The sequence below is a fragment of the Miniopterus natalensis genome, chromosome 1 (genome assembly GCF_054644295.1).
Source record: "Miniopterus natalensis isolate mMinNat1 chromosome 1, mMinNat1.hap1, whole genome shotgun sequence".
NCBI classification, from domain to species: domain Eukaryota; kingdom Metazoa; phylum Chordata; class Mammalia; order Chiroptera; family Miniopteridae; genus Miniopterus; species Miniopterus natalensis.
This window is the reverse complement of record NC_142081.1, coordinates 71,976,108-72,120,286: the sequence shown is the minus strand read 5'-3', so window position 1 is coordinate 72,120,286 and position 144,179 is coordinate 71,976,108. Positions and strand designations below refer to the sequence as shown.

General features: G+C 35.5%; 1 non-coding gene and 1 pseudogene across 1 annotated transcript; one reads left to right on the top strand and one right to left on the bottom strand.

The window, feature by feature from the left end:
- Positions 1–34,965: 34,965 nt before the first annotated feature.
- LOC148094204 (peptidyl-prolyl cis-trans isomerase A-like) lies at positions 34,966–120,363 on the bottom strand (annotated as a pseudogene).
- LOC148094205 (U6 spliceosomal RNA) lies at positions 119,245–119,353 on the top strand. Its single transcript, XR_015716375.1, has one exon. It is a non-coding gene; the product is annotated as a U6 spliceosomal RNA (small nuclear RNA).
- Positions 120,364–144,179: the final 23,816 nt, after the last annotated feature.

The window sequence follows — 144,179 nt, the reverse complement described above, 5'->3', positions numbered from 1 at the left end:
CAAAAAGAAAAAAGAATCCAGAAATATAAAGATAGCAGAAGGAGCCTCTGGGACAACTTCAGGCAGCACAACATTCATATTATGGCTGTGTACCAGAAGGAGAAGAAAGAGAGCAAGAAATTGAAAACCTATTTGAAAAAATAATGACAGAGAACTTCCCCTACCGCATGAGAGAAATAGACTTACAAGTCCAGGAAGTATAGAGGGTCCCAAACAAGAGGAACCCAAAGAGGCCCACAGCAAGACACATCATAATTAAAATGCCAAAGGTTAAAGACAAAGAGAGAATCTTAAGAGCATCAAGAGAAAAGCAGTTAGTTACCTACAAGGAGCTCCCATATGACTGTCCGCTGATTTCTTAACAGAAACTTTGCAGGCCAGAAGGGAGTAGCAAGAAATATTTGAAGTGATGAAAAGCAAGAATCTACAACTAAGATTACTCTACCCAGCAAAACTATCATTTAGTATTGAAGGTCAGATAAAGAGCTTCACAGATAAGAAAAAGCTAAATGAGTTCATTATCACCAGACCAGTAGTACATGAAATGTGGAGAACCCTTCTTTAAGGAAAAGCTAATGAACAAACTTATCTGACAAACAAAACAGACCCAGAGACATTGAAGCATGCAACAGGCAGTCATATCTCAGAGGGAAGAGGGAAGGGGGATGGGGAGTGGGACGAGATTAACCAAAGAACTTGTATGCATATATGGATAACCCATGGACACAGACAATAATGGGGTAAAGGCCTGGGGAGGGGGTGGGAGAAAGGTAGGGGGGGTCAATGGGGGAAAAAAATGGGACACCTGCAATACTTTCAACAATAAAGATAAATAATAATAGTAATGATAATAATGAAAGTCAAAAAAACCTTTATTCTTAACTTTTTGTTTTTACTATTCTATTTAAAATTAACTCCAATTTTTGTATATCCATTATTTCTCTGTAATCATTAACTATGTTTCCTTAATTAGGATTCATTTCAGGTTCGCTTGGCTAAGAAATGTGTGCATGTATGTGTGTGTATGTTTGTGCGTGCACATGTACACAATAACAATTTTGGACACAATGTCTATATGTATATACAATACTTAAATTATGTGTGCAATATATGTGTAAAATATGTAGAATGTGTATATGTGAAGTATGTACTTTATTATATTCTTTTTCTTTATCAAAACCAAAATAGTTTATACTTTTTTATTCATAAAGCTATGATGGGGAAAAACAGGTATCAAAGGGAAATAAGGAATTACAGAATTTTAACATGTAAGACAGTTTTCATTTTCCTTTAATGAAAAATAACAAAACTTTGGCATTTCAAGTGACCTTAAAACATTCATTTCAGTGTAGAGCTAATGCTCATTGTAAACAATAGCTACTATTATTTTGAAATAATTTGAGTTATAATAAAGCAAAAATAATCCTAAAACTTCCTGTTTACTGCTTTTCCAAGTTCCCAAAATGTTAACTTTTACCACATTCGCTTTACCATTCTATATTTTTCCCTGAATTGTTTTGAAATGGGTCATAAGTATACAGGCACTTTATTTGTAAATATTTCAAAATGTGTTTCCTAAAAGCAGTGACATTCTCTTACATAGGTCAATATAATTATAAAAATCAGGAAATTAACTTGAATGTATTGTAAATCTTATTCAAATACCAACAATTATTTAACTAATATTCTATATGGCAAAAGAATAAAACAATGAATTAGTCCATAATAATTCAATCCAGAATCACACCTGATACATAGTTTCCATGTCTCTTCATTCTCCGTTAATCTGGAACAGTTTCTTAGGCATCCTTCATGACCTTGCCACTTTTGAAAAGTATATAGGACTGTCATTTTGTACATCCCTCATTTTTAATTTGTCTTATGTTTCATCAGGATTTTATAGAGCTTATGGGCAGAAATAGCACAGAAGTGATGCACCCTCACAGTGCACCATATTAAGAGGCATATAATATTGATCTGTTCCATTGCAGGTGATGTGTACACTGTTCACTGAATTAAGGTGCTGTGAGCTTCTCTATTTTTTTCTTCTCTTTGAATAGATAACTTATGTGGATATACTTTGAAAATATGTAGATATCTCATGTCTTCTAATATTTTGCTCATTAAATGTAATATCCACTGATGAATCTTGTCCAAAACAAGTATTTTTATGGCATTTTCTAAATAATGATTTTTCTAATTCCATCATACTTTCCACATTTGCTATTTGAAATTATTCTTCAAGGAAGTGTTTTTCCCTTCTTCATGTATTCATTCATTTTCATACACATCAATATATAATCATGGAATCCTATTTTATTCTAGTTACAATCCTTTGCTATCTACAATCCTTTGCTATCATTATGTATTCTTGCCAAAAACTGTCTAAGATTTGGTCAGTGCAAGCCCCAGCAAGCTGACTCTTGTGTCCTTTTTGTTAGGCTTCCATCATTTTTCAAGGACTTCCCTGCTTTATAGCACAGGAATATCTTCCAGGCTTATTGTGTACTGTCTCAGCTCTAGAATTTCTTGAATATCTCATGCTTTCTCTTATTTTTAAGATTTTAAATTCTCATGGCACTCTTCCTGGTGGTCTTTCTTCCTCTGTATTTTTCTTTATAGTACCCACTCCATACCACCCAAATTTTACAGACATTCACATGTTAGCTCAAATATTGCCTATTTGGGAAAAATGAAGTACTAATATTCCTTTATACTAAATCAAGCACTAAATAACCTCTATCTATACTCCTATCATTGTATTTGGCAAACTGACTTCTAAGTACATTATTTTCTTATTGCTTTGTCCTCGTCTGTGAACTCCTTGTGGGCAGGGAATGTCTGCCTTGCTCAACAGTATAGAACATGGCATTTTTAATGTTATGGATTCTTAATAAATGATTTAAGAGTGGAACCATATGAAAGAAAATGCAAAAAGTAATATTCAAAGTTTAGGTAGCCCAGGAGTTAAATGGGCACACAATAAATGGACTGTATGATAAGACAATAACTGATCTACTAACATGAAATTCGTTTAAATAATTTTAAAATAATATATTTAAGGATATTTACATGTGCTCATCCAAAGTATTTGAAAATTAAATGTGGCTCTTTTAATCATCTTTCTAAATGGTTATCTAGAATATTGGTTGATAGCACAGACAGTGGAACCATATTGCTGTGTTCAAATCCCAGGATTGTAAGCCTGCTCAAGGTTGTTTTTATTAATTCTTCTCATCTCAGTCCCTTCACCTGCAAGAAGGGTATATGTAATAACAGTGATTATCTCACAGGGTAGGATTAAAAGTGTTAATATATGACGAGTCCCTAGAACAAAGCCTGGTCATTGCAAATACCATAAAAGATTGCTATTATTACTACTACTACTACAACTACTCATTATTAATTATTGACTTTAAAACATTCAAAGCCACATGTCATGAAGTAATTTCAAAGTGGCACATGCAGGTGTGTTCAAGGTGGTAACGTAAGAGAACGCTGAGCTCACACTCTCCCAAGAATACAATGAATGTCCACCTATATTTTGAGCAATTCCTCCTGAGAGACAACTGGGAGCCAAATGAACAGCTAATGCACACACACACACACACACACACACACAAAACGAGAGAGAGAAAGAGACAGAGAAAGAGCAAGGGAAGGAGAGTGACTGCATAGAGAAGGTTGGGGAACCATGTGAGATTTTTTGGAGTTAAGAGAGCAATTCAGGCCTGATGGAACTGGTAAGAGCCATTGCTGATGTTTCACCGGCACTTGGACAGTGGGTTGGAGCTTTATCCAGATTCTCTGCCCAACCTGCAGGGCCACAGTAACATGTCCCCAGCCACCCCTCCTGGAGCTAGATCCAACAGGAATAGGAAGGTGCCATAGCATGCATACAGGGGCTCCTCCCTCTAACTGGAGATTGAACCAGCAGGTAAGACAGGGTGCTGTTGTGCACACCCACGGGGCTGTACATGCAAGGGGGCTCCCCAACCTGGAAAGAGTACAAAGCAAGCAGAACAATGCAGTACCTGCACACAGGGCTGCCCTATCCAGAGAAAGTGCAGAGATAATGGGGCACTGCTACATGTGAATGTGGAACTGACAAGTCCACTGAAAGTGCAGAGCTAGCAAAGCATTTCAAAACCTATATGCAGGAATTCCCTGTGTGGAGCAAGTGGTGTACTGCTGCATATGCATGTTGGGTTGCCCTGCCTGGACAAAGTGTGGACTAGCGAAGTATGAAAGGTATGTGCACATAAAGCTGTCCCATCCAGAGATAGTGTGGTAGTAGTAGGGCATTGCCATACACACACACAGAGCAGCTCAGACCCTGATAGGGTAACAGATAATTAAAGCACATAGTGCATGCATTGGCCAGCCCTGCCCATACCAGACAGCCCCATCCAGATAAGAAGGACAAGGGAGTGCATGCATACCAGGCTGCCCCACCTGGAACTCACTCCTTCTAGCCAGAGGGCACTTCATGCACCCACCTCAACTACAACCAGCCTGTCAAAGCCATCCAGCACACAATCTATACAAAAACCACATGTTTAAGATTTGGAAACATAGTTATTTCATCTAGCTAATAGGAATAAACACAGAAAGTAAAATAAAACAGGAAGACAAGAATATGCCCCAAATGAAGAAAAAAGAAAAAAACCTGCAGAAAATCTCTAATAAAACAAAGAGAAGTAATTTGCATGATAACAAATTGAAAGAAATGGTCATAAGAATGCTCAATCAACTTGAGAGAAGAATAGAAAAACTGAGAGCTCTGCTGGGCGTGGCTCAGCGGTTGAGCATCCACCTAGGATCCAGGAGATTGAGGTTCGATTCCCGGTCAGAGCACACGCCCAGGTTGTGGGCTCGATCCCCAATGACTCTCTCATCATTGGTGTTTCTATCTCTCTCTCCCTCTGCTGCCCTCTCTCTGAAATCAATAAAGATATATATATTAAAAAAAAAAAAAATTTTAAAGAAAAAAAATCTGAGAGAGCACTTCAAGAAAGAGTGAGAAAATGTAATAAAGAACCAATCAGAGATGAAGAATACAATAACTGAAATGAAGAATACATTATAGCCTGGCCTGTGTTGCTCAGTGGTTGAACATCACCCAGGAACCAAGAGGTCACCTATTTGATTCCTGGTCAGGGCACATGCCCAGGTTGTGGGCTTGATCTCCAGTAGGGGATGTGCATGAGGCAGTCAATCAATGATGTTTCTCTCTCACTGATGTTTCTATCTCTCTATCCCTCTCCCTTCCCCTCTCTAAAAATCAATTAAAACATAGTTTTTTCTAAAAAAGAATACATTATAAGCAATCGAGAGCAGGTTAATACAGAAGAATAGATTAGTGACTTTGAAGACACAATATTGAAAATCACACAAAGTAGCAAAACGAAAGAATTTTTAAAAAAATGAGGATAGTACAAGGGACAGCTGTGAAAAAATCAAACACTCTAATATTTGCATTTTAGGGACTGCAGAAGGAGAAGAGGGAGAGAAAGGGGAAAAAAGTATATTTGAAAAAATAATGACTGAAAACTTTTCTAATCTGGAGAAGGAAATAGATGTCTAGGTCCAGGAAGAACTGAGAGTTCCAAACACGATAAACCCAAAGAGGCCCACACCAAGACATAGTGTAATTAAAATGGCAAAAGTTAAAGATAAAGGGACAATCTTGAAGGCCACAAGAAGGACCCAACAAGTTGCATACAAGAAAACCCCATAAGGCTATCAGCTGTTTTCTCGGCAGAAACTGTAGAGGCCAGAAGGGAGTGGCAAGAAATATTTAAAGTCATGAAAGAAAATAAACTATAACCCAGAATACTATATCCATCAAGTTATCATTCAGAATTGAAGGAGAAATAAAGAGTTTCCTAGAGAAGCAAAAGCTAAAGGAGTTCACCACTGCTAAACTGGCTTTATAAGAAATGTTAAGGGGTCTTTTTTATGCAGAAAATAGAAGGTCATAGCAGGAAATAAGAAAATACAGAAAAGAAAAATATCTCACTGGTAAAAAATATAATAACACAGTGAATCAACCACTTAAAAAGCTAATATGAAGATTAAAAGCAAAAGCAGCAAAAGCAGCTATAACTAAAATAGGGGACACACAAAACAAAAAGTTATAAAACATGACATCAAAATCATAGAGCACAGGGGGGCAGTAAAAATGCAGTGCATTTAGAATGTGTTTGAATTTAAGTACATGCCAGTTTAAAATAGACTGCTATATAAGTCTGTCCAATCTTCCCAACACCACCTGTTAAAGAGACTATCATGTCTCCATTGCATATTCTTGCCTCCTTTAGTATAGATTAATTGATCATATAAGAGAGGGTTTATTTCTGGGCTCTCTATTTGTCCCATTCATCTATGTGTCTGTTTGGGAGTTTTTTTTGGCCAATACCATGCTGTTTTGATTATTATAGCTCTGTACTATATAGTTTAAAATTGTTAGGGTAGGTAGTTAGGTATTAGTAAAGGAAGGGAACAAAGGACATCAGACATTATTAAGCATAATCAACTAGGGAGCATGAGACTGCCTGCTTCACCAGCAGGTTATGGCTCCACACACTCCCAGGGAACCACTGGTCCATTCCCTACAGATCACTTAGGGAAGGGATAGGACAATACAAGGGGTGGTAAGCACATATGCAGTAGAAGCCAAGATGGTGACCACAGAGGACTATCAGTCTAGCCTGGAAAAAAGGATTTGGTTAGATAAAAAAAAACAACCCTGGAAGATCTAGGAAATGAATTAACTAGAGAGCAGACCCAGCACAAGTCCACAAAAGCTTGGGAAGTCAACTATTTTTAAAAAGCTTCTGGTCCTTCCCAAGCCCAAGATAATATAATTCCAGCTAAAAAAAAAAAAAAAGCCTTTTGTTCTCTCTTACTCACTCATTCAAACACCCTCACCTTATTCATTCACACATTCTCTCCATAGCAGCCATGTAGGAGTAGCATTTGCCTGTGGCCTAGTGGCCACGGACTCCGAATGTGTACCCCAGCCAAGGTGCAGCCCAGAAAACAAGCTAAATGAGTCAGATGGTGATAAAGGCTGAACTAAGTTTCAATATGGACTAGCCTTGGCATGGCACAGAATCTCTGGACACTGGCCCTATTTCTGGGCCTGATGAAGTCAAGATTGAACTTTTTCCATGATGGAACAGATAGAGATGAGACACGGGAACCTGGGCAGCCTCCTATTTCCACCCAAATAAAAACCACCAAGCCTCAATTCCCCATGTGGGTCTTCCAGAATGCTTTCCTTGCAACACTGCAAGAACCCCACTTCCACTGGCAACAAAATTGTGGAGTGTGATACCTCCAACTTTATTCTTCTTTCTCCAGACTGCTTTGGCTATTCATGGTCTCTTGTGGTTCAATATAAATTTTTGGATTATTTGTTCTAGTTCTGAGAAATAAAGAAGGGAAAGATAGTTAATAATATTGTGATGTTTGCACTGTGACACGTGATTACTAGAGTTAGTGGGGTCATCACATTGTAAGGTATAAAAATGTCAAATTGCTATATCGTACACCTGAAACTAATATAATAATGTATTCCAACTATACTTAAATAAAAATACAATTTAATAAAATAGACTGATATTGATATAGGTGGATGTATATAAACCTCATGGTTACCACAAACAAAACCTACAAAAAAGTACACAAAAAATAAAGAGAAAGAAACCCAATCAAGGCACTAAAGAAAACCAGCAAATCAAAAAGAAAGAGACCAAGAGAAGAAGGGGGAAAAACCCCACAGAGAACAACAAAAAAATTAACAAAATGTCAATAAGCACATACTCATCAATAATTACTTTAAATGTAAATAGACTAAATGCTCCAATCAAAAGACAGGATGGTAGAATAGAGAGGGGGAAAAAACAAAACAAAACACTAAAAACAAGACCCATCTATCTGCTGCCCAGAAGAGACTTTAGACGGAAAGACATATCCAGACTGAAAGTGAAGGGATGGAAAAGATAGCCTATGCAAATAGAAATGAAAAGAAACCTGGGGTAGCAATACTCATACCAGATGAAATAGACTTTAAAACAAAGAATGTAAAAAAGACAAAAAGGACATTATGTAATAATAAAGGGGTCAATCCAAGAAGATAATATAACAATTGTAAATATCTACACACTCAACATAGGAGCACACAAGTATAGCAAATATTAATGGAAATAAAGGCAGAAATTAATAGTAATACAATAATAGTGACTTAATACTCCATGTACCTCAACGGATAGATCATCCAGACAGAAAATTAATAAGGAAATAATGGCCTTAAGTGATACATTATTAGACCTTATTGACTTAATAGACATTTTTAGAATATTTTATCCCAAAATACATATGGAACATTTCTAAGACCATATATTATGCCACAAAACCAGCCTCAAAAAATTCAGGAAGATTGATATTATATAAGGCATATTTTCTGACTACAACGACATAAAACCAGAAATCAACTACAGAAAGAAAGCTGGAAAAAAACACAAATAACATGGAGACTGAACAACATGCTACTAAACAACCAATGAATAAAAATGCAGATAAAGTAGGAAATCAAAAACTACCTTGGGGGCAAATGAAAATGAAAACACAACTTTAAAAAATTTATGAGATGCAGCAAAAGCAGTTATGAGTAAAGTTCATAGCTACACATGCCTACCTCAAAAAGCAGGAAAAATCCCAAATAAGCAATGTAATATTTCACCTGAAAGAACTAAAAAAAGAACAAATAAAATCCAAAGTAGAAGGAAATAATTAATATCAAAGCAGAAATAAACAAAATAAAGGCTAGTAAAACAATTAAAAAGATCAATGATATTAAGAACAGGTTCTTTGAAAGGATAAATACAATTGACAAATCTCTAGCAAGACTCATCAAAAAGAAAAAGAAAAAAAGAGCCCAGCCAGGCGTGGCTCAGCGGTTGAGCATCGACCTAGGATCCAGGAGATGGCGGTTCGATTCCTGGTCAGGGCACATGCCTGGGTTGGGGGCTTGCTCCCCAGTGGGAGGAGTGCAGGAGGCAGCCGATCAATGATAACTGTCATCATTGATGTTTCTATCTCTCTCTCTCCCTCTCCTTTCCTCTCTCTGAAATCAGTAAAGATATATATATATTTTAAAAAGCCCAAATAAAATCAGAAATAAAAGAGGAGAGATTATAACTGATGCCATAGTAATACAAAGGATCATTAAAGAATACTATGAACAATTATATGCCAAGAAATTGAATATTCTAGAAGACATGTATAAATTTTTAAAAACATACAATCTTCTAAGACTAAACCATTTAGTAACAGAGAATCTAAACAGACTGATTACTAGCTATAAAATTGAAGCAATAATAAAAAACTCCAAACAAACAAAAGCTCAGGATCAGATGGCTTTCACAAAAATTTAAAGAATTAACACCTATCCTTATCAAACTATCCCAAAGAAATTGAGGAGGAAGAAATACTTCCAAACTCACTCTACAAGGCCAGCATTACCCTGATACCAAAACCAAAGACACTACAAAAAAGAGACTACAGGCCAATATCCCTGATGAACATAGGTGTAAAAATTCTCAACAAAATACTAGCAAACTGGGTTCAACAATACATTAAAAAAATTATACACTATAATTAAGTGGAATTTATACCAGGGATGCAAGGGTGGTTCAACATGTGCATAAAAATTAATGCGATTCATCATATCAACAAAACCAAGGATAAAAATCTTCCTATTTCAACAGATGCAGAAAAAGTATTTGGCAAAATTCAACATCCATTTATGATAAAAACTTTCAACAAAGTGGCTCTAGAAGGAACTTACCTCAACATAATAAAGGATGTATATGACAAGCCCACAGTTAACATCACAATCAATGGTGAAAAGCTAAAAGCTTTTCCTGTAAGATCAGGAACAAAACAAGCATGCTCACTCTCATCACTATTATTCAGTATAGTATTGGAAGCCACAGCCACAGAAATCAGATAAGAAAAAATAAAATAAAAGGCATCCCAATGTAAACAAAGAAGTAAAACTGCCACTATTTGCAGATGACATAAAATTATATATAGAAAACCCTAAAGAATCCACCAAAAATTTAATAGAATAAATGAATTCAGTAAAGCAGCAGATACAGTATCTGCCATGATTTATAGAATAATAATGAATGATGAGAAAGAGAAATTTTTTTAAATCCCATTTAAAATTGCATCAAAAAGAAAAAAATACCTAGGAATAAATTTAACCAAGAAAGTAAAAGACCTGTACACTGAAAACTAAAAGACACTGAACACTGAAGAAGGAAACTGAGGAGTACACACATAAATATAAGGACATACCATGCTAATGAATTGGAAGGATTACTATTGTTAAAATGGCCATACTACCCAAAGCAATCTACAGATTTAATGCAATCTTTATCAAAATTCCAGTGGCATTCTTCTCAGAGCTAGGATAAATAATCCTAAAATTTATATGGAATAAAAAAAGAACAAAGTTGGAGGTATCACACTCCCTGATTTTAAACTACAAAGCTATAATAATCAAAACAGACACATCAATGAATGGAACAAATAGAGAGCCCAGAAATAAACTCTCACTTATATGGTCAATTAAACTACAACAAAGGAGGTAAGAATATGCAAGGGAAAAATTACAGTCACTTCAACAATCGGTGTTGGGAAAACTGGGCAGATGCATGCAAAAAAATAAAACTGGACCACATTTTTACACCATATACAAAAATAAAATAAAAATGGATTACACTTAAATGTAAGACCTGAAACAATAAAACTCCTGGAATAAAATATAGGTAGTAATTTGACATAATTCTTTGTAATATCTTTATGGATATGTCCCCTCAAGCAATGGAAAAAAAGCAAAAAATTGTACACGTGAAACCTATGTAATTTTATTAACCAATGTCACTCTAATAAATTTAATTTTAAAAAGTAAAAAATAGAAAAATAAGAAAAAGTAAACAAATGGGACTTTGTCAAACTAAATAGCTTTTACACAGCAAAGAAAACCTTTAGCTAAAAAAATGACAACTTACTGAATAAGAGAATATACAAGGTAGAGTAAAAGTAGGTTTACAGTTGTTTGTTTGGAAAATAATACAATAATTAATAAATAATAATAAAAGAATAAACTCTGCATTTCACATACTCACAATTATAAACCAATTTTAGATGTATTTGCAAATGATATATCCAATAAGGGGTTGATAAGGAACCCATGTAACTAAATACCAAAAAATAAATAATGCATAAAAAAACAGACAGAGGGCATGAAGAAACATTTCTCCAAAGAAGACACACAGATGGCCAACAGATATATGAAATGATGTTTAACATCACTAATCATCAGGGAAACGGAAATCAAAACCACAATGTAATATTGTCTCATATGTTCAGAAAGGCTATCATCAAAAAGTTAACAAATGACCTGTGCTGATGAGGAGATGCAGAAAGAGAACACTTGTGCATCTTGTACTAGTTTGACTGCAAATTGGTGCTGCCCCTAATTAAAACAGCATGCAGATTCTTAAAAAAAACACCTAAAAATAGATCTACCATATGACCCAGAAATTTCACTTTGGGGTATTTTTCTAAAGAAAAACGAAAACACTAATTCAAAAAAATTCACCCCATGTTCATTACAGCATTATTTATCATAGCCAAGATATGAAAGCAATCTAAATGCCCATTGACAGATGAATGGATAAAGATGTCACACACACACACACACACACACACACACACACACACACACACACACAGAGGAATATTACACAGCAATAAAAAGAATGTACACTGGCTATGTGCGAAAACATGGATGAGCCTAAGTAAAATAAGTCAGAAATAGAAAGACAAGTAGCATATGGTTTCACTTATATGTGGAATCTAAAACAAGCAAGTAAAATAAAACAAAAACAGACTCACAGAAACAGAGAACAAAGGGATGACTGCCATGGAGGGGAGAGAGGGGATGGGTGAAAAAGATGAAGGGGAATATAGCCAATAATCTTGTGATAACCTTGCATGTGATTGCAGATGATTACTAGACTTAGTACGGTGATCACATTGTAAGGTATATAAATGTCAAAGCATTATATTGAACACTTGAAACATATAATATTGTGTACCAACTATACTTAAAGTAAAATAAAATAAAAATAAAGTAGCACATGCTCTAAAGCTATTATTCCAATCTGGACCCTTCTGGTTGTTCAGGTATGTTATTAGCATTATGCTATGTCACCTCCACCACAGCTACTTCAGTTGCTTGCATATTTGTATGCATCTTTAACTGGATATAACCCAAAAGTTCTTTGGTAGCAGAAATTTCATTTTAATCACTTCTATGCCCTGCCTACATGCTGCACACTTTCTGAGGTGCCTACCACAGAGCCAGTTTGTGTTGAAAGCTCAGTGTTTGCTAGAATTACTCTGGCTATATATCTAGTAATCTATTTTTCCATGGATCTACCCTAGGGTGCTATGTAAGTACAGAGATATGGCTGGTATAAAATGTTAATTATGTGCCTAACTTAAAAACTTTAGAAAACTGGAGTTACCCTGAAAATAAAAATCAGTCATTACCATAACATATCTTTTCCTATTTAATAAAACAACTGGAAGGTAGAATTATAAATATTTAATTATTCCTCTTTTGCTAAGACATAAGCTCTCTGTTACTCCAACATAATTTATAATTTTTTTCCTAGGAATATGTTCTGTAATAAAATAAAGTGATTTATTTTTTATTTCCTTAATCAAACCACATACAGAGTTAGAGACCTCTTAACTCCATTCCTCTCTAAGCCCACCCACATCCTGCCCCCCGTGTAATCACTATCTAATACAAATAGGAAAATGTGACCTTATTGAAGACCTGTAATTATTTTCCCCTGACTCTGCTTTAACCACTCTTTTGATAGATTTGAACTGTGGTTAGGCTCTATCCAACCTGTTTGAGTTCATTGGTTAGATAACAATCGCCTTTTTTATGACCTGCCCCTTGAAAGAAAACAAGATAGACTGACCCCGTCAGTTTTTAGAGTAGCCAGGCTTTTACAGGCTTGCTATGAAAGCCATTCCTCTATTTTTTATTAACTGCACAAAAGCTTGAAATTCACCTTTAGGGATTTATTTATGCAGTAGTTAACATTGTTTGGTAGGAATGACTCAGCTGGGTGACTTTAAAATTTGGTTGAGGTTATCAATACAGAAACTTGTAGAAATTTGGACGACAGGAAACTGAAGAAGTCCTTTTGCTCTGAAATTTAAGTTGTTTGGAACAATCCCTTACTGTTAAGGTTTTCTTATTTTGAAAATACCCATGCCTTTTGGATGGGTAGTAAATGTCCTCTCTCACATCTTATCATAAGTGAGTTTATTAGAAAGAGAAAGTACCAATTGATTGGGTAGAAAAGATGCAGAATATGGAGAATTGGAAAATAAAAGCAAGTTTATGTCAAATATATTTCTGTAGCAGTGAGAGACTGCTGTATCATGTTATTGGGTCATGACCTCTTCCTTAAAATGAATGACTGCCAAGAAATATCAGAAAAATCTACAAAGAAAAATACCCATAACCCCCACCCAATGGTGTGTGATATGAAGGACATGGCATTAGTTTGAAGATTACATCAACATTAGGGCTTAGGCTGTCAATATAAGCCTCCTGAGTTTAGATGCTTTTCTTGGTTTTCCACATTATCCTTTCTATTCCTCAATACTTGACAGGTAGTACTTGCTAAATACTTATTAATTTTATTTATCGTTATCTATGAATGTATATGTTTGTTTAGCTTTTATAATTTCCATGAATGCCCCCTTCTGTGAAAAAAAGTTTTCTACAGATTTATGAAAACACAAAGTCTACTATGGTGTAAGAATTCTCACTGTTATAACTTAATTTCTATAACTCAAACTGGAGTTAGAGAATCAGGAAAACACACATATTTTTATCACTAGCCCTTTGTATTATTCCAAAAAACGCATTCATTTGGGAAAGGTGACAAGTGCCTCAATATAATTAACTTTTTAAAATGTCCATGTATATATACCCCAAACAATTTTTTAATGTTTATTTCAAAACACTTAAATGTTAATTAGATCCTGCTATTCTGTCTGACTGTAATTTTAAAATCTGAAACATTAAACGAAATGATTGAAACTTCTGGAAATTATATTATTTTTTCAAACATTTGCTTCATTTTTAAAAATTTATCTTAATATCTACAAAGAACAATCATGTTCCTTTTTAAAATGCTGATTCTTTTTTATGTAGTTACTTTGAATTTGGAAGAGCTGCATATGTAGTTACTCAGCAATTCAATATCATCAAGTTGAAACTTCATTTTATAATACATGCAACATTGAAAACCTTGGTAGCTAAGATTTAATTCTTATACTTTCTGTCTTTGTGATTTTAAATTTTGGCCTAAAACTCTTCAATGCTCCAGCATACGTATTATTTCAATGTATAATTTTTTATGTTCTCTAATAGAAGCAGCCATTTATGCAAAAGTAATAAATTTAAATATTTCTAGTAGCTGTTTACAAGGGATTATTAGGAATGCACCTGGAACATTGTGTTCTTTGAATTAATAATAGAGATTTTCATTATAACTATTGTCATGGTAATAGGTGTTTTTTTCTAATTGAATATAACATTACTGCTTGAATACAGAATATGATATCAATTAAGTACTGTATGAATGTTTGTAGATGTTTATATAATCAAAGAAATATGTAGAGTTCTATAAACCAGATTAACAGTGACAGTATTAGAAAGTCAGGTTTCACATGGAGGGTAGGTGGGTTGGAAGTAGGATGAGAAAACCAAATGAGAGATTTTTCTTCAGCATCTTTCTTTGTTTGATCAATTGCTCAAAAATCATGTATTAATTTTATAATATTAAGTTGTGGAATTAAATTCAATGTTGCTACTTTAAAACACTGGTGGAGAAGGGGGACTGTAAAGAGAAATATAGTCAAATACCTTAGCATATTGTGCTTGAAACACAATTCCCATACACATAATTTTATTATTGTCATAAAAACCAGGTTTCTTCCCCAACAAAGTCAGAGTTAAAGATACGGTATTCTAACATTTAGAATTTTGGAAAAGGAAGGTATTTCTACACTTACATATTATCTTCCTAATGGGTAGGTGGTACTTTAGTAAACAGGAAGATGCAGAAGATACGAAATCTGCAGAATGCTGCATTTTGAGTTTCAAACTGTATTAAAAAACCATGATCTTTGTTTCTAAAACTCTGTGGTGTACCATTGAACTTAGCTTTAAATGAATTTCTAGATTATACTGTACAATTTTTCATTGTACTATTCATGATATATACATATTTCTTTACATGATACATTGAATATTCTGTAATTTTATACATTATAATTACTACAACATAATTCCTGTGTTACTCTACAAATTTCTCCATATTCAATTCAGTTTTGTCCTTCCTTTGGAATATAAACTTTAGAATGGCTTATAGTACAATGTCACATTTAATTAGCTGTACTTAAAATTTCAACTGCTTCCATATGAGATGATAGATATTTTATCTTCACTCTTTACTTGACCAAAAGTTTATATTTTATAATATTTTTTTCTGCATATTCATAAAGCTTACTTTGATTTTCTATACTTAATTTTTCAGTTCTCATTTTCAAAGTCCTATTAGGTTCCTTGAGGATGTGAACATTAAATTTCACTTATGTGCATTTTATTTTATTTTTTTAATCAGATTAGGTTTGAATGATGACCTTTTACAATATTTCATCCATGCCTTATCAGTCACTCACGCCTTTTCAAATAAATGTTGAACTTTAGTACCAGTCCATATGAAATGATCTAGGGAGCAGATCTATAGTACAATACAAAATGACTACACAAGGCAGAATATTTGAAACCTGAAAAATGAAGAAAATTAAAACTAAAGGAGAACCTCTCTCCTTGAGAAATAAGTCCAGGAATGCCCTGTTTGTTGATTTTCCCTGATAATGTATTCACTACGCCCATAATAGACTTGTTAAGGAACACAGAACTTGAAATCTCTCTAAGATCCTAGGATCTAGAAGTGTAACTAATCATATGCTTTTGTTTTCATATTTCTTGATACTGAATCAGAGAAGACAGAGCAACAGATTAGTTACAGACTAGTTACCTCATAATTACAAGCTTGATAAATGTTTGAAATTAAAACAAAAATTCTGATTGTCAATCCATTTATTAATACCCAGCTATTACTCATTATTAAATAACTTTCATTTAGCACCTAAAACACACAACAAGCTCTGAGCTAGGCACTGAGGCCAAGCCTGTAAATGAGTAAACTACTTCTGCCCACAAGCAAATAATCAAATATGAATTCAAATTCCTTGGTGAGAAAATTCTAAAACATTCCAGGAGTTTGAACCCTCATCATAGAATTGTATTTGTTAGTTTGATGGTTATACAAGCATTGACTACAATTTTTTCTAGAAAATGTTTAAGAAAAATTATATGACAGGACAAGGCTGATAAAGTCATGGCCTGAAATTGGTACTGTCTAGTATTAGTTAATATATGTTTCTATATTACATTATATATTGAAACAAACCAAATTTAAAAAAAAAAACTTCATTAATGGAAACTATCTTACATGAATTGTAGGCATGTTTTAATTGTTTAATTGCGGAAACTGGAAGGGAAATGGTGAACAAAAGAATAATAAATTCGTAAGTTGTCATGACAACAAAAGTCAAGAGTGGAAAAGAAATATCAAAAATCTCTTTTCTTATTCTTAAAGGTATTTCAAGGTCAAGAGGAGTTATTGTGGTTTAAGGTATCTTGAGTCTCAAGTGATAGGAGAGAAAATTCTGCAAGTTATCTGATTTCTCTGTTTGCTTTTTGCTGGTTTTTGTTTTGTTTTGTTTGTTTGAAGAAAATAAAAAGAGTGGCAGAGTAAGAAAGGGTTCTGCATAGTATGTAAGTGCTCAAAATGATATTTACAAAGGTATATATTTTGTTTTCATACACAAAGTGATAGACAACAACTTAAAGAAAAAGATTTTTAAAAAACACACAAGTACACATACAAATACATGTTTATTACATTTAGAAAACAAATAGAAATAGGTAAAACTATTTAAAAGAATAATATATAAAATAAAATTTTAAACTAATGAAGAAAATTAAATGCTAAAAAACTGTTAACAGAATTATAAATTTAAAAACAACCATTTATGAAAAGTAATAATATAACCAAGTAAGGATAGTGATGTTTTAATTATGCCATAATGCTTCAAGAAAAGAGTAAAAATTAAGACTACAGAAAAAAATTATTGAACATATGCCTTATATTTTAATTAACATAAAACAGATAAATCATTATGCCAAAGATACATTTAAAGATATCTGAATATGCAATTGACAAAATCAAAATTCTTAAAGAAGTAAATTGTGAAGCAAGATGAAAAATTAGAGTAAATCAATAGGACCAGATGGAATTTATGAGAAAATCCTAAGAGAATTAAAATGTGAGTTAGTGGGAACACTGACAAAGACATATAATGAAATATTAGAGGGCAATATGTTGCCTAGTCTTTAGAAAGAATTAAAGTTATTGTCCTTGAAGTTTTGAAAAAGAATTCAGTTTTTAAAAAAATAAAATGCCATATTATTTTGCTACCGATGATAGAAGTTTTAGTGCAATTTTCTCAGTCATCCATGTCTTTAATCAATATTTACTGAGCACATTTTATGTTCCAGAAAAACATAAGACTCTGTACTGATTCAACTATAATGGATGATGAGAACAATTAAGATCTTACAATCTATGAGTGAATATTGATACATAACAGACTATTTACAATAATGACTATGAAGTGCTATAATATGGGTTGCCATAGATTATGAGTATCTAGGTGAAACAATTTTATTTAAATGGCAAAGAAAATAGTTACAGAATTAAACTCTTTACTTTCTATAAGAATTACATATATTACATAAGCTCAACAAAATTTTTCACAGAAAAGAAATAAAATCTTAAAAATACTCTAACAATGGCTTGAAAATAAATATTATAATTAACAAATGCACTAAAATAATATTTTTCAAGTGTTTTTTGGGGGTAAAAATGATCTAGGTACATATTTTGTTTCAAGGTTATCTGCCTCGTACCCTCAATTAACACTAACATGAAGAAAAGATAGAAGAAAAAAAATTTTCTAAGCAGACATTATCCAGTAACCAAACAAAAAACACATCACAAAATCTGTTCAGCAGATCTGTGTTTCTTGAATACTGGCTATAGAAGGAAAAGGGTGTGAAATATTAGCATGTCTCAAGAGACCTGAATGGTCAGTTAGATCAATACACTAATAGTGAATATAAATGCTCCTAAATAGAAGAAACCCTGAGCAGCCAGCCAAAAAATGTTGGTAAGAACTTCACAGTTGAGTAAGAGATACAATGAGCAAGGTCTTGATCAATATAACCAAGGGTATAATTGCATATTTCAAAGGGCAGGCAAGGTACCAGTCAGGGGAGGCCCTAGCACAACTACTACAATAGATTTACTTATAAATTCAAATATTTATTGAGCAAGTACTTTATGAAAGATACTATATATACTACTATTATGAAAATGTTTAAGTTTAGCCCTAGCTTGCTGTGGAAGGTGCCTATTAAATGCAGCTTTGTAACAGGAATATTCAGTATTTTCCTTGACTATCCGTATTTGGCTTTACCTGTTTAAATCTGTAGAAATTCCAAGCTAAGAGTAGGCTTGTTCCCTTTGGAAGATGTCCTAGGCTACTATTTTAGCTACCTGTGTGCGTGCTTCTAAAAGAGGTCCAAAAATCCTTAATGGAAAAGGGGGTAGAAATACAAAAAAATAAAATCTAACTTTTCTGAATTCCTGAGGTGAAGACTAATTTTTCTTTCAATACTATTTATTCTTTTCCTTATAGAATTTGTAGTTATCTTTATTATGTAATTTGCCACATACTTTTCTCCTCACCTAAATTTATTATACCTTTATTATGCAGATTAACATGTGGATTTTTCTTCTAATTTATGGCACTCTAAAGGGTGTAGTATATCAGATATGCTTGGCTACAGTAAGCATTTTTTGAATGAGTAAAACAATAACAAGTAGTAGTTTATCATACAATACCAAGAACTTTTATGAAAACCACATGCGCTCATTTGGGCAGAGGGGAACAGGATTTTTAGAATAAAATACTGGAATACAATAACCAGATTATGAGCATGGTATATAGTTATTGTTGGTTCCTAGTACAGATTTTCAAGTCATACCATTTTCAGTCAATACTATTCAACAATGAATGATATTGGAGTCAAGAATCCAAGAGGAAAAGTTATCCAGATATTTCATTACACTAATATGTAAGGGAAACAGTGAAGCATCAAAAGTTGAGTTTGGCAAGGTAGAAAAAACACCGCCAGAAACCATGGTGACTTTAAAGATGGGAAGGAGCACCATTCATTGGACATTGGTGATGTTAAGGGTTTTGTTTTGTTCCATGTTACTTATCTGTTTTAACAAAATTTCCATCCATCCATCCATCCATCCATCCATCCATCCATCCATCCATCCATCCATCCATCCATCCATCCATCCATCCGTGAGGTTCAGAAGTAAGATATTCTTGCAATTAGAAATAAACCCAAACATCTTATCATAGCTCAGAAGACTTGAAAATATGGTCCCTCCTACCCCTCTAATTTCTCCTCCTGCTGGATTTTCTTCCCTCATTTTATTGCAGCTACTCTGAACAAAGAGTTTCTTTCTATTCTTTATTCAGATAAGGTCATTTTTATTTCATTAGCATGACTAAGTGTTCCCTTTGCCTAGAGCACTCTTCCCCAGATCCTCACATGACTGGACCCATCTCATTAATCACTTCTCAGTTCAAATGTCAACTCTGCAAAAAAGCCTGACCTAAACACTATTTAATGTAACTCACCCTTCCCTCTTTCCTTATCCAATTACCCTCTCTGTTATCTTTCATAGTGCTCATCACTCTCTGGAATGATCTTTTTATGCATCTGCTTACATAGTTATGTCTTCTAAGACAGGGAGCTTGTTTCAGTTGTTTCCAGATGTATCTGCAGTATACATAACCTGACCTAGCACATAATAGATGCTCAACAACTAACTGGTAATAAATAACTGTGGTAAGTAAATAACCATGTTTGCTTCTTTATATGCATGTATCCTCAGAATGTACAATATTCATTTGGACTTTGCATATTTGTGTTCTATGGAATTGTCTATGCAGCTTAGAATCTCCTAATTATGATGCACATGCAGGAAATCATTGAGCTGATGCCTTATATATAAAGTTGAATGCCTTACCACACCCAAATTAAAGATACTAAGGTCCCAGAGTAATATAAATTAAGGGAGATTTTTTTTTTTTAGCTGGCAATGTTAGAAAAGTTGAATGACCAATGACTTAAGAAATATGATAGGAATTAGAACATATCTGGATCTAATATTCATTCAGTTGGATAATCTTTACAAAGATGTTATAAATTATTATCTTTGAGTTCCATGACGTCTGCCCTTTCAAAACATAAGAAATGGCTCTATATAGAGAGAAAGTTACTAAAGAAAGTACATTATTTCATCCTTTAAAAGACCCCCTACAACCTGGTATTTGTGAGGTTTAATTATCTGCAATTTCCAACAATATTATGGAAGAATCTGGGCTTTCATATACATCATGGTACTTGTGTTGTTTCCCTATATTCAGTGAAATCAAGTTAGAAATCATATATACAATCATTCATGCACACACATAAAAAAAGGGAAATATCAGGATATAAGTACCATATATCCTCATTCTTTTCACAGATCAGGGACTATGGACTGAAGAGCTTAATATGAATTAGCTCTTAATCCTGGTGCATCTGTGTGTCTACACTCACAATGCTTCCCCAGTTTATTAAAGATCTTTTACTAAATATGTGAGAAATTGTACCAGAAGATTTTTATACATTAACTCAATTCATTTAATGGCCATAAGAACACTGTAAGAATAAGAGTATCATCATCAGTTGACAAAGGGATAAACAGGGCTAGTAAAGGTTATATAACTTGATTAATGTCACAGCTATTATGTAAAGAAGGTGGCATCTCATTCCAAAATGATGCTCTACCCACAATGGGAGGTGTTTTTCATTGAAGAATGATCAGTGTTAATTCATGAGTAATTTGATCATGAGATAATAGTTAATTAAGATATTATCTATCTAATTCATGAAGGAACACATATCACTGTCTTATTTTATGTTAGATGTGGCTATGTGACCAATTAAATGTTACAAATATTACTTCAGAACTAAAAAAATTAAGGTTTAATTAATAGCAAACAAGTTCCCTCATCCCATGCTATGTTGACCAAAGACATCACCTATTCCAAATAATGCACCCACAGAATGGTGAAGCTTCTACCTAACCAGGTACTGTATTATGCCATGGAGACTTTTACAGGGAATTAGCAAGTCTTGAAAAAGATTATGAGTGAGCAATAAACATTGGCTATATTAAGCCTCTAAGAATTTGGAGTCATTCATGAAGCATATGTCTTAGCTACCCTGACTAATCAAACTTGAATAGGATGTAAAACTTATGTCTTAGTCAGTTTAGGCTGCTGTAACAAATATCACTAATTGGATAGCTTATAAACAACAGAAACGTATTGCTCACAGTTCTGGAGTCTGGGAAATCCAAGATCAAGGCACCAGCAGGGTCATCTTCTGGTGACAGCCCTCTTCCTGGTTCATAGCTGTTGCCTTGTCACTGTGTCCTCACATGGTACAAGTGGCAAGGGATCTCACTGGAGCTTCTTTTATAAGGCACTAATCCCATTCATGAGGGTTCCAACCCACGACCTAAGCACCTCCCAAAGTCCCCACCTCCTAAAACCATCATCACCGAGGGTTGGTTTTCCAACACAGGAATTTTTAAGGGACACAAGATTCAAATCATAGCAATTGCATACCATCATTATGTCCATTTTATACATAAGAAAGCTGAGCCAGAGAAATTAAGTAAATTACCAAATTTACTTAATTCAGAGAAATTAAGTAAATTACCAAAAGTCAAACAGCTCTTAAGTGGCAGACCAGAGGTATCAACAAGGGAAGTCTTTCCCAGGATTTTATCTTTCATTCAGAGTAGTTCAGGGAATAGATTGGGCATTGCCTCAGATGGAGTTCAATAACACAGCACAGATTACACATAGTGGTTAGAATAAACTTAGAAGTAATATCTAAGTGTTAGATAGCGACAGTTCACTGCCAACTTTTTAGGCTCGTTCTACAAGGACCTGATGCCTATCACAGGAAATAAGGAAGGAATATGTAGTTTAATTAAATACATCTTTAAGTGCCAGATGATCTAAAACAATATTTTTGCCAGGGAGGATTCTAAGGAGGAAGAGTATTTGTACGATATTCTACATCATGATATTTTTCTTTTTCTTTTTATTGTTGAAAGTATTACAGATGTCACCTTTTGTCCTTTGTTGACCCCCTCCACCCTGCTCCTGCCTCTACCCAGGCCTTTGCAGCACTATTGTTTGTCCATGGGCAATGCATATATGCATATAAATTCTTTGGTTAATCTCTTTCCACCCCCACCACTTCCCTCCAAAATACATCAATCTGTTGCACGTTTCAGTGTCTGGATCTGTTTTACTCATCAATTTATTTTGTTCATTAGATTCCACATATGAGATCATGTGATACTTGTCTTCCTCTGACTGGCTTATTTCACTTAGCATAATACTCTCCAGTTCCCTCCATGTGTCCCAAAGGGTAAAAGATCCTTTTTATAGCTGCATAGTATTCCATGGTGAAAATATGCCACGTCTTTTTTATCCACTCATCTACTGATGGGCACTTGGGCCGTTTCCAGATAGTAGCTATTGTAAATAAAGCTGTTATGAACATAGGGGTGCATATATTCTTTCTGATTGGTGTTTCAGGCTTCTTATGATATATTCCTAGAAATGAGATCACTGGGTCAAATACGGTTCCATTTTTAATTTTTTGAGGAAACTCCACACTGTTTTCCATAGTAGTTGTACCAGGCTGCATTCCCACCAGCAGTGTGCTAGTGTTTCTTTTTCTCTACAACCTCGCCACCACTTGTTTGTTGATTTATTGATGGTATCCATTCTGGTAGGTGTGACTTGGTGCCTCACTGTCATTTTAATTTGCATCTCTCTGATAATTAGTGACTTGAGCATTTTTTTCATCTATCTCTTGGCCATTTGTATGTCCTCTTTGGAGAAGTGTCTATTTAGGGCCTCTGTCCATTTTTTAAATTGGATTGTTTGTCTTCCTTTTGCTGAGTTGTATGAGTACCTTATATATTTTGAAAATTAACTCATCAGATGTATCATTGGCAAATATGTTTTCCCATACACTGGGTCCCCTTTTCAATTTGATGCTGGTTTCTTTTGCTGGGCAGAAGCTTTTTGTTTGATGTGGTCCCATTTGTTTATTTTTTCCTTTGTTTCTCTTTCCCTAGGAGATGTATCTGAGAAATGTCTGCAACATGAGATGTCTGATATTTTGCTGCCTACGTTTTCTTCTAGGATTTTTATGGTTTCACGTCTTACATTTAAGTCTTTTATCCATTTTGAGTTTATTCTTGTATATGGTGTAAGTTGGTGGTCTAGTACATTTTTCTGCACGTACCTGTCCAATTTTCTCAACATCATTTATTGAAGAGATTGTCTTTTCTTCATTGTATGCATTTGCTTCCATTGTCAAATATTAATTGGGCATAATGGCATGGGTCAATTTCTGGGTTTTGTGTTCTGATCTGTTGATCTATATGCCTGTTCTTTGGCCAGTACCAGGCTGTTTGGATTACACTGGCTTTGTAGTATAACTTGGCATCCAGTATTGAGATCCCTCCAACTTTGTTCTTCTTTCTCAATATAGCTGCGGCTATACCTTTTTGGTTCCATATGATTTTTCGGAGTATTTGTTCTAGCTCTGTGAAGTATGCCATTGGTATTTTAATAGGGACTGCACTGAATCTACAGATGGCTTTGGGTAGTATGGCGATTTTAATTATGTTAAGTCTACCAATCCATAAGCACAGAATATTCTTCCACTTGTTTATATCTTCTATCTCTTTTTTCAAGGTCCAGATTTTTGAGTACAGGTCTTTTACCTCCTTGGTTAAGTTTATTAAGTATCTTAATTTTTTTGTTGCAATGGAAATGGGGTTGTCTTTTTAGTTTCTCTTTCTGAGAGATCATTATCAATTTCTGGGTGTTAATTTTGTAGCCTACTACCTTGCTGAATTCAGATACTAAATCTAGTAGTTTTTTGGCGGAGTCTTTAGGATTTTCTACGTACGACATCGTGTCATCTGCAAATAATGACAGTTTTATCTCCTCCTTTTCAATTTGGACGTCTTTTATGTTTTCTTCTTGTTTGATCACTGTGGCTAGGACTTTGAGTACTATGCTGAATAAGAATGGTGAAAGCAGACAAAGCAGACAACCCTGCCTTGTTCCTGTTTTTAAGGGAAATGGTTTTAGTTTTTGCTCATTGTGCATGATGTTGGCTATAGGTATGTCATATATGGCCTTTATTATGTTGAGGTATGATCCCTCTATTCCCACTTTGCTGAGAACTTTTATCAGAAATGGGTATTGGGTTTTGTTGAATGCTTTTTCTGCCTCTATTGATATGATCATGTAATTTTTGTCTTTCAATTTGTTTATGTGATGTATCACATTTATTGATTTGCAAACACTGTACCAGCCTTGCATCCAAGGAATAAATCCTACTTGGTGATGGTGTATGATCTTTTTAATATATTGCTGGATCCAGTTTGCAAATATTTTGTTGAGGATTTTAGCATCTATGTTCATCAGGGATATTGACCCGTAATTCTCTTTCTTTGAATTGTCTTTACCCATTTTTGGAATTAGGATAATTCTGGCCTTGTAAAAAGAGCTTGGAAGAGTTTTTCTTTGAATGCGTGGTAAATAAAACTCCTCTGTGAAGCTGCCCAGTCCAGGGCTTTTGTTTGCTGGGAGTTTTGTTTTGTTGTTGTTGTTTTTTATCACTGCTTCAATTTAATCAGTTGTTATTGGCCCATTCAGGTTTTCTGATTCTTCATGATTCAGCTTTGGAAGATTGTATTTTTCCTGGAATTTGTAGATTTCATCCAGGTTGTCCAGGTTGTTGGCATATAGTTGCTTATAGTATTTTCTTACAATCCTTTGTATTTCTGGGGTGTCAGTTGTTACCTCACTTCTTTCATTTCTAATTTTATTTTTTTGGGCCCTCTCTTTTTGTTTCTTGATGAGTCTGGCTAATAGTTCATCAATCTTGTTTATCTTTTCAAAGAACCAGCTCTTGGTTTCACTGATGTCTTGTACTGTCTTTTGGTCTCTATGTCATTTATTTCTGCTCTGATATTTATTATTTCCTTCCTTCTACTTTGGGCTTTCCTCATTCTCTTTCCAATTCTTTTAGTTGTAGTGCCAGTTTATTAGAGCTTTTTCTTGTTTCTCAAGGTAGGCCTGTAATGCTACGGACTTTCCTCTCAGGACTGCTTTTGCTGTGTCCCATAGATTTGGGGTTGTTTTGTGTTCATTTTCATTTGTTTCCAGGAATTTTTAATTTATTTCTTGATTTTGTTGGTAACCCATTCGTTGTTTAATAACATACTATTTATCCTCCATGTGTTCCAATGTTTTTGAGTATTTGTGGTTGATTTCTAGTTTCATGCCATTGTGACCTGAGAAGATGCTTAATATGATTTCAATCTTAAACTTGTAGAAATTTATTTTGTGTCCTAACATGTGGTCTATCCGTGTGCACTTGGGAAGAATGTATATTCTGCAGCTTTGCGGGAGAATGTTCTGTAAATGTCAGTTAAATCCATCTGGTCTAGTGTGTCATTTAAGGTCTGTTTCCGTGTTGATTTTTTGTCTGAAAAATCTACCAGGTAATATCAGTGAGATGTTACAGTCCCCTACTATGACTGTATTGCTATCAATCTCTCTCTTAAAGTCTTCCAAGAGCTTCTTTATATGCTTAAGTGCTTCTATATTGGGTACATATATGTTTACCAGGGTTATATCCTCTTGTTGCATCGATCCCTTTAATATTATGTAGTGTACTTTTTTTGTCTCTTGTTATGTATGGTCTTTGCTTTGAAATCTATTATGTCAGATGTAAGTATTGCTATCCCTGTTTTTTCTGTTTGTTTCCATTTGCATGGAAAATTTTTTTCCAACCTTCACTTTCATTCTGTGTGTCTTTTGTTCTAAGGTGGGTCTCTTATAGTCAGCGTATCACATCATGATTCCTTATTTTTTTAAATTTATCTTTATTGTTGGAAGTATTACAGATGTCTTCTTTTTTCCCCTTTGATCCCTTCTTCCTCTCATCCACCCCCCACACCACTCCAGACTTTCACCACACTATTGTCTGTGTCCATGGGTTATGCATATATGCATATAAATTCTTTGGTTAATCTCTTCCCACCCATCCACTTACCCCTGCCACATCATGATTCTTAAGTGATTGTTTCATCCCATAAAGTAGTTACCCTGAATTTTAATGCTTTGTTAACATAACATGTGAGCTATATACAATCAAGCAGTTGTACTTTAAAATATAAACTCTAGTATACTTGTTGAAACTATAGTGTATTACAATCTTTAACATAAAATACAAAAAAAACTTATTAAATATCATGTAGAGCACTTAGCTAATCTTACTTAATAAATGATTATTATATTAGAGTAAGTTCGAGAATAATATGTTATATTTAGTACTCTTAGTTTTAAAGAGAAAATATAATTATAAAATCATATTGATATTTTGAAACTATATAGGAATCTTGGTTTAAAGGTATATGTTAAACACATAGTATTTATGGTGATTAAATCCATATCTATATATTTATGAGTATTATACAAGAAAGGACAAGATCTCATTCCTTATTTCTTAACAAATATTTATATGTTTAGTATGAGAAGGGGAATTCCTATTGGGTTATCTCCATAGAAGAATGAAGCAGGATGGGAATACAAAAACAACTGCTAGGCAAAAGAAAATAAATAAAATAACAGATACTAATTTAGAGCTCTCATTATGATTAATAGTTCTACCATATCCTCAAATGCAGTGCTAAAGTATTACACATATTTAGATTACTTGATAATTATTTATCTTTCTTCCACTTTTATAACTGAGGCTAAGCATTTTCCTTAATTGTCTAATTGTCTTATAGTTCATGTTATTCATTAGAATATAAATCTAAACCACATATTTTATGTGATTTACGTTCCCTTGTCATAACCCAACACAAACCTTTTGTCCTAGAGGAAAAAAAGTTAGTTTATGAACACTAAATTATAATTTTGAACCATAGTTAGAATGCTGATTATCAGCAATTTTTAGAATAAATTAAATAGTGGCAATATATGCAGTAAATAAAGCTTCATTGTTTGAAGAGGCTATGGTTTTCACTATAAAAAGAAAATAAATAGTGCTTACTATATACTATTTTTCATTACTACAGCTTCAAAGGGGATTCATTTAAAGCAAAGTATCCTATCTAAATTCCACTTAGAATAAACAACATGTATTTATTACACTTATTTAGATTTGAAGAAAAGGACAGTTTAGGATTCTGCTATAAGTGACTTGGGTTAGTATGACGATAAAAAGTTGTACAGGAATCAAAGTTCTATACCAATGCAGCTAGTCAAAATACGTGAAAAACATGTAATTATTTATTCTAATTCGAGATAAATTTCTGTAAGAGGAAGAACACTATGAATAAATTTTCCCCCTTTCCTTGTCATCATCCTTTGCAGAGAAAATATCAATGAGCAAAAAATTCATTGTAAATTCTACTTCATTTCATCAATTATGTATACACCAGATCTTCATATTGAGGTGTTAAAATTGATCTGAACAAAGTATCAAAATACAGCTTCACATATAATTTTGTGAAATATCTGATAATCAAGTCAATTTCCCAACAGGCATTTCTTAGGTTGGCTTATTTTTGCCCTCTATCCACATTGCATAATACTAAGGTTCATACATAACATTTGGAACATTTAGTTTCCTACTTGGTAGATGGAAATATTAGGGTCTCATACTGAATTTTAAATGTTTAAAATGTTAATATCCATGGCCTTATATTCCTCCCCTTAGAGATAATATATTTAGCCAACTGTAAGGCCTCACCCATGATATCATCCAATACCTCAATGAGACCAATATCAGTGATGTGCTAGGAATTTAGAAATATAGAAACATAGTCACCAATATCAGGTGATCAATGTGCAAGTGCTGGTGGAACATGTCACTATCCTCTAGCTATTCTATACTAATACAAGAGAAAACAATCTTCCTTTCACAGATGCAAGGATGATGTTGCTGTTATAAATGCTTATTGCACATCTCATCTGTGACTGGATTATTAGTTCTCAATGGAGCTGTTCTAATATTTTATCTTGGTTTGACTCTTTTTCCTACTTATTCCAGGACTAACATTACAGTCCTAACCTAATCACTGCCTTTTCATTGCAACCTATCCTTCATTCAACACTTAACAATAATCTGAAAAAGTTGCATATGGTAGACACTATTAGGTGCCAGGGTTACAGATAAGAACAAGGGTCCTGTTTATAAGGCATTTACATTCTATTGGGTGTTGTGTGAATAAATATCAGGTTATAAGTATTTTGTTGAAAATGGAAAAGCCTAGGTATATAAGATTTTGCTTGTATTTTATATTTTATTATGTATTATTTTATATTTTATATCTTATTATTTTATTTTATAGTCTATGGGTTACGCTTATAAACATGTAAGTTCTTTGATAAATCTCTCCCTGCCCGCTGCCCCATTCCCACCTTCCTTCTGAGATCCCTCAGTCTCTTTCATGCTTCTATGTCTCTGGATCCATTTTCTTCATCAGTTTATTTTGTTTATTACATTCCACATATAAGTGAGATCATATGGTACTTGTCATTCTCTGACTGGCTTATTTCACTTAGTATAATACTCTCCAGTTCCCTCCATGCTGTCCCAAAGGATAAAAGACCCTTCCTTTTTATATCTACATAGTATTCCATGGTGTAGATGTACCACAGCTTTTTTATCCACTCATCTACTGATGGGCACTTGGACTATTTCCAGATCTTAGCTATCGTAAATTGTGCTGCTATGAACATAGGGGTGCATAAGTTCTTTGTGATTGGTGTTTCGGGTTTCTTAGGATATATTCCTAGAAGTGGGCTCACTGGGTCAAATGGCAGGTCAATTTTTAATCTATTGAGGAAACTCCGTATTGCTTCCCATTGTGGCTGCACCAGTCTGTATTCCCACCAGCAGTGTACTAGGGTGGCCTTTTCTCCACACCCTCGCGAGCACGTCATTTGTTGATTTGTTGATGGCAGCCGTACTGACACATATGAAGTGATACTTCACTGTGGTTTTAATCTGCATCTCTCTGATGATTAGCGACGTTGAGAACTTTTGCATATGTCTCTTAGCAATCTATCTGTCCACTTTGGAGAAGTGTCTATTCAGGTCCTTTGCCCATTTTTTTAATTGGATTGTTTGTCTTCCTTTTTCTAAATTGTATGAGTTCCTTGAGTATTTTGGATATTAACCCTTTATCAGGTCTGCCAGTGGCAAATATGTTCTCCCATACAGTGGGCTCCCTTTTTGTTTTGTTGATGGGTTTCTTTTGCTGTGCAGAAGCTTTTTATTTTGATGCAGTCCCATTTGTTAATTTTCTCCTTTGTTTCTCTTGCCCTAAGAGATGTATTGGCAAACATATTGCTACAAGAGATGTCTGAGATTTTGCTCCCTATGTTTTCCTCTAGGATTTTTATGCTCTCACGTCTTACATTTAAGTCTTTTATCCATTTTGAGTTTACTTTTGTGTGTGGTGTAAGTTGATGGTCTAGATTCATTTTTTTGCATGTACCTGTCCAGTTTTCCCAACACCATTTATTGAAGAGACCATCTTTACTCCATACTCCATGGTATGTTCTTGCCTCCTTTGTCAAATATTAATTGACCATAATGGCGTAGGTCAATTTCTGGGGTCTTTGTTCTGTTCCATTGATCTATATCCCTGTTCTTGTGCCAGTACCAGGCTGTTTTGATTACAGTGGCTTTGTAGTATAATTTGATATCCAGTATCGTGATCCCTCCAACTTTTTTCTTCTTTCTCAAGATTACCGTGGCTATTCGGAATATTTTGTGGTTCCATATAAATTTTTGAAGTGTTTGTCCTAGATCTGTGAAATATGCTGTTGGTATTTTAATAGGGATTGCATTGAATTTAGATTGCTTTGGGTAATATGGACATTTTAAGGATGTTAATTCTTCCAATCCATGGACATGGTGTATTTTCCCATTTGTTTATATCTTCCTCTATTTCTTTTTTCAATGTCCTGTAGTTTTCTGAGTACTTTAAATGAACTGGCCAGGTAAAGGAAGTGGCCTAAAAATATAGCCAACAATAAAATATAGCCAAGCAAAGAACAAATTAAAGGACATTACTGGCAAAGGGTATAGTACTTAAAATACTTTGAACAAGTATAGCCCTTTGCCCTCCACCTTCTGCACCCCCCGCCCCCTTATTCCTCATCTGGAGTTGCATCATTGTGCCAATTTTCACTTTTACCTTTGAAATAAATTCATGTATACAATGATTATATTCTATTTTTCGTCAATGCAGTCTCAATCAAAATAGTTTTGTAATTAGTTTGATATCTGACAATGTGAGTCTTCTAGTTTTTGCCTTTTTTTTTCTTTTGGGGAAACTTATTATTTTTTAAATTAAATTTATTGGGGTAACATTGGTTAATAAGTACTGTTATTGGCCTTTTCAAAATGACCTTTACTATTTTCTCCTTTGTATTTTCATACCAATTTTAGAATTAGCCTGTTAATTTCTACAAATTCACTGTACAGGTTTTGCACATTTTTTGTTATATTAATTCCTAGGTACTTGATATGTTTGATATCATTTGAAATGATGGAATTTTATCAATAAACCTTAATAGAAATTACATATATTAATTAGGTCCTAAGTCTATTAATAAAAGATGTTTAAATAAAGCTTGTTAAAACAAACAAAAACTAACACAGTCCCTGAAGCATGTAGCAAAGGTATTCAGACAGTGACATCATTTTGTGAGACTCACATGCTGCCCATTGCACCAAGAAGGCTGCTGACAGTGACAACATTTTAATATGCTTGTCCCCCCTCTCTCAATGAGCAGAACCCACTCTCGGGCTTAGTGTGGTGCTAGAAGCTGGATATTCATCTACTTCAGCTGAAACTTATAAAAAATGCAATCTTATTATAGACAGTTTGGAAAATCCAAGAAAGGTAAAAATTCTTATAGTCTCATCAATGAAAGGCAGTAACATCTAACTCTCTTTCTAATGTTAATTTTTCTACTTATGTATTTATCTTTTCATGTATTTTTATATGTTTCTATCATTACTAAAGTAAAATATTTTTCATCCTAATGTATAAATATTCTAATTTTCCTATTATACTTAAGAGCAAATACTTGAAGTAAAGGCCAGTTTTGTTCCAGATATATGGTCCTTACCCTTCATTATTTTCCTTCCCAATCCATAGTCACAGGCAGGAAAAAGATGAACATCAATTTTGCGCCATATAATTTATATAGGGTTGCCTAATCTAAGCATTAAGGCTTCTTTCTACAATAGATAATATAGTGTCAATAGATAGTATTTCCACATAACAGAGAAGGAAATTGTGGCTGACAGGGGCAGTGCAACTTCCCTAAAGTCACAACAGTTCTGGGCCTGGGGCTCATGTTACCTTAACTACAAAGTCACCCTCTTTCCATTATTCTAATAGATTTTCTACTTACTAAGCATATTCTCTGTGCCAGGCATAACACTAGATACTTTTTTGGAAAGTTGCATTAACTCTCACAAATACTCCATTGGGAAGATATATTTCTAGTTCCGTTTTGTCAGTAAGGAATTTTGGTCTGTCATCAAAAGTTAGTAAATGCAAGTATCATATGACCTCATTTATATGTAGAATCTAATGAACAAAATAAACTGACAAACAAAACAGATCCAGAGACATGGAAGTATGCAACAGACTGACAATTCTCAGAGGGAAGGGAGGGGAGGGCAGGAAGAGATTAATCAAAGAATTTATATGTATATGCATAACTCATGGGCTCAGACAGTGCGGTGAAGGCTTGGTGGAGGGGGTCAATGGGGGGATAAAAAGAGACATCTGTAATATTTTCAGCAATAAAGATACATTTTAAAATAGAAGGTTAGTAAATCCAGATCTGGCATAATCCCTGAAGACTCCATATTAAGTGATTGCTTGTATGACACGATTTGAAAAGTATTGAGGAGTCTCTTATACAATCTTCTCCTCCCCATATGCTTGCTGTAAGAAACTGTAATTTAACCATTAGACATTTATTTATTTGGGCTAATTTCTTCCTAGTGTCAGCAAAAGTTACTATGGCGATGAGGAGTCTGAAGAGCACAAAGAATAGGATCTTTTAGGAACATGGGGTTGAACAATAAGAAAATTAGCCTAAATGGGGAACCCAAAGGAGAGCTCTAGGAAACCAGAAGCCAGGAGAAGCATGGCAGTGTTGTAGAAAACAAGAGAGTAACTACTGGAAAAATCTTCTTAGGAATTTACATTAGTACAGACAGACTCACTAGGAAATGAAACAAAAATGTAAATGTCCCTCAATTTTATAGACTTGACTGAATCTCAATATATAATTGTAATGTTACATGTATAATACTTCATCCAAAACATCCGAAATCCCCTTATTTCTAGATATACTTTTTGTTACCCATGACAATGTGAAGACATTTATTTTCATGTTAAGTAATACAACATATTACCTAGGGAATAGAAAAGATAAACATTGAACTTTTTAAATGTCAGCAAGTATCAAATCAGGAGCCAAACAAAGTTTAGAACCTAGAAGCATAAGAAATTAGGTAGCCAATTGGAAAGAGTGTCCACCAGGGAAAAGAAAGTTTTGCAGTGCAATTTCAAACTATTGCCTACATTTCCACCACCCTGCCATGGCTGATTGCCCCGACAACGTTCATCTAGCTTTGATCTCTCTCCCATTAGTGTACAGAGTAGATAAAAAAATCAAGCCACATTCCATCTGGAATTTGTTGGGTCAGTTTATTTGATGTGGAGATAGAATGTAAAGACTTGGCAATAATACTGACACAATATGAGAAGTTTTATATCTTTGATTGGATTTCAGCCATCCCAGCAACAACCTCCACCACCGTGTTATAAATTTTGGATGCGGCTATCTAACAGAAGGCTAACTGAGATCATGAAGAGACAACTGTTTGGCTCATTATAAAGTCAGATGTGTTCTTTGGCATTTGAGTGGACAGCAGAGACTTTGACATTAGCACATGGCTCATTAGGAATGAATTTGAGCTTGGCCTTTTGCTGCACTTAAAACAAAATATCTAATATAGAGAAGCAGCAACTCTTTGAAAATGCCAATACAATCTCTTAAATATACATAGCTCTAATTTAAAAGGAAGGCACCATTCCTCTAGGCATTTGCTATTAAGAGCATAGTGCGTGAAGAAAACAATGAAATGGTACAAGATCATGTTCCTTTTATCTTTCTTGTTCCTAGTGACAAATACACAGACTTTCCCTGTCCCTCCTAACTGTTTGTCATGTTCTAGAACAGGCTGTCTTGTACTTTCACAATAGGGTCATGTTTACAGCATTACATAGTAGTTAATGGTCAGTTACAACTTTTATGATAAATTTGATTTTGCAACTCTGCTGATTCAATTTGCACCAAGCTGAAACGTGAAACATAAAGCAGTTTACTACCTTAAATCTACAAAGCAGAATATTCTTTGATGTTAAGGCAGCTCAGCAATGTGCACTGAAAGCAATATGAGCATTATAACCACAAATTATTTAGCTTACAGTGTTTATCAGCTTTGCATTTCTTCTAACCTACATCATATGTATTGCTTCAAACACTTTCAACTTTCTACAATAAAATTCAAAGTGTTTTACTCTAAAATAATTTGAATACAATTTTCATTTAATTGTGAACAAGCCTATGTTATAATCTGTTCTGCTGCTCTGAGAATTTAAAATTATAAACAAATAAATGCTGCTTTCATAATTTATGTATATCAGAAACATGCACCAAGTCAATTGAGAGAAGTGTGCCCCCCAGTCCTGTCACTTATGATGAAAATTACAAATTCCTTACACTGTGAGATATGTTTGTGGAAGCAAATATGATGCTCAAGGAAAGAGCATGTCTGTCACAAATTTCATGCACAACATGACATGACTAAACACTTCAGAATTTGAGTAATGTTGAAATGTATAAAATAGGTTCGCGCATTTTTAAACCTTGAAGATTTTAAATAAAAAGTTAGCATGAAGAGTCCATAAAACAAACAAAATAAGAGATAAAATTAATTTCTCTAAGCAAAGGAGTTTAGTTTGAAACTAAACAGCATCCAGAACTGCCTCTTCTGCTGCTTATCACTGGTGGTACCTCAAACAGGGCTCAATTCATACTGCAAATTATGTGATACTTCACTAGGCAGAGGTGGGCGAATATGGCAGAACTTTCCTAAAGGCACTGTCTTGTGTTTAACTGAAATGTAGTCTAACCATAATGAATCTAAATTCTGTTTTATTCTTTTATTCTTTCATGGTTCCTCATGCATAGGAGGCAGTTAAATAGGTATTTTTAAATGTCTTTTAAATTATTATCTTTGTATAAGTTTTCCAAAAGAAAAGTATGTGTTAGAAATAAAGAACTAAACAGTTAATAGTACTGAGTAGGAGTTGGGATAGGCACTTGCTCAGTAGGACCAATGATAAACTCTTCAAGCTGTCTCATTTTCTTAATCTGTAAACAGAGCTGATGTATTTACATTTCCGAATTCCAAACTTGTGAAGAACAAAATAGAAAACTTGTAACAACACTTTACAAATATTAAAATATATATAAAGTTTGGGAAAATGGTATGCATTTAGAAGACCCAACTTTGAAAATAGTATCTTAAAAGGATTTATGAAATTTACTGACAGTCTAAATTCTCAGTAGAAAGTATAGCACTTGCATGTATGAATTTAGGTTTCTGGAGTAAAACAATATATATCTTAATAGGTAAAAAGTTTTTTTTTTTATTTCCCCAGGCATTATTTTAAAGGCTTAACATCACTTGAGAATTCAAAGTCTGAGCTAGACTTCTTTCCTGAGCTAAAATTCCAAGTGTCCCTGACCTCAGACACGTGATGAGGAATAAACGGTTTGGAATTCTCTGAGGACTTATTCATTCTGTGATATTTCTGGGTCCTTCTGGCCAACTTGGATCATTCCTCACTCAATAAAAAAGTCTTTTATAAACAAAGGAAACATTCCGATCTAACCCTGTTTTGTATAGATAGACAATATGTGTATGTTGCTTGTTCTACGTGAAGAGTACAAAGAGAAAAGCAGCCTGAAAATATGCCTGGTCCCACTGATTTAAATAGATTCACTCGGATTTAGAGGACACAGAGTAAAGCCAGTAGGGAGCGAACATGAGAATGAGACAAGAGAGAGAACATAACATCTAAAGATGGGTTTTATAACTATGACCAATAAACTGGGTAAAATATTTATGAACTACCACAGACAAATGTAAGGATATTTGTGTTGAAAAATACAGTATTTGCTGCTGCTTGGCAAACATTCATTCAGTTCCCAGCATGGAAGCACGAGGAAGACAAAGTAAAATGTCTCACTAGTAATAATGCCAGCACTGAAGAAAACATGGATTTAAGAAATTACTATTTTATCAAGTACAGCAGATTACTCTATTCAATTCAAATAGTTTTTTATTAAATATTTTGGAGACCCCACCACACACTCGCACTCAGACACACTCGCAGACACACACACGCACACATACTTCTTCTGCTTATTTAAATTTTCCCAGTTATCATTTACTTAAAATTGAAATGATCACTCTGTAATTTATGTATAAATAAAGCATATGTCACGTGGCACTAAGAAAAACAGAGTCCTCAACTAAAACAGCTTTTTCACATTTCCCAGACTGTCGAAATTTTCTGCAGTATAGTCTGTGACCTCACTGCTACAATAACTGAACTAAGATATCTAGCTGTTTAAAAACAGCTCCAAAGTCACTGCACCACTTGCCTAGCCTCCTCCCTGATCTTCAGCTCCCAGAATGCACATAAACATATCTGCTAATAAGTTTCAGATGAAAAAATTCCTGTTTATCCCATCCTTCTCCAAAGTGTATAAACAAGCTGTGATTCTAAACATGATCTGGGGTTATATATGCACGTAAATCTTGGGATAATAAACTTTTTCAAAATCATTATTATCCTATAACAACTTATTATACCTAAGTTTGCCATACTATGCATTCTTTTTTCATCCCCCATTCTATCCATCAACACCCTAAAGTGTGAGATTAAGAAAACAAAGAGACAGACATGGAGAGTAATCCTTCAGAGTTATGTCACATGTATAATTACTTCTGGAAATGAAAGTGTGGAGCTGATTCTCAGCACACAGGATATTTTTGGTTTTAAGTTCTGTGGCCTGATTTCTACCTGACCATCATACGCATTTTTTCTTGTGAAGCCTTCATTTATAGGTATATAGAAGAACTTGTGCTCAGTTTTATACTGTCATATGTTTTTGCCACACTTTTCTGCTTGTTCTTGATAGTGCTTCCTATCTTTTGGAATTACATTTGAGGAGAATCTATATCCCCATTATTTCTCCAACAAGGGACACTTTAAATAAGACATTGGTAACTGGTGAAATTGTAAGCACTGACCTCTGAATGTCCTAAAGGGTAAAGCTCTCATCCAGTGCCAGGAAAGGTCTCTCAGGGATATTCCTACTTGTATTTGAATGGATTTCTGAGCCTGAGAATCTCTGTGCACCACAGAGAAGGTTATCCCTCCTGGTATAATCATCCCATCAAATAGTCATTTATCCTGTACAATACTGTGCCGCTGCCTACATTTAGTCTCATAGTGAGAATGAAGTCATTTCTCATGAAATCCCTTAATAGATATCTCTACAACTCATTATTTTTTATTGTAAATAAGATACTAGGCAGTAAAAAACATGATAAAATGTAAAATGCATTAATGTTTTTGTTAAATCTCAAGATGGTGTTGTATATTAAGCCATATTTTTCAGAAAAGGTGTCTTATATTTAAAGAGATAGGGCTTAAACCTACTTTATTTAATAATTTTACTTTCATAGGTACGCAAAATAATCAACAAAGAAAGGCATAAGGAAATGGAGATTTTAAGCATCAGGTGTACTGTCTGCAATGACAATGTACAACCATGAAGAGAGCTAAATAGAAGGGATCATTTCCTTATGAGGTAAGTTCCCAGGTTAGTGTGGAACCAAACGTGGTCTATGAACACAGCATTTCAAAAACCCATCCACAAGGGGAAAATCAATTATAAATCCAAAGAGACTTTTATCATTTGAATATCAAACTGATTTGGATACATTTCATTGTCTTTATTTCAGAATTTTGTTTGTAATATGCAAGGGCCAAGCAACTCCCCTCTGCATATAGCAAAATGATTGAGCTAATTCACAAATTTATGTATATAAAATGGCCTCAGGCCTAGCCAGTGTTGCTCAGTGGTTGAGTGTCAACCCATGAACCAAGAGGTCATTGATCAGATTCCTGGTCAGGGCACACGCCAAGGTTGCAGGCTTTATCCCCAGTAGGGGGCGTGCAGGAGGCAGCCAATCGATGTTTCTCTGTCATCGATGTTGCTATCTCTCTATCCCTCTACCTTCCTCTCTAAAATCAATAAAAACATCTAAAACAATTTTTTTTTAATTTTTATTTATTTTATATCTTTATTACTTTCAGAGAGAGGAAAGGAGAGAGAGAGAGAGATAGAAACATCAATGATGAGAGAGTCATTGATCGAACACACAACCCGGGCATGTGCCCTGACCGGGAATCGAACCCCGATCGCCTGGATCCCAGGTCGACGCTCAACCGCTGAGCCACGCCCGGCCGCGTTAAAACAATTTTTTAAATGGTCTCAGATATTTAAAAGTTGTTTTATATTCTTTGATCAGATTTGGATAAAACTGAAAAAATAGGTAAAATTTGTAAACTGTTTAGTTTTTATTTCATAATTATAAACTTAACTGCAATCTAGCTAGACTCAGAGAGGGTAAGGAAGACACATAACCCAAGGAGCTAAAGCTAGAAACAAAGAGAACAGGATATTAAGAACAAGTGGAGGTGAAGGGATGCTCTCCTGAGCTGCAAAAGGAATGATATGGTGGTTGAAATAAAGCACAAGTCAAATTTATTTGAGCTCTTCACAATGGTGATATTGCTGGTTTTGCCATTCCTAAACCCAAAATGCTCCATGGCTTCTACAGCATTTATGCTTCTTTCAGCTTGTCAAGGACCATGTTTGCCATCCAACCACTCAGTCTTGACAATGCAGATAAAAAACTGGGAACCATTTGTGTTGGGTCCAGCATTTGCCATGGACAAGATGCCAGGACCCATATGCTTCAGGGTGAAGTATTCGTTAAATTTTCCTGTACACGGACTTGCCACTGCTAGTGCCATTGGGGAATGGGAAGTCACCACCCTAGCATGTTAAACCCAGAATAATTTAAAGAGAAACCCTTATAACCTTTCTTCCCAGTGCTCAGAACACAAAACTTTTCTGCTGTCATTGGGACTTTGTCTTCAAACAGCTCCAAGGAGATACAGCCTAAGGGCTCATTGTTGGTGATGTGGAAGAACGTCGTGGCGTTGAGCAAGGTTGGGTCTCCTGGCGGTGGCAGCAGCACTGGCAAAAATCAGAATATGTAACCCAGGTACATGCCTGTGACCAGGAATCGAACCCACAACACTTTGGTGCGCAGGCCGATGCTCCAAACTCTGAGTCACACCGGCCAGGGCTTTAATCAAACTCTTGATTCAACTTTTCCTTCTCAGATGTTCTATCACATCCTCCTGAATAGCACCCCTCATGTATTCTCTGACCTTAATATTCTCTTCCCCTCTACTCATCAAAAGGAAACATAAACACATCCTGATCATATTTCAATATCTCAGTAATTTAATCCTCAACATATTTCCTCACTTATTTATCATGAATGCTGTGGAAGAAAATGACAGGTTCTGCCTTGCTCTCCACTTCTTCTCAGGCATCCATTTGACAGCCTGTGTTGCATATGTGTTGCCACACGACTGATAACTATCCAGAAACATTAGTGAAACTGTTGTGTATCACTTTCAGGCTGCAGGCCATAAAACCATTTGGTTTCTGTGTACTCTTTTTCCTCCAACAGGGTAGGGCAGAAATGGCCATGCTGACCTTGGAGACCACACCCTGAGGAAGGGAAGCACTCCAACAGCCTGTATCCCTGAATAACCATGTAGAGAAGGACCCTTTACACTGATATGAAATACCAATTTTGGGGCAATTACACAGCAAAACATAAAATCATTTTCTGTTTGGTTCACTATCCACTTTCTGGTTTATATATTTAATAAGATTATTCCACTTTATCTCGTGAACATGCCCGTAAAGACTGTTTTCATATGGTGGAATTTCAGAGACCCACACTCATTGGTTATAGATAGGAAATTTAGCATAGTAAATTCACCCTAGGTATCTTTCCAGACTGGGATGAAAAAAGTTAATTTTTCATAATATTTTATTTTGCCATATTTTATTTCACTGTTTCCCATTGACAAGGGATACCATTTTTCATTGTTATACATTTAAATGTATTCAGTGATTTTTGAAAGTCTTTTATACCATAATTTTATTATCCTTTATTCATTTTAATTTATATTACATCAGTTCGCTGAATCTTAACATTTTCAGATTATTTCCAGGAATGCTTGGATGCTATTATCTCCAAGTGCTTTATGTATATGTGTTTGGAGATTTTCTGTCTTTATACTTGAATGAGAAGTTGGCTGGGGGAGGAACAAAGAGGAATTCTTGGTTCATGCTCATTTCCCCTCAGTGTTTGTAAAACTTTATTTCTCGGTCATGTTACGTTGAATGGTGTGTAGACTATTGAAACAAATCAGATTTCTTTCTAATTTCTTATAGTCTGTCTTTGCCTGAATAGCCACAGGACTTTTTATCTTGATAATAACTGAAAGCAGATATCCCCCAAATTTCTAGAGGATATATTACTTTTTTTTTCTTTTTTTCCTTTTTATTGAATTTATTGGGGTGACATTGGATAACAAAATTATACAAATTTCAGGTGCACAATTCCACAACACATCATCTGTACACTGGGTTGTCTGTTCACCACCCCAAGTCAAGTCTCCTTCCATCAGCATTTATCCCCCCATACCCTCTTCGACACCCCCACCATCCCTTCCCCCAGTAATCACCACACTGTTGTCCATGTGTTTTTATTTATTTTTTATTCATTCCCTCCACAACTACCCCCACCCAACCCCCCAAAGCCCCTAACAGCTGTCAGCCTGCTCTTTATCTATGAGTCTGTCTCTATTTTGTTTGTTAGTTCATTTTGTTCATTAGATTCCACATATAAGTGAAATAATATGGTACTTGTCTTTCTCTGACTGGCATATTTCACTTAGCATAATGCTCTATTTGCCAATGCATTTGATAAGGGGTTAATATCAAAAATTTAAAAAGAACTTATAAAACTCAACACCAGAAAATCAAGCAATCCAATAAAAAAATGGGCAAAGGACCTGAATAGACACTTCTCCAAAAAGGACACACAGATGGCCAGTAGACATATGAAAAAATGCTCAACGTCACTAATCATCAGACAAATGCAAATTAAAACCACAATGAGATATCACCTCACACTTGTCAAATGGCTATCATCAAATTAATCAACAGAAAACAAATGTTGGTGAGGATGTGGAGAAAAGGAAACCCTTGTGCACTGTTGGTGGGAATGCAGATTGGTGCAGCCACTATGGAAAGTAATATGGAAGATATATTTCTTTAACTCTGTTAGTTCAATAATATAGAAGGATATCACTTAATGTTTACAGCACTCTATCAGTTTCTCTTGGACAAATAGGTCATTTAATCTGGAGATTCAGGTTTTTATCTAATGACTGTATTACTCTTTTATAGTGTTAATAAGTTTCAGCTGCATCAATTATGTCTAAGTCATAATACCTTTGCCTAACTTCTTTATACATCATCATCTCTTGGGTTCTATCTATCATCTATCTGTCTGTCTGTCTGTCTATCTATCTATCTATCATCTATCTATCTAATCTATTATCTATCTATCATCTATATCTATTGATCTATCTTTAATCTATTGCAAATTGCATAACTTTTCAAATTTGAAATTCCTTTCCCTAATTCCATCTCAAGGTATATTCTTCCTAATCTGTATTGCTTCTAATTTATTTCACTTACTGTATGTAATTAAACCTCAGGTATATTTCACTGAAAGTGAAAACTTATTTATTACTTCCTATTAGCATATTATTTCTTCTTGGTTATATTTCATTGCCTTTATTTTCTTAAGAGTCATAGTCTTTATTATAGGAGTAGTATTTATCTGGTTCTTATATTATATAAAAATTCCATGTATATTTTTACCATTTACCTTCCTTTTATTTGTTATATTTATTTTGTATACTAATCTAGTAATAAGTTCATTTTATGCTGCGCTACCTTTATCATCAATAACATTTAGACAAGCATTGTCTATCAAGAGCAATAATCTTCCCAAGGACAATATGATAAAGAAAATTGGAGAATAAAGTGGAGACAATAAGAAATAAGGAACATGCTTCCAAAATATGGAACAGTAAGAAAGACATAAGTAAAGAACGTCCCAAACATACAGGTCACCATTGTTTTCTGCAGCACAGGTCCCCAATTCACAGCAATAGCCTGAAGTTAATGTGGGACTGGGAAAATACATGGTGTAAGACTCTAAATGTGTAGAACTGTTATTTTTTTTTAAAAAAAATAAATTTATAATTTTCAAGGCCCTAGGCTCTCATATAATCCCTCATATAAGAATTTTGCAAAATCTAACACATCAATTCTACTGACATATCCAGTCTCCATCATTCAAGAAGCATATCTAGATTTCTCAATTAGGTTTTCTGAAAGGCATAAAAAGCAAAATGCAATACTCACAAGGAAGATAGGAAAACTATGAAGTGTTGTGTCATTGTGATTTCTTTTTAAACTTTACTTTTATTGTTGACACTATTACAGATGTCCCCATTTTCCCCTCTTTGCCCACCTCTACCCAGTCCCCACTCCCCTCTTCCCGCTGGCCATCACCTAACAGTTGTCTATATCTACCGGTTATGCATATATGTTCTTTGGCTAATCTCTTCACCTTTCATCCAGTTGCCCCCATGCTGCTCTCCTTTGACAGTTCTCAGTCTGTTCCATGTATCTATGCCTCTAGTTCCACTTTGTTCATCAGTTTATTTTGTTCATGAAATTCCACATATAAGTGAGATCATATGGTACTTGTCTTGATTTTCATTTCTCTGATTAGTGATGCTAAGCATCCTTCCATATTTGAAGAAATGTCTGTTTGGGTTCTCTGCCCATGTTTTGATCAGATTGCCGTTTTTTGTTATTGGGTTGCATAAGTTCCGTATATATTTGGATATTCTCCTATTCAGTACGTTGTCTTTTGTTTTGTTGATGGTTTCCATCTCTGTGTAGACACCTTTTAATTTGCTGAAGTCTTATTTGTTTATTTTTGCTTTTGTTTTATTTGCTCAAGGGGATATATATAAAAAGTTATTACTCAGACTGATGTCAAATAGTCTACTACCTATGTTTTCTTCTAGGGGTTTTATGGTTTCAGGCCTTATATTTAAGTTATTAATCCAGTCAGAATGGCTATTTTAATAAGCCAACAAATAGAATGTGTTGGTGAGGATGTAGAGAAAAGCAGACCTTTGTGAACTGTTGTTGGAACGACAAATTGGAGCATCCTCTACGGAAAACAGTATGGAGATTCCACAGAAAACTAAAAATAGAGCTATCACATGATCCAGCAATTCCACTTCTGACTACTTATCTGAAGAAAACAAACATACTAATTTAAAGATATATATGCACTCCTATATTCATTGCAGCATTATTTACAATAGTCAAGATATGGGAGCAACCTAGGTGTCCACATATAGATGAATGGATAAAGATGTGGTATGTATACACAATAAAAAATTACACAGAAATGAAATCTTGCCACTAGTGACAATATGGATGGAACTAGAGGGTACTATGCTAAATGAAATACTTCACACAGAGAAAGACAAAAACCATATGGTTTCACGTATATGTGGAATCTAAAAACCAAACAAACAAATGAAAAATCGAAACAAAACAAAAACAGACTCATAGAAACAGAGAACAAAGGGATAGTTGCCAGAGGGGAGAGGGTGAGGGGATGGCTGAAATAGTTGAAGGAGTATGTAGTCAATAATATTGTGATAAGTTTACATGGTGACAGATAAATTAGTGGGGTGATCACAAGTTATAAAATGTCAAATCATGGCCAGCCGGTGTGGTTCAGTTGCTTCAGCGTCATCCCATGCACCAGGAGGTCACCAGTTTGATTCTCCGTTAGGGCACATGCCTGAGTTGCAGGCTTGATCCCCAGTAGGGGTGTGCAGGAGGCAGCCAATCAACATTTCTCTCTCATCAATGTTTCTATCTCTCTCTCTTTCTCTCTCTCTCCCTTCCTCTCCCTAAATTCAGTAAAAACCTATTTTAAAAAAGATGTCAAATCACTATATTGTATACCTGAAACTATATAACATTGTATACCAACTACACTTAATTTTTTTTTTTATTTTAGAGAGAGGAAGAGGGGAGAGAAGGAGGGGAGAGAGAGAAAAAAAAACATCAATCGGTTGCCTCCTGCATGCATCCCAACTGAGAAGCGAACCCACAACCTGGATATGTGCCCTGACTGGGAATCAAATCGGCAACCCTGTATATGGGACAACATTTAACCAACTGAGCCACAACGGCCAGGGCCATCCACAGATTTGATAAAATAACTATAGGAATGTCAATGAAGATGGGTTCTAGAACAAAGGAGGAGAGAACACATGGTAATAAAATTTGTTGACAAGAGAATTTACATATTGTATAATATCTTGGGAGGGTAAGTCGTGAATTCAATGAAATAGTTTGAGTTAAAATAATTCTAAATAGGAATCCTATGTGGAAATTCTTGTATGAACTTTCAGTGATGTTGTTATGAAGTTCAGTATAGTTTAGAGAAAGAGATACCAATTTGAGAGTACCCAGCTTAGAAATAATAAATAAAATTACCAATGTTAAAAAGACAACATTAAATATTTGTCAAGCAAGAATTTAAGCAATAATATAAAGTAATCAAATTGAAAATGTCTAGGAAGCCCATCATTTAATGTGTTAGCAGGGGAGGATAACCCAATAATTGTCAAAAATAAAGTAGGAGTATCAGGTGCTCCTAGAAGAAATGAATGGCAGAAGCCATGGGACAACATACTGTAGAAATTCAGGTTACAGAAAACACTATCAAAAATACTGCAGAGAGAGAAAATATGGTAAGAATTTTCTATAAGCCAATAAGAATAATTTTAGACTAGTATAACTGTATATAAGCCAATAACTGTAAGTTGATATTGAATGTAATTTTAGAAAGAGTAAAGCAGTTTGAGTAATGTCCAGATACTGATGTCTTAAGAAATGTGTGCCATTGAGAAATTAAAGGAAGTTGAGAAAATAAGTACAAAACATTTTTCAAGATGATATGTGATAATGGAAAGAATTTTCTAAGGAAATGGATTATGATAGATAGTCTTTTCCTTGGTCGACTGATTGTTTTCATTATAAAATAATGCTTATACACAAAAATTGGGACAAAGACAGAGAGAGAACAAAGGATAAAAGAGACAAAAAAGGAAGGAGACCAACAGAGGGAAAAGAGAGAGAGAAAGTATAAGACTCCTGACAAAGATTTCCAGGAGGCAGAAGGAAACAAACAAACAAACATGAACTTTGATAAATGAAAGAAATTTATAGTCTTTATGACAGACTGAAAAAGTGGAGTAGGAAAGATTGGGAAGCAAAGGAAATGGAAGCATCGGCTGTGTTTTTTGACATTTTTAATCTCTAAAATACGAGATACAAATATTGCTTTTACAATAGGGGGGTGGTGTATTTCCATAGACTTAAAAACGGTGTCTATGAGTTTTGCAGAGAGCCTGTGATAGCACACGAAAGAACTCTGTGCCTGTGCATAGATCCAGGTATGGCTCTATGGATTTGTAGCTCCAGTCTTCAAGGTTCTGCACTTTCTCCAACAATATCAAGCAATGTAAAAATAACATAGGTGAAGACAAATTACTTGTTTCAGTCAATGCTGGACTAGTCAGAGTTTAAGGATAAACGAGATAAGTGTTGTGGTTAGTACTCAGTTTTGAAACAAATGTGGACAGTTCTTACAGAGCTCATATTTCACTTTAATATCAGTGTATAAATTGTTGCATAAATCCATCTTTTCATACTGAAACATCTTAGTCTCTTTGTCTATCCTTTAGTCTTCCCTGCATTCACACAGACAGTAGTATACGTCTTTCCATCCATGGTCTTTCCATCCATGCCTAATGTTTTACCTGTGTTCTCAAAATTGTCTCCCTCCTCCACACACACAGAAAAAAAATAGGGACCTAGTTCCCTCATTTTCCACATTCTCAACAACTTTTTAAATCTCTTGATCTCCACAGATTTTTTGTCTGTAGTTTCAAATCTTCATAGCCAGACTCTTCATGTCTTCTTTTTCTTTACTTTCCAGTTACCATATGCTTCATCCATTTATACCTTTCAGTCACATTTTCTGTTTATAGCTATTGTTTCTATTTCTGGACCACACATTCACTCCCTCTTAATTTAGTCTTGCTTCTGACATAATCACATTTCAGAAATAAAACTAAATTATCAAAAAATCCCCAGATCCTTTCTGCACTCTTCATTTTCCTTGACCACCACTGCATGTTGTGGCCAGCCTCCAAGGTGCTCACTCGTGTTCCCACCTGCTGGCATTCATACCTTTGTGTAGCCTCTTCCCAGACTGTATGTAACAGCGCTGGTCTGTGTGACCAACAGAATATGGCAGAAATGATGAAACCGTACTATTGAGATTGTTCTGAAAGACACTAGGTCAGTGTTTCTCTTTCCCTCTCCTTCTCCCTTCCCCCTTCCCCCCAAGCTCCCTCCCTCCACTTCCTGAAAGAAGCCTGCTGCTATGTTGTGACCAGCCCTACAGAGATATCTACCTGCTGAGGACATTCTGACATTCTCTATCATATTTCTCTATTTTACTTTCTATTAGCCTTTATCAGTATCTAAATGCATTTCATGCATTTATTTTTTATGTTTATTATCTGTCTCCCTACCAGATTGCATTGTGCATAACATCAGGAACTCTTACTATTTTGACCACTAAAACCTAGAACGATCTCTGGCATAGACCAGCTCAAAAAGTGTTTATTGAATAAAAGAATGTAGATGCCTTGTCCCTATAGAAAAAAAAAAAATTGATAGAGGGTATTATTATTCATCCCCATATGTACCATAAAGAAAAGCACAATGAATTTAAATGCTATGGATACAGTCATATTCCATCAAACCCAGAGTCATAAATAAAAGATTATTTTATTTCTTTATTTTGAATGGTACCTTGAAGCTTGCCTGATTATTGGCTATTTCTATGTACTTAGTATAAATATGACTTTGACATCAATTTTCCATTTTAGGATGTACAAAGTCTTACTTTATTATTTTTTCCAAATAACTTCCTCAATTTTGCTCTAAGATATACCCTGATAGACAACACCATCATATGCACTGCATAGTTCTCACAACTGAAGGGAAAAAGAGGAACCTGCTTCGCATGCCACCATCCCAATACCCCCCCCCCCCAAAAAAAACAGCATTTTAGTACTTGATGTCTAGATATTGGTTTGATCACATGAGTCTTACAGGAGATTCAGTCTATAAGGGGCCCTGTAAGTAAGAACTTCTGATTGCTGATGTTTCTGGCAGAGACAACAACGCCTTGGACTACTGATACCTATTATACTTCTGTGAATCTTTATAATTATAGTTAAATTATGGCCATTATCATTAAGAGTATTTTTCAGAATATTAATTATATATGTATACTTTCTATGCAATTTTTATAATCATTGTTTTGAACCCTTAGAACTTCAGAAGAAACTTTTACATATGCATTAAAATATAATTTATTTAAGTAAAATCCAGTGTTAAAGATATCTGTTTCTATAAAATTTGTTCAGGTCAGCTATATGACAAAAAGGGTGCCATTGAAATACAAAGTCTAAAACCATTCCAGGTGGTCTAATATTCTATAAAATATCCAGAATAACTCTAAGATGAAAAATTAATAAATAATAAGTATGAATTACAACCATTTACAATCTCTTTATCAGAGTAAAGTCCAGGAATCAGAAACTAGCTAACTATATAGATAATGTCTGTACTTGTCTAATTTAAATCTCATAGCACAAAGCATAATATATAAAAGTACTTAAGATTTTTAAACATATAGGATGAAAGAGCCTTTGAAAACCTGTAAATGCATGATATCACATTGGCTCTACATTTTTTAAAGTACTTCTTATTGTGTTCTATATCACTTGCTCTGTACTCAGTGGTTAGGTTTGAATTACTGTACTCCCCACATCCCCCTAATTATTGGAATTGGCACAGTTCATTATGACTATGCTGTTACATTTATATTATTTAAACCCCTTCATAATCTCTATATCCAAACCAAGTAATTTGGTAGCACTTACACTTGTATTGCACCCTGTCTTCCATTTGGCTGTGTATGTTCTGAAGCCAGTTTCTTAGGGTTTAATAAATTGAATCACAAAGCTTTCAGGAATGAATTTAGCTATTACAGACAAATTTCCACTAAAACATTAAGATGCTCCCTGCCTATTTTATTAATGCATTATAAGAATTAATTACTAATTCCCTGCTGGTGTGGTTCAGTGGTTGAGCGTCAACTTATGCACCAGGAGTTCATGGTTCCATTCCTGGTCAGGGCACATGCCCTGGTTGGGGGCTCAATCCCCAGCAGGGGGCATGCAGGAGGCAGCCAATAGATGTTGATGCAGTAACGTTTCCCAACCTCTCTGCCTTTCCCTTCCTCTCTCTCTAAAATCAATAAAAACATATTTATAAAAAGAAAGAATTAATTAGTAATAAGTTTCCAATTCCCTTATCTTGGCCTTATGCAATTTATAAGTGATTTCACAGCTTCCACATAATTAATTCTGCTACCATTCTTTGATCTTTAATCAACATTTCACATCCCTCTGTTTATTTCTATGGCAACCTGCAGCTCTTAAATTTACTTTATTCTCACTTTATTTTCAAGGCCTAAAAGCAAAGTCTAATTTTCTAGGTGTAACAACAGGAAAAAACACCTATGCCTCAATTTTAATAGCAAAATTAAATAATGGTAATTAAATAAAAATAATTGGAGAGAAAATACAAAAACAAAAATTAAAAAAAATACCTTCTACCAAGTCATTAGAATCTCATTCACTGTTGCTACTGAGGTTTTCTAAACTTCACTATTTATGTGCTATAAGCATACAAAATTTAAAGATTTCAAAAACTTAAGATCTTAAGATAATAAATATATTGATGTGCCTTTAGTATCTAAAACATGTCAAAAAAGTTGTGAAGTCTAAAATGTATCAGGATAAAATACAGTGTAAAAACACTCTATGAAATCCATCTAACTAGAGACAGTGCTAAAATACAAAGAGTTGGATTGAAAAAGTTTGGAAAGCTGAACTCAACCAATAAAATCATCATGATATTATCTAAAAATCACTTACTTTGTTATGAAAAAATATTTATTTGAAAAATGGATAGAACTACAACACTGAATATAAAGAAATTACGGTAATGACAATAAAATTTACAATTGCCCTGTCTTACCTTAACATTTTATATAAATTGCTATTTGACTTCACTCCTTTATTTTTAGATAGCTAATATTTGTCTTTATATTTCTTTATGCTTAAACAGAAAATGTGAATTAATTTCAAAATGTAAATGAGTTTCTTTTCTAGCTAAAATGAATTAACTTGCAGAAGTCCAACATTCCCACTGAAACGATCAGATTGATATTTGAATATACACAGACACATAGATAAACATAAAGATATAATAAAGGCCTTAGGGATCTGCTGAGAAAGCAAAGATTTAAAATGCTAAGATCTCAGGACAAAAAGGAAATCAAACAGAAGTCAATTTTGCCTCAGGGGCAGTGAGTGGCCTCTTGGCAAATCTAAGCAGAAGGCTCTGTGTTACACGTCATTTAGCTGGACCCAACTCCTGGAGACCCTATGAATGAATGTTGTCCATAATGTCCTGTCCTCAACAGCCCTCTCATCTCCTGTAGACTCATGCCTGGGGCTTCTTCTATGAAGTCAATCATCTCATATTTGGTCGTCCTCTCTTCCAGCTACCTTCTATTTTTCCCAGCATTATTGTCTTTTCCAAAGAATCTTGACTTCTGATGATGTGCCTGAAGTAGGACAGCTTCAGTTTTGTTTTGCTTTGTCTTTTGCCTCCACCAATATTTTTAGCCTAGCACTCACTTGTTCCTCTTTCTGGAGGTGCAGGACAATGTCCTCCAACACCAAATTTCAAGTCAGTCCATTTTTTTCCTATTAGCCTTCCTTACTGTCCAACTTTTGCATCCATAAACCGTAATTGGCAATACAAGGGTAAAGAATGCAGGTAATTATTATAATTGGAATATTTTTAAAAGTCAGCTTAATGGATTATTTGCATAAATGTTTAACTTATGTTTAAATGTTCTTTTCCCAAATTATTAAATTAAGAAAAACAAATATCAGAAGAACTACAAAAATGCCAACGACAACTGCTTTAAGCAATATACACTATGCTAGTTAATTGTTACTTAGCTCAACCACTTTGCCTAAACAAGATTTAGGAAATGAAGTTGATTATGTTAAAGGAAAGACAATATAATGGCTTGATAACTGCCATGTAAATACCCCATCACTACAGTGGAATATGTGATAGCTTCTCTCCTTTAAATAAGACTCCAGTTTACATAGTATTTACTTAAGGACTACTAATTGTGATTAAAGAGTACATTTCAGGAGAATGGAAACAAAGTAAATTTTGGCTTTGCGTATCTATATATTCTGGAAGTTAACAGTTATTTTCCAGAAGTCATTTTTTTGGACATGAGTGCACTGCTTGTCCCTTTCTATAGCCAACTGACAAAGTTAGAGTTACCTCAGAAGAATTTTTGACATGACATAACTTGCTGAATATGTTGCATATCTTATTTTGAAAATATAAGAATATTACAGCTTTAAAATTACTAGCTTGGTGCACAAGAAATTTGTCAATGATAAAGATGTCATATGATGATTTTTAATATATATATGTATATCTCATCTGTTATTGTATTGTGTGTTCATCACGCCAAGTCAAGTCTCCTTCCATCACCATTTATCCCCCCTTACCCTCTGCTTCCTCACCCTACCTTCATTTCCCTCTGGGAATCACCATACTGTTGCCTATGAGGTGGTTTCTTGTGTTTTATTTGCTTACTTAATCCCTTCAACCTTTCTTTTTACCCACCCCCACTACAACCTGCCCTCTGACAGCTGTCAGTCTGTTCTCTGTATCTATGAGTCTCTTCCTATGCTGTTTATTTTATTCATTAGATTCCACATATAAATGAAATCATATGGGATTTGTCTTTCTCTCACTGCCTTATTTCACTTAGCATAATGCTCTCCAGGTCCATCCATGCTGTCACAAAAGGTAAGATTTCCTTATTTTCTACAACTGAGTAGTATTCCATGGTGTAAATGTCCCACAGCTTTTTTATCTATTCATCTATTGATGGGCACTTGGTCTACTTCCAAACCTTGGCTACTGTAAATAACACTGCAGTGAACATAGGGGTGCATATATTCTTTTGAATTAGTATTTTGGGTTTCTTGGGATAAATTCCCAGAAGTGGAATCACTGTATCATAAGGCGGTTCCACTTTAATCTTTTGAGGTAACTCCATACTGCTTTCCACAGTGGCTGCCCCAGTCTGCATTCCCACCAATAGTGCACGAGGGTTCCCTTTTCTCCACACCCTCTCCAATACTTGTTGTTAGTTGATTTATTGATGGCAGCCATTCTGACAGGTTCGAGGTGATATCTCATTGTGGTTTTAGTTTACATTTCTCTTATGATTAGTGACACTGAGCATCTTTTCATATGTGTATTGGACATCTGTATGTCCTCTTTGGAGAAGTGTTTACTCAGGTCCTCTATGTGTTTTTTAATTGGATTGTTTGGGGGTTTTTTGGTGTTGAGTTTTATAAGTTCTTTTTAAATTTTGGCTATTAACCCCTTATCAGATGTATCATTGGCAAATATGTTCTCCCATTCAGTGGGTTGTCTTTTTATTTTGTTGGTTTCCTTTGCTCTGCAAAAATGCTTTAGTCTGATGTAGTCCCCATTGTTTTTTTCTTTAATTCCCTTGTCCGAGGAGATACATCAGAAAAAATATATTGCAACAAGAAATGTCCAAGATTTCACTGCCTATGTTTTCTTCTAGGATTTTTATAGTTTTGAGTATACCATTTAAGTCTTTAATCCATTTTGAGTTTATTGTTGTGTATGGTGCAAGAAGGTAGTCTAGTTCCATTATTTTGCACATATCAGTCCAATTTTCCCAAGCCCATTTACTGAATAGACTATCTTTACGACATTGCATGCTCTTGCTTCCTTAGGCAAATATTAATTGACCATAAAGATGTGGGTTTATTTCTGGGCTCTCTATTCTGTGCCATTTATCTACATCTGTTTTCATGCCAGTACCATGCTATTTTGATTACTATGGTTTGTAGTATAGTTTGATATCAAGTAGTGCAATTCCTGCAACTTTATTCTTTCTCAAGATTGCTGAGGCTATTCAGGGTCTTTTGTAGTTCCATATAAATTCTTGTAATATTTGTTCTAGTTCTGTGAAATATGCCTTTGGTATCTTGATAGGAATTGCACTGAATCTATACATTGCTTTGGGTAGTATGGACATTTTAATTATGTTAATTCTTCCTATCCATAAACAAGGTATATGCTTTCACTTATTTGTCTCTTCTATTTCTTTCTTCATTGTATTATAATTTTTCAAGTACAGGTCCTTTACATCCTGGGTTAAATTTATTCCTAGGCATTTTATTCTTTTTGAAGCAATTGTGAATGGAATTGGTTTCTTAGTTTCCCTCTCTGATAGTTCATTATCCCTGCATAATAATGCAACTGAATTCTGGATATTTATTTTGTATCCAACTAATTTACTGATTTCATTGATCAGTTCTGGTAAGTTTTTGGTGGAATCTTTAGGGTTCTTTATATATAGTATCATGTCATCTGCAAATAATGACAGTTTTACTTCTTCCCAATTTGGATGCCTTTTACTTCTTTTTGCCTGATTGCTGTAGCTAGAACTTCCAGTACTGTGTTGAATAATAGTGGTGAAAGTGGACACCCTTGTCTTGTTTCCAATCTTCAGAGAAATGCTTTTAGTTTTTGCCCATTGAGTATGTTGGCTGTGGATTTTCATATATGGCCTTTATTATGTTGAGGTAAGTTCCTTCTATTCCTACTTTGTTGAGAGTTTTCATCATAAACGGGCACTGTATTTTATTAAATGATTTTTCTTCATCTACTGATATGACCATGTGATTTTTGTCCTTCATTTTGTTTATGTGATGTATCACATTTATTGATTTGAGAATATTGTACCACACTTGCATCCCTGGAATAAATTCTACTTGACCATGGCGTATGATTTTTTTAATATACTGCTGGATCCAGTTTGCTAATTATTGTTGAGGATTTTTGCATCTATGATCATCAGGGATGTTGGCCTATAACTCTCTTTCTTTGTAGTGTCTTTATCTGGTTTTGGAATTAGGATAATGCTGGCCTCATAAAAAGAGCCTAGGAGTCTTCTCTCCTTTTGAATATTTTGGAATAGTTTGAAAAGGATAGGTGTTAGTTCTTTGAATATTTGGTAAAATTCACCTGTGAAGCCATCCCATCCAGAATTACTGTTTGCTGGGAGCTTTTTTCTTTCTTCTTTCTTTTTTAAATGTTTTTATTGATTTTAGAGAGAAAGGAAGAAGTAGAGAGAAAAACATCAATTAGCTGCCTCCTGCACACCCCCTACTGGAGATTGAGCTTGCAATCTGGGCATATGCCCTGACCTAGAATTGAACCAACATTTTGGTGCATGGTACGACCACACTCAACCAACTGAGCCACACCGCAGGGACATGCTGGGAGCTTTTTGATTACTGCTTCATTAGCTGTAATTGGTCTCTTCAGGTTCTCTGATTCTTCCTTATTCTGGTTGAACAATTGTACGTTTCTAGGAATTTATCCATTTAGTTCAGATTGTCCAATTTTTTGGCAGTCATTTGTTAATATTTCCTTACAATCCCTTGTGTTTCTGTGGAATCAGTTGTTACTTCTCCTCTTTCCTTTCTGATTTTATTTATTTGGGTCCTCTCTCCTTCTTGCTTGATGAGTCTGTTTAAAGGTTTGTCAATCTTGTTTATCTTTTTAAAGTACCAGCTTTTGGTTTCATTGATCTTATGTATTGCTTTTTTTAGACTCTATTTTGTTCATTTCTTCTTTGATCTTTATTATTTCCTTCCTTCTACTGACTCTGCACTTTGTTATTCTTTTTCTAGTTCTTTTAGGTTATAGGGTTAGATGGTTTGTTTGAGATATTTCTTGTTTCTTGAGATAGGCCTGCAGTGCTATGAACTTTCCTTTCAGGTCTGCTTTTGCTGAGTCCCAAAGATTTTGGGTTGTTGTGTGTTCACTTTATTTGTTTCCAGGACATTTTTTATTTCTTCTTTGATTTCATTGTTGACCCATTTATTGTTTAATAACATTCTATTTAGTCTGCATGCGTTTGAATGTTTTTCAGTTTTTTATTGTAGTCTCATGCCATTGTGACCTGAGAAGATGCTTGATACGATTTCACTCTTCTTGGATTTGTTAATACTTATTTTATATTCTAACATGTGGTTTATCTTTGAGAATGTTCCATGTGCACTTGAGAATGTATATTATGCTGTTTGGGGATGAAATGTTCTGTAAAAATCAATTAAATCCTTATGATGTGTTGTGTCATTTAAGGTCACTGTTGCCTTGCTGATTTTTTTGTTTGGAAGCTCTATCCATTGATGACAGAAGAGTTTTAAAATCCCTGACTATGACTGTATTACTGTTGATCTCTCCCTTAAAGTTCACCAAGAGATTTTCTTTGTTGCAGATTCTGCCCAGACTCTGGGCAAAGGATTGTAATTGGAGTTGAAGTATACAACTTCCAAGACTGGTCCATAAAAAACAAACAGAAAAAAAACCACCTCCTCAAAGTAATTTCCATGCCCTCTCTTTCCCTAACTGCCAGCCAGTCAGGGGCAGAACATCCATCAGAACCTTCTGAGTCCCGAAGGAGAGCAGAGACAAAACACGAAAGATGCCAAAGTGCATAGATACCAAGTCCCAGGCTATACAAAGACTGAAAATACCACATTGTACTTTATGTAAGAAACATATTGGGGTTAAGTCACTGAAATTCAGAGGTGTGTTTGTTATAATACTATCCATTTACCCTAAACAATTACTTACCCTAAACTTAAAAAAAAAAGAATTCCAGTTGATATGCTGCCATTAAAAAACTGTGTGGCATTTGTTTAATAGTCGAGGAATGGACAATGAAAAAACAGATATTACAGGCTTGAAACCTAGAGAGTCTGTTGAGCTGCTACAAAATTTCCATCTGGAATAACTTGGAAGGCAAGTAATATACATAATGGAACTATTGCTGTAGAGAAGGTGATTGGAAAAAGGCAGAGTGAAAATGTGTTTTGGTTACTACTGGCTGCCTTTAGCAAATTGTTTCTAGAAAGATATGTTATGAAGTTTAAAAAGATTTGGAGAATGTCCAGAGATCAAAAGCCTTTAAAGTTTGGAAAGGCAACTGTTCCAGACTCTCTACTAGAAAGTGCTAAGTATGAAAAGAAAATTGAATAGGGAAAAAAAATTACACAGTTTAGAGAAATAGAGTGAGAAAGCTAGCAAACTCAAAACTCAAGTGTATTTAAGAACTTTGGGGGTGCTTATTGACTCATGGGACTGACTGGACTTAAACAGTTCAGAAACTTAGCAAGATTTTGTGGGAATTATATAGCCAAAAGAAACTAAGAATGAATCTTTCCAAAATGCCTGTGGTTTTTCATACCTGAACAACTACAAAACTGACTATGTAAGCTGTAAGCACATGCAGACCCAATCAGGGCATACTCTCCTCTGTTCACCTAAGATATGATCACAGATGATCCGATGATAACAGATAAGGCCCTATAAATGGTGTACCCAGGGCCCTGTAAGAACAACGGATAGAGAGAAGGATGTTTCTCTTAGAATTTAAAATTAGAGTTAAGAAATGTTCCTCATAAACCTCCACCCCAAATGTTTGTGTTCATAGAGCACACCTAGCAAGATATAAAACACTGAAATGTAACTGTAATACTATGTCTTCTAATTCCTAAATTTTCTTTTGTTATTCTGGACCATCTCTACCATAGGTTTTGATGTATTAGGGGCACATAACTTGTCATTTCTGGTTTGTTGATTGCTGGTTCAGGAGAATATGGCTGGACCTGCTGAAGAGGCCAATGTATTACCAGAAAATCTTGAGGTAGATGTAGTAGCCAGATAGAATGTTGGATTATCTCCCAAGGTGAGTGTGTCCCATATATGGAAGGAGAGTAAAACAGATATTTTCTGATTAAAAGTCAGACTATGAAGACACCACTCTTCCTTCCATCTTTCTGTCTAAGACTGAAATTCAGCTAAGAATTATTAAACCCCAATATATCCATTTGAAGCATTTTATTAAAGGGCAGCTAAAATGGGATTCCTGTTGCCTTATCTTTGAAAATGAGTTTAAGCAATCAAAAAAATTGTCAGATGCTCTTTTTTTTTTTTTTTAAGAGGAGTTGAAAATTATGGGAAAATGAAAGTAAGAATTTATTCTAAAATAGCCAATAGATATGAGATCAAATTTCTTCAACTATGACTAGAAAATCAAACTCTGATGGAAAAAATATAATGTATTCTTCTGTAAAATGACCATTTCAAATTAAAAAACACAAAAAAAAACACAGTAGCCTGTCTGAAGGTATTAGTTTATTCTTAATTATGTCTGGAATGCATTCCCTTGTAAAGCTTGGGGTGATATCAGAGCAATATTTTATATATTGTGACAAACTAAACAACCAGCATGATGCTGAACAAAACATGTAGAAACAGTTTTGCCGCTGACTAGTGAAAAGTCTATGGAAATAATTCTTTAAAGAGTAATTCCCAGCCAAGTTTTCTTTGCTTCTTAAAGTGAAGAGGCATTTACATCTTGCTCTTACCTTATCTGATGTAATAAGAGAGCAAAGATGCTCAGTGAAATGCATCATTGCTTAGAGAGTTTAAAATTCACAGAAAAGAATGTAGCAGATAGTTGTGATTCCTCTATGAAATGCATTTGTGCAGCCATCAAAGTGGAGAACTAGATGTTTTGTACATACTTATTAGAATCATTAAAGTTGGAGTTTTAATTTTTTAATTTTAGAAATTTCATCAAAGTAGAATCAACCCAAACCTCAGTCTCTGTGAATAGGAGTATATACATGTATGTATAAATTTAAATTATGTTTCTTAAAAGATTCTGAAATCCTTTAATTTATATATGTGTGTGCACTAAACAGTTCAAAGATCTCATATATTAACCAATAATAGCAAAGCTAATACATTTTGAAATAGATTCAGCAAGGGAATAAGTTTTAAAATAACCTAATATAAATGAAACATCATTTCGAGTGAGAAATGCCATAATGTTAACACTCTAAAGAGGAGACCAAGAATTTACAACATAAATGAGTTTAATATTGCTTTTTTAAAATGTCTGAATAGTTGAGAAATTTTAATTATTATGCTTAAAGAAGTACCAATATTTAAAAGATTAATATCAATGCATCATTAACAAAAGGGAATGACAAAGAAAATCAAATGCTAATAATTTTTTTTAAGTATTAGAAATGAAATCCAAGTTCAATGACATAAGTTTATTTTATGAATACCATTACAATAATTATGATAGGACTGTATTTCTTAAATTTTTATGTTTTAATCTAGTCCTCAAAGAGCCCTTTTCTTCAAGAATATTGTTTTGATTAACATACATATGAAAAAGCCCATAAGGCTAACCTTTAATGGGTTTTTTATGTCCTACTCACTGCATATATGCCATAGAAATGAGAACATGTATGTATAGTAACTTTTAAAGTATAGAACTCTCCAAGTGTGCACAATATTTTATAAGAAAGCTAAGTCCTTTAGATGAAGAAAAAAAGCTGTAAACTAATAGTTCTCATTCAATTTATCTTAGCTTCTTTTATCAGCAAGTGGCCTCCGTGGTCGCGTTCCTGGCATCTTTTCTGTCATGAATAACCTTACGCCGTTTTCCATCCTATTTAATTATTCTCTTACTTAAAGCACAACCAGCATTAAACCAGCTGCACAATCTTGAATGAATACCATTTCAATCACACATTGATTTTTTTAAAAAGCACACGGTGGCTATTAATTTTACTTGAAGCCCTCTCCCCTAACTATTGCCTGTACACAGTTTTAGAAGCTGTATCCATTTGCCGCTAAGTAGTACTATCCCTAGTACACTCATTACACCAACAGATTTTCTCAGTCCGACACCATGACTAGCCAGACACTTATTAATAGCCAGGAAAGACACCTCTAAAGGAGAAGGCACCCTTATTATTACGAACGACTGGACCATGGAAAATCTTTCTCATGGCACAAGAAGCAGACCAATTTCTTGAAAGAAAAAGGGAAATTTTTTCTGAAAATTCTGTTAGGGTATAAGTAATCCATATATTCAGATGGCCTGCATGTGAGGAGCCCACTGATAGAGAGGTGTTGATAATCGTTCAATCAATAACAAAGCTGGATTGCTGGCAGAAAGGGCCTTAAACACTTGGGAAAGAAGCACATTAATCACGAGCATTCAGTGTCTAGGTCTGAATCTTGGCCAGTGATGAAGCATAGGATTTACAGTAAATGAATTACATGGGTTTTGGCATAAATTCTCAGTATCAAATTTCACCTTGGGTGACCCAGGCAGCTTTATAGAATGATGAAGTTCTAAAAAATGATTGTATGGTATCCCAGAGAGGATGTCATAAAATCATTGATTATTAGTGCTGGAAAGAGCCTGGGTGATTCAATCCAATTCTTTAATTAACAAATAAAAAAAGCAAATAAACTAGGAGAGCTCAAGTGAATTACCACATATGCAAAGCCTATTTCTTCTTGTAATTTTTTTCTTATCACCATTAATACTACTGTTATTTTGAACTTTGAATAAAATCATATATTGTCACATATATGTGATATATTGTCACATCATGGATCTTTATCAGGATAAATAATAGTGCCTTCTATAACAAGTCACAAATCTCTGTTCCGGAACACAAAATGGGTGGGGGTTTTTTTTTGGTAAAAATCCAAACTTAGATATTTCTTGTCTGATACCAGTGTTCACCCTGGTCATTCAGGATCCAAGGTGTGTGTGACCTTTGGGGTTTGCTGTGGAACTTGTCCTTTGCCGGATCCTCTGCAGCAGATAGTAAAAGAAGGCAGGCAGAGTGCGGAGGAATATGCAGGAGGATTTTATGAATTAAGCCTGAGAAGCAGGTTCATCTATTGGTCAGAAAGCCAGACCTGACTTGCCAGAGTGGCAGAGCATAAGTGCCGTTTTGTTTTCTGATCTGGAGTGTGGTAGACACTGTGGTGCATCATTCGGATTCCCCTTCAGGACTGACGTGCTTATTTCTTCAACTGCTTCGAGTGCTGGTAGGAGATGACTTTCAGTTAAGTTGTTTCCTGGAAACTGCTCTCAGGTGAAGAGTCTGACACAGCTGAATTCTTATCCCATCCTCAGAGGCAGCCCACTTTCATGACTGGCCAACGGGGGCTGTAAAAGGCCTGCCCCGCTTGCCTCAGGGCAGGACAGCTAGGAAAGGCTGTTCCAGCGCCAGTGTTTCCTGCCGGTGGCTAAGGTCTTTGTGGTGAGTTCATACTCCTTCTTTTTCACAATTCTACTTGCTCCGCTCCTGTGCAGAGGTGCACAAACCCACCTGCAAATCTGCATCTCAGACCCTCTTTCTCAGGAATTCAATCTTAGACAGGAAGGCGGAAGGAAAAAGCAGTCTCTGCTTAGTCTGACATTTAATCAGCAAATATCTATTCAAAATAATGTGGATACATGTACAAAAGCATTTAGAATATAGATTCATGTTTTTCTTCACGCATCAGAGTGACTGTTTTCAGCAAAAATAATTATAATAGCCTGTTGTTATTATAAGTAACAAAATATTTAGTGTGCAGTTAGGACACATTCTGCTTCAAGGAACGATTAATAATTCAAAGTGACATTTAACAATAAAAACTTTTATTACCTTGTATGGCAAGGAGGTCAGGCATAGGAAGAATCTAGATGTCATTAACTCAGTACTCAAAGGTTCCAGGTTGTGTTCGTCTTAGAAGCCTAAGTATTTCCTCAAACTAGACAACTTCAGCAAATCTATTTTTCACTTTTAGAAATAAAAAAAAAAATCCAGAGAAAAGGCTTTTATTTTTGTATACTTCTCTTTGAAGCAGGGTGCTAGTCATGTCTCATCTGTTGGAGTGGTACTATGTGCCTACAGCTAGACCATTCACTAGCAAGATGAAAAGGACAATCATCATTCGCTCAGACCAGTCAGAACCCAGCACTGGAGCAAGGTACTGTGCACGTCTCCCCCAAGGCACAAGCTACGGGTTGGAAAAGGGAAACCAAAAAAAATCAAGTTTCTTGTAGGAAGGAGGAAATGGTCCGGGGTTCTATTTTTTTCTTTATTTTTCCCCCTTTTTAATGTGCTAACGCACTACTAATCCATTTAGTTGAAACTGCATGTTAACTTCAGTTAACATGTGTTCCTAGTAGTAGAGGATGTTATGAAAAGCATCATCTCATGATACTAAAATCTCAATGTATGCAAGCACTGAAATTGATAAACCATCATTGCCATTTATACCTTGTTCTAATAAGTGCTGAGTCTTGCAGCAAATTACACAGATGTTATAAAACAGCAAAAAGTAATATATTCAGCAGAGAACCCCAACTTCCATATACAATATCTGCCTTATATGAAATGATTCTTGACTGGCCCCGCCATTCAGTAGAGCCCACAACCCAACTCCTTTATCCACTATGATGAATGAATTTTCCCCTACAGAACCCATCCCCTGGAAGCCACCAAGGAGCCAGATCTTTAAGCACTGATTACCTGTGACTCTGAGCTTGGGACCATTTCCTCAACTAATAAACCCTTACTTTCTTAGCTGCAAAAAATAAAGAAACAAAATACAGTGGTACCTTGGTTTTCCAATGTCTCCATTGATGAACATTTCAGTTTACAAACACTGTAAATCCAGAAGTCAATGCTTTGGTTTTCGAACATACCTCGGAAGTTGAACACGCCACATGGCTTCTGCTGAGGGCAAGGTCCTGAGGCCCAGCTGTCCGGCTGTGGATCCCTTGGTTTTCCACCTTTTCAGAACTTGAACGGTCTTCTGGAATGGATCACATTCAAAAACCAAGGCACCACTGTAGAGGAAAATTAACACAAAGTAACACTAGTTTTATCACGGCAAAGGTGATTTCCAAAAGCTCTAGCTGTATACTGGATAGAACCCTGGTATGCCAGCATTACAGTTTCTCTGACTAGAGTGAATCATTGACTATTCAAGAACAACGTATCCACTCTGGGCACTGTCCAGGCCCCTTTGCTCCTACTTTACTGCTCTTTCCTAACTTTGAGCATTCTCATCGTCACTAGCATAGCCAGTCAAAGATAACAGAGAGTAAGGCCTAATACAAACAAGTGGGTCAAAGTGAAACTGGTAGAGGAAAGGACTGAAGACTTTACTTGAATATCAACTATCAGATTACAGCAAAACATTCAGAATGCATTATTGAAAGAGTAAAATATATCAATAACCTAAAGCATAAATTATTTGAGTGGTGTATTTCCCCTGACTTTCAAAACACTTAACGGAAGGATAAAGTTAGAGGAGCACTGCATTATGAGCCAGAGGCGTCTCCTATAGAAGTGATGTCTTGATTCTCAAGTCAGTGTTTTATCATGTCATCCTACATTTTAGGACACTAAGAAAAAAAAAATATATATATATATTCACTTTTAACAACTTTATTGAGATATAAATGAGGTAAAATAAGTTGTATATGTTTAAGCTTTCACATATTGTACCATGCCCACAAACATGATAATGAATATATTCATCACCCCAAGTTCCATATGAATTTTAAAATCAGCTTTTCCATTTCTGCAACAAAATCCAACTGAATGTTTGAATTTTAGAGACTGAACTGAATCTGTAGATCACTTTGGGGGAGTATGCCATTTTAACAATATTTAAGTCTTCTGATCCATGAATAAGGGATCTTTCCACTTTAGATTTTCAATTTCTTTCAACATCATTTTCCTGTTTTCAGTGTGCAAGTCTTGTACCTCCTTAGGTAAATTTATTCCTAAGGACTTTATTATTTTTGATGCTACTGTATAAAGAACTGACTTTAAACTTTCTTTGCAGCTTGTTCATTGCCGTGCATAGGAGAGGGCTGATTCGTGTTGATCTTGTATCCAGCAACTCTGTTAAATTCACTTACTACCTCTGGTATGTTCTTTGTTGTTTTGATTCCTTACAGGATTTTGTATATATAAGATCATGTCATCTGAGAATAGAGATGGTTCTACATTTTCCTGTATAATTTGGATGGCTTTTGCTTTTTCCAGCCTGATTGCTCTAGATAGAAATTCCAGCACATTGTTGTACAGCAGTTTGTGAAACTGGGAATCATTGTCTTCCTCCAGGTCTCAGGGGGAAAGCTGTCCGTCTTTCATCACTACGTAGCTGTAAGTTTTTCATAAAAACCTGGGTCATGTTGAGATTGTTACCTTGTACTCCTAGTTTTCTGAGTGTTTTGCTCCTTTTAATCATGCAAACCTGTTAGATTTCATGAAATGCTTTTTCTGCATCAGTTCACACCATGAACCACCCACCCATGAATTCCTGGAATAAGTCCAACTTAGTCACAGTATATAATTTTTTAATGTGCTGATGGATTTGGTTTGCTTGTATTTTGTTTAGGATGTTTGCATCTATATTCATGAGACACTGGTATGTAGTTTTCTCGTATTGCTTTCAGTAGGGCTTCTTGTTATGGCTTCATTGTCATATTAACTAGTTAGGAAGTGTTACCTACTGTCCTATTTTTTTTTGAAGATTTTGAGGACTGTTCTTAATTCTTTAAATGTTTGGTAAAATTCACCAGTAAACCCATATCCTCTGGGTTTTTCTTGGATGAGAGGTTTTTGATTATTTATTCAATCTGTTTCATTTTTATACATTGAGACTTTGCAACTTTCTTGAGTCAGTTTCAGTATTTGTTGTGCTTCTAGGAATAAGTCTGTTTCAGATAGGCTATATAATTTATTGGTATATGATTGTTCATAGTATCCTCTACAAATCTTTTTTTTTTTCCTAATTTATGTACTGTCCCCAATTTTACTTCTGATTTCAGTTTTTTGAATTTTATCTCTTTTATTCTTGCCCAGTCTAGCTAAGAATTGTCAATTTTGTTGATCTTTTCAAAGAACCAAGTTCTGGTTTATTCTAATGCTTTTATATTTTTTATGCCATTGTTCTCCATTTTTATTATTCCCTATGCTTGCTTTGGGTTTAGTCTGTTCTTTTTCTATTTCATTTGTTTAGAAGATGGGCTATTGATTTGATATCTCCTTACTTTAATGTAAGCATTTACAACTATAAATTTTCCTCCAAGTACTGCTTCCACTACATACCCTAAGTTTTGGTATGTTGTGTTTGTTTCCATTCATTTCATTAATTTACCATGTGATTTATTCTTTAATGCACTTGTTGTTTGAGAGTGTTGAAAAATTTTTCCCCACATATTTGTAAATATTCTAGGTTTCCTTCTGTTACTAATATTTAATTTCATTCCATTGTGGCTGAAAAGGATACTTTGTATGATTTCAATTTTTTAAAATGTATTGAGACTTATTGTGTGACCTAATACATGGTCTATCCTGATAATGCTCCATGTGTACTTGAGAAAAACATATAATCTGCTGTTGTTTGGTAGAATATTCTATGTATGTGTGTTAGACCTATTTGGTTCTCAGTGTTTTCAAATTTTCTATTTTCTAGTTGCTATTCTGTCTAGTTGTTCTAGCCATTATTGACAGTGGGATACTGAAGTCTCCAACTGTTACTATAAAACAATCTATTTATCCCTTCAAATCTGTCAGTTTTTGTTTCATATGTTTGTAGGCAGTGTTGTTAGGTGTCTATATGTTTATTATATGTTTATGATGTTTATAATATGTTCTGGGTGGATAATCCCATTGTCAATATACACTGTCCTTTCTCTTGTAAAATTTTTAGTTTAAATATTCAAATATATTTTGCATATTTATATATGTCTTATTTCCTTTTTGTTGCTTGTTTCCTCTATTAATTCTTTTTTTGTCTGTTTTATTCTGTGTACACCACTTTTATTCCCTTTTCATTTCACTTATCATGTAGTCTTTAGTTATTTTCTTAGTGGTTACCCTGGGGATTACAATTATCTTAAATTGTAACAATCTTATTTGAATTAATACCAACTTATTTCAATAGAATATAAAAATTTGTGCATATATAACGTCATACTCCCACCACTGTGTTATTGTCACAAATTATGCCCTTATAAATCATGAGCCCTTTGATATAGATTTATGGTTATTGTTTTATGCATTTGTCTTTTAAATCACATAGGTCAAAAGGAGGAATTACAAACCAAGGACACAATAATACTGCTTTTATGTTTATCTATAAACTGCCTTTTAGGGATTCTTTTTTTCATATGACTACAAACTACACTCTACTGTACTTTCATTTCAGCCTGAGGTATTCTCTTTAGCATTTCTCATAGGGAAGTTTTACTAGCAATGAGCTCCCTCTCAAAATATCTTAATTTCCCCTTCATTTTTGGAGGACAGTTTTGCTAGATATAAAACTCATATTTGACAGTTTTTCTTTGTCAGGACTATAAATATATTATCTAATATTTCTTCAAATATTATTTATGCTCCATTACACTCTCATTTCTCCTTCTGGGACTCCCATTATACATATATTGGCATTCTTGACAGTATACCACAGATTCCTAAAGTTCTATTCCTTTATTTCTTTATTCATTTTTATTTCTGTTATTCAAATTGAATACTCTCAGTTGATCTTTCTTGAAGTTAGCTGATTCTTTTTTCTGCCTACTCAGATTTGATATTGAAACCCTCTAGTGATTTTTTTTTGTTATAGTTAAACTCCAGAAATTCTATTTTCTGTAATTTCTATCTCTTTATTAATACTCTCAATCTTGTGAAACATCTATTCTCCTGGCTTCCTTTAGTTTTTTAACATGATTTACTTTAGCCAGTTTTGCATATTTAAAACAATTGATTTAACATATTTGTCCAGTAAGACCAATATATAAGCTTTCTCAGAGACAATTTTTTATTAATTTATATTTTCTTGTATATGGGGCATACTTTTTTTGTTTATATGCCTCATATTCTTTTGATGTTAAAAACTGGACATTTGAATATTATAAAGTGGTAACTCTTGGAATTATATCCCCCTCAGCTTCAAGTCCGTTGTTGCTGCTTTTTGTGATTGTTTAGTTGTATTTCTGAGCTACTTTTATAAAGTCTGTATTTTTGTCAGGTGTGGCCACTGAAATTTGTTTCATCAGCTCAGTGATCACCTAGTGATTTGGGAAAGATTTTCTTCAACACTTGGAATCAAAAGAAGGAGTCAAACAAAAAACAAAACTGTCCTAGTCTTTGCAGATTGTCTATGTGTTGAGACACTCAGTTTACAGCTCTGTCTTAGCCTTCACTTTCTGCTTGTGTGGACACTTCAGAAGAAAGAAATGTAGGGCCTTCTTAGGTCCTTTCTAAGCACGTAACTAGACCTGCTATATGCATGGCCTTCCAAATTCCACATGTGTGGGAGGTTTTCAAAGCTCAGTTTCTCTGTGTATCTCCTTCCCCAGCCTCCTCCTAGTTCAGCTTTTTGTTCTGGCTACTGTTTGCACTAACTGTTATCTCTAATCCAAGGTATCAGTGGCTAATTTTATTTGTCTTTAAATGCTTTCAAGAAATGCTGCCCCCAGAAGAGACCTCAGTTCTGAGGAAGATCCAAGGCAGACAAAATAAAGGCAAACATTTCATGGATATTTCAGGGACCCACCAAGCTGGCCATAATACACAACCACAGTTTTTGGAGAATACGTCTGTTATTCCCTGTGTAATGTCAACCTGCACCACAAATGCAGGCTGCTATCTTCATGATTCCCCAAGATGGGGAGTGAGAGACGGAAACAAGGTATGCTAAAATGCTTATCAAAATTCAGCCGTTTTAACTTTTCTTAACCGACCTCTTGATTGTAAGTTTTTAATTAGATTCCAGAATTCAAAAGTCGTTTATTCTGACATTTTTGCCAGCTTACTTATTGTTTTTGTGATGGCATGAAGTTTTAGGATTACATTCTCTAACATTTTCACTGATGTAACTCTAATCATGCCATTTTTAGAAGACAGGATGTTCTGTTTCTTGCTTGTGAATTCTCATGCTTTTATTTTTCTTGTCTCACTGCAATGGTTATAACTTCTATTACAATATGGTGTAAAAGTGGTGGTAAGAGTTATTATTATTGCATGAACTAAAAGAGAAAATTTAAGTGGTTCAGTTTTATAACAGCTGTATTTTGGAATAATTTGAATACTATAAAATTCATATTCCCATTCAACTGTATAATGCAGTGAATTTTATAAATTTTCAGAGCTGTGCAGCCATAACCCATAATCACATAACCATTCCAACTACAGAACATTTCCATTAACCAAAAAAGACCCCTCAAACCCATTTGCATTTATTCCCAATTCCCATTCAGAGCCATAGACAATTACTAATCTACATTATATCTCCACAGATTGCCTTGTTTTGGACATTTAATATTAAAGGAATCATACCATATGTCATATTATGTATGTGACTTCTTTCAGTTAGCATGTTTTTAAAGTTTATCTTGTGAAATATATCAATACTTTATATTGTTGAACAACATTCCACTGTCTGAATGTATCACATTTTGTTTATCCATTAACCAATTTATATACATTTAGATTGTTTCCAGTTTCTGATTTTAAATAATGTTGCTATAAAAATTTACATATAACACAGTATTAATGTAAGCTTTTATTTTTCTTGGATAAATACCTAGATATGGAATTGCTGGCTTGTATGATAAATTTGTGTTTACCATTCTTATGAAATTGCCAACTTATGCTCCAAAGTGGCTGATGCACTTGAGATTTCATTAAAGGAAGGATTAAAATTCTAGTTCTTCACAATCTGGCCAATATTTGTTGTCAAGTGGTATCTCACTGTGGTTTTAGTTTACATTTCCCTAACAACTAATGATGTTAAGCATTTGTGATGTCCTTATTTACCATTTGAGTAACTTTTCTGGTATAAAATCTATTAAAATCTTTGAATTTTTAAATCTTTAAAATCGCTATATTGGGTTACTTGTCATATTATTGAATTGTAAGTGTTAATTCATTTCTTAGATACACAACCTTTATCACATATGTGATTTGAAAACATTTTCTCCAAGTCTCTGGTTTGTTTTTTCATTGTGTCACTATTATCTTTCAAAGTGCAAAAGTTTTTAAGTTTCATAAAATCCAATTTAACTTTTCCTTATGGATTATAGTTTTCTTGTTGGGACTAAGAAATATTTGCTGTCAATAAAAATGTTGGGACTCAAAAAAAGAAAAAAGAAAAATATTTGTTTACCTTCAGTTCACGAAAATTTTATCCTGTATTTTCTTCCAATAATTTTATAGTTTTAGCTATATTTTGAGTTACATTATCCACTTCAGTTCATTTTTGTGTATAGTGTAGGATAAAGGTATGCATTCATCTTTCTGCATTAAATAATTGATTACCTTAGCTCTATTTCTTGAAAAGGCAATACTTTCTCCATTGAATAGCCTTATTACCTCTGTGAAATTGTCTTGGCATCATTGGTAAACATCTTTAACCACCTTTAAAACAATCAAGTACCTATTTTTGTTGTGGTTACTGATGTTGTTAATAAAAATATTATTACACCGTTACAACGAGCTTTTGTCAGAATGCAGTATCTGACCTTACTTTACACAGATTCATTGTTTCTATTTATAAAGTACAAAGCCTTTTAAAAACCTGAGTAATCTATCCAAATCTTTTTCCCAGAGCTAGAATAATTTGGGGTTTATAATTCTTTATAATCGAAAGTTATTCATATGATACAAACACTGTTCCCTAAGTATTTAAATTTGTTCTATATATTCAAGTTATAAATAATGGCAAATGACTGAATTGTATACATGTCTGCATGCACACACACGCACCTTATCATATTGCTGTGTACCCTGATATTCTTCTCACTCAAAATTAAATTATGAATCCTTGTCCATGTCACTGGTATTCATGGGTATTATTTGTGTGGCTTCACAAAGCTCTGTTAAGTGGAGCTTGCAATATAATTATATTAATTTTTTATTGCACAAGATTTTTCTAGAATCAGTCTTTATACCACTCTTTTAAATGTGTAATTTCTCCAGTGGTCTAATATTTCTTCTGTCTTCAGTTCTATATAATTTGATAAGGCCTAGAAATTTGGACAAAATGCCTTACCTTGGTGTTCTTTTATAATTGCTTTACATATCTTAAGATTAAATTATCATATTATCCTGTATTCAGGCAAAGTTCACCAAGAAACTACTTAAATTGTCAACTGATAACTCAGAAATAACTGGGTGTGCATTAGTCAGTTCAAACTAATCTTGTACATATTAAAAATGGATCTTTTTTCTTTTGGAATCTAGAAAGTGATGCCTTAAAATATTAGCAGTAACTTGCATTAATATTGTTATGGCTATATTGTATTCAAGAACTTTTCAGAGTAAATTCTTAACTACTCTATGCCTCAAGCTTTGACACATACACACAAGTCAAAATAACTTGGTTATTACCTACTCTTATAATTTTATATGAGTTACACATCATGAGTCAGGTGTAAAAATTTACACAATAAATATATGACTCTTATAGTTTGTTGAATAATTGAGGAGTGTGGATTCAACCTCAACAAATTCCTATAGTTCTAAATGTTCTTTAAACTTACTTTTACAAGATGAAGAAAAAGATATGTGTGTGTATGCATGTCCATGTATCATATACACATACATACAATGACCAAATGTCCGTGAAGACCAGTCACACTTTATTTCTTCAATACTATTCATTGGGTTTTGGAAAGGTAAGTCAGGTCAGCCATTATTAGACATTTAAAAACACCTTAGAGGTGTCAGTTTTAAGGACTATAAAAGTGTCTACTTAGGAAGAGAGAAGCAGCTCATCACATTAAAGCTCTGATAATTGTGAAGAGCTGGGTATTTCTCTATCTTAGTGACTATGAAAAGTAATGATTATACAATAATAACACCCAGAGCACTGCAACAGAATTTTTCATTTTATGTCAGTGTTTTCAATCTTTCTCTGTTCATTTCTGGTTGCCTTAGAAGAGAACAGTTATTCTTTGTCAGGTTGAGGGCATTCAAGTGAACCAAAAGGTCAATCTAATTAAAAAAGGGAAAGAACTTCAAGCCAAGAGGGGAAAAAAAGATCCAGCTAAATGCCAAGGAATTTATATTACTGAATACGAGGTAAACAGTCAAACAATGAGATGAATGCACAAAGATGTCAAAGAGGAAAAAAAATGGTAGAGTCTGTGACCTTTGAATTATTACTATTTTTTATAAATTAAATGGTGTTTACTCCTTAAAAGAGAAACATTGCACATTAGAAACATTTAAAATACAGTTAATTTTGGTCATGGCTCAGTTGCGGAAACCTTTATTTTTGTCCAATGATTCACAAAAATATTTATATTCATAAACTATTGTAGAGAGAGACTCGATTAAAAGGTAGTGTCTTCTCAAAATGATTCTTCCCAAGGACACACTTCAAAATCTTAAATTTTACCTTTACAAAAGCTACCCATCATTTTAAACTGGCCCCCCAAAATATTGTTCAGAATGCATTGGTAAAGTTTAGTTTAACCATTTCAAAAATAGATTTCAAACTCTGGGATATTTATGGTTTGCAAAGCAAAATAGAGAAAATAGTTATAGCTGAACATTTTCACCATTTTTCTCATGCCATTTTTTTAACCTACATGGAGCCATCTAGCAGTGACTATAAAATGCAACTTTAAAAGTTCAATAAATGGGGTGGAGTATCCTCCTGCACTAACTAAATCACCAGTTAGACTGACTATATTGCTTTAGCTACCAAGTGATCTTAATGCATTTTAACAATTTAGTTAAATGCTATATGGTAGAAGTCTACCAAAAATCACTAGTTCACCAGGGACTTTAGTGTCACGATGGATGGAGAGTGAGACAGTCCATTAATAACTATATTATCAATTACTTCATCTCCTGTTATATGTCCTGGCCCAAAAGTTGATGGATCAATCTTACCATCAACTTTATAAAAAATGTCTATGCTTTAGAAAATCATAGGGAAAAAAGTACAGTATCTCTGCAAATTTATAATCTCCAGTTTGACTTGGCTTATCAATAACCTAAAGCGCCCTTTAACTTTTTCTTAGCCAAATAAATTGTTTTTAGTTGAAACAAGACTGAGTATCCCTTGTCCAGGTGCCAGCCTTAGGCTCATGAAAAGATTCTGAGGCAAAGCACTTTCTATTACTCCTGTCGCTTTCTTCCTTTCACAGTGGCTACTCTGACTGCAAATGTCTTAATTTCCCAGACTAATACCACAGTCCCCAACAATGACTAGCATTCAAACCCTCATCACTGCACATTTGGTTAAACTCTGGCAAACTAGCTAGTTACCAGGTCTCTTTGCCTTTGGTGGCTCCAGCATCTTCCACACCTGCATCTGCTCCTACTTCTATTATTATTATTATTACTTTAAGTTAATCCTCGCCTGAGGATATTTTTTCCATTGATTTTTAGAGAATGGAAGGGAGGGAGAGGGGAGAGAGAAAAACATTGATGTGAAAGAGAAATATGGATTGGATGCCTCCTGCAATGTGCCAATGTGCCCCAACTGGGGCCAGGGATAGAACATGCAACCCAAGTACAAGCCCTTGACTGGCAATCAAACCTGTGACCCTTCGGTGCAAGGCTGACACTCTAAACAGAGCCATACTGGCCAGGGTTGCTCCTACCTTTTTATGTGAATATCTCTCAGATACTGACTGCTGCCCACCTAGCTGTTCAATTTTTGAAGAACCATGGATATGCCTCAGTTCTGCCTCAGAGCCTGTATAAATCCAAAAGGTGTTTACAAAAGCTTGAATTTTAGTGCAGCCCACTACAGGCATACCTCAGAGATAGGATGGATTTAGATCCAGACCACCTCAATAAAACATATAAAAGTTATGTTTACATTATATAGGAGTTTAATAAGTAGGCAATAGCAGTTGGTCTAAAAAGCACACATGCCTTGATTAAAAAATACTTTATTGCAAAAAAAATGCTAACCATCATCTGATCCTCCGCGAGTCATAATCTTGCTGCTGGCGGAGGGGCTTGCCTCAGTGTTGATAGTTGCTGACTGATCAGGGTGGTGGCTGCCAAAGATTAGGGTGGTGGCTGTGGCAATTTCTGAAAATTAGACAACAGTGAAGTTCTCTGCATAGATTATCTCTTTTACAAGCTATTTCAGGAGAAATACTGTCTGAGAGCATATTACCCACAATAGAACGTCTTCAAAATTGGAGTCAATCCTCTCAAACCCTGTCACTGCTTTATCAACAAAGTTTATATGATATTCTAAACTTTTTGTTGTCATTTCAACAATCTTCACAGCAACTTCACTAGGAATAGATTCCATCTCAAGAAACCACTTTCTTTACTCATCCATAAGCAGCAACTCCTCATCAGTTAAAGTTTTATCATGAGATTGCAGCAATTCAGTCACGTCTTTAGGCTCCACCTCTAATTCTAGGTCTCTTGTTATTTCCACATCTGCAGTTACTTCCTCCACTGAAGCCCTGAACCCCTCAGAGTCATCCATGAGGGTTGGAATCAACTTCTTCTAAACTCCTGTTAATGTTTATCTTTTCTGTTTGTTTGTGTTTTAAAGAAGTATTTTATTTACCTCTCTTCTTTTTTAATTTATTGTTGACAGTATTACAGATGTGCCCCACTTTCCCCACCATGCCCCCAATCCATGCAGCCCCCACACCTCCAGGCCTTCCCCATACTATTGTCTGTGTCCATGGGCTATGCATATATGCATATATGTTCTTAGGTTAATCTCTTCCTGTCCACTTCCTCCTCCCCTCGAAGATCTGTCATTCTAGTACATGCATCCATGCCTCCGGACCTATTTTGTTCATCAGTTGATATTTTGACCTCTTATTGTGAATCACAAATGTTCTTAACAGCATCTAGAATGATAAATCCTTTCCAGAAGATTTTCCATTTACTTCTCACAGATCCATCAGAGGAGTCACTATCTATAGCAACTATAGCCTTAAAAAATGTATTTCTTTTTTTTAATTCATTTTGTATTTTTTACAAATTTTATCTTTATTGCTGAAAGTATTACAGATGTCCACTTTCCCCCCTCCACTGATCCCCTCTACCCCACTCCCACCCTCTCCCCAACCCTACTGCACTATTGTCTCTATGAGTTATGCATATATGCATATAAGTTCTTTGGTTAATCTCTTACACCCCACCCTTCCCTCTGAGATTTGTCAGTCTGTTCCATGCTTCCATGTCTCTGGATCTCTTTTGTTGGTCAATTTTATTCATTAGATTCCACATATCAGTGAGATCATGGGATATGATACTTGTCTTCCTCTGACTGGCTTATTTTGCTTAACATATTAATCTCCGGGTCCATCTCTGTTATCACAAAAGGTAAGAGGTTCTTCTTTTTTACAGCAGCATAGTATTCCACTGTGTCATTGTACCACAGCTTTTTTATCCACTCATCTACTGATGGACACTTGGGCTGTTTCCAGATCTTAGCTATTGTAAACTGTGCTTCTATGAACATAGGGGTGCATATATTCTTTCTGATTGGTGTTTTAGGATTCTTAGGATGTATTCCTAGAAGTGAGATCACTTGGTCAAATGGAATATTATACTACAAAGCCATTTTAATCAAAACAGCCTGGTACTGACACAAGGACAGACATACAGATCAGTGGAACAGAATAAAGAACCCAGGAATCGACGAAAGCCATTATTATGCTCAATTAATATTTGACAAAGGTGGGGAGAACATACAATGGAGTAAAGACAGTCTTCAATAAGTAGTGTGGGTTTGGAAAATTGGACAGGTATGAAACTAGACCAAAAAGTTATACCATACATAAGAATAAACTCAAGATGGATAAAAGACATAAATGTAAATGGAGAAACCATAAAATCCTAGAAGAAAACAACAGGTAAAATCTGACATCTCTCATAGCAATATGTTTGTTGATACATCTCCTAAGGCAAGGGAAACAAGAGAAAATATAAACAAATGGGACTACATCAAAATAAAAATCTTCTGCACAGCAAAAGAAACCATCATCAAGATGTTCAACTCACTAGCAATTTGGGTAATGCAAATCAAAACTAAAATGAAATACCACCTCACAACTGTTAGAGTGGTTATTATCAACAAGACAAGCAATAACAAGTGTTGGAGAGGTTGTAGACAAAAGGGAACTTCATTCACTGCTGGTAGGAATGTAGACTAGTACAACCATTATGGAAAGCAGTCTGGTGACTCCTCAAAACATTAAGAGTAGACCTATCATATGACCCAGCAATCCCTCTCCTGGGTATATACTCAAAAACTTGTATTCGCAAAGATACATGCACCCCTGTGTTCATTGCAGCATTATTCACAGTGGCCAAGACATGGAAATATCCAAAGTGTCCTGCGACAGAGGACTGGATAAAGGAGATGTGGTACATGTACACAATAGAATACTACTTAGCCATGAGAAAGGATGAAATAATGACATTTGCAATGACATGGATGGACCTTGAGAATATTATGAAGTAAGTCAGAACTGAAATAAGCAAAATAAGTGAAATAATTCAGTCAAAAAAAGCCAAGAACCATATGATTTCACTCATGTATGGGATATAAAACTGAAACTAGTGGACACAAACAGCAGTGTGGTAGTTTTTAAAGGGAAGGGGGTGCGGAGTGAAGAAGGTCCTAATTATGGTGAAAGGAGAATATGTGACTTTGAGTGGTGGACACGTAGTGCAATACATAGATCTTGTAACACAGAAGCCCATACCTGAAACCTATATATTCATATTAACCACTGTCACCCCAATAAATTTAATAAAAAAAGAAAAAAAGAAACCATCAACAAAATGAAAAGGGAAACCACTGTATGGGAGAACACATTTGCCAATGATACATCTGATAAGGGGTTAATTTCCAAAATATATAAAGAATACAACTTAACAAAAAGTAGACAAACAATCCAATTAAAAAATGGGCAAAGGACCTGAATAGACACTTCTCCAAAGAGGGCATACAGATGGCCAAGAGACATATGAAAAAGTGCTCAAAGTCACTAATCGTCAGAGAGATGCAAATTATAACTACAATGAGGTATCACCTCACACCTGTCAGAATGGCTCCATCAACAAATCAACAAACGACACATGCTGGTGAGGATGTGGAGAAAAGGGAACCCTGGTAAGCTGCTGGTGGGAATGCAGACTGGTGCAGCCACTATGGAAAACAATGTGGAGTTTCCTCAAAAAAAAAAAAAAAAAGTATTTAAGTAATAAGACATGAAAGTCAAAATTAATCCTTGATCCCTGGGCTGCAAAATGGACGTTGTGTTATCAGGCATGACAACAACATTAATCTCATTGTACATCTCCTTCACTGCTCTTGAGTAATCAGCTGCACTGCTAATGAGCAGTAATATCTTCTGAGCAGTAGGTTTGAACAGAGTCTTAAAATATTCAGTAAACCATGTTGTAAAAAGATGTTCTGTCATCCAGGCTATGTTATTCCACAGGTAAGGTAGATTTAGTATAATTCTTAAGGGCCCTAGTAATTTGGGAATGGTAAATGAGCACTGGTTTCAACTTAAAGTCACCAGCTTCATTAGCCCCTAACAGGAGAGTCAGCCTTTCCTTTGAAGCTTTGAAGCCAGGCACTGACTCCTCCTCTCTAGCTATGAAAGACCTATAAGAAATCTTCCAACATAAGGTGTTTCATCTACTTTGAAAACCTGTTCTTTAGTGTAGCCACCTTCACTGCTTGACTTAGCTAGATCTTCTGGTAACTTGCTGCAGCTTCTACATCAGCGCTTGTTCTTCACCTTGTATTTTGTTTTAAATATGGCTTCTACCTTAAATCTCAAACTTCCCTTCTGCATCTTCCTGGCTTCTCTCAGCCTTCAGAGGATTGAAGATATCTGGGTCTTGCTCTTGATTAGGCTTTGGCTTACTGAAATGTTGTGGGCAGTTTGATCCATCCAGACCACTAAAACTTTCTCCATAGCAGCAATAGGCTGTTTTATTATTCATGTATTCACCAGAGCAGCTTTTAATTTCCTTCAAGAACTTTCACTTTGCATTCACAACTTGGTTAACTGTTTGGAGTGAGAGGCCTTTCAGCTTATGTTGGCTTTCAGCATGTCTTCCTCACTAAGTTTAATCATTTCTAGCTTTTTACTTAAAGTGAGAAATGTGCAACATTTCTTTTCACTTGAACACTTACAGGCCATTGTAGAATTGTTAATTGGCCTAATTTCAATAAATTGTGTCTCAGGGAATCCAGAGGACTTTGGAGAGGGAGGAGTATGGGGAAACCACCTTTAGGTGGAGCAGTCAGAACCCACCCATTTATCAATTAAGTTCACTGTCATGTGTGGGCCTGATTCTTGGTACCTCAAAGCAATGACAATAGTAACATCAGAGATTACTGACCAGAGATCACAAAACACATATAGTAATAATGAAAAAGTTTGAAATATTTGGAGTATTACCAAATGTAAAGCAGACATGAAATGAGCAAATGCTACTGGGGAAATGGTGCTGATAGACTTGTTCGATACAGGGCTGCCACAAACCTTCAATTGATGAAAAATGCAATATCTGTGAAGAGCAATAAAGCAAATTACAATTTAAAAAAAGGTGTGCCTCTATATCTCTTAGTATCTGGGCCTTGTAGCTACTGATTGCACATAAGAACCAGCCTCTGTGGTAGGATTAATTAGCTCTAAACTAGCCATGTATTTATTTAGTGGGTTTTGTCCTAGGCCTATCTACTGAGTCACTTTCTCCACTAGATTGGTAAATGTTGTCAAAGTATTAGCATATCTTCTGCTGATGATTCCAGTTTTAAGGCATAATCAACTTTAATTCTAACTAAAAATATAAAATCAATCATAATGTGGTTAACTGTGTTTCTGAACGTAGGCCTTGTCAGTTACTCTCTGCATTACAGAATTTATATAAAATATATATTTTTCACAGAATATTTTTAATGCTTACAAAATCAAAATCAAAGGCTTCAAAAATAATTTGACTAGTGATATATTGTCCATATTCCTTTTTATTTTGGAATTAAATCTGTCTTTCATACCATATTGTGAAAACATGTCTATTTTCCAAATACAGAACCATATATAAGCTAATATAACCATGGAGAGACATGATAAATTGGTTATACTTCAGTAAATTTCTCACATACAGAATATTTTCTTTTAAAGAAATCTATTGATATTCACTTGTCACTCAAGTCCTCTGGAGAGCTTCTAGAGCCTCTTCTTTGCTGTGAAAGTAGTGAGAGATTGAGAATTCTCTTCTGAACAGGATTATATGATTGTAGGTCTCAAAAACAAGTAAAATAACAAGGAGGCAAAATGACAATGGATCTAATTTGTGGTAATGCAAAATGATATTGTTTTACACTGCAGTATCTGTGCTTAGTGATTTTCTGTAGATCTTTATCAATGGTATGAGGATTCACTAACTTATAAACCGTAAAATTGTCCTAAAGAATTAAAAAAAGGCTCGATGACTTAGAACATAATATTACTCTTATCTCCACTCACTACAGCTTTTCTTACGATCCTTTCTTTCAGAAATTCTAACTGAATATAATGCTATTCCCTGACTACAATCCACAACACAAATAAAGTTATGAATCCATGGTAAGACTGAAATAGAGTTTTAATGTTTCAACAGATTCTAATACTTGGATGGATACTGAACATGAAGCAGTAATACAAGGATATAAAATATCAACTTCCCTTGAATATTTTCATCATATTTTGTCTCCAATACCTCATACCTATTAGGCAGCCAATGTATATATTTTGTGTGTATTTATTGGTAATGTTATCAATTGCTTCACAAACTAATGTTGCCAGACTCCAGATTGGACAATTTTTGAAAAGTTGACTCACTTTTATAGCATTATAGTAAGCACAGGAATTATGATATATGTAGCGTGAGATTATTACTATTGTAATAGTCATATCCCTTCACAGCATATCCTGAATGATATATTAGCTTTCTGAATTTCCCTGATTTATACTTTAAAATCTACCTTCTAAAAGTGAAAGAACACTGACACTCTGTTTAGATAGGCACTAAGAGAACCAAATTAAAATTTGTCAATCTCTTGGTAGGTATGGGCCACAGTAGGGGGAATTGGCATTTTAGTACACCAGACTTCCATACATAAATGACATTTGGAATATATATTTCTGGTATCAGATATAATTAGCTTTTGGTGTACAGAAACCTTAGTCGGGCAGTGGTTAGAAAAACACTCCCAAAGGCACCTCTTTCAATGTTTTTCTTTCTATGCTTCTATACCATCATGCTTTTTTTCTAATATAGATGTCCTTTCTTTAGATGTATTAATAACTTTAATAGATTGGACCTAGTCATTCTCTATCTGGTCTTGGTACTATTCAGCCTCCTAAGGAAGTTACATCTTCCTATGATTATCATTTGTTGTATGATTATAGTGTAATTCACACTGCCATTGTACTTATGGTCTTCCTAACACCCTACTACTCTACATCTATAATTTTGTGTCTAAATATGTGTATTGTGAGGATCTGATATCATGACTTCCCATCCCAGGCAATTACTCCCTTTGTCATTTCTGTCCCATAGGTAAGATGAGAATGTTTAATCCTGCAGCATCTATTGTTGATAAAAACATTCCTTTATATCAATACAAAGCTACCACGTGACAGTAAATTTTTTTAATTTAATTTTTTCCATCATCTTTTATCCCCTCTATGCCCTCTACCACCTCCACCCATCCACCTCCACCCCCATAATCAACACACTATTGTCAACGTCCATGAGTTCTCTTCTTTTTTCCTTTTTGCTCAGTCCCTCTACACATATCAACCCCCAACCCCCAAGCTGTCCGCCTGCTCTCTATCTATGAGTCTGTCTCTATTTTGCTTGGTTTGTTTTAAAAGGAGTTGTACTTAAATATTTTCCTGATCTTCCTTTGCTTTAAAAAACAACAACAACAACAAAAAAAACACAGCTCAGGAAATTCAGTTTTTCTCACTTCTCAAGATCCAATTTTTCTTTACTATATCTCTACATTTCTTTGCTACTATAAATTTTGTCACACAATGGGGGTGTTTTACATTTATATGCAAGACTGGTATTTTACAAATGTAGAAACTGAGGCACAGTAGAACTGACAAACATTTTGGGGTTGATGACTTGCCAACAGTCAACAGAAACATTTTTATAGGTGCTTCTCCAAGATTTGGTTTATTCTCAGAGTTCTAGTGTTATATTCTCCATTTTCTAGAATGGCATAGCTAAATTTTCCTTTTCAACTTCTATCTAGTTCTCAACCTCTAGAAATACTTAGGAAATGCTTTAATAGATGATAAATAATTGTCACATATTATACTCCTAGACCCTCTATTTCTTTGGAATTTCTACTAATCTCCAAGCCTTGCTTATTTCCCTTGCCATAAATTGTATAAATAATAACAGCCAATCTTTGGCTTTACTTATCGTTTGCACTGATCATAGAGCATTTGTGAGGGATACCATTTCAGATGTGCAGAAACTACAAAACAGAGGTCAAACAAACTCTTTGGGAGTCCAGATGAAAGCACTGTAGAACCACATATCCCTTCACTAACATGTGCATCAGCTCCTACATCCACTTCTGAGTTTCTGAAAAGTGATGGGGAAACAGGCTGAATATGACTCCTGCAAGGAGGGGAACAGCATAGTATCTTCCATGGGTCTGTAAACCAGAATCCTAAATGTACTAAATGTATATTCCTATTGTGGCAAATATATTATACCTTGAAACCAACATATAGTACATCATTTATGATATAGGTAATGTGAGATTATTACTATTGTAATTTTAATATCCCTTCACAGCATAATCAGAATGATATATTAGCTTTCTGCAATTCCCTGAAAACGTGTAAATTTGAATTCTATACAAGAAACTTACTTTACTGATATTAGCATTTAAAAATCACACAAAATAATCCAACAGTTATAGAAAAATTTGAAAAGTAGACAAAAGTATGTTTAAACAAAGAAATAGGCAGAAATATACATGATGTTTTATTTCAAACTTGCATTATTTTTCTAAGCATGTTTTCTTTTAGAAAAACATCAAATATTGAACATGAAAGTATCTATAGCATTCATACTTGTAGTAATTTACTTTGAGTTAAAAAATTAATGCTAATAAATTATCACATATTGCATATATATATATATTGCTTTGTCAAAGATACTTTTAAAAATAGTAAGACAGCTATAAAACTAATTTGGTATAATGAGAAAACAAAGGTAATCAATTTTCTAGTGAAACTTATATGTAACAAAATTTAAGGTAATAATACCATTAATTTTAATAATTGATAAATTATGTTATTCTGGCTTTATAGAAAATAATAATCATCTAAAATTTTCACAATATTGGATTAAATTAGTGAATAAAACATCTTAAAGACTTCTGGAATATGAGTTAATGAACTAAAGTTATGACTCTCAAATTTCTATGCAAAATATTATAGAGGATAGTAAAGGGTAATCTAAACTTCTGTAGAATAATCCATTTCTACTAATCTATAGAACTCTTAAAGCAATCTGATTTAGGGGCAAAATCCAGCTTAATCCCTTAACAGTTAATAATACCTATTAACTGACTGAAAAAGTGGCTTTTAAAAATGCTTTCCTGTTTTGATCAAAATGATAGAAAAATGTGATCTAGTTATAGATCAGCATAAAAAGTGAATTTTCAATTGTTCTTTAGATCATGAGACATTAAAAAGATTTTTATAACTAATGATTAACATAATTGGCAAGTTCCAATTTCTCTGTTTGCAAAACAAACAGCTTGCATTTTGAATTAGAGATGTTGGTAGAGAAATAACAGTTTTGACTGTGAAAACCCGCTAATGAAAGCTGCTACTTCATGCTCAATGCACAGAAATTGCTTAACTACTGCACTGAATTGATATTTTCATACCACAGAACTTCATAATGATACCAAAGAATGTAATTCACAGCTTAGCAATTTTTCTTAAACATCTAGTATTGAATGAAGAAAACAGCTGGACAAGATAACAGGAATTTTGTTAGTGAATACACACAATAAATGTAAAACTAGGTGTTTTTAATTTATGATACAAATTTCAGGTACATAAAGATATCTTCTCCTAGAAATATAGAATTAATAATCAAGCCAACAGAAATATTATTAAAAAGTAATCCTGCACTAGATCAAAAATAGACATAAACTATTAGATGCTATGTGGAAATATTACCAAACTTTGGCTGGAGTGAAACTATATACTACACCTATGCAGTGTATTAGAAAAATTACCTAAAAAAATTAGGAACTAATAAATAAAAATTAAATATTGAGATAATTCACTATGGAAAAACTGACACTACAAAAATACGAAATTGAAGTCTTCACACAGAAGAGAAATAATTCCAGAGTGAAGTATGGAAATGCAGGAAGTGAAAAAAGAGGAAAAGAAATAATACTGAGCGTAAATAACAAATATAACAATGTTTAAAATATATGCATAATTTAAATGTATGGCAAAAATAGCAAAAGGAGACAGCTGGGGTGAATGGAGTTAAAATGGTCCAGGTTATTATTATATTATTATAAATCAAGGATGCATACTATAATATACGGGGTAACTGCTGCCATACCCACTGTGCTAGAACATCATTAGCAAGACCTCTTTTTTTCTTTTTACATTCTAGCTGTAGCACAGTTTACTCAGCTTTAAAGGAAGATAGATGATAATGGACTCAGGATGCCTGCGTGGCAGCATCTCTTCAAGTGGGAATTCATACAAATATTCAAGGACAATTCTTTGACCTACCAAGGGAAAGCTTCGGAGTGAGCACAGAAACCACAGGCGCCATATGAGAAGCCTTGGGCCTAATTTCCAGATCCGTGCAACAACCACCCCCTCACACACTGCTTCCTAAGTCACTCTACACACAAGGAAAATAAAGCTGTGTTTTCCAACCTGATATTTATAATTCATCCATGAACCACCACCATTGTCCCTGGTTCCAGTTGCTGGGAATTTATTAATTAGTATGACGACTGAAATACTGCTATCATGAGGGCTCTGCTAGGTGAAACAGCTAAGCAAAAGTTAACCCAAGGTCAATTTCCCCTGTAGAAAGCTTTTTAACTCTGTACTCACAACTATGAAAATAGCAGTAACAAGCTAAATATTAAAATACAGAATTCACAGAGAAAGCAGCACAGAGAGATAAAAACTGGTAGTAGGAGGATATACAGCAGGGCAAAGACTAAACAAATCATAACACAGGAGATATAAACCTAAATTAATAACTGCACTAAATGTAAGAAAGCTAAATGTTTAGGTAAAACTTATAGAGTGAGTCAGAAAATAGTAATACCTATAATGCCTACTAAAATTGTACCTTTACTGTTAGAAAAGGGTAAAAATAGGATAAAAATGTGCACTGTAAGTACAGTTAAAACAAGAAAACTGTCACACATGATAAATGGGTTAATAATATAAATTACCAGAAATTTATCACCATTACAAAACTGTAATTGATAAACGATATCTATTCAAATTAAATGAAGTTAAAATGAAAAAATGAAGAAAAATATCCAAATCCAAATTAGAGCGAGACATTTTTCAGAGCATTTTCTCAATAATTGATAGAAACAAATGAAAATATTCAAATATATAGAAGAACTGAAGAACCCAATTATAAAACTTGAATATTTCACATACATAAATCTATATAACTAAAAAAGTCATGTTTATTCTTCAAAGTATGCATGGAAGATGAGTAGATGGTAGCCACAAGACTCTGAAAGTTGCAGAAAAACAACAAACAAACAAACCTGAAATCAGAAACAAAAAGAAAACTAGAAAATCTGTAAAAGAAGGGACTAACAATACATTTGAAAACAATCTATGGATAAAAAAATTCCGATAGAAATTATAAGACATTATGAAAAGAAAAATAATGAAAGACGATATGGCTTTGTTTTAGCAAAGCTGTAATAGGAATAAGTTATAGTCTTAAAAACACACAATAGCAAAGTATAAAAGGCTGAATAAATGATATTTTTACCAATTCAGAAAAAAATGACAAAGTAAAACCAAAATATAGAAACAAAAAAATGTTAAAGTTAATAAGATAGGGAATAAATATTTATGTAAATAAAATCAACCAAAATTTTAGGTTTTTGAAAATATTAATAAAATCAATACAATCTTTGAAAGTCTAATTTTTAAAATGGGGGGGACAAATTTCTTATATCAGGCATAAAAAATAAACATCATAATATCTCCTATAACATTAAAAAGTAAGAAGATATAAAGGATATCTTTTTAGAAATGGGAAGAGTCCTAGGAAAATAAATCTAAAATTGCCAAATGGATAGAGAATCTGAATAATTCTATAACTATTTGTAAAAATAAAATTTTAATTAATTTAAAATATTCCCACAAGAAATATCTTAGCACCAGATATTTTCACCAATAATTTTTTTCCAATATTTAAGGAAGAGATAAAAAAATCATATATAAATTCTTCAATAAAATAGAAAAATATGGAACATTTCCTAGTAATTTTTGAGGCAAGGATAACACTGACAATATTTACGAGGACATTATAATAAAGAAAAATCACAATCTCATCACTATTGTGAATGTTTAAGAAAATTATAAATAAAAATAATATTATATTTAAAAATAATTCCAGTGGCATATGAAGAGAAAAATATATGACAACTATGGTATATTTTACCCCCAAGTAACAAGATGGGTTTAACAATCAAAACAAAATAATTCAACACATTAATTTCATATAGGATAAAAACTTATGATAAACTCATGCTTTTACTTTTTTTTAACCTACTGTAATTGAACCATGCACATTTACATTGAGCTCAGAGAAAAATGTAGTATCATTCTCTCATTTCGCAAAAGAAGTGAGAAACTTTCTCGAATTGGTTAATATAAAAATGCACTGTAATTCAAAGGAATGCAAACATGAACTGGATCTGAGAAGGTGCATCTCTAATACTGTTCTTATGATCTGGGGCCATCTTGAGAGCTGATGAAGCCCTTTGTCACTAATAGTTTCAAGTGCCAACAGTAAACTCACTCTGAGTTTAGGAACGTTTTTATTCTTTACATGGATGGTTAAAGTGAACTTCTAACCCACTATTTCAAAGTCACTTCACCTAGAAGAATGTAACTTTCCACATATGAAAAGTGATTGGATTGTACTATAAAGGCTCTAATATTCCTCCCAATTCTATCTTTCTATAAGTCTGTATACATAATTAATTATAATTAAGCATCTTAAGATGATACACTGGGAGAACTGAAACAGTTCAGAGAGGGAGGAAACGACCTCAGGATGGGAAGATGAACTCACTGATGTAGGTCTTAAAGGGCTCTGAAAGCTACTCTTCATGGAAAGGCATTTTAAATACAGGACAATGCAGGGTCACAAATTTTGATGAAAAATGTGTTTTGGGGAGAGTACTAAAAATTATCTTAGATAGGTAATTTGTGTGGGATGAATAGGAAGTGATATTTCAGACCTAACAGGAAACTAGGTGTAACCCATTAGGTACTAGGCTTTGATAGAGGAGGGTCTAATAAATGACAATGGTGTACCAGAAAAGAAAATAGGTAAATCTTTTCTGGGAGTTACCTCAACTTTTGGCCCTGCTTATTTCATTCAACACATGTGAAAAAATAAAGAAACATTCAACTTGTAATTTTAATTTATAAGATATCACCTTGCAAGCTGAGTGCTATAAGGTCAGGTAAATAATTTCCCCGTAGTTTATAAATCATTATATTGCCTAAATGAGTGGTATGAACTTAGTAAGTGTTCAAATTTCTACCATGTGTTTAATGATGAATATACGATAGGTATAAGTAGAAAGGATGAAATGATTATCAGTATTAAGAAAAAGAAGAAAAAAAAAAGGTTTTATTCTTTAATAAGTATTCTTATCTACTTCCTAAAACATCCAAAAAACAAATGCATTTATGCAAATTTCCTCAAAAATAGATACAAGAATGTTTACATTATCACACCTTAAGTGATATAAAAGTTATAACATATAACCCATCAAAAGCCATCTTTTTTTTTGCAAAACCTATTTCACATGTATGGCAACAAAAATTTAATTCATTTTAACAAATCTTGTTGAAATACAGTCTCAAACATTTCAACTTCAAAAATCCATCAATATTAGTAGAGTAATATTCAAATCAACACTGATAAATATGATAAAATACTCATTATTTACATGACATTTATTTAAAGTATCCAAACTAATGCCAATAATTTGTTAAGTAATAAAAAGTATCTTTTTCTCAACTTTAAATTCATGTTTATATGCTGAGATATCCAATTATTTTATTTTCACTCAAATGTATCTTGGCATAAAGCAATACAAAAAAAAGATACTAATTAGGACACCATCAAACATAAAACAGTATATTTCATTAAAGTACATAAAAAAGTCGTGTGTGTGTGTATACATATATATACACAGTCATTTTATGTTGGCTCTAAATTAATTTTATTTCCATCACACTACACAATGTCAAATGTAATGTATATGGTAGAATGCAATCAGACACTATTTCTAATATTCATAAAGCCAACATTTTCTGCTTCAGTGGTGCAGTGAATTAATTGAAATTGAGTGTATCTCAACATAAATTTTGAAAAGCCTTAACTATGTTCCTCCTATTAAAACTTGCATGAATTAAAAATTCATTAGATACCAAGTGAGTTACTGTAAATTCTCTTAAACTTCTCAGTTATTTTATGTAGTTTATGTTCATTCACCTTGATTTATCCAAATTATTGGTATGTGAGAATTAATGAGTCATCACATCCCATATAAGATCTTCCCTCATTCTATTATTCCTTTATGATTAAAACATTGCATTCTGAAAGATGAGAAATATTACTGGCAGTGTGGGTGTTGATGTATACATCTTATTAAGTCAAGAGGATGTCAAGGCATTTTATTGTCCTGCCAAGAGAGTGAAAGACATAAAAAGGCCAAATAGAGGCAAACTATGTAATTATCTTTGGGTCCCTTTAAGAATTAATTTAACTTACCTTTATTCATTTTACTTTAAAATTTTTGACCTTAGATTAATCATATTTTTGTACTAAGTTTTAGTTTTTATTATAGGACATTTCTTTAATCTATAACCAAGTAGCCAATATCTGTTTTCTGTCTATCTAGCTCTTAATCCAAATGAATTAGTATCCCTAAGTACTTAATTATAATCTTAAAATACACCTTATATTGTTTTGTTTTATTTTTAGACACTTTTGAACTCCCTATGTATTTTTCTTTTTCAGGAAACAAATATTACTAGCAAGTATTCATGTATAAATCGGCACTATTTTCTGAGAAACGCTACACTATTTCCTGGAAGATAGTAAAAATCCGACCGAATCTGGTTCATAATTTTTAAATTTGATTTAATAATTTTACTTTACTTAGATTTTTACTTTTTGATAACCTAAAATAAATTAGAAATTCATTTTATTTTAATTTGCTTTTACTATTTGTGACTAATATTTAATAACCTAATTAATATGGCATTATTTTATTTTATATATGACGTTTGTGTTGCCTCAACATTTATCTTCATTGTTTTGACTTGCAGATGTAGCAATGTTTAAAAATTCAGCCTTGTAAATTTTCCACAGGCAACTCAAATTCTGTGTTCAAATCTGATCCTTAATCTTCGTTAACAATCCTACTTCAGTGATCCATGTCCTCATTAAATTCATTACCTTCTACCCAATTTACCAAATAGAGTCTTAGACTCTGTTAACCCCATTCCCTTCATTTTCCTTGGCTATTCAACTAACAGTCCTACGAATATCAAATCTTATTTCTTTAATTCAGAGTTTCCTCCATTTTTATTGCTAGTATCTAATCTACATGCTATTATTTCTGTGTTATTTGCAAATGATTCAACCCATGTTCCAGCACCATTAACTGAAAATTCATTTTTTATACTACTGTTAGACTGATCCTTAAAAAAAGAGTAATTTGTCCCCAGGCTTACCAACGTTTACATCTGACAATGCACTTGATGTAAGGATCAGATCCAAGCTTTCCTCATCCATCTCCTGAAACGGTATTGCACTCCAGCCACATGGCCACTGTTCCTTGCTAACACAATCTGTGCTCCTTTTTGTTTCTGGGACTTTGCACTTACTGTTCCCATTATCTAAAATGCTGTGTACCAAGTTGTCCCCTATTAATTTTTAATACAGCTACCAAGGTTTATTCCTGATGAAAGAAACCTTCCTAGGTATCTACATCAAGGAATTAAGTACCAGCAAAAGTACGTGGAAGGGCGTGGAGGAAAGCCTCCCAGAACAAAGCAGAATCAAGCCATTAGGAAAGCTACTGCCTCTAAAGGCCTTCCTGCAAAGAACAGTAGTCCTTGAGAATTATTTTAGTTCTTTACCTCAGGTGTTGAGAATGTAGAATTAAGATACTGCAGTTATTGCCTCCACCACAAGTAACTTGACTCTCAAGAAGCTGAAGAATGGAAAATAAAATACCTTCCAAATCTTATGAGTTCAAATAATGGGCAGAGCCAATTTGCATCTAAACACGTGTTAAAGTCTGTAGAATATAGCATTGGCTCTCTATCTTTTTTTTTATATTATTATTATTATTTTTATAGAACACCACCCTACAAGGAGGGTGGGATGTGGGTTGGGCAATCCAATCCACAGTACCCACTGTCATCTTTCAGAGATCAACATAAGTATCACTCACGCAAGGAAGACTTACTTTACTTCCTCAGATAGGTCAGATCTTCAATGGGATGGGAGAGTAGTCTATGATCAGAACCGTAGTTGAATGCATATTTGAGTAATTTCTTGTTAAATATCTGGCTTCTTCCCTACATTGGATAGAATGTTAACTTCTTCAAAGGCAGGGACAAGGCCTGTTTTGTTCATCACTGCATGCATACATCAAATGAACCATTTGGAGAGTTGGGAGTGACACTCTGGATATATTTTATTGAATCAATCACCATTAGATTGTCAGTAGACATTATATTTGTTTTTCATGAATATAAAGAATTTTCTCAAGTACTATATCAGGATTAAATAAAGAACTCTGATTAAACCAGCTTTGTATAATAATAAGGGCAGTTATTGCTACACCATGGTAAGTTTCAAAGAAAACCCAATTGAACCCAATTGTCTTATTTTAAGCTGACTAGTTTAGCACTGCAAATAAATCAAAAGCAGGAATAAGCGGGGAAGAGGGGCTAAATAACATTGGTAGTTTCTGCATACAGTATATCTTTAAAATTCTACATAATGTTAAAAAAATTCTGCATTCTAAACTGAAATGTAATAGCCACAAAATTAATAACAAAAGCATAAAAATGTCTTGTAATTGTACCTACATGGAGTGCATGAACTTCACTGTAGACCAAAAAAAGGTCTTGATCTTATGGGAAAGGTCAACACTAACTTGGGAAATTGATTCTTTAATTACATTTTAAAAACCATTTATTAATTAATTAATTTTCTTAAGTTACTTGTACAAGAAAAAATATACAAAAAGAAAACCCTAATAGACAACACATACACACAAAAGAAATAGTGAATTGAGAACGTGTTACATAATTTACTAATCCTTCCTCTTCTAATCTGTGTCTATATCTTACCAAACAATTCATTACGTTATATAGAAGTGATTTTAGTATAGGTTTTAGGATGGCACTATCTATAATATAAGTTTCACAATTTTATTTTTTCAGTGGTGAAAGGTAAATATGCATTTTTATAGGGAGGGGCAATGACAAATTGTATTTAAATGAGCTTGAGATAGGTTCATCTACTATACACATCACTTATCATATTTAGCACTCACAAAAACTTTCAAATTAGATACCACAATTTGTGTTTTCAGGGAACATAGATAAATGTTACTTAATAAGGACATTTCGACCAATTACTCAAACAAAGTCAGGCTGGAATGCTCCTTATACTCTGCCATGAAGATAATCTATGAATATTATCTTCTATGAATATAATTTTTTCTATAAGGACCTAAATAGCATAACTGATGAGACCCAACTATGGTAAAATGTCAAAATATGTAATTAAACATGATACCTAGTGGACTAAACTGCAGAATTTTAAAAGAGTGACTGACCAATAGTGTCAGAGACAATGCACAGGTTAAGGTTTAGATCATAGAGGTCTGAACACTACTTACTGGAGTGGGTTTGAATTTGTTCTTGGAGTCCAGCCCCCTCTCCTTTCTAGCAATTCCTGGTCAGTTATTGTCTCACATTAAAATTAAAATGTTGAAATACATATATGGATACTGCTTCATGAGGAAAACCAAGGACTAATGGAAGCAGCAAGGTGTCAAATTTAGATCCAGTAGCAGTATTTTAAGCCATTCAAGAAGCTCTGGTTCTCCCATATCTCACAATAAAATTATGCTAATGATGGCTGTTTAGTAAATTAAAGTTAGTTAGATGACCAATGAATAGTAACCATTAGTATTTCAACCAGGGAAGTATATTACTGAAACATAAATGCTGGCATTAAAGAGAATGCAACATTGTGACTAGTCAGTCTGGTTCTTGTCGGCTGGTAAAATGCAAGGCCAGACCAGATGTACCTGCAAGGCAGCAACATATTTCAGCTAAAGCTCTGTACATACACAATTTATCTTTAAAATGACTTTAAAGGTAATAATAGGAATTTAAAAACCTAGATAAAGTTCTAGAATGTGATCTTTCTAGGTTCATCTGAATTGGAGGGGGGAGGGGGTGCGCGGAAGGGAGGGGAAGCTATTTCACTTAGGTGGCACAAAATTGTAGTTTATGCTAATGCTGACTTAAATCAAGCCCCTAAAATCCAATGCTGTTAAAAATAAATGAAATTATTGTGCAGAAATCATGTCCCAAGAGTAAAGTAAAGGTTATTTGCAAGCATAAGAAGCATGAGTCTGGTATAATTTTAGTCTTTAGTTCTATGGGTACAGAAAGAGAATGTCTCGCGTGTAGTTTTGATCAGTACCCAAAACCCATTCACCAAACTAATACCTTATAATTTTATCACTCAAGCTCTTTGCGATTACAGTCTTTCAAAGTCATGGTCCTTACATGTCCCATGCTGTGAAAATACCATTTTACTCAGGCCCATAAAGTGTTTCTCACCAGACTTTTGCTATGAAAGGCCTAAAGTACAAGAGGAATAAATACGTATTATTATAACAAATCCCTAGGAGGCAGTACATGAGAGATGATCTTATGCACTGCCTCCTAGATTCTACCATACTAGTATGCTTCAAAAGTGTCAAGGTCAAAAACACAAGGAAAGACCAAAAAACAATCAGGTTGAAGGAGATTAAGAAGATATAATGACCAAGTGAATCATGGTATCTTGCATTAAATCCTGAATTGGAAAAAGGATATTACTGAAATCATTTGTGAAGCATAAGTCTGTTGTTATTTAGTAGTACTGTACTAATGTTAATTTTTTTTAATAGGTATAATTTTAATTATTGTTTGAAGTATTACAGATGTCCCTTTTTCTCCCCAATGACCCATTCCCCCCGTTCCTTCCCCCTCCCCAGTCACTCTCCCCACCATTGTCCGTGTCCTTGAGTTGTGCATATTTGCATATAAATTCTTTGGTTACTCTCTCCCCCTCCACCCCCTCTCCTCCCTCCCTCTGACATTTTGTCAGTCTCAACTATGCTTCCATGTCATTGAATCTATTCTGCTCGTCAGTTTATTAAGTTCTTTAGATTCTTAGTTTGGTAAGTGAACGAGACCATATGAGTTGTTCACATTAGGGATAGTTGAATGCGGGCCATATGGGAACTCTATATTATCTTGGCAACTCGTCAATGATTTTTAAAAAACATTTCAAAATAAAAAGTAAAAACACAAGAACAAAGACAAGTTCCTCTTTATCACTGTTTGCAATCTGAAGCTCAGCTTACTTCTCTTTTGTTTTCTGTCTTCCTTTCCCACTTTTCTAGAATATAACTGCATTTGACAAACCTTTCCTTTAGGTTTCTTTATAAGACTTCTGACTTTTAAAAATTGACTGGCAAAGTTCAAAAAACTTATTCCCTGATCATTTCTTTATGCTGCCAATGTCACTCACATCCAGGATCTTTGACCTGCAATTCTTCTAACTAAATTTCTACAGTTTTGACTGTCATTCAGTGAAACATGAATACCATCTTCTGGGAATTGTGTGTGCTGTACGAAGAGAAATGCTACTTTCAAATGATTCGGTTTGTTTTAAATTCATCTTAAAGTAAGTATATAGAAAAACAGTCTGAAATTCAGGCTGAAATAATACTATTATTTCATTGATACAAGTCACACTTATGACCCCATCACTTAGTGTTCACTGTATATAGAGGAGCGGACATGATGCAGAAGTGAAAAAAGTAAAAGTGGCCACCCTGTCTTCAAATAGGTTAAAGGATTAAACTGCATATAAGAACCACAGCGGCTTTAACATGCCATGAGTCTATGTGACTTGGCACACACTGATTTCCAGTAATCATATCAAATAATGCTTTTGAAAGCCCTTGACAATTAATACTAATTGCCTTCAATGACTGGTTAGGGCACTGAAGAAAACAAGAATAGTTGTTACTTTCATGTAACTAAGTTTCTCCCCATGCTCACTCTTATCCCAGATCTATGCAAGCATCTCTGAGAAATCCATCCAAAATGTTCACTCATAGCCTCCATTTACACAAAAAAGTTACTAAGGAAGTGAACTGGCATTATAGATTTATCCAGAATGGCTGTGTGTATCTTACCTCTACTTTGATACTTCTTTACATTTCATGTTATCTACGAGAGAGGTATAAGCCCTATTTCTGGGTCAGAGGGGGTGTTAAGAATAAAAGAGTGAAATCAGGACCAGGAGAATCAATAATGATATAGGTACAGGTAAAAAGGTAGTAGTAAGTGGTAAGTCAGTAAGAGGGTACAGATTAGCATGTTTGAAAAACGTAGAGGTCAAGAAGAAAAATATAGCTCAAAAACCATCTAGCAATCGGACATCAGAAAGTGTCCCGAAGCTAGAGGTCCATTTGGTCAGTCACATAAGGGTTTGAGCAAGAGAATCAGATACGGTGCACAAGAGATTAGAGAGCCTTTGGTTCAAGTAAAATCTGACCTCAGATCCATACAGAACTTTCACTATATCCTGATGGATCCTGTGTGTGTGGCTAATCAGGGTAAGAAAAGTCCAGATGGCTGAATTAAACTAATTTGAAAGTATTTCTTTTTTCCAAACTAATATTCTGAAATGTTAAACTCATTATATTCATCCACAAAAAGTCTGTGATTTGAACATTTTTTGTCTTTGATAAAAACACGAAACAGTACCCAATCATCTATGCTTAAAGCCACAAAATTTTTTAATTCCTCACATCCTTCCATGATAGACTGATAAGGGCATCTACCCACAAACATCTTTGGCATTCATCCACTTTCCTACGGTATTGATTAAGTTTCATCTCTCATCATTTTTCACAAGAAATTTCAATAACCTTTTAAATGTTTTCCTTGTTAAACGTCCTTCCCATATTTAATTAAGTTCCTTAAAACCCAGCATGATCACATCAACCAAAGCAGGAATTGTTGATTGCTTACAGAATAAGCTTGAACCTTTAGAATAAAATTGCAGATCCTCCCTGAACGGGTTATAATACATATTTCTGGAAAATTTGTCTGCTTGTGCAGATTTTGTTGGCCTATATTGGATCATTTAAATTTCCCAACCCTCTAAGTATTGTCCCATATCCACACAGTTAATTATATTGCTACTGCTCTAAGTAATTCTCCTTACCCTCACTTCCACTTGTGAAAATCCTCACCATTCCTTACAGTTCAGCTTAAATGCCACTATGCCTATCAATATTTTAATATCGCCTATCAAATACTTTTTTCTCAACCTGTATGTTACCGTACATGATATCTGCATTCTGACATGACATATTCACTTTCTTTGTCAATCGATTATCAGGCATTGAGGTGAGGAGCTCTCTCTGGTTCAGCTTAGTATAACTCAACACTCATATGGACTGAATAGTTGCTTAATTAGGCTGAGCAATTTGGTACCACATTACAATTAGGATAGAGGACTATAAAAAAACCAGAATAAGGAATGAACGTAAGGTAAGATTAAAAAACAAAACAAAACAGACACAGAGAGAAACTAGATCATTCCCTAAAATATATCTAACCTTAGCTGATAAAACTAATTAGTAAAAGATAAAACAACTGATTTTGAGCATCTGACATTTAAAAAAGTATGTGCTTCCTCTTGCTACTCAAAATGGTGCTTCTCATTGGAATAGCCAAAGATTCTCCATATTTGACTCTCAGTAAAAGTCATAAACTGTCATTAGACAGTATATACGAGAAGTTACCTAGAGGTGGCTGCTCTTTAACAACAAATTTCCTAAACCAACCATGTGTTTCCATATACTTTCATAGGTATATGCCAAAGTAACCAGAAAGGAAAAAATATAAATGTTCTATTCCTTTTACATGTATCTGTCCAATTTTTCCAATACCATTTATTGAAAAGACTGTGTTTACTCCATTTTACGTTCTTGCCTCCTTTATCAAATATTAATTGACCATAATGGCGTGGGTCAATTTCTGGGTTCCATGTTCTGTTCCACTGATCAATATGTCTGTTCTTGTGCCAGTACCAGGCTGTTTTGATTACAGTGGCTTTGTAGTATAACTTGATATCTGGTATTGTGATCCCTCCAACCTTGTTCTTCTTTCTCAAGATTGCTGTGGCTATTCGGGGTATTTTTTGTTTCCATATAAATTTTCGAAGTGTTTTTTCTAGATCTGTGAAATATGCTGTCGGTATTTTAATAGGGTTTGCACTGAATTTATAGATTGCTTTGGGTAATATGGACATTTTAATGATGTTAATTCCTCCAATCCCTGGATATGGTATATTTTTCCATTTGTTTATATCTTCCTCTATTTCTTTTTTCAATGTCCTGTAGTTTTCTGAGTAAAGGCCTTTTACATCTTTGGTTAAGTTTATTCCTAGGTATCTTATTTTTTTAGTTGCAATGGTAAATGGGATTTTTTTTTTTTAGTTTCTGTTTCTGAGAGTTCATTATTGGTGTATAAAAATGTCATCAATTTCTGGGTGTTAATTTTGTATCCTGCTACCTTGCTGAATTCATTTATTAAATCTAGTAGTTTTTTAGTGGAGTCTTTAGGATTCTCTATGTACAATATCATGTCATCTGCAAGTAATGACAGTTTTGTTTCCTCCTTTCCAATTTGAATGCCATTTATTCTTTTTATAAATTTGTATTATAAGGTTATTTTTACTTAAGGGTACAAAATAAGAGATCCAAACTAACTCATCTCTATCAACACAGGCAATCACACTGGAAGAGCATCAACCAAACCACTTCCATTCTTGTGTGTTTGACTTAACACTGTTTTTGTCATCTGATGCACCCTTGGCTGGGTTATACTGTCAACGCTAAGTGGAAACTGCTTGTTTTAATTTTCACCCTAATACAGATACGATCCTAAAAATTTCGAGAAACAATTTTTAAAGAAAGAAAACAGGGAAAAAATAGCAGCTCACTTTAGGGGAAAAAGAAAAAAAGCATTTTCTGAAAACCTGTACCTTTAGGAGAGTGAAGCTATATATGGGATATTTAAATTTCTACTTTTTGTAATGCAATCCACAGTCTTCCAGAAACTCAACAGCCATCTATCATCTATCTATCTATCTATCTATCTATCTATCTATCTATCTATCTATCTATCTATCTATCTATCTATCTATCTATCCATCCATCCATCCATCCATCCATCCATCTACCTATCATCTATCATCTATCTACCTATCTATCTAATCTTTTCTTTCTTCTCCCCTCCTCCTTCTTTCATCCCTCCCTCTCTTTCCCTCTCCTTCATCTTAAAGGCAGATAAACCTGTCCCTTTAGTTCAGTTATTGTCACACAGACTCTACTATCAACCACCTATTCCAATGTGTTTTACTATATTAACCAACTTCCCTGAAATTATGTGAGGACTTGTAAACAGTTCTAACAAATGAGCTATGATTAATACAAATCCATTCTGAAAAACAGTGGTGCTGAGCTCTCTTTGTGATTTCTTCCCTCACCTGTGGTAACTAAGGAGGCAATAAGACAAAAGTGATAAGAATCATTCAATCATAGTATGAAATCTTGGAAAGGTATTGGAAATCACTGTGGATTTTGCACCAGTGAGAAATGAACTGCTATGTTCAGCTGCATAGATGTCGAGGCTGTTGGTTATGTAAGAGTCTCCTAGCCTACTCTATCTGATACAGTTAGATTAGGAGCATCCAGAGAGTAGGGACACTCAACATGAACTGTTTATATTATGATGCTTACGGGTACTAATTAACATTTTGGAAAATCTACTCCAGAATTAGAGAGCACTTCAAGAATTTTTATAGAACAGCTCTTTCCACATAACACTGTGTGCACATTGTATTACACATGCAATGGGTCTCAATCCTGGGAATTAAATATTTTATATATATCTATAAATATATAGATATGCAAGTCTCTTAATTCATACCAATTAAATCAGAATTTCTGAGAATCTTGATTTTTAAAGCATGCATAAGTCTCTTTCACAGAGATGGTTAAGAACCATTGCTGCACAAGGTAAAACTATAATTTTTGTTTTGTTTGCTTTCGGATAAATAGACCTTTGCCATATGTCAAAATTTCAGGAACAAACATTTACAGTACATATGTTTTAATAATGTAGGTATTAACATCAACTCCTCTTTATCTCTGGAATATCACCTACCTCACATTTTTAGAAAGAAACTGAGTCCAATAAACATGCAAATCAGTAAAAAAGAACATAGAGTTGGAGTAAAAAAAAAAATCTATGTTCTAATATGAGTCCTTCACTTACTGTGTGGCCTCAGACAAATCTCTCAATCTCTTTGAAGTCAGTTTCTTCTGGAAACTTGAGTAATGTCTTTCTTACAGTGTTGAGCGAGAGTTACATGGAATAATTGGTATAAAGCAGTAATCACACTATCTTAAAGTTGCTCAACAAAATTAGGTAATTTTATATAAAATGGAGGCTGTCATATTGGTACTACAACTAACAAATTCACTTCACACTAGTTTGTCAATGATGAACTTCCAAAATTGGAGGCCTATTTTCTTACGGATGTACTCCCTATTTGACTTTCATATACACTTTAGAAGGTAACACAATATTCCTTATCAAGAGGGTATTCCCAACCTTGGTCCATGTGGCTCAGTCAGTTGGGGGTTGCCCCATGCACTAGGAAGTTGCTGGTTCCATTCCTAGTCAAGAGCACATGCTGGGTCTGTGGGCCTGATCCCCGGTGTGGGGCCTGCAGGAGGCAGCCCATTGATGTTGCACTCTCACATCAGTGTTTGGACATTTCTCTCTCTCCGTCCCTCCCTCCCTTTCAAAAAATCAATAAATGTTCTTTTAAAAAAGTGTATTCCCTTCCATCAGTGTCTTCATGTTCTTTTTGGGACTTTATCTTGAGAACAATCTTTGAGAGAAAAAAATATTGAAAAAAGAATGGGGCCACTGGCCTCCTGAAAAAAAATGACTTAGAAGAAGGCAAGCATTATCCTTGCTTTTAAAATTACATTTATAGAAATTTGGCCATCAAGAAAGTGTTCTCAAGGTAATTTGACCATTTTTGGTATTATTCATCCTTATTAAGCTCTTGGCTCTTTCTTTCTTTTTTTTTTTTAATATATCTTTACTGATTTCAGAGAGAAAGGGAGAAGCAGAGGGAGAGATAGAAACATCAATGATGAGATGGTAGTCATTGATCGGCTGCCAGAAGCCATTCCATCCTTGCTGCTTGACACAGTCCTTCAAGGAGGAGACATCTGCACAGCAAATGCTCCATGGGAGTTGGCGTATGGCAGATCTCTCTTTCTATGCTTGTTCCCCTTTCTAACGCTCTGTGTCCTTACCCGAGTCACTGCACCAGAAAAGGGCATTGCCCTAGTGGGAAACTTTTCCCTAGCAGGGGAGTCAGATAGAACTGGATAAGATAATGATTCAGTAAAAACCCCAAGTATTACAAAGATATCATGTGGCGCCTATACGGAACTTAGACTGTCAGCAGAAGAGTTAGGACTTGTTAGGCCCACTACTCTGGGGACCTTCCCACCAGGGAAGAAGCCTGGGTCTGGGCCCCTGCTGACTCAGCAGCGCAGGGCCATCCACAGGGAGTCCACCAGTGAGTTCCCACTAAGGAATGTATTACTGGGGGATGTTTATATTAATGGAAAGCTCTGGGAATCCCCACAAGGAAAGAGCAGTCTAGGAAAGAGATTATTTCAATTTACACCTTGACCCTTATCACACACAGGATATCACAATGAGGACGGAATGCTGCAGGGAATGTCAGCGGGGAGACTGAGGCTGGTGCCAGACAGGCGGTCAGTCACCACAGCTAAAAACAATCACGAGCAAGCTACATAATCCTTACTTAGGACTTGCAAAACCTTTACATAAGAAAAGCTGGTCTAGTTATTCTCCTTTTAGCTCTGTGGTAGAGCAATAAAATAGTAACTTCAGAATAAAAATAACTAGAGATTAACCTGTAGAATAGCCTATAGAAATATAAACAATAGGTAAGACTAAAATTAACATACCTAAACAGATATAAATTCTTTAGTAAAGGTCAGATAAGAAGGTATATTCATTAACTGTGAAAGGCCAAAACAGAAACCAGAACAAAGCATGATGTCATGTTGTTTAACCAGCAATAAAATCAAATAGTATAAATACAGTTGTAACAAGGCAATAAAGAGAGAAGCTGATTGTCCTAATGCTCTGAAGGCTGTCTCTGTGTCCTTCATTCTTCACTGACGCTGTCCCCTTTGGGGACCCCTGGACTGCCCGGGCTGGACCTCCACTGCTTCCTGCACACCCTCAACCAGGGATGGAGTCTGCAACCCAGGCATATGCCCTCACCAGGAATCAAACCACGATTTCCTGGATCTTTGGTCGATGCTTAACCCACTGAGCCAGGCCCAGCTGGGAGCTCTTGGCTCTTTTTGGCAAACCTCCATTCCATCTGAGACCCAAGTTCTAAACCCAAATTGTATTTGAAAAATACCCTGCCTTTAGAGAGATTTCACTACAATTGGTGGGGAGGGTGAACAGAAAACTAATTACTGATAAGAATATGATAAAAATATAAAGGAATGTGAATCAATACTTTGATAGAGGCATCAGCAGTACATTATGGGAAAATAAAAATTGATAATGACTTTCACCAATCAAAGAAGTAAGTCCCCATCAAATAAACTTCTATTCATTTTATGACCCAACAAAACAGAAAGGAAAGTGTTTAGAGGGAAGAAGGTGATGAGAAAGAAGGACTGGAAGAGAAAGATTGTTCTGATTGCTCCAGGTTCTTAAGGTCATTAACATGAGATAACTGACTCTAGGAGATCATGCAGATATCCAAACCATTTGCTCCAATCGTAGCAGACGTTCAAACTTTTGAAAGAATGAAAAAATGAGTAAATGCATATTCTGACTTTGTCAGTTTCCTTAAACTTAACTAATATTAGCCCCCAAACCTTTGGTAGTTCTCTGAATCTACGAATTGTGGAATTAAGTTTGGCAGAATCTGGAATACTGACTCTGGAATCAACCTGGTAAAATAATGTTCTAAAATAGCAACATTTATGAGGAAAGAAAATTTTTTGAGACACATAGCAAAATTAACAAGGGCAAGTCCCAAATAGGCGGTAACAAAAGTTTACACACACACACACACACACACACACACACACACACAGAGGATCCAAATTAAGCAAAGGGCTACAAATATTTAAGAAAACTGTTAGCCATAAATTTTTTAAAAACTTAAATAAAAATAAGTTTTTCTGGTCTGTTTCAATGTTTTAAAAAAATTACCACACCCATTATAGGACACAGTACAAAAATAACACAGCATTTAATATTCTCATAAAGTGCCAGGTGGCTTCAAGAGCAGTAGTAAAGGTTGACAATAGCTGTGCAGAATGATTTGGAGAACCACTCTGTTTGTCTGGTGACCATTTCTTCAGGGGAAAAAGCATTAGTAGTGAAGAGATATTTAGGTTGTTACATTTATATTCATTTAATTTATGTATGGGAAACTTTTCTCTAAGAAACTCGAACTGTTGCTTTTTGAGGAAGTCAAGTGATTAAAAGAGCCTAATGAGGAAAAGAATCAATGGCCCAGAAGAACTGAAATTAGAATTAAGAATTAATTGATTTTAAAAAATCAGATTCAAAGGGAATATTAAATGCAATTCCTCCAGAACCATTAAGCTTATAGTAATAAAATGAGTGGGTACTGCTTCTAAAATAGAATATTTTGATTAGATAAGTTTCAAATTTCAAGAGGTTGGTTTTGAAGAAAGTTTCTCTGAGAGACATCAATAACGTCTTCCTTCATTAGTGAAAATAACATGTAGCCGATGAGGGAAAGCTCTTTCCGTGGAAGAAAAGCAAGCTCCTGATTTGATATAATCACTATTTTCATACAAAAGTATGCATATTGTCATGTATTATAGGTGCAGATATGTTCTAATTATAAATGTAAAATGATTAATTTAGCCTTTCAACCTCTCTTCCCATCTTGTCTTTGCTTTGACATGTAAATTAGATTTTAATATTTTGCTTTTGCATTAAGAATCAGTCACTTATAATGTAATACAGTGCTGTTAAAAGAGTGAAACAAAGAGTAAACTGTTCTGCAAATACTTTCAAATTATTTCCTACTGGGAAGTATAACCTTGCCACTGTTTTCTAAATCAGAGAATATCTACAATTAACGTTGTTGGGAAATTAGCCATCCTATTGTAATCATCTTTATTGTTCATGAAGCATCTTAGAAGAGCAGATGTGTTTATGCAATTTGGTTTGTTAATTTATAGAAAATACAAAACTCCATACAAGTGCCAAAAATAACAGGTGCTGCAAAAAAGGACTCTAAGGGAGCTTTATTGAATTTTATAGATTTATCATTTAAAGCCAAGAATACATGACAGGATAAAACTATAGGTATCACCCTGGCCGGTGTTGCTCAGTTGGTTGAGAGTCCTCCTGTGCACTGAAAGGACACCAGTTGGATTCCAGGTCTGGGCACATACTCGGGATGTGGGTTCAATCACTGGTGGAGTGCGTGGGGGAGGCAAGTGATCAATTTTTCTCTCTCTCTCCCCCTCTCACTTTATCTTGCTCTAAAATCAATAAAAGTATATTTTTAAAAAATAGAGATATTAATAAACTGTTAAGAGGCTAGATAAGCATATATTCAAAAGGGAAAGAAGAATCTATTTAGATAAGACTGCATCCTATGGGTCGTGCTCTCTCTCTCTCTCTCTCTCTCTCTCTCTCCCTCCCCCCCCCCCCACAGACACACATATGTATACACACAGAGAAAGCAGGTCCTTGAACAATGTCATTTCAAAGTCACTGCATTATAACATTGATAACATGCTGTAAGAACTTAACTTTTGTTTATATCAATTAACCTATGGTAAAAATTGGTTTTGTTAATGTCATTTAGCTTAAAGTTACAGAACATATCAACAATGCTTAGTGAAGACTGTGTGTGCATGTGTGTGTAATTCATTGCACAACAGACTAGCCGAGTGCATGGTTGTTTACATCTAACCAAAATCACATGTGGTATACAATAAACTCAATATAATAATAGTTCATTAAAATGAAATCACTATACAGTACAAATATAGTTAATATTGTATTTTCAAATTACATAAGATTATATCAAATCTTAAGGGCATCCAGAGTTTAACTCAAGGTTACTATTTCTTTGAAAACCCTATCTAAGCTTTCCATAGCTATACTATTTACATGAACACTGCCCATTTTACTGTATGATATTAAGAAATTAATAGAAAATGAAGAGTTTCCTTCCCCACTCAAATAAGTCTCCTATCTTCCCCAAAACAATGAAAACTAAATTTAATATGTCTGGAAATGGTATGTTTAGAATATTAATTTTAAATGGTATTTATTAAAAATCTTATGCAATATGCTACCAATAGAAATCAATTTTTTAAAATAGCACATCGCTAAACTACAAAATATTTTCTGCAGGTTTAAGTACAACTTTATGATACTACTTTGCCTCAGAGTGATCATTAAGATCATTAGTTATCAACATAATAGGTCAGTTTTCATGGATTCAAGGTCCTGTATATAGGCAGCCCCTAGCACTATTTTTGCCAAATTGAATCAGTAACAAACAGTGCATGATGGATGTTTCCAGCTAATTTTGAGAAAGATAATGTCGAAGTATGGGATAAGCAAAGTAGTTCTGTATACTTTTAATCAGGAATTCTGAAAAGGTATATATTTCTGTGTATATCTATGTCACGACTAGATTATAGATTTATTGAGAGCAGTGACTGTATTTTATATTTCATAGGCATTACTCTTAGTGACAGTTCTGTCACTGTAAAAATATCAAATACACATCATCTTAGTACTCTTGCTGATATCACTGTGGCTACGGTGGAGGAGAATGATTTGAATAATTGGCAACAATAATAACTATAGTTTTTTTAACTAAAATATGAAAAAGTATTCCAGGCAACTTAGAGCATTTTATCTTATTTAATTCCCTTATTATTAGTCACACAGCTAGTATATTGAAATCGGATTAGCAATATGGATCTCTGTCACTCTAAAACTAAAGCACTGCCTACCCAGATATTAGGAAATCAGCATAGGTAAGGAACTTTTTCTTTCTGAAGTTACTATCCAGTGTCCTTATTTAGGTAAAGAGAATCAAAGCCTGATTGGTTTTTGTTTGTTTGTTTTTAATTTAGTAAAGTGGTTATCAGAGCAAGAGTCTCATTTTCTCTGAAAGTTTAGGATAAATGATACTTAAGTTAAAAATATAGGGTATAATTCCAAATATATTGTCTCAGACTGAAGGCTGTGTTTAAAAAAGAATATGAAGGGTTTATTTTCCATGCCCTAGTTATACCACTTAATGTCTAAGTATCTATTATTAAAGGAATAATGAACTCTTTTTTAAAACTGGCACAAACGTATAAGTTACTTTGCATTTCTGAAATACATCTACATTAAGACTGAGTTAAAAAGGCAAATATTTACTGGAAGCAATAGATGCATGACTCAGATATATTGCAGAGCAATTTTACATTTGCCCCCAGAGGAAAATTGGCTTTGTTACGAACATGATTTATCACAGGAAGGCAAGATGGGAATGAGCTTGAGATTCCATAAACTTCACTTTTTTTCTCCGAATAGAATCTAGACTAATTTATCTGAAGCAGTATTTTAAAGTAACCTAAAGGTTGTAATATGCCCTGATACCCTATAATATGAACTGATACCACTACAGTGCTAGAGAAGGAGTTGGCCACTGATGCTATGACATGAAAAATTGCTTAGTACAAGAATTCCTTCCTGGAAAGGTAGGATGCTACCCATTACTGGTGTGATATGACACATCAGCTGTTCAATACAAAGCAGCAAGAACTGTTTTTAGACTGAAAATCAAAAGTAAAAACAAAAACACCATTGGCTTCAATAAGAAAAATAAAGTCTCATAGAATCCATGTTTTTATCAAATAGTCAATCCATTTTTCAGTCACACTCCACTCAGGAACTTTCTCTTTTTACCAAAGCAAACAAATAAAAAAATAAAACAACTCTCTATTACTGCATCACCATGCATAAATATGGAATCCAGCATGTTCAAGTCAAAGGTAATTAGTAAAAAGCAACAATAAAAACATGTGCCAAGCTCTGGCCAAAGAGCATTACATATTTTAACTTATTTAACTCAATTCCTTGCAGAGAGATAGAAAATATATTTTTATAAATGAATGTGTAGTGACATGCATTTTGCAGAGATTAACAGACATAAAATTCCTTAGAAATATTAGATATAAAAACTGTTATTCAATAAATAGTGGGTAATTGTGAATCTACTAACTGATAAAATGCTATTTTCGATGTAAAATGTACCATGGACCTCCCAATTTGAATTTGTTTACACAACCATACTTACTGAGTTCTATATTCCAGATTTCTTATCAATACCCGAGGCTCAACAATGAACCAGAGAGGTAGTTCCCTGCCTTCAGGAATAGCTCAGGACTCACAGAAGTTGATGAGCAGAACGCAGAAAACCTAACCTGAAGAAATACCATTTCCATGCTACCCCTATGTTAGTGCTTGAAATAATTTACGTAAAATGATAGAAAAAACTAGAAATTCATTTAAGAATCTGCCTATATATCATTTTTAGCATTTAAATACAATCATGGTTATATTAAATATAGAGAAAATATATGTAATTATTATGTATTGTAGTTTGAGCCCTCAAAGTTTTAAAAAAATTAACTACAATTATTTATATTTTATAGAATTTTCCTTATAACTACGCATTAGGTGTGTCATGCAAAAGTCTCTGATGCAATAAATATTGACATCTCCAGAAATGTTACTTTCTTCATATTTTCCACTAACTTCTTAGTGCTTTTATCTCTACCTTCAAAAATAATAGAGTTGTGCGGGGTGGAAGGAGTCAATGGGGGAAAAATAATAGCTGTGCTATGGGGACATTTGTAATATTTTGAACAATAAAGATAAATTTTTTAAAAAAGGAAAAATAATAGAGTTGTGCTCTGAGTGATCAGACCATATTTAGCTCTCAAAATTTCTGAAAGTCGCCCTGGCTGGTGTTGCTCAGTGGTTAGATGTCAGCCCAAGCACCAAAGTGCCGTGGGTTCAATTCCCAGTCAAGGGCACGTACATGGGTTGCAGGTTCCCCCTCCCCTGTCAGGGCATGTTTGGGAGGCAACCAATTGATATGTTTCTCTCACGCCTATGTTTCTCTCTCTCCCCATCCCTTCCATTCTTCCTAAAAATCAACAGAAAAAATATCCTTGGGTGAGGATTAACCAAAAAAATTCTGAAAGTGAGTAGCAATTACAACAAAATATTTCTATAATTGGATGCTTAATACTACTGACTGAATGTGTTGAACTTTATGACATAGTTTTATTTAATCTATGGGCTAGGGAATCAAGAAGGAGGGCACCATCAGGTGGTGCTTCTACCTGAGCCACGAGCACGAGCACTGGCATAGAGGGTGAACTGGCCATCAACTAGAAATCCCAGCAGCAATATTTTTTCCTAGTAGTATCTCATAGTAATATGGACATTTAATTAATCAGTTTGCACCTTTTAAATTGCTCCTGCAAATCTTTACATTTCGAAACTGCTATTTCTAACTACTGCAGCCAGATTAGAGCAACATTTGCGTGGAAGAAATAAAATCTTATATTTCAACACACAAACTAGAGGCATATTAGATATGTAAAATATTTGAGTAAACACTGTGTTTTTTGGAAGAAGACAAAGCTAATGCCCCCAAAGTGATGCTGTAGTCATAAGCTGCATAATGACATTCAGTCAATGATAGACCACATATATGAGGGTGGTCCCATAAGATTATAACAAAGCTGAAAAATTCTGACTGCCTAGTAGTGTCCTAGTCATTGTAATATCATACTGCAGTGTGTTATTCACATGTTTGTGGTGATGCTGGCACTATCATGGGAGATGAATGCTCCATGCATGTCATTGCCCTGAAACACCTTATAGTGGGAGACAATGTGGAGGTGAAAGACAGTGATATTGACGATCCTGACCCTGTGTAAGCCTAGGCTAGGTGTGTTTGTGTCTTAGTTTTTAACAAAAAAGATTAAAAATATAAAAACACAGAATAAGGAGATAAATATGTTTGTACAGCTGTGCTATGTTTTAACCTGCTATTACAAAAGAAGTAAAAAAGTTTAAAAATATTAAAATTTATAAAGTAAAAAAGTTACAGTAACTGAAGGATAATTTATTATTGAAGAAAAAAAATATTTTTTAAGAATTTAGTACAGCTTAAGTGTACAGCAATGTCCCAGGCCTTCACGTTTACTCACCACTCACTTGCTGATTCATCCAGTGCAACTTCCAGTACTGCAAGTCCCATTCCTGGTAAGTGCCTACACAGGTGTGTCATTTTTTAATATTTTTATACTATATTTTTACTGTGAGTTTTATGTTTAGATACACAAATACCATTGAGATGAAACTGCCTACAGTATTTAGTACAGTAACCTGCTGTACAGATTTGTAGCCTAGGAGTAATAGATTATCCTAGGTGTGTAGAAGGTTGCACCAAGTAGGTTTGCTTAAGTACACTCTATGATGTTTGCACAACGATAAAATCACCTATTGACACATTTCTCAGACCCTATTCCTGTCACTAACACATAACTGTATTTCAATAAAATTAATTTAATTAGAGAAACTCTTCTAAGGATGCTCTCCAAGTAACATGGCATAAAACAGAAAAGATATACATAGTAATCTGAAGTAGTCTGACTCAATAATAAAGAAGCAAAACATGCCCATCCAGCATGGCTCAGCAGTTGAGCATCCACCTATGATCCAGGAGAATTCTGTTTGACTCCCGAGTAGGGGGCGTGCAGGAGGCAGCCGATCAAGGACTCATCATTGATGATTCTCTCTCTCTCTCCCCCTCCCTTTCCCTCTCTAAAATCAATAGAGATATTAAAAAAAGAGAGAAGCAAAATATTTTTCTTGTAAAGTTAAAGATAATATTGTACTGGGACTGGAAGGTAAAGGAAGTTATATAGTATAATTCCATATCAAAAACAAATACAAAATCTGATTTGCCTTTTTTCTTATCATATCTAATTTCCCCTTTACTAATAAAACAAACCATATAATATTATATCTGAATCATCTGTTCACTTAACTAGGTTATTTAATATATACAGAGAAGATATAACAAACTTTTTCTCACAGGATCTCAGACTTCAACTCTTCATTTGGAACAATTTATAATAATATGTATTTCCACTAAAGGTCACAATTTTAATTCCATGATTACCAAGGAAAATCTGATGAATGGACAGCTTAAGCCCTTCATTTTTATTCAGTGGCCTCATTTCTATTGATTGTTGTCTGCAAAGACCTTCATTTCTGCACTCCATTTTCACTGTCATGCTAATATGTAACCACTTTTGCCTGCTTTCAAGAAAAGTGAGGACTTGCCAAGAAAGAGTTTAGGAAATTTAATTTTGAAATAGTGTTTCAAATGTAACAGTGTTCTTAATGCTGACTCTGCTTTACTAGACAGATTGACATCTACCTATTCAACGCACTGACCTACCCAGAGCTATAAATTATGAGCAATACTAGCAAGATGATGTCCAAATTTTTGGCCTTATCTTTACTTTGTCAAATAGAAAAATTACAATGCTTATTCTGAAAATATTCTCATGTGAATTATTTCTGCTTCAATCCCTTAATCTACAAAATGCAATTATTTTTCTATTTAATGCATGTATTGATTTCAAGGAGAGCATAACACTAGATTCTTGGAAAATTATAGTCATGTTTGTAATTTTGGTATCACTTCATTAACGACCACTCATACATGGTACTGGGTGTCAAATGCCTCGCATATGCTTTCTCCTAACACCTGAACCAGCTATCCAAATAAACAGATTTAATGAGATATGTGTGGTTATTTTTGGAAACATGAAATGTTATGAAAAAGGCTATGTATTAAAAATAAACTAAATAATACCCATTGATAATAACCTTAAACATAAACAGATTAAACGTCTCTAATCAAAAAACACGGGATAGCTGAATGGCTAACGAAACAAGACCCAAATATATGCTGTACATGAGAGACCCTCCGGAGAACAAAAGACTAATGCAGGCTGAAAAAACACACAGAACTTCTGGAGGACTTTCAGGGAGAAATCAACACCAATACAGTCATAACACCAATACAGTTAAACACCAATACAGTCATAACACCAATACAGTTAAAGGGGACTTTAACACCCCACAGACTTTACTGGATAGATCTTCCAGACAAAAAATCAACAGGAAACAATGACTCTAAATGACACACTAGATCATATGGATTTAATTGACATTTACAGAACATTTCATCCCACAGCTGCAGAATAAACATTCTCAAGTGCACACGGGACACTCTAAGATAGATGACATGTTAGGACACAGAACAAGTCTCTATAAGTTCAAGAAGACTGAAATCATATCGAGCATCTTCTCGGACATTGCACCATTGGAATAATATGCAGCATAATGGGACCTGGAGAGTACAATGCTAAGTAAAATAAGCCAGTCAAAAAAGACAAGTATCACATGATCTCACTTATATGTGGCATGTAATAAACAAAATAAACTGATGAACAAAATAGAGCCAAAGACATAGAAGCATGGAGCGACTGATGAATCTTAGAGGGAAGGCAGGGGTGGCGGGGGTAGGAGGGGAGAGATTAACTTGTATGCATATATACATAACCCATGGACACACAATAGTGTGGTGAAGGCCTGGAAACAAGGGTGCAGGATAGAAGGGAACAACGGGGGGAAAAAAGGGGACATTTGTAATACTTTCAACAATAAAGATAAAATATATAAAAAAGTAAATTAATATTATCTATTAAATTTTGGATATCATTTTAAATAACTAGATTACAATAACTTATTTTAATTTTTTATTTTTTTAATTTTTGTTTAAAATATTACAGATGTCCCTTTTTCACCCTAATGACACATTCCGCCCCATCCCACCCCTCCTCAGTCCCTCTCCACACCACTGTCCATGTCCTTGGGTTGTGCATATATACATATAAATTATTTGGTTAATCTCTCCCCCTCTACCTACCCATCCTCCTCCATCCCGCTCAGATTCCTCAGTCTGATCCATGCTTCCATGTCATTGGATCTATTCTGTTCATCAGTTTATTAAGTTCTTTAGATTCCACATATAAATGAGGCCATGTAATGTTTGTCTTTCTCTGCCTGGCTTGTTTCACTTAGCATAATATTCTCCAGGTCCCTCCATGCTGTCCCAAATGGTATGAGATCCTTCTTTACAGCTGCATAGCATTCCATGGTGTAAATGTCCCACAGCTTTTTTATCCACTCATCTACTGATGGGCACTTGGGCTGTTGCCAGATCTTAGCTATTGTAAACTGTGCTGCTATGAACATCTGGGTGCATATATTCTTTCTGATTAGTGTTTCAGAATTCTTAGGTATATTCCTAGAAGTGGGACCACTGGGTCAAAAGGGAGCTCCATTTTTAATTTTTTGAGGAACCTCCATACTGTTTTCCATAGTGGCTGCACCAGTCTGCATTCCCACCAGCAGTGTACCAGGGGTCCCCTTTCTCCACACCCTCGCCAGCACATGTCATTTGTTGATTTGTTGATGGCAGCCATTCTGACAGGTGTGAAGTGATACTTCATTATGATTTTAGTTTGCATCTCTCTGATGATTAGCGACGTTTCGCATTTTCTCATGTGTCTCTTGGCCATCTGTATGTCCTCTTTGGAGAAATGTCTATTCAGGTCCTCTGCCCATTTTTTAATTGGATTGTTTGTCTTCCTTTTGCTGAGTAGTATGAGTTCTTTGTACACTTTGGAGATTAGCCACTTATTAGATACATCCTTGGCAAATATTTTTAAATAAATTTTTAGTGTAGAAATGTATTTTTCAGGTTTGACATCAGTATTTATTTTAAATATTCTTCTTTTAATTCTCTGTGCTTATTCAAGTTAAAAAATTAATAGAATCAACATTTTCTACGTGGGCAAGTACAAATTATCCAAAATAGTATTAAAGCCTTAAAAGATTTCATTTTACTTACCAGATATTTCATAGAAAATAGATTGTTTTTGTCTGCATGAGTGAAAGGAAGAAAAAATCAAATAATAATGTGTTTGTGATATATAAATATTTAAATAAGAAAGTCTTTACAATGACTTCATGTACAATCAAATTAGACTGAGTGTCTAGAAACGTAAGTATCCTGTGAGAGCTTTCGACTTATAACTGTTTCCCTTCTGAATGTTTTGCTATCATTGTGATGAATGGCCAACTAGAGCAAAAGTTCAAAAATAGAACTTAAATTTAATTAGCCAATGAAAAGTCTAAGTGCTGCCATCATATTTCATGACTACAGTCAGTTCCTAATTTACAGTATAGTTATGGGAAGAGCCCTTTACTGATATATAAATTAATCTGCAATATTTTAAGGGGCAATCAACATGTCCTGTAGTTAGCATTTTTAATAAAATAAACATAACAGTAGCAAGATACAACTTGCTGACACACTTATAGCACATACCTGTAATGATGCTTAATTCATGAGCCTTGAATCTACCTATTCCATTTCCAGGTGGTAAACTTTCCATTTTAGTTTTACACTGCATATGAGACAAAGCCCAACAGCTTTAAAATGGCAACACATCTCTACATGACCTAGGCCAGCATCATCTCACCACGCTGAAAGGTGCCTGCAATATCAAAATGCATGTACTTCTCACACAGAAGGCTCTTACTGCACCGCCACACTTCCTATGATGCTCCTCCACTGAGGCTCCCTTTAGTTTCTTATTCACTTGATTAATTCTTAGTCATGGAGCAAACCTCAGCCAAAACACACCTGGGGTAAACCCTCCCTGATCATTCTAAACTGGGGTATTCTAATTGGTCTTATCTTCTTGCCTGCCACAGAATCTAGGCATACTTCTAATCTGGCATTATCATTTTTTTCTCTATTCACAGCACACCATGAATTAATTGAAACATAAATAATTCATTTTCCTTGGTGCCTTTACTCTGGTTATGTATATACACTGATTATATATATATATATATATATATATATATATATATATATATATATATAGTGGCCTTATATATTTTTATGTATACAGTGGTTACATACATGAGTACATGTATGGTGTGTGCATATGTATATACACCAGCTGTGTTAATCAGGAATGCCCAGGAAAACAGAAACCACTACATAGAAAAACTTTGAGAGAGTCAGGTGTTTCCAAAAATAGTGGAAAGCTGGAAAAATGAAAATCAGGAAGGTTGATCCAGCTAGTTTTGACAAAAGTGAGTACTTCTAGGAATCACAGGAAAACCACCAGTTGTGTTTCAGCTATCTACAGAACTGAGGGGGGCAACTTCTAGGAAACTCCTGCAGAAGGCATGTCTGGCAATGCTTCTGGGCACGCCTACCATGGCGAGAGGTTACACTAATACGGCTTTTGCTTCTTTTCTTCCTTCCAAATCTCCAATGAATGTCTGGCAGAATTTAACTCAGGTTCTTACCAGCTAGGACTCTGAGAACATAGTTCCCAATCTTCCATTTTTTTGTGATAATGTAGAGAACACAAAAGAGGAACAATGCTGCTGAGCTACCAAGAGACAATCAGGCACATTCCACCACCTTTGCTATGAGCATCCTTACAGCTCCTTCTATCCATATTTACCTTCCAAATAACAATGGCCACACTATTATGATGTAACTACCCTTAAACCACAGTAGCTCCCATCTCCTGTTTCACTTTCCATGGTTTCAATTACCTATGGTCAACTGTGGTCCAAAAACATTAAATGGAAATTTCCAGAAATAAGCATTTTGTAAGTTTTAAATTGTGGGCCCTCCTGTAGATGAAATCTCATGCTGTTCTGCTCCATCCCACCAGAGTGGAGACTTATCCCTCAGTCCAGGGTACCCACAGTTACTATAGTATACAATAAGAAGCATTGGGAGAGAACACATTCACATAACTTTTATTACAGTATATTGTTATAATTGTTCTATTTTATTATTAGGTATTGTTGTTAATCTCTTATTGTGACTGATTTATAAATTAAACTTTATCATAGTTTGCATGCATAGGAAAAAACATACTGTAAGTAGGTTTCATACTATCTGCAATTTTATACATCTGCTGGGGTTCTTGGAATGGATCCTCAGCATATAAGGGGGACTACAAATGAAAACATGCTTACCCCTGACGACCCCAAATTCGACAGTGCATATGCCTGTGGCTCCGTAGCAACTGAGCTACTGCCATGCTTGTGCCTAAAAGGACAAAGGAATAGAGTAAATATAAAACTGAAAAGGATCTTTTAAGTTCCCCTGTCTCCAAAGCAGCAATGACCTTCCACACCAGGGGATAGGCCGTCTTAAAGGGAGAGAACACAAAAGTCCTGACTTCACACTCCCTCCTTCAGATCTTTGACCAGGACTCTGCTACTGGCCAGAACCAACTGGAAATCAGAGATTATTGATTTGGTTAATCAATAATCTAATCCATATTACATGGGTCAGGTATCCCAGAACAGAGTGAGGAAGAGACATGGTGAAGAGAAGAGGTGGAGGAAATGAAGATGTACTTTAAAATATCGAGTATTAATCACTGCTGCAAGCATTAGAGTTCTGAAGCACACCGAACCCCCACAATGGTTCAGTGCCATAAGGAATCAGGTGGCAGTCTCAGCACACAGTTTGGTGAAAATGTTCACCTTAGAGGACTGAATTTTCTTTGAAACTGAATAAGCAATGTTATTTGATCCTGTGGAGATAGGAAGTGACACAGATAACTGCATCATTAGAATCAACAAACAAAGAGCCCCTCTGATGTTTACCCTTTGTTCCAGTTATATAGGAGAAACAAAACCACTGATCCACTGTTGGCTCAGAGCATATACTTCATTTTTTAAGACATCAGTCCCTCTACCCTCAGTAAGGATATTAATAAAATCTTTAATAGGTCAATCCATCATTCTATAAGGTCAACAATGTCTGTTTGATAGGGCATATGGTGCTAAAACCTCTGAAACTTAGATAGTAAACCAACTACCGCACTAATTTTCCTGTGCAATTACTTTCTTAGTTGGAGATATATTATATAAGATACTATTATCTTCAGCCTTTACTCTAAGCTTACTTTCACAGAAAACAATGAACAATTTTTTTTAGAAATATGTATAATTTCACAGGAGATTTACTGGACCCTAGGCTCTTCGGAAGAATAAGAATCTGGTGTAATGTCTAGTTTATACAGCAGGTCAGTGAATCATCTCTCAATGTATGTGTGTGCTTTCAAGATAAAAATTAAATGATCTCAGTCCCAGGGTATCTATTCAGACTCTTACCATGAGAGCAAATAGTTTCATGATTGAACTCACCATTTCTCAGGTCTACCTACAGTGTACTGGCTTCTGTACAGAATGCTAGAGAATATGTCACTGAGAGAAAACTTGTCACTGCATGGTGGCTTATAAGTAACTAGCTGAAGGACTTATCAGTCCTCACAGTATGCTGTTCTCTTTCCCAAATAACTTAATAAAATGGATAGAATAAAACTAAACGCATTTTGCCACCCAAGTACACACCATTAAAAACAAATAATACCAATTTATCTTATTCTAAAATGGAAAAAAGAAACTCAAATATAATAAGTCCTCTGGACAGATAAATTTTGGTACTGGTTAATATTCCAAAATATCAGTCCACCCTTTTATTAGAGGGAAGAAAAAAAACTTAAAGAAGCCAGCCTTAGTTTCTCTTTAATATTATGTGGAAATAAGATGATTCTTGGCAAAAGCTAAGATGAAAAGTTATTAAAAAGTTAAACACCTAATTAATTGTTATAGTAGAATAAATTATTAATACACAGTCTTCACTATACAAACTCAGAGTATACCAAGATGACAACCAAGGTAAGCAACATGAAAAATTAACTCAAAAATGTCATGGTGTAAATGATACCAAAATAAATAAACATTATGTAAATTGGAACATTCCGGCTGTTTATTATAGTAGTAGTTATCAGATGAGTCAAATAGGTTTGATTATTAACATATCCCTTTGCAAAACCTAGTGTAGCTATAATAACTCATCTTCTTTAACTAGGTACAAAAAAGCCACACAGGCCTCAAACTCTGGTTATTATTAATGTTTAGAATATTTATTCCATTCTAAAAGAAGAAAAGATTAAGACACACTTCTGGATAAGAGAGAATACAAACTTTCATGATTTGGGTACAGAATAAATAAATAGTTGCAGAATGTCATGCTCACCATGCAGTCAATAGATTTCAATAAAAAAAAAACACAAAGTTGCAGAAGTTGGGGATGTTAACCAGTAGAAATGTGACATTCAAAAGAGAAGCAGGTCAGCTTCTGGAAGAAGAAGAGTAGCTGATGATGCACCTTTACACCTCTACTTCTTTCTCACACATCTAATAGAATACAGCACAGGTGTACAGTGCAAACCCAAAAGGGTAAAGGCAAGAGGTAAAATAAAGACAGTCTATCAATGATGAGAGAGTCATTGATCAGCTGCCTCTTGCATGCCCCCAACTGGGGATCAAGCCCACAACCCGGGCATGTGCCCTGACTGGGAATCGAACCCCGATCACCTGGATCCTAGGTCGACGCTCAACCGCTGAGCCACGCCCGGCTGGGCAACCCAGGTTTAATTTTTTAATAAAACTAATCAGTCCAACAGTTCTAAGGTACAAAATTAAGCGATTTTGAACAAATTAATGATAAAGCACACAAATAAAGCCTTTCTCAGAAGAAGTTTCCTGCCTGATGCCCTCTTTGGTGACAATGCACAACTTGTGTGTGTCTCTGGTATACATATCCCTCTTCACTGCAGAAACAAAGGTGCCTTTCACCAGCCTCATGGCTCTACGAACAGTGGGACATGCTCCACATTCTGAATGTTCTTATAATCAACCCCAGGCTGGGGGAGGAAGAAGAAGGTATGGGGGATAAAAAGTGTTGGAAGACTTGAGTTGAGGTGGTGAACACACAATGCAATATACACATGATGTATTATAGAATTGTGCACCTGAAACCTATATAATTTAATTAACCAATGTCACTCCAATAAATAAATTTTAAAAATATTTTTTTAAAAACCTGGTTGTCAAGCAGGGGCTTTAGCATAGTACTTGCTGAGCCTCCAGCCTGGAAGGACTCTCTCTGCTAGGAACTTGTTGGATAAGGTCATCAAAAGAATGCGACTGCCACTTGACCCACGAGCTGGACCAGGCCAATCAGAGACTCTTTATCCCCTCCCCTGTCCTTTGAATGTACTTATCCTGCACTGGGAGTTACTTCAAGGATGCGGCCTTGAGAGAGTGGGTTAGTGAGACTACCTAGACTGGATATGTGACCGAACCCCATTAAGGCCTCTATCACTTAAGGTTCTGGTGGGTGGGGGAGGAGATCTACACATCTTGCAGCTACCCAGGACAAGCCTTGTATGCAAATACCCTTGATTAAAACTGTCACCTACTAATCTGGAGTGATCTCCTACTATTTTCAGTCTCTCCTTGCCTTCCATGTAAGGGGGTGTTCCAAATTTCACCCAATTGGAACCAACAATTGGTGAGCCTGACAGGAGGCTAAAGAAATGGATCCTGGGGAAAAGGCATCGGGGAGGAAATCCCAGGTTGGCCATAAACCTCCATGTGGGAAGGAGTGGGCAGTATGTTGGATGCTTGTAGACTGTTGTGTGAGTATGGGGATGCCTGTAAAATGTCAGTTGGTTTAATGCATTTGCTTAAGTAGTTGCATTTAGCAAGCACACTGTGGCAAAATAAGGGAAAGAATAGCTTTCACAGTGGTCTGGCCTCTACTATGGGCAGTTTGGCAGGCCACCAATGCCCAACTAGAGGCTGAAGCTTGAGTTACAAAATCAGAAGAGTTGAGGTTAGAGAAGGATGTGCAGTTGTCCACTCCCCTGCTAGCTTTGGAGAAAGAGAGCAGGATAATAAATTGGAAACTTTAGTATGCCACTTAGCAAAGTTAAGAGAATACAAACTGCTGTGGATTATGGTCTGAGCACAGGTGACAAAGACTGATTAGAATGCTAAGAGGTAGAATCTCCGGGAAAGTGAGGAGAGTGAAGAGGTGGATGTTACAGTGATTGACAGTGAAACAGATGACATACCCCATGCCATCTGACCCCTAATACAATGGAAAGCAAAAGCCAAGCAACAAGCCCAGATATTAGGGCAAGTCTCAATTCAGGAAATGTTCATGATGAGAGAATATATGCCCTCTGAGCTTATTGATACAGCTGTCAGATTCCAACAAAAGGCCAGGGAAAGTACCAGGTATTGGTTAGTGTGGCTGTGAGATACAGGGGATGAGATTTCTCTGACTGGTCAGGAGACAGAGAAAATAAGCGACACCACATACACCTTGCCCTTCAGCAGTGCCTGCATGGCACTCAAGGATTCTAGGGACACATTCCCTTGTAGATTGGATTATTCTGGCCTGCAGGGAGGCTTTGCCCAATGAGGGGGATCTCCTGGGCACATGGGACCCTGAAAATCTATACAGGAGGTACAATAAATTATTAGAGAGTTGGGAATGAAACAGACCATCTGTGGCACTGTCTTTGAAGACCCTGATTAGGCCACATTCATTGCAGGAGTGAAAGCCAAAATACTCCAACCCACCCCCCTAAGTACTAGGAATGGGATCCTGATACCCATGCTCAGTCCAGTCATGGGAGCAGATATTTATCATGTGGGGCAATCCATTGCTGTTCTGTGGGAAACTGACAAATCTCAGGAATGGGCACAGGCTGTGGTAAAGGTCCAAGACAGAGAGGGAGCTCAAGAAGCCAAAAGGCTATCCCAACCAGCTATAAAGTGTCAAGTAAAAGTAACTTGGAAGAAATTGTAGTTTGACCTCATTGCTGCTGTCAAGACCCTACCTGCAAAGATTGACAGGCAACCTAATGCTGTGTTGGTTGGCCTGTGGAAAGCCCTACAACTGAACAACAGTTCAGACCTGCCCCTACCTACCACACCTACTACCCCTAGTGCCCCACCTGCTTCAGCAAAGGCCTCAGGGATACAGTCCTATTTGGGAGTGTTTCTCATACCCCAGGTATATGATATAGGCCAGGACCACCTCCAGGTGAGGTCTTTGGGGGTTATGGGAAGACTCTTGTTGAGCTCACTATTCACTGGCCCAGCAGAAACAAACCAAGTGTGACAACTCTGGTTAATACTGGAGATGAATGCACTCTAATACATGGTCACCCTCAGAATGGGCTACAATATGAATCAATCTCACAGGCATAATGTTGACTGAGAAAAGCAAGACACACAAGAATAACTGTAGTATAACATAGTTTACAAAAGCTAGCCCAAACTAAAATAGATCACTTATTGATACATACAAAAGTGGCAAAAATTATAAAGAAATTCAAGTACATAAGTGATTACTATAAAAATCAAGACAGTCATTACCTCTAAGGCAATGCAGACATTTTGTATCAATAATGATATACAAACCCTGGCCAGTGTGGCTCAGCTGGTTGGAGCATTGTCCTGTGCAACAGAAGGTCACGGTTTCAATTCCTAGTCAGCGCGCATATCAAAATTGGGGGGTCGATCCCCGGTAGGGGTGCATATGGGAGGCAACTGATCAATGTATCTCTCTCACATTGATGTTTCTCTCTCTTTCTTTCTCTTTCTCTCTCTCTCTCCCTTTCTCCCTCCCTAAAATCAATTAAAAAAAAAAAAAAAGATGATACACAAATATATTATATTAACTCTCTTGGCAATATTCTAATTCTGGATCTGGGTGGTATTTCCCATAGCTGGCAACACTATCCTCTACAATCTCCAATTGTGACTAACACCTCCCAACAGAAAATGGGTGCTTGTGAGTGCTCAGAGAAGTAGTAAATGAAGTTAACTAGGTCATGAGTAAAATAAAGCTTCTGTCTTGCTCTCTATTTCAGGACATTTACCTTTGCAACCCAATTACCATGGTGTGAGGATGTCCAAATTAGTCTATGAAAAGAGACATGGAGAGACTCCATGCAGAGGCCTCAATGGAGAACTGAGGCCTCCAGCCAACTGTCAATATTACTCACTAGTCTCCTGAGTGAATAAGACTTCGAGTCTTTCAGCTGAGGGCCTATAATTCAAAGAGAAAATTACTTCCATTTAAACTTTTGGAGCCATGATAGGGGCTTGCTAAATATATCTTAAACTAAAATGACTCAGACCAAATCTCCTTAAGCCTTGCCTCTATAAATCTTAGACAGAGAGCTGGTAAGCCATAAGTTCCAAGAAGGGCTTTTGCACAAAGCTCAACAGAAATTCCTTCCCTATTTACTTGATTAAAATGAATATTTATAAGGCTAGGTCTTATTATGTCACCCCCAATTCAAACCCTTCTAGGGCCCCCACTGCCTATTGTATCTATTAAAAACACTTAAAAACCTTCCTTGGTTAAATTATAAGCTTCTTTCAGAGTCTCAACTTTAATAATTTTAAAATGTACAATTACACTCAACAACTATTAGCTAAAAGTATGATTTAATAAACTAATGAAGAATTTTGGAATAGAAGATCTGAGCCTATCACTTTTTAGTTCAAGCAGTCACTGATATGCTACAGAGAAAGCACCTGGAAGTTGAAGATAGTTTCACTTTACTTAAAAAAAAAACCTCCATAAAAAGAGAAATAAAATTCCTGCCACCCTCACTCAGTAGGATACTACAAAGATTAATGAGGTAATGCAATAAGAAATGCTTCGAGCTATTCATATGAATGGTGCTCTACAGAGGTACTTTATTGTAATTATTCTCTGCATTTACCTTTAATGCCATATCTAAAAAATTGGACTAGAAAAGAGAGTAGCTTTCCAGTATACAAAAGTTGTTTCAAAGTCATCTGTTCTGACTTTGACTGTTAGCTACTTTTTCTTAAAATAATTAAAATCACCTTGCACAATTTATTTGTATTTCAGATTAATGTAATAAATTTAAATAATGTACTTAAAGTGACTGGTTCTTGGTAAGACCCTAGTAAATGCTTGTTTTTATTACTGTTTGCCATCAAAATGGTTACAGTAGAAATTTTTTTAGAAGTTATATTAGTGCAACTTGCAGGAGTATCTGGAGAAAGAGGACAGATCAAGGAAGCCAATTAAAGTCGGAATGTTGGCACTTAATATGCTATCTTGGATAATAGTGATTGCATGTTTTTGAGCGAAATATGGTCCAATCACATCACATTTTAAAACTGAACTTTCCAAAAACAGTTCACAATGATGGCCCAGTTGAGATAAAGTTGTTCAAGCAGCTCATTAGTGAGTGATCATTATTGAAGTATTTTCCTTTCTGGATCACAGGAGGTATAACCCCAAAACAGACTTCTTTCAATGTAGTAATGAATTAGATATGTTAAGAGCCAATGTTAATAGTCATCATACGTTGAATGCAAGTAATTGTGATAAACCTATGTTCATCACAGTAAACCTATAAGCATCACACTTTCTGATTTCAAATATATTATAAAGCTACAGTAACTTAAATGTTGGTACTGGCAGAAAAACATACATATTGATCAGTGGAAGAAACAGAGAGCCGTGAAATAAACCCACACATATACAGTCCACTGATCTTCAGCACAGGAGTGAAAGGTCCTATATCCCATTTCCAATCCTTTGAACCACCTACTGGACCAATGTGCTTTTCTCTTTAAAATGTCCCAAAAGACAAAAGATGTCCCTGTGCTTACAGAATTTTGAAATTTCATTTTGAGAAATTAAAAGAAATTTGCTCTAGGCCTCTGATTCAGGGAACAAGCAATCTCATTCTAACTCTCTCTTCTACTGGAGACATGTCCCTTTTCAACCTGCATCTCTTGGTCCAATATGAATCAATGAACTTGGGACCCAATATACCATGTCTTAAAAATCCATTTAGAAAACAATTGCTCCATTCAAAGTTCATTTCCTTCCTTTATCAGAAATTGCTGGAAATGTAATTTTGCAGCAAGCATTTCATTTCGTGTCTTGAAATAGATTGAGGTAAATGTAAAGTCAATGATTAGATAAATGTAATGTCTTGGGTTGATGCCACGATGCAATATTCGATGGTGTGGTCAGTACTGATGGATGTTTTGTATAGTTACTGAGCTGTATAATGGAACAAATTCCCATGACTCTATTTAAAATACCATGTGGCTCCTCTCAATTAATATTACCAAAAGTACTTTGGCACAAATACAAAGAGCATGAGGAATTAGTGCTGAGCATGCAAGTGCAGTCTTTTTTTCTCTGTACAGAGACTGCCCTTTATACAATAAACTATATCTGTGTACAATTTATTTACTGAGCTGCACTGTATGAAATAAATAATACAACAAAGATTATTCCTCCTTCAAAAATCACTTTTATGAGGTTATAAATAGAAATCCTGTGCTAAGTAATCTCCAATAGTACAGCTAATGATTACCCTGATGAAATTAACACACCTGATACGGTCATACACACAAGCACTTCAGCCACAGATACGCAGTTTATGGAGTCTCTTTATTTTAATGGCAAAACAAAACATTTCTCTTTTCTATTCCCTGATATATGCATACCATTCTATATAAAAGAGTGAAGAAGGAAAAAGATAACTTTCTTTGGTAAGGAGTAAAAAAACAGAATATTGATATTGCTTTTAGAAAATGTTTTTAGAAATGTAGAGGCTAAATTTTCTGGCACACTGCTACCCAGACTGCATAACACAAGAATGAATCAAATGCCACAATGATAAATACCTTTTTTAAAGTTCTGCATCCTGTGATGCCTGTTCTTAGGTGGTTATACTTCACTGTTACATAGAAACCCATGATTATCCAGAAAGATGTCACTACCACCTGTTTCAATGATCAAAATGATATATTTCTACAATTTACCTTTATTAAAATTTAAATGTTTACTATTTTCTAACATATCTAACAAATCATTGTTAAAATCAATTCACCAACACTTTATTTTCTAGTGTCCTCAGGTGCAGCACAGGATAGTTTGTGGTTTAGAAAGAGTTGTTGTCTCTTCCACTAAAGTATATGTGATCACTATTTGTAACACTCAAAATAATTTTTATGAATGAGTATTTTCAGTTATTAGCATTCATATTCATCAAAATCCTATAGTAGTACTCGTTTTGGCCACACATATACAAAAACTGAAGTAATACCAAGAAGATTAGCATATCTCCTGCAAATAAGGAAGACATGAAAATTTTTGAATCATTTTAGACACACACAAGAAACTATGACATCTTGTTCCATGTCATGAAAATCGGATACATTTTCAGAGTCATATGCTTATGAGCATAATTTACAAAAATGTCAGAATAGCTATACAGTAAATTTTTAATTTTATAATTTTAAAATAACCTTAACCTTTTTTTAAAAATAACTTTAAAAAATAATTTTCCTTCAAAATTTAGATTTTTCTCTGCATTGCTTGAATTCTATAATCACACAATCCTGTGTTTTGGTGCATTTGTTTTTGTTTTGTTTCTCTCTCTCTCTGAGACCCTTCTATTCCTGGTGTTAAAAACTGCATGATAAGGGTATGCCTTGGTTGGCACTATTTTAATACATTGGGCTGGTACTTGGTTAATTACTTATTAATATGGAGTCATGTTTTTTCCATTCTAGGGACTCTCATGGATTATATCTTTGTTAATTTTCCTTCATGCCATTTCTCTAATATTCTAGTTCTATTAGAATATATTTAAACACGTGGATCTTTTCTCCACTATTTTCCAACTCTTTGCCTTTCCCCCAGTTTCCTCTACTTTATCTTCCAAACTTTACACTATTGTTTTTCAAACAGCATCCACGTCTATGGTTTTGGATGCAATAAATACCTTATTTGTTCGTCTTGATATACGTTACAGATTTTTTTTTTTTCTTCCTCGCATCCCTGTTTCTTCTGGGATTTGCTTGTTTTATGATGTTTTTCTTGTTGGAGGCTCCACGAACCGGGACAGACAAGTCTGACTGTTGAAGAACTCGCACAGGACTGGCAAGCACAATGCTTAGGAATCTAGGGTTATCGCAAGGAAAGAATACAAATCGGCCACAGCCCTGAGCGAAGGCAATGCCTCGCAACCAAACGCCGCCTCGCCGCGCAGAGCAGCGGAAGCCAGGCGCTCTTTCGGCGTGTCCTCCGTCCGCAGGCCCGGAGCGCGCGCTTTCTCTCCCAGCCCCAAACCCCGAGATGGGCACAGGGCTCCTCGGAGCCAGGAGACCAACACGGGCATGTGGGTGAGGTAACCAGCCCCAATGGCAGCGCCCTCACCTGGGGGGGGGGTCCCACTTAAACCAGGTGTAAACCATCATCACCTCACTGTCACGAGTCAACAATGCTCACAAGTGAGTACAAACCGCCAGAAACTCATCTTGGCCCCTCGGATGAAAGCAACTCCATTCATCCGTGCCAGCCATGCTCGACCACGCGTCGATACCGTCTTGGCACATCTCTTCCTTCAGCAAAACAGCTCGAGCTCATCCAGCGCCTGGAATTAGCCCGCACAGCACACGCGCTTTCCTTAAAAAACGGTGTGAAACGAAAATATCCACTGAAAAGCTGGGGGCACGGGCATGGCTTACCTCTAAATCCCGGCAAACAGGCATTTTCCTTGGAGAAAGCCGAATGGAAATCTGTAGAACTTCCTTACTTGAGGCTTTTCAGCTTCTCTACGGAAGGTCGCGCCCACTCGAGAAGCCAGAGGCAGGGCTCAGTTCCCGTTAGGCAACCTCTCGCGAGACAAGATGGGCCCGCCCCCCCCCGAGTCTCGCGAGATTGTCCCCCCCTCCCCCCCCGCGTTTCTCCTCTGGCTGGACACCTTGGCTTTGGAGTCCCCCCGCTGTGGCCCCGTAGCCGCTATGCCTTTTGCCCCAGTTTTCAAAGGAATTCCTCTATGGGCAGCTGCTGAAGATTGTTCAGTTGTTTTTCGGTTGTTGCTTCTGACTCTCGGTCGGGTAAAGGGTTTCCAGTTCACAGCTCAGGCAGCCCGCGATGTTACAAAGGAACAGACGAAGCCGTTTTCAGGAAGACTGTCTTACCCTGACAGTTACCGAAGCAAGACTTGAAGATGTATCAGCACTCTGTTATTAAGGCCATGGTTCCGGGCCGCTGCCGCAGTGCCGTCTGCAGTCCTCAGCTGAAGGCGCTGCTTTCCATGCAATGGGTACCCCTCAGGGTGAAGCTGTGAAGAGAACCCTGTACAGCTTTGACCGGGCGGTGTCCGTAGGTTTGCAATCCCGGGATTTTCCCACACGACATTCAAAACATTGCTCTGTCAGGGCTTTGACCTTAAAGTAGCTCCTAATGTGGGAACAGCATGGAGAACATTACATTCCAAGGACAGGGGAGAAGGGAAAGAGCCTCTCCCTGCGGGGCTCCAGCTAAAGGGTCAATCAGGGGTCATGTCAGCTCAGTCCAACTGGGGGACGGGGGGGGGGGGGCGGCAGCCCTCTCTAGCATGAGCGGGGCCACTGTAGACGGGTAATACCATCAGGTGCCCGTCCCATGACCAGACACCACAGGAGCGGTAGAAGCCTAAGGCTGAAAAGACAGATATTTAGTTCTAACTTCTATGGGAAGGTCTTTCCTCTCTAAGAATTACATAGGAATTACACTTGTGGCCCAGCCCAATCCTTAGATCATTAGATGTTAATGGGGCAGCGGCTTTAGGAATTTGACCTGGTTGTGCATAGATGTGACCTGTTTGTGCATACCATACATGTCGGCCAGGGAGGCAGTACTGTCAGGTGTGAGAAGATGGACTGGGGCTGCATATGCCACACCAAGATTCCCACTTTCCCCCCTTTCAGTCATGCGTGCTCCATTCCAGGTACAGTGTGTTTCAGCATGTCCAGCTTGCAGCGGGATAGTGAGATCCCAGTGGAGACTGAGTAATCCCCCCACCCTCATGGGTGTGAAGTAACTTACCTATCCTGTTGGGATTTCCCACTGCAAATTCCAGTAGATGACACCTTTCCCAGATGTTACTGAGCTTGGTGTTCTCAGCAGCATACCATGTTGATCCAGACAGAATTGGGACAAAAGCTGCTTCCCAAGACAGCCTTTTATGCCTTTATAGTGTTTAATGCAGAGGTTCCCAGTCTGGCATATAAAGTGGAGGCCCTACTGGGTGATCATTCAAATGTTTAGTACTCTGGGATAGTACTTCAGTCCATCTGGCCAAGGTGGTTTTACCTGTTAGTAGTTTAGTCTGCTGCTTTAATAGTCCATTCTTCCTTAATACCAATCCTACTGCTTGTGGGTTATAGGGGAGATGGAATTTCCATTCAATGTCATGTTCTTTGCCCAGTCTTGCATACCATAACCTTTGAAATCAATCAGTCTCTTTGATGAGGGTATCTATTACATGATACTCAGCTCCTCTAATTCCTTAGTGGTGACAATCTGCTTTGTGTGATGACAGGTGAAAGCTTGGGTTAGGTCACAGGAAAATTCAACACAAACCAAGGCATATTGAGAGCCCTCACTCAGAATGAGAGGCCAATATAAGCAATTTTCCAGTTTCTCATTGATTGGGAATCCTGGTGGATGGCCCCAGATTCCTTTGGCAGTTGCCTTGGGCATGGGTTAGAATACACAGGACATGCTGTTACTGCATTAACCAAGTCACTGTATTTCAGGGGCTATCTGGAATCCTAAGTAATATGCCATCCCATCCAGGAGCTACAGTGGCCACTTTTCCTATGCATCCATTCTGCTGTATCTACCGCAGGGCCAGTTGCTAGGCTCATACCTGGGCTAGGGAATCAGTTCCTGATTGCCAGGAGTGTCCATGCCTTATGAGCCAGCATGTGGAAGATAGCAAAGATGGCCTCAGTATCTTGCAGGAGAACCCAAATGTCTTTCTACATATTCCAACCCCACAAGGGTTTATTCATGATGATCCACCCCTCTGCTTCCCATTGTCCAAGCCATAGGGTTAACCCCTTTAGAGCAACCCAAATATCAGTGCAAAGAGCTAGTGGCCAGGGCTCATATATGATCGATTGCCAATTGAATTTCTTTGAGTTCAGCCCACTGACAGCTGCAGTTTCATTTCTGTTCGCATTCAGATGGTGTCAGTGTTGGACTCAGTAGTGACCGCAGTTCATGTGGGCAGGTTTCCTCGACTAGACCCATCTGTATACCAAGCACCAGCAGGAATTTTCCCCACTTCCCCTTTATAGGCCACTGCAGCCGTCACAGGAACGGGGGCAGGATATTTGAAGGATCTACATACTCTACGGGGCCTAGTACACCCACATTTCTAGAGACAGTTGGCTGGTGGACAGGGTACACCTCTGCTGCAAATAGGCCTGCAACTTAAAGTGGGAGTTTGAGCCATGGCAGGGGTGGATTGATGGGACATATTCTCACTTCACCCTTGATAGGAAGGGAAGCTCTTACTATGATATATTGCTCCTTTGTGAGAGATTCTACCAGGAGGGGCATTGTGTACACTGCAAGGAGCTATTGTTCCATGAGGGCATATTGGATTTATGCCCCCTTCTGGAGCTGAAACCAAAGTCTTAGAGGCACTCTTTTGTCATCTACCCTCCTAGGACTTTGGTCAAGATATCTATGATGGTGACAACGTTTGACACAGGTGCATTAATGGAGCACTGCCGCTTTCAGTTATCAGTATTCCACTATTATCCACCATGAGCCATTCTGGCTTTCTACTGGCTGAATTGGACTATGAAAAGCACTATGAGCAGGACATACATTACCACTTGGTGAATTTTTTGGATAGTTTCTCCTGTTTCCTCCCAGCAATATATATCGTTTGACAGTTACCATTCTCCTGGGAGGGGTATATTTACTGGTTCCCAGTTAGTATTTCCCCTTAGAACTGGTTTGATTATTCCAACCTGGAGGTAGAATTCACCGACAGAGGTTTGCAGAGTTTGACTTCATAGGTTATCAGTGCCCAGTATGTTCTCTGGTATTAGATAAAACCTCATATTCCAAGAAGGTAGAATGCCCAATTTGCAGTGTCGGAGGGACTTTCCTCAGCACAACCATTGCCCTCCATTACCACTGATGATGCTGAGGAGGCCAGAAACATTCCATTGCTGGAATAAAAATTAAAACTCCAAGAAGATGCGACTACACAACCAACTTAGCACAAGTTAAGAAGTAAAACAATGTCAAGTGTAGGTAAGGATGTGGTATATTAGGGGTACTCATACCCTGCAGGTGGGATAGATATTTTGGAAAGTAGTGTAGAAATAAATACCTAGTGATGTTGAATTTGCATAAATCAAAATTGTGCTTATGCACAAATCATGTATGGAGAAAATGTTCTCTTCAGCATTATTTATAATGTTGGAAAAATCCAATTTATTTTCATTAGAATGAGTAAATCAATTGTGCAAAACAAATATTGATGTTATTTTATTCATTTATATATTTGATTGGTCTCAAAAATGAGCTTAGGCAACAAAATGCATGCAATAATATAAAACAAATAAGAAAGGAAGAAAAATAAAATGAGAGAAATAAGGACCATAGATTGATACAGAAGCTGTTAGTAAAATGGCTTATGGTCGCACATGATGCTATATTATATCAAAGTTATGAAATTTGTATGAATTTCATTTTATTTTCATAACATTAGAAGATTTGTGTTCTTATAGCCATGTCTAATCATTTTTCAATGTAATCACTTGAAAAAGTGTAACTAATATTTGAGAGAGGTTTCCCCAAATTTTCTTGAAACTGAGAGGCTTTCATTAAATACAGTGTCAGACTCAGCTTCCCAGCTTTGTTATTGCTACACTGAATGATACACGATGACATTAACATATTGTATATTTCTCCCACACTCCCATTAGTGCTAATATTATCGTATACTTTAAAGTAGTATGTGGGAGGTGTCAACATGAATTTTCATTAGCAGCTAATGAAATCCCTTCTTATATGGAATTCTATTTTGTGTGCATCAATACAAAAACTTCTTTCTGTATTTTGGAGAGCATATATAAGGTCTCTTCATAGCCACAGCCTTTGTCCATTGTTATAAGCGTGATCTAATTTTGTAGCTGGAATAGGATGTCAGCTGCCTACAAGCATTTTAAAAGAAAGCAATTTGTTTTTCTCTCGGTAATGTTTCTATGAATTTTAGATGAAAATGGCACTAGAATGTTCCATGCCTAATGCCTCCTTTTGTCAAAGAAAAGGTGACTTTCCTTCTTTCTACTCCTGATAACCTTTTCATTGGGCTTTATTCTCTCTAGCCTTCCCTCTGAGATCCTGCCTAATTAATTAATTATGCCTTCTTTTCGAAAGCTGCAATCTCCTCTGGCTTCTCTATCTAGAAAACATGCTGAATTATCCTGTTTAAAAAAAACAACAAAAGACAACAACAAGCAAAACATCCCCTTCCACTACCTTATTTCTTTATTCCTTTCTCCTCCAATGGCCTCATGCTCACTGACCCCTCAACAAATTAAATTCTGAGTTCCTCCACTCTGCTTTATTCTAAACCTATTTTTGCTAAAGTAGCCAAAACTTTCTTAATTGCCCAGAACAACGATCTCATTTTTTTTTCTTACCGTAATATGCCTCATTCTAACACTAGTCCCTAATAAATACTTCGTGTTTCTCAGACTCTTTCCCAGCCTTCTCTCGTGACACTCTTTTTTAACTACTTGTTAGCATTTTGACCGTTGTTTATCCCTCCCCCTCTCTAGTACAGCCCTCTCAATGATGGTATTCACTTGGGGGTTTGCTTATGGTCCTCAGGTTTTCGCTTCTTTGAGTCCCCCAAAGCGATTTCCTTTCATTCCTATAATTCGGCACGTAACCTCTAAGCCATTAACTCCCAAATCAGAATGTTCTTAACTCACTTCTTTTGGCCGAAGACTGGCATTCATCCTTGCATCCTAGAGTGACATCTCTCTACATGTCACATGGACACATTAGCACATTCCTAAATCAACTGTTTCATCTCTCTCTAAAAATTCATTTTTCTATCATATGTGCATTGTCAAAAATTCTGTGTTTAAAACCAAAATCCTAATTTTTTCTCATAAATTATTTCCTGTCTTCTAATTCCCACAACACACACACACACTCTCTCGCCATTACTAGAACCTGAAATTTCTACCTTCATAATATCTCAGAGTAATAACTTGTTTATTATATTCAAAACTCTACCCTACTGCCTACTGGAGTGAATAGCTTACTAGACTAACTCTCAATAAATTATTTTAAACTAATGAATAACATATTACATTTCCCCTCAAATCTATTTTCACTGCTTAAAGTTAGCCTTCAGGGCCCCTTCCCAGTACATCATCATAAACCTTCTCACTGTTCTCTTTGCACCTGATCTGTTTCCATTGTAGTCAATGCTCTGCATCCTGTCATGATTACTTTTCACATACATGTATGGCATTATAGTAACATTTATGTATAACCTCCATTATATGAAGAGTTTTCCCAAATCCTAAGGGCTTATGGGACATACAGCATACATCCTGCCTTGCCACCTTCATCCCCTTTATGTTTGACTACTGTCCACCACACTTTTCCAGTTCTCACTTAGCTCTATGTCCAAATGAAATTGCTCAGCTTCCCTGACAAGCTGTCTGTAGCTATAGTTACAGAATTATAGTTCTATAGCACTCATGCAATGTTCTTCCTCTTTTCCTAGCCTTGCAAACTGCTATTTATCCCTGACATCTAGCTCCATGACAACAAACAGAATATGTTTCTGGATTCCTCTAAGCAGAGTTTGTCATATCTTTCCTCTAAATCCTCAAAGACCCCTTTCCTCTTTCAACATTGTATCATTTATCTCTTTGTGGCAGAATTATCTAATTATATATGAGTCTCTCTTATAAAAATACTAGCTCCTAAAAATAAATCTTCTTAAATTTTCTGTTTTAGTCCCTATTATATTGTCTGTCATTATTATAGGCACTTAGTACATGTTTATGGAATAAATTTTACTTTATCAATGTTCTTCACTATTTTTTAAAAAAATATGTCTTTATTCATTTGAGAGAGAGGGGAAGAGAGAGGGATGGCGAGATGAAAACATCAATGAGAGAGAAACATCAACCGGTTGCCTCCTGTATGCCCTCTACTGGGGATCGAGTCCACAACCTGGGCATGTGCCCTGACCTCCTGGTTCATGAGTCAACGCTCAACCACTGAGCCATGCTGGCCAGACAAGTCAGTGATTTTTTTTAAGTCTTCTGATGCTATCTTAATATGATGCCAAGAAAGTTCTGCATTTCAGGCCCATCCCTAATAATTCTGAGGTCAGGGGCAAAGTACAAATCAAGATGCATATTCCAAATATTTAATGCACAACTACAGCTACACCCATGATCCAGCTGGTGGTATTCCTACCAAGAACTCAGCCCATTGAGGATGGATCCCACTCCAATCAGAGAATCTGTTTTTCACCAAGGTCAGGGATTTCATTGAGCAGGGCTGGGTAGGGCACTGTATAAAGTGATGGTGGGCCCAGGATTCCTGGACAGTAGCTGTACCCAACCCTACTCCAGGTGATGACTGACTCTTTCAAGCTTCCCAATGAGCTGGATGAATTAGGTCCCCTCAACCAGCTTCACTTCTCCAATTCAGAATTTCCAAGGCAGTTTTAATGTTCCTTTAAACTAACCTCAACCAAGAGGCAGTAGTGCAAACCTGGGAAACACATCAGGTTTTTTAGGGAAGCGAACTTTTAACAAAACTGCTACCCTTTCATAGGTTTCCCAGGGCTCAGAGTTACTCCTTTCCCTTCACTTCCACGTGAACACTTGCAAACTCCCAACCCCTCATCCTCTCGCCTGAGGATGGCAGTTTGGCTCGAGCAACTCTTGAACATAACTGCAATTTGTTAGCAAACATCAAAAAATTTTCCATATGGTCATAAGAGGGGGAAAAAAGTCTTTGTGTTTCAATGTTTGTGATTTGCAGAGGATCTCTAAAGTGTGCTACTACTGATGCCTATAGCTCAGAATGATGCTGCCCTAATTTCTAAAATTGGCAATCTTGAAATGTATTTATTATAATAATAGTCATATTGAAATCTAAAAGATCCCAGGCTTTTGGCATGCATGTGTGGTTCCCACTGATTCCAGCCTGGACATAATCAGCTGAGAACATGGACAAGGTATCTTAAGGTTTTCCAACCCTTTTGAGCACATGACTATCTAGCAAAAAGATTTGTATATATACATTGCCATGTTCTTTCCCAGCCAATTAAGAATTTACATAATTATAAAAATACTTATAAGTAAAAGCAATATCTCTACCACATTTTAAAATTGTTTGTTGTTCTGTAAATGTGTAAGAAAAAAGAGATGTCTAGTAGCCCAGTATACAAATTGGGGCGTGCACATGAACATTTTGGCTAAGATTAAGTTTCCAGTGCTAATGCCTGTAATTACCATAAAATTCATTACATTTGGACTAATTATTTTAAAGTTATAAATAAAGATACATTGTTTTTTTCAAATCCTAGAAACCAGAGCTGGAATAATCATTCCTAGACTTAGTCCTGGTTATGATAAACAACATTAGGGTGTCTGTCCTTGAAATTCAGATTCAATTCCATCCACTGTTTAAATCTGACTTTACAAATCAAACTCAAGTAAGGAAACAAATGGAAATGTATCTTTCAGCAGCATCTTCTGACAGTATATGATAAACAGCATCATTTACAGGACACTGCATCATACCATTTACATTTAGAAGAAAGAAAAATGCTGATTAAGCTTCCATTTGGTCCAGGCCTTCCAATGCATAGTGTGTTAAGCAATTCAATCTTTTTAAAGACACACACATCTCTAATCATAACACGCCAGGAGCAATAAAGATACCAGAATGAGTGGGGCTGTTTACTTCTGACATATTATAACATCTCTGAGCCAGCAGTATTCTAAAAACATGTATCATTATTATCTCTTCACCCAAAGGTCTCTTCCTCTCCCCAAGGTCAGTTTTTAAAATACACAAAGGACTCCCTTAAAATAAATGTAAAGTTGTATTTCTCATTCATTGACTCACCTACTTGTTTCAAAGGGGGAAAAAATCAGCTGACCATCTTTGAAATCAAATAATCTCCTTGTTTTGAGCACAGTTAAACAAAAAAGAAAACTGCTAAACACTGTTGAGCTTTTGTTATTAGATTTGGTGACAGTTGTGCATGTGTTAAAGTTGCTCATTTTTATTTTTGAACATACTGGAGGTGATGATACTTCTAGAGTAGTACAGAGAATTTGTAATATAAATATAAAAATTCAAAGAGGAAAACCTCATTACTTTATTATTTCAAATGTTTAAAGAAATGTCTGAACTGATGCTGATCTTTTTAATAATTATGAAGAAAAAATACTACGTAAAGCATCAATAGTAAAAAAAAGTTAGATGGACTATTAGATCCAAATAGCCTGTTATTAGGATAACTGTTTTAAGCACTCCAATATTTCAAAGTAATTTTTATCTTATTGATCTGCCTACTTATAAATCATTCTTATCTGTTCCTTAAAGCTCCTTCCAACATATAGTCCTGACATCTAATTTATTTTACTGAATGTAAAGTAAGTAAAATATATATAATTTAAAATAGTTTGCAATTTAAATTGGCTTTCTCTTCTATTAGTCCAAAGTACTTAGATTTTTCTGTTTTCATTTTAGAAACTCTTGGTTAGAAGTTAACATTCTTTCTTTATTATATCCATTTACTTTAATTATCCTTGCAAAAAAAATAACAACAACAGCAACAAAAGCCTAAGGACAGAAAAAAGAATACTTGTGTTTCAAATTGTACCTTATTAAAATTCAGAACGAAGGTAGTGTGGACCATCAGCTCTCATACAATAAAGGTAGTGAAATAGGGAAATGAAAAAAAATTGAACTACATCTGAATATGAATGTGTTTTATATCAGTAAAATTTTAAATTACCTGAGGAATTTTATTTTTACTAGTTATAGTACTTTAAACTTTTTATGCTGAGTTATGATAAATGTGTAGAGAGAGAGAGAGAGAGACATTCTGATCTTTTGTTTTTAAACTATATTAATTATACTATGGAATGTGCATTTTTCATGCATTGCTTTGTGGACCATCTCTGTATGTGTCTGTGGGGGTGGGGGTGGGGGGCTGTGTGTATAATTTGTCTACTTAATGTCTTTTTACCTATGCATTCATCCTTCAACTATAAGCTTAAATGCCACTTCTTCTTTAAAGCCTATCATATTGATGCTAGAGAAATTAAAGGGCCAGACTTCCCAGACAGGAGTAGGAATGAGGGTCTTACAATATCTTTAGAAAATGAATTTTCTGAGACTCACAAGGGAAGATGGAACATGGAAGAAGGTTTTCTGGCATGGAGTTATATTTCTCGGGTTCCAAAGCCCACTGCCCCTTAAGCCAGTCCTGGGAAGAGGTACAGTTGGGAATTCAGCGGATTCAGAAACAGAGCCAGCATCCAGAGTGTCCGTTCCATGTTCAGTGGGGTGTGGTTCAGCATTCGGGCCAGATTCAAGTCCATTAGCCCATGTGAGGAGTCCAACATGGCCCTGATCCATGTGGGCACAAGAGAGCCCAGCCTCCTGCCGCAGGAGTCCCGAGAGGGCCCTGCACCCTAGAGACAAGAGAAAGGGGAAGGGAAGGGCCAAACTTCCTTTGGCTAGAAGTTTATATATTTAGATTTCATGCACTTGCAGTGGCCGTGCCCATCCCCGCCAATTACCTGTTCTCAGGTGTGATTGACGGGCAATTCGTCTTCCACATCCTTCAGACCTTACTGGGCATTGTGTCGAAATTGCCTTTGTCTCATCCCATCCCCCATCAATCAGCAGGGAATAGACTTGGAGAATGTTTAATGCAGTTTTTTGGCAAAGCTGAACAAATGGCATGCCTATATCGTTTGTTCCCCCCTTTCACTCCTTTCCGGTTAAGTAATAACCAGGTTATTACAACAGCATCAATATCACTCCCTAACTAGGTCAAATCTGTTAATTTTATATGCTCACAATGCTCTTTTAAAATACTTTTTTACAAACTATACTTAAATAAGTATTTGTGTATTGGCATGTACTGTTTCCTGCTCCTGACTATGCTCCATGGTAGAGACCTTTTCTGCCAATTCATGCCTGTCTCACCAAAACAACACAGTTCATGGTCGCAAAATGGGAGTGGCTTAACGACTGATGAATAATATAACAATGAATGAACATACAAGTGAATAATATTGTAAGAACCTTAAGAATTATAGTTTTTAATCTGGATTCATATTCCTTGGAATTGCTGCTAGAAAACAAAGTATGTGCCAAGCAGTGACCAAGGTATCTCCTCTAACAGACCTATGGCTTAGTGAGGAGACAGAGGTTAATCAAACAACCACATGAATGAATATAAAAACACTGTGAGAACTGTGAGATAGTAAAAGAGGCACATGAAACTGTTGTAGATGGAGGAACGAAAACCCATATCAGGCTGATTTCCCTAAGTCAGAAGGAGATCATGCCAGGTTTTTCTGCAGAATTTTAGAGCTGAGATCAAGAAAGAGTTTGGGTAAGGTTGATTCGATATTACATCTCTCAGGTAACAAAAGTAGGACCTAGGTGTGTATGTGTGTTTATATATATAAAATTTCCATACATGCAACTAATTTGTGGAAAGGCCAAGGATAGAGCTCAGGGAGATGTAAAAGTAGTAAAGCAACCATTATTGAGGTACTATCAAGAATTAGGAACTGTTTTGAAAGATTATTTTTGTGTATCTTACTTAAACTCTCTCTCTCTGTCTCTCCTCTTTGGTTTCAGTTATCTTTATTTTACTTCTTGGCTCCCCCACAGGAAAAGAGAACAAATAATCTGGATGATCAGCAATGAATAGTATATTATTTTACATTCACTACTAATTATGAACACCATTCTCTGAAGAGAAAATTCATATTAACTGACAGTGATCTGCTTCATTCATTCCCTGGGCACCTAGCCGTCTCTGCCATTACACCAGGGCCAGGTCCGTTGTTGGAGCTGCTTCATCCCACCCTCCTCCACTGCGTATGGTGACTTTCTGGGGCCCACCTTTCCTCAGAAGCCGTGCCAGCATTCTGCACGCCTGCATGACTGCCCCGCTTCTAGTCTTGTGACTTGTGCCCGGAAGGAGGTCAGTAATATCCAGAGCCTTGTTCTCGTTCAATATAGATTAAAAAGAAACCTCATTTGGACTACAGGCTGATTTGTGTGATTCACCTAGATAAACCCATGGCCCTCCATTAAAAGTTGACTTCAACCCCCCTAAACTGGTAGATAATTTCCCATATGACTACCACTACTGTGTATGTACTTCTCAGGAGCTTCTCGGGAAGTAGTGAATATGGCATTTATGCCAAGGTTTAGTCACCTCTGATTACTTGGCAATAATATCATATAATCCAGGGCAGCTTGGGAAGTTATAGTCCATGAGCCAATTTCTACTGGCTGCCTGTTTTGTAGATAAAGGTTTATTGGAACATAGCCATGCCCATTCATTTGTGTATCATTTCTGGCTGCTTTCACACTACAATGGCAAAGTTGAGTAGTTGCTAAAGAGATTTTTATGGTTTGCAAAGCTAAACTATTTGCTATCTGATTCATTACAGAAAGTGGTTTAAGATCTTGATCTAAACTAACCTTCACTTCTAATAATAGTACTATTTACTTTTTTTATTTTAAAAATAACTTTATTGAGTCATCTTATAAAAGTATTGGAGATTTATAGTAACATAACATACACACAGACACACAGACACACACACACACACACACACACATAAAGGGCTTAGAGATACTTGAATTTCCCTCTACAATAAGTAAAAAAATTAAAAAGACCCGAGGCATACAAAAAAAACCCCCAAACCCTTAGATCCCTTATTTCCCTGTTTTTGTACATAAGTCCTTTTGTGATTTATACCTTTCTTTAAATCTCTCCTTAGTATTTATTTCAACTAGATGTCCTCTGCACTCTGAAAGTTCACTCTGTACCTCACTCTGCCCTAAAGAGGCTCTGCCTGAGGGGCCTTGCTCAATAGCATTTTCTGGAGCTGATGATAAAGAAAGAGTTCTCTAACATGTGTAGGAAGATCAAGGATGATCCCTGTCTAGTTGGCTTTGCTGACAGACTAAGTGCCAAAAGACTACTATAACAATGATATGTCAAAACAAAGCAAAACAAACAAATACATCAGAGATATATTTTTAAAATACTTTATGAATCAAATATTTTTTCATCCTGACACTTTCAAATTAAATTAATGGAACTATCATTCAGTATGATATGTTTATAAAATATTCAGGGATATTTGTATAGAGGCACTGCTTCAGCTCTCTGTGAAAACAATCTGAATTAAAATTTAAGTATTTTTACTTAGTGTAAATAAAAGAATAAAAACTATTGTAATTGATGCCTCTGTTAAACATATGACAGTACTAAAGGACTCTCCTATCATTATGATCATTTGCCAATAGAAGTTTTTCAGACAAGTCATTTAACCTCCAAGCGTCTCATTTATTTCTCCTCTCAACATTGATCAAAAGATATATAACATTTAAATTACTTACAGTTGATCTAAATAGATTACATTGTGGTATGTCATGTATCCTCAGAACATTTATGCAGGGAATGTAAGACTGCATACAATTGTATTTATTTTATAGGTAAAGAACCCAAGAAGGTTCAGATAAGGGCAACTATGTACCTTCAGCGCAGTTAATTATTAAAGATACATGTCTATAATTAAAATGCAACATGGATTATCAGCAAGTCAAGTACTCTTCTGGGAGAATGTCAAACTTTACATTGATGCTGTTTTTTTTTTAGTTTTTATTTCTAAGTAATAATTGCATATAGTTTAAAGGGTCAAATAATACTATATGATTTATGGCAAAAATTAACAACCTCCTAATCCCCACTTCAATTTAACACTCTCCACTCTCCAGAAACAACCACTTTCATCTCTCTTAATTTTTAGTTTTGATACATATAACCATATATCTAATAAATACTTATATTATTATTTTTTAAATTTTGACTTCTAGGCCTTCTCTGTTGACATTCCTCCATGGAAGATGAGGACCTACATGTCCTTAGCACACTGCCCTCTCCCAGTTATCACCCTACCCCCCCCCACACACACACACATTTCCTAAACCCTCACTTTCCCAATATAGTTGTAGAGTGATTGTCATTTAGGTTACATCAGTGTTCCCTATATACAAATTCATGAGAATGTAAATGGTAGTGACAAGTAGACAAGTGAGTACCAGCTCACAACAGACAGAAGAGGTCAGGGTTTAAATATTAAACTTTCAACAATCCTCTTATTTTGATTTCACATTTTCTCCCACTTCCAAAGACACATGGAGTCTTTTTTGAGTGTTTCACTGTATATCAAAAAAGTTTTAGCAACTTAGCTCATTGCCAGGTAGAGATAATTTTTTTGTTTCTATAGTCGCTTACTATGCATATTAGTCAAAGTTCTCCTGAGAAACAGAGCCATAGATAGAGATAGTGATTTATTATGAGGAATTGGCATATGGAATTATAGAGGCTGAGAGGTTCCATAACCTACCATCTGCAAGCCTGAAATCCGGGAAAGCCAGTGGTGCAGTTCTAGTCTGAGTTCAAAGGCCTGAGAACCTGAATTGCACGGTGTAAGTCCCAGTCCAATGTTCCAGCTTAAACCGCAAACAGACAAAATTCTCCCTCCCTCCACCTTTCTGTTCTATTCAGGTCCTCAATGGATTGGATGATGCCCCCCCACATTGGGAAGGGCAGCCTGCTTTACTCTGTTCACCAATTCATATGATAATTTCTTCTAGAAACACTCTTATAGGCACACCCATAAATAACATTTGATCAGATATCTGGGCATCCAGTAGCCAGTCAAGCTGACAAACAAAATTAACCATCACACCATGCATACATCTGGTTCCCACTTTTCTTAATATTGCACTGTTATACTTTATCATCTTTGAACCTCTTAGTTTAACTTTGTTTTTTGTTTTGTTTTGTTTTTTTAAATATCTGTGTTGTAAATTCATTGGTACTTCAAGGGGGAACGAAAGATCTGGTGTGTGACCAATCCACCATCTTTAATTTGATGTCTCTAATATTTATTTAATCTTAACTGGAATTCTATTTTATTAAATGGAGAATGTGCAGACTATCCACTCCTTGGAAATGCTCTAATATTTACACTATATTAGATGAAATAACCAGCCCCCATAAGTAACTAGTCTTCTATAATGGCTGTTAAATATTCTGAATATATTTTATTCCTAGGACATCATCAACTGAAGAATGTTAGAAAACTTGTGAGGCCATAGATGGAAGGAAGAGGAATATCTTAGGTTGCTGCTGATGTTAAAGGAAGGTGAAAATCATTAGTGTGAAGTCACATGTGTAAATTCTATATAATTCATAAAGTCCCACTGTAGGTCCTTAAGAATGTTGTACCACAGCAGATGAAAATGCATTTGCCTGCCATTTCACTTAGCACCTTCCGTCTAAGATGAGAACTTTATCACTTTGCTCACATTACTATGAATAGTCTTCTAAAACTCAGATTTCATGCAACCTTTCTTTCCAAATATATCTTGGCTGGATTTTACTTAGTGACCCCCATAACACCCAGAAAATATCAGTATTGTAATCCCTTAGTAGGTATCCAGACTTGCTCCTAACATTTGTTGTCCAGGACAAGAATAAAAATAGAGGTACCCACCTCAAGTTCCGTGTTCTCTACCTTTTCACCCTGTCTCTATCCTGCAACCTTCCCTCCCCTAGGCCTTATGTAAGTGTTGCTTTCAAAGTTGAGTCACATACCCTTTCTCCCAAAACCATCGCTTTTTTACCCTTCAGGCATAGGGGAAATGCACACAGTGGAATAGTCTTCTAGGAAACAATGATGTAGATTAAATCCACACAAAGCCTCAGGGCATTTGGGAAGCTAATTCTATGACAGGATTATCAGTTCTATGACACCTGAGAACTGTAGACTCCCTACCCTGTTTGGAGGAGTCAAAAAGACAAGACCAGAGTGGATATATCTAAAGAATGGGGGCCATTGGTATTGTATATATCCTTTGAACTGGTGATTTGTTTCCTTCTGTCTCCTCCACTCCAGTTTGAGCTCCTTAGGTAAAAGAACTATGTATTATTAACCTCAGTATTTGTCAAATTAACACACACACTGGTTTTCTCATGGGAGTGCTTAATGAATACATGAATATATACAAATATATCAATTTGTTAGAAATACCATTACCTCCCCAAGTGAATTTTTACCTATATAAATGCCAATTTCATAGATAATTTTTCCTCAAAAAAAGATTATAATTCTAATCAGATCAAGGGCATTCAAATTGTCTTAGGAGTTTGGAACTGAGACACAAAGACAGTCTATCAATTAGCTACTGTTCCTGGATATAAAGAAGGCATATATATTAGGAAATGTATTTGGGCCTTGAGTAAGTTGAAGAGAGAAAACTCACTTGCAGAGTAAGAGAAAAACAATGCCAAAGATCTACAAAAGTAAGCTGTCATAGGGACTCTGTGACAAACAGAGAAAGAGAATCTGGAAATCCTAGTTCCTGATACAGTTTCAGCACTGCCCTGGATTTGGTCCTTGCAAGATTCAACTCACTTTCTTTTCTTGAATTCTGTTTGATATGCCTATAGTCTAATTTCTTTCTCTCTCTCTTTCTCTCCACCTGTAATTTCAGTACTTATTTGGCTCTGGTATAAAATGATTACTTTGTTATTAACCTTAGATCTTAGAGGAAAGTATTGGCCCTTATACTTACACCTAGGCTTCCCCATATCACTCAGAGCTTGAGGTGTGTTCAACGCTCAGTTATTGTCTGAATGGCTAGTGGATACTTTCCTTTCTTCTGTGAACTAGTAACTCACATGATGAAACAGGTTCTTGATGTTGTATGTTTGACCTTTTCAGGGCTATTTGAAATGGATTAGTTCTCTACTTTAAATATAATCCTAGTGACACTTTAAATGATAAGTTTATTTCCCAAAAGATTTCACTTTTCAAATAATTATTTAAAAAGACTAATTTAAGACCCATGGTAATTCATTTTTGAATAAATATTTTTCCTGTTTCAAATAATGTACAGTTTTATTTATGGATAAATGATTAGTACAATTGGAAATGTCTGGGTATCTAGTCAAGCTGTGAACATTTCCTCTAACTTAAGCTATATTTTGTGGACTACAGTTTTATGAGTCCAAAGATTAAATAAAGGTCAAGGATATATTTTAATAAGAAAATTGCTCTATAGAGTCATCAAATAGTCTGACAGTGCACAGGTGAGTGGCAGGGCAGGTTATAAAACATGATCATAGGAGAGTGGATATTCAGAAATGTTTGGCATGAGTATATGTTTGCATGAGACCTTAATTGGTTTTGTTCTGTTGTTTGTTTTTTCATTTAGCAGCCTCTTCTTTCTGTCACTTCATGAGTTGACAATCTATCATTACTCTGAAGAATTTGCCCAAGTCCAGTTTTGAACAGTTTGTTAATTTGCCATCATCCATAATTGGTTCTGGTTATTGCCTAGCATACTTAGGATATTTTTATTATGCCTCCCCCATTTGCAGGTAAACATTTTTCAAAACTGATAAATTATAACTGGGAATCCTGAGAAATATTAAACATTTTCCAAATCAAGTTTGTGGTAGGCAAAGAACTTGATTCGAAGTCAGGAAAGCCAACTACATTGATCTGCCACTTACTGACCTTGAGCAATTTAAGAGACCTAAATCTCTTATCTTGAAAAACGAACAAACAAACAAAAACTATAAGGTCACTAAGGGCTCTTCCATCTTTTTTTATTTTTTAAATCTTCATCTGAAGACAACTTTTCCAATAACTTTTAGAGAGAATGGAGGGAAGTGAGGAGGGGGGAAGAGAGAGAGAGAAAAACATCAAACACGTCGATTGGTTGCCTCCCGTATGTGCCCTGACTGGGCCAGGGATGGACGTTCATGCCCTTGATGGGGAATCAAACCCGAGACCCTTCGGTGCATGCGCTGAAGCTCTAACCACTAAACTACACTGGCCAGGACAGGGCTCTTCCACTTTGAAGATTAAATAATTCTATATCAGAAACATGTATTGGCATTAGTTTCATGACACAATTTAAACAAAAGGAGACTGCAAAATTGTAGTGTAGGTTTTCACTTCCACAGCATTGGGTGTGATATTGTGTTCATAAGTGTAGCAATTTCACAGGTACCTATGAGACTGTTGAAATTCACAAAACTGTAATGTGGATTGGCTTTCTGAGGCATTCAGAGCCCAGACTGGCAAATTTGCAAATGAAATGCAACATGAGAGTTAAATATATACTTGAATGGATATAAGTAAGGAAAAAAATGACATAAAATGCAGGAAATATTTTCCTGAAATCACAACACATTCCTTACCATCCCACTCCAAGGAATTGAATGAACAAAACACTGACAGGGAAAAAGAATGGGATATTAGGACTTGTCCCAATAACAGTTCCATGAACTCAGTACTGCCTCTGTTAACTTGGATTAAGGGACGAACATTTACTAAAGCGAGCACCCCTCTGACAATTACATTATGTCAATGATATGTTTACCATGCAGTTATAAACTCTAGATTTTCATCTCTTTGTAAATAATAGAGAAAAGGAATTAAGAAAGACCCCTTTCTATTTAGATTGGGAGGCAGAGGTAGAGAAAAAGGTGAATATTCTTTTATCTTTGAAAAATTAAAGGACAGAACAAAATGAAGTAACTTCTTGAAATGCCTTGTTCTGAGGTAATCTGAACAGTTGTTGTTTTTAACTTCCCCTCAGTTAAACATGCTTTCATCATGCTGTGTGTACAGAGCAATGAATCTTTGCTGTCGCTATTTGCAAAGCAGGAGGTGTAAATGTTTTTCAAATCCTCCAGGGGACCGTAGAGGTCTCCCCCACCCCACTGGAAGATTCACTTCTCTGCAGTCTCTCCCTCTTTGGCGGGCTTCCATGCCTGAGCCAGAAGGCAGGCCTCCATCTGCAATTCGCAGTGAGACAACCTTCGCAAGTCCTTAGGAAAGAAAAAAGAAGGTTGTTTTTTTTTTTAAAAATCAACGTTTTGCCACTAATAGTATGGAGAATGTTGAGAGTACATATGATAATGTACAGATAATGAGCGTGTCTTTCACAGCTAAAGCACTGGGGCTGTTACAGGCACACGCACAAGCACCTACCATTCTTCAAACAGAAATCAAAGATGTTCAGGAGGCTCAATCACATGTATTGTGATTGGAAAGCGATATCCTATCCTGTCCTATAACCTTGGGTATTTCACACGAGGTTTTTAACAGCCATTTGGGGACCTACTTAATTTTCACTTTGCTCCAAATGTATAAATCACACAAAAGACCCAAAAAGCCAATACATAGAGCTAGTTAAGTAGACATGGTTACCTGTTATATTGTCCTCTCTTCTTTTTTTTTTTGGTCTTCATGTTGAGTTTTACTGATTTTCCTCTAAAATCTACAATCTGTTCTTTACTTCCACTTGGTTCTCCATCCTATGCAAGATAACTTCTCCCAAGTCTATGTCGTGCCTTTCTTATGACTTTCCACTTTCCTCTATGGAATATCATTCAACTAAATTATTTGCACTATAACACTGATGCAAATAATTCTCTAAACCATGTTTGAAAGCCTTCTTTTTCCCTTATTTCTCAGAGATAGAAAGAAGCTAACTTCAGCTCCCTACTACTTATAGGTCATTTTCTTTCACTCTCACATACATTGTCACTTAATATCTGCAACTACTCTATGAATGAGTACCATGATATGAGTCGCTGCTATTACAGTAGCAATGACTGATACTATATTAAGATTAATGTAGATTAGCAAAAGGAAAAATAATCTCCACTAATAATGAGAAAGCTGACAGGATCTTAAAGCCAACATGTAGAAATGCTTTTAAGCCCAGATCTTTCTGAAAGCAGACGTTTGCTGTTGACTCTCCATCCCTGTGTGTAATTTCCAGCTCACATTCCATTAGCACCTCTGAAAACATATTTCTAAAATGAAATACGCCATCTTTTCCTCATACGTGTGTTCTTTATTTTTATTTTTTATTTTCCACCTCTACAGCCATCTTCGAGTCACTCAGGCATACAAACTTTGTATTTTTCTAATTCTTTTGCCTCTTTCTTGCTCTCCACAGGCAGTAAGTTACTTCCATAAAACCCTTGTATTCACTGCCATCTTCCTTTTTCTGTTGGTATTATTTCTTGTAAGGCTGTTGAAATCACATTTTACCTGAAACTTTCCTTTCCAGTTCCCCTTCTCTAATAGTTTAATTAGCAGAGTAATCTTCTTAACGTTTAAATACAATCCTATCAAGGCCCAGTTTTAAACTTTTTATTTCATATCTAATAAATTTCCAGTGCCCCAGGAAAAAATTCTTTTAAGGCTCCAAAACAGTTTCTTGACTGCCTTCCCAATCCACTGTGATCCTATATATGCACTTGATAACAGTTCCTGCTTTGTCGCTCAATGGTCCTGATTTCTATTTATGAGTGCCATTTGTGTCCTGGTTAAAGAATGTCCTTGGTTTATGATTTGTTATAAATCACAGCTTCATTTCTGTCTTCGAATCCTATTATTAAAATACAGGGGTGGGCAAAAGGAGGTTTACAGTTGTTCATATGGAAAAAGAATGTAGGTTACGATTATTACAATAGCTTTATTAATTCTGTGTTTTGCATACTCACAACTGTAAACCAACCTTTGCCAGCCAACCGCTGTAGTTTTGGCTTGGTATCAACCATCTCTTCCATCACTGAGGGCTTTTCCAGCTGAACTAGAGGGAGACCCAACAGTTGATTTTTAGTTTCATGATTTCAATAGCCTTAAACGAAATAATACCAGTAGAAAGAAGAAGATGGCAGTGAATACAAGGGGTTTGTGGAAGTAACTTACTGCACGTGGAGAGCAAGAAAGAGGAAAAGGAATTGTGGTCAATAGTATTAGATCTTTCACAAAACAGTTACAATACACGCTTAATGTTTTATCCCATTTTTCCCTCTTATATACAAGATTCTCCAGTTTTTTTATAACATAGCACATGAAAATTACATTCTGATTATAAGGAGTAATGAAAGAAGGTAGATGCTGAAGGGCTGACAAGCCAAGGGTTCCTGCCGATTCAGGCAAATTGGATGCACATTTTGGCCACAAGTTACTCATTCAACACATGCAAATCAGTTTCTAAAGCTCACCAGTTAGAAAGATTTTCCTTATATATTTGATTTTTGAATACTGTAAATAATAATTTAACTTGAAAAAAAGAAAAAAATCACAAATTCTTTATGTTTGGACATTTTTAAAATTTGTGATATCTGTGCCAGAATTATTAATGTTCATCAACACTAATTTCTCCTCAGCTCTTGAGTACAGGAATGATGCCACTATCTAACCACTTAATTCACTGTCAAGGGGATTGCTCCCACATAATATTTCCCTTTCATTTCAAGATGTCAGTAATTGTAAATCATTCCATCTCTGCAATGATGGCATGTTGGTGAAACATAAAGATACATTATAAGTGCATATATTGATTTTATGATACGTCTCAATATTGGAAATTTTAAAATGAAGCATTATTTCTATTTTATAAACAGTGGTTAGGAATTTTCCATTTATTTAAGGGAGAATGTATCTTGCACTAGTTTGTTTCCAGGTAATATTTTCTGGTGCACAGAAGCTTTTAATTCTCTTCTTTGGTGACAAACCTAGAAGGAGTGGTAACCATGGAACTTAATATTTTCTTTTCAATTTCTTTATTAATATGGGGGATAGGCTAACCCTTTTTTTCCCAAGATATGAGGTTCAATTTTTTTTTCTCATTTTGTCATTTTTCTTTTCACTTTTTTGTTGTTGGATGTTGCCATGTAGACATTTTCCACTTTTCTATAGGAATTTTTCAGTCCTTTCTTTAATGGTTTCTGGAATTTTTACTTTCAGAAAGAATTTACATAGAGGTTATAAAATATTCTTCCTTGATTCTTACTAGTACTTTCTTTATTTCATATTTTACATCAAAATCTTTGATCTGCTACAAATGAAGTGTGGATGAAACTTTTTTCCTTTATCAAATAAATGTTGGGTATGTTTTCAAAGTGTCTTGCTTCTTTATTAATTCAAATAGTCTACTTAGATGTTTTAAGCACACTTAGCTATGTTCTGCTTCCAAATTTTAATATCTGTAGTATTTGGAGCTTCTCATTTTGCTGCTTGTGGTTCTACTAATTCTTTTTTTTTTTATATGGTTCAAAATATTACAGATATCCCCTTTTCTCCCCATTGACCCCTTCCACCCGCACCCACTCCCCTCCCCAGTCCTTCACCTCACTATTGTCTGTGTCCATGGGTTACATGCATATAGATCCTTTGGTTAATCTCTCCCTACCCACCCCCCCACCCACCCCCACCTTCTCTCTGAGATTAGCCAGTCTGACCCATGCTTCCATGTCACTGAATCTACTTTGTTCAGCAGTTTATTATGTTCTTTAGATTCCACATGTAAGTGAGATCATGTGATATTTGTCTTTCTCTGCCTGGCCTATTTTGCTTAGCATAATATTCTTCAGGTCCATCCATACAGTCCCAAAGGGTATGAGATCGTCAGAATAGCTCCATCAACAAATCAACAATTGACACTTGCTGGCGAGGGTGTAGAGAAAGGGGAGCCCTGGTACACTGCTGGTGGGAATGCAGACTGGTGCAGCCACTATGGAAAACAGTGTGGAGGTTCCTCAAAAAGCTAAAAATGGAGCTGCCTTTTGACCCAGTGATCCCACTCTAAGAATATATCCTAAGAATCCTGAAACACTAGTCAGAAAGAACTTATGCACCCCTATGTTCATAGCAGCACAGTTTACAATAGCTAAGATCTGGTAACAGCCCAAGTGCCCATCAGTAGATGAGTGGATAAAAAAGCTGTGGGACATTCACACCATGGAATACTATGCAGCTGTAAAAAAGAAGGATCTACTAATTCTTAATTGTGGTGGTTTATGTCACCTTTTGGAAATTTTGTACTGTGAGCTCAGCTTTGGCACTGTTTTATATGTGGGAATCTATGTGTACTGAATTGAGGCTGAATCCCTTTGGAGAATATCTGTACTTCTTTCTGCCAGGCACCATTAGAAAATAACAACTTTTAAATTAATTTTTCTATTTAGGGTTTCCTGGACCATCTAGGACTAGGTAACATAAATTAATTTCAATCCCAGGTAAAGAAGAAAGCCCTGCACAAGTGAAACCTCAGGAAGGGTTTTACTTCCCCAAGCTTCTAGGTTAATAATTGCTGCAAACGGCTTCAAGGTACCTGTGGATTCAATATCCTTGTAATTTGTTTTCTACTGCATCACTCTCATCACCTGTAGACTTTACTTTCTAGGGAGTACATAGTTTATGGTTATATTTTACCTAGCATTTTTAGAATGTTTACGGTGGGGAGAATATTTTTTCTAGAATATGTAGTCAACTACTTTGCTGGTAATGATACTAGAAGGTGATTTTGGTTTAAGTGAGAGAGAGAGAGAGAGAGAGAGAGAGAGAGAGAGAGAGAGAGAGAGAGAGAAATAGTTTTGTTACTGGAGAATCAAACTTCCCCATTGCTTGTGGGAGTCAGGTGGAGGTTCTTGGGGCACCACAGCAACAGGAATTTTCAGAAGCCCCCACTGGAGGATGAGATGTGGAAAATGCCTTGAGTGGAATTACATTCTTCAGGTTCCAAAGTCCCCTGCCCCTAAAGCCAGCCCTGAAAGAGGTGCGGCTGGGGTCTCAGTGAAGCCAGAAGCCAGGCCAGTGCCCAGAGCTTCCTTCCGTGCACAGCCAGGTCCGGCTCGGCATCAGTTAAGCAGAGTCCGCTCGTCCCGCGGAGCCCCACCGGGCCGCGAGCAGGTGGGCGCAGGGGAGGGAGCGCAGCCCCTGGCGCAGGGCAGCCGGGAACCGGTGGCCAAGACAGTAGCACCCGGAG